Source organism: Colossoma macropomum, unplaced genomic scaffold (assembly GCF_904425465.1).
Source record: "Colossoma macropomum unplaced genomic scaffold, Colossoma_macropomum, whole genome shotgun sequence".
NCBI classification, from domain to species: Eukaryota; Metazoa; Chordata; class Actinopteri; order Characiformes; family Serrasalmidae; genus Colossoma; species Colossoma macropomum.
The window spans coordinates 37491222-37635400 of record NW_023494792.1 but is presented as its reverse complement, the minus strand read 5'-3'; the positions used below and the strand labels follow the sequence as shown (position 1 = coordinate 37635400).

At 37.6% G+C, this 144179-nt stretch overlaps 1 protein-coding gene across 3 annotated transcripts; it reads left to right on the top strand.

Moving 5' to 3' along the window:
- Positions 1 to 37023: 37023 nt before the first annotated feature.
- Positions 37024 to 104889, top strand: ube2h (ubiquitin-conjugating enzyme E2H (UBC8 homolog, yeast)). Of its 3 annotated transcripts, none has more exons than XM_036577078.1 (7): positions 37024 to 37325; positions 70146 to 70222; positions 92164 to 92238; positions 92447 to 92486; positions 93735 to 93787; positions 96721 to 96849; positions 102846 to 104889. In XM_036577078.1, exons 1-7 carry the CDS (start codon positions 37273 to 37275, stop codon positions 102968 to 102970), a joined length of 552 nt encoding a protein of 183 aa, XP_036432971.1. In that variant the 5' UTR covers positions 37024 to 37272; the 3' UTR covers positions 102971 to 104889. The 3 variants fall into 3 exon arrangements, with proteins under 3 accessions (XP_036432971.1, XP_036432973.1, XP_036432972.1); XM_036577079.1 differs by lacking the exon at positions 37024 to 37325 and adding an exon at positions 66811 to 66823; XM_036577080.1 differs by lacking the exon at positions 70146 to 70222 and having other exon boundaries at positions 37293 to 37374.
- The last annotated feature ends 39290 nt before the right edge of the window (positions 104890 to 144179 follow it).

Sequence of the window (144179 nt, the reverse complement as noted above, 5' to 3'; positions counted from 1 at the left end):
GCTTCTTTCGTTTAGCTAAGAAACATTAAAGTCTAGAATTTATGTTCTAAGGCTCTGGTCCGTAGCCCATTAACAATCAACTAAACCTTAAGACAGTGACAATAATGTTCAAGAAAAAGACCTAATACCCTTACAAAGATCCATTAGCATGAGCCAGTCTTTTGGACTCTAAAGAACAAAATTTGCAATAGGAGTTGAGAGGCCAAGTGCCAACATTATATGACCAACACAACATCCCTTAGGAGACGGCCAAGACGCAACCTCTTAGAACAGGAACTACAATGTTCAAATTGTCATTTGGAGGGCAAAGCCTATGGTCTTATAACTGCACTTCTTAACTGAGGCCAAGGATGAAAAGAAATTGCAATGAATTCTCAGAGCCAGTACCCAGTATGAGCCATTTCATTTTGAAAGTGTAAAATGGCACATGAGCTCTTAAACACAGGCCCAGAGGCCTCTATGCTATTAGAGTTGAATAGGGAATAGGCAATTGTCTGTTGCGATGGACTGTTCAGATAGTTGAAAACAAATTGTGAACGCAGCTCTGAAACCCAAGCAAGGATGTGTTTACAAAGACCAAGCCAATGAGACTGTCATGCATGAAATGTGGAATGGCAGCTCTTCGGCCTAGGCCAAGTGTCCTCTGGTGAACATAAAACGCCTTAGAACATAGTAGGTCATTTTATTGGGAGAGCTATGGCCCAGGCCCAGGCCAAGGGTACCCTGCCAAATTGCTTCGAAATTATGAAATTGTGGGCATGATTTTGACACAAAGGGCAAAAGTCAAGGAACTGAAACCAACACTGAGGGATAGAGAATATAATAAATCCCTTATTAGTCTCCACAATTGACACGAAATTGCAATGAAATTACTGACGCCCAAGGAAAGAACAAGTACCCATGAGCCAGACTTTCAGTGTCTAAAAATATGACTACTTTAACTCGGGTGATTACACCTATACAATCATGAAGTCGTGGATTTAGACACTTCTTCACACTGAAAAGGCGTTTCCAACACTCCACAAGCGCTTAAAAGCTTTAGAAAGGCTTGAAATTCCATGCAGTATTGTCTTAAAGTGAACTCATTATCAGGATTATAAACAGACATTTCTGCCATAAAATACCTTTTACCTGTGGGAACAACCAGTAAATCACTTTTTCTTGAGATAAAATAAGACTACTTTGACTTGGTTGACTACACCTGTATAATCATGAAGTCGTGGATTTAGGCGCTTCATCATACTGAAAAGGCTTTTCCAGCACTCCACAAGCGCTCAGAAGCTTTTGAAAGGCTTTAAACGCTATGGAGTACCGTCGTAACATGGACTTATTATCATTATCAGGAAAAGACATGTCTGCCATAAACTATCCTTTATATGTGTGGGAACAGACAGAAAATCAAGTTTTCTAAAGAACAAATATGACTACTTTAACTAGGGGGACTACACCTGTACAATCATGAAGTCGTGGATTCAGGCGCTTCATGACACTGACACTGACGAGGCGTTTCCAGCACGCCACAAGCGCTCAGACGGTTTAGAAAGGATGGAAACTCTATGCAGTACTGTCTTAAGTTGAACTCATTGTAATGATTATAAACAGACATTTCTGCCATTAACTACCCTTTATATGTGTGGGAACAGACAGGAAATCACTTTTTCTTAAGAAGAAATGTGACTACTCTAGCCTGGGTGACTACACCTGTACAATTATGAAGTCGTGGATTTCCGCGTTTCTTAACACTGAGTTTCCAGCACTCCACACGCGCCCAGACGCTTTAGAAACACTGGAAACTCCATGCAGTGTTGTCTTAACGTGAACCCAATATAATGATTATAAACAGACATTTCTGCCTATCAATGTCCTTTGCATGTGTGGGAACAAACAGGAAATCAAGTTTTCGAAAGAAAAAATATGACTAACTTGAGTGACTACACCTGTGAAATCATGAAGTCGTGGGTTAGGCGCGTCGTGACACTGAAAACGCGTTTCCAGAACTCCATAAAATGTCATAAAATGTCATAAAATGCCATTTATATGTGTGGGAACAGAAAGTAAGTCACATTTTCAAAAAAAAAAAATTGACTTGGGTGACTACACCTGTACAATCGCGAAGTCGTGGATTTAGGTGCTTCTTCGCACTGAAAAGGCGTTTCCAGCACTCCACAAGCGCTCAAAAGCTTTATAAAGATTGGAAACTCCATGCAGTATTGTCTTAACGTGAACACATTGTAATGATTATAAATAGACAGGTCTGCCATAAAATACCCTTTTTACCTGTGGGAACAAACAGTAAATCACTTTTTCTTAGGAAAGTATATGACTACTAGGCGCTTCGTCACACTAAAAAGGTGTTTCCAGCACTCCACAAGCGCTCAGACGCGTTAGAAAAGCTGGAAACGCTATGCAGTACTGTTTTCACGTGGACTTATTATAATGATTATAAACAAAACTTTCTGACATAAAGTATCCTGTATATATGTCTGAGAATAGAGAGGAAATCACATTTTCTTAAAAAAAAAAGATATGACTACTTTAACTTGGGTGACTACACCTGTACAATCATGAAGTGGTGGATTAGGCGCTTCTTCACACTGAAAAGGCGTTTCCAGCACTCCACAATCGTTCAGACGCTTTAGAACGGCTGGAAACGCTATTCAGTACTGTTTCAACGTGGACTCATTTTAATGATTACAAACAGAAGTTTTTGAAATAAAGTATCCTTTATTTGTGTGGGAATAGACAGGAAATCACATTTTCTTAAAAAAAAAAAATATGACTACTTTAACTTGGGTGACTACACCTGTACAATCATGAAGTCGTGGATTTAGCCGCTTCTTCACACTGAACAGGCGTTTCCAGCATCATTATAATGATTATAAATAGACATTTCTGCCATAAATTATCCTTTATATGTTTGGGAACAGACATGAAATCACTTTTAGGAAAATACATGACTACTTTAACTTGGGAGACTACACCTGTACAATAATGAAGTCGTGGATTCAGGCGTTTCTTCACACTGAAAAGGCGTTTCTACTAGTTAATGGAGTTCATGACATAATTGATCCTGGGTAGCCAGTTAATCCAGTTCATGAGTGTAGTGATCCTGGTCAGATAGTTAGACATATTATTGTCTGTATTGATCTTGGATAACTAATTAATCCAGTTTATGACTGTACTGATCCTGGATTGTCAGTTGATCCAGTTTATGACTGTATTGATCCTGGATAGAGAGTTAACCCCATTTATGAGTGTACAGATTCTTGATAGCCAATAAATGTAGTTCATAATTATTGATTAGCCAATTGGTTAGCCAATTAATCCATTTCATAACTTTATTGATCCTGGATGCTCAGTTAATCTAGTTCATGTCTGTATCAATCCAGGATAGTCTATTAATTCAGTTCATGAATGTTCAAGACACCTATTTGGTTTGACCATTATGTAATCATTACCTATAAAATTCCAGAAGATGTGTTCACTGGTTTTGGATTGTAAATAATATGACTATATTCTATCTTGTAGACCTTGTCAAGTCAAGTCAAATTTATTTATATAGCTCCTTTTACAACAGATGTTGTCACAAAGCAGCTTTACAGAGAACCCGGGTCCACACCCCCAGTGAGCAAGCCTTGGTGACAGTGGCAAGGAAAAACTCCCTCAACAGGAGGAAGAAACCTTGAGAGGAACCAGACTCAAAAGGGGAACCCATCCTCCTCTGGTCAACACCGGACACCTTGTGATCCCTGGTTCCTGTCACCACAGCTGTAACGAAATCTGAGTCTGTAAGTTTCTATACAATGAACCATATTACATATTACAAACCACTCTGATTCCACTGAAATATGCATTTTAAGTGAGTCAGATTTCTCTGTTATAAACCTAAAGTCTGTTAATGATTATTTTTAATTTTACAAGAACATTTGTCAGTGCATGGTTCGTCACCATTATTCTGTGTAGTGATTTGTTTTTAATTATTAATCATTCAATATTAACAAGTTGTAATTCCGTATGTGCTTCTTATATTGAATCAGTAATTGATTTTTGATTTTAAAAGTATTTTTCCAGTTGATTAAGTGATTACTCAGTGGAATGAATGGTGACTTATTGATTCAGTTGAATGACATTGGTTTAGTATCATAATGAAACAATGAGTTGAAACAAGGAGTTGTATAAGAGCAGAAAAAAATGTTCAATTATGCAGAGCTCTGGCCCTCCAGGATCTGACTTTGAGATTATGGTTTATGATAATATGTGATAATATGTGAAATGCTAATAAAAACAGAAAGCAGTGATTTGTAAATTATGTTTGACCTGGATTAAATAAAAATGTTACGAAAACAGTGTTGTATGTTGTACCTGATAAACTCCATAAACTCCATGTTTTTGTAAATAAATGCTCATTCTAAATGTTATGCCTTCAATACATTCTAAAAATGTTGTGACAGAAGTATGTTTATCACTGTGTTAAATCACCTTTCCTTTTAACAGCACTTAATCATTTGGGGACTGAAGACACAAATTGTTCCAGTTTTGAAAGTATAATTTTTTGACAATCTTCTGTTTTATGAGTCTTCAGCTGTGCAACTGTACAGGGTCGTTATTGCCATATTTTGAGCTTAATATTGTGACATATTTCCCATAGTTACTGAATAATTTATATAAGTTACTGAATCACTCATTAGTTACTGTATCATTCATAGTATTTACTAAACAAGTCATAATAGACGCTGAATAATTCTTAGCAGTTACTGAATTATTCAGAGTAGTCACAAAATAATTCACAACAGTCACTGAATAATTTATTGCATTTACTGAATGATTCATAATAGGTTCTGAATTCAAAGTAGCTACTGAAAAATTCATACTATAATGCAAATTTTGGGTGCCCCTTGTCAAATTGCATTTTTTGTTGATTTTCTAAGTGAAAATAAGTACACATTCTCCACAGATAACACATTTCTGCACATTTTTATATACAATTACTGTTTATTTGCTGAATTTAACACTTTAAAAAAAGAAAAACATAACAAAGAAAAACATAAAATGTTTTTGTCCTTTTTATTGCGCTATATATCTATATTGTTTTATTTCATTTCAGTACAGTAAACTCAGCAAATAAAAAGAAATGAAGCGCTAAAACGTGTAGAAAAAAATACCCTGTTCTTTTTTTTCCCTGTAGAAGATGTGTTACCTTATTTTCACTTAGAAAATCAACAAAACCTCATCTGAACAAGAGTATTAAAACTTATTCACATGACTGAATCATGTTATCAAGTGTATGATATGCATTGCAATGTCAAATATGAATTATAACAGTGTGTCCATTACCTGGGACACCTAGGAACATGCAAAAAGACAGTGGATTATGTTTTATTGCTCTTAGTTAGCATTTAAGGATTAAAAATACATCACACAGATATCTTACACTGCGTTCTCTTACTATACTGTCAGTGTCTAAATCATATAGCTGAATAAATATATTGAATCTCCTTTGACAATTTCAGGTCATTCATAGTTGACAGAGATATATGTGAAATCAATGCTCTCCTTTGTTGGTTCCATGTTCTTCAGGTATGTTTAATTTATGAGATACACACAAACGTTTTTCACAGCATGTGTAGATCTGATTATTGTAGTATTTTATAAAAAGAAATGCTAACATAGTTTTCTCCTTTACAAGTACATTGACAATAATAGAGTTCTTCAGTAGACTATAAGCCTACTTTACACATTTCTCAATTTTTTTTTTACTTTTTTTTCACAAATTAAAGACAGACAAACAAAAATGATATACCACATTTGAGCATCCATGTCATCAAGCCATCTTCCATCTTGTTCCAGGATCTCATCATAAATGACTAAAGCGATGTCTTCATCATCATCATTCCACTAGGAGTGTGATCCAATCTATAGAGATAATTAAATACCCAAGAAAACACGATACCATTATGCTTGATCAGAATACAACCATCACTTAGAATCACCGTCATGTATTCAGAGATTACAGCCTATCAGTGTAAAATGGAATGCATGTGTTAGCCATCCTCTAGCTCTATTTAACTGTTCAGTTTTTTTTGTTTTTTGTTTTTTTTTTTAATATTTTGAACAAGAACATTTTTGGATGGTGGACTATTCTCAACCCAGCAACAGTCTTGATGTGTAAAATTCCAGCAACAGTGTTAGGGCCACCATACGAGTACCATACCAGTGTCTCTACTGTACTGATCTACCACTGTCTAGTCAACAGCAGTCCCAGAAACTGACCAATAATTACAGGGGTTAAAGACAGCTGATAAAATGTGCATGACAACATATGGGCTACAGCATATACAGTGGACTATCAAAATAAAGTGTAACTAAAAATGTTTACAAGCAACATTAAAAATAGAAAAAGAATACACATAGTCCATTACAAAGTTATTATTTTCTAGGCCTATTACTATCTTCCTATTTATCTTTATCTTCCTAAAAAAAATCTACAATTATTTCTCTCAATAGTTTTTACTGTTAAAACAGCAATGTTTTTTGATATACATGGGTTTTCCTTACACTTTTTGAACTGATTAGCCTTATATATTTTAATGTAGCAAATGCACAATGTTTCCTATTTAAGGTAAGGGTTGTATGCATATTCTAAACAAAAATGCTTTGGCTGGCACTTTGGAATGCTTTGGAAAGAATACTTTGGCTGGCAATTGAATGAAGAGATGTTAAACCTACATATATTTCCACTGTGATATAGTGTCAGGTTTATAAATATTTTGATGTCAACAAGATTTTGTTTATCATATATTATATTAACATACTGGAGTTTAAAGTTTGATTATAAGCTCAAAGTGAAGATTTTCAGCTTTATCATTCTGAGCTTTTTTGTCATTTTTAATACTTGGACACAAATCATTTGACCGCCTGAATCTGGAACCCACAGATGGATATCTAGAAGGGATACATCCATGAACTGGATTAACTGCTTATCCAGGGTCAGTACAGTCATGAACTAGATTAACTGGCTGTCCAGGATCAACACAGACAATAATATGACTAACTGGCTATCCAGGATTAAATCAGTTATGAACTAGATTAACTGGCTGTCCATGATCAATATAATCAATAATACAACTAACTGGCTATCCAGGATAAATAGAGCCAGAAACTGGATTAACTCATTAACAAGGATTAAAACAGTCAATAATAGGTCTAACTGGCTATCCAGAATGGATACAGACATGAACTGGATTAACTTGCCATCCAAAATTAAAACAGCTAATAATATGACTAACTGGTTATCCAGGATCAATATAGTCATGAACTGGATTAAGTGCTTATCCAGGATCAGTACAATCATAAACTAGATTAACTGGCTATCCAGGATGAACACAATCAATAAAGCAAGTAACTGGCAATTCAGGATCAACACCATCAGTAACAAGATTAAATTTCTATCCAGGATCAATAGTCATGAACTAGATTAACTGGCTGTCAAGGATCAATACATTTAATAATATGACTAACTGACTTTCCAGGATCTATACAGTCAAAAACCAGATTAATTTATTAATAAGAATTAAAACAGTCAATAATAGGTCTAACTGGCTATCCAGAATAGATACAGCCATAAACTGGACTAACTGGCTATCCAAAATCAAAAGTTAATAATATGACTGGATTACCTTCCTATCCACGATTAATACAGTCATGAACTGGATTAACTGGCTATCCAGGATGAACACAATCAATAAAGCAAGTAACGTGCTATCCAAGATCAACACAGTCAATAATATGACTAACTGGCTATCCAGAATCAATCCCTGCAGGCACAGGACGTCAATTTGCCGTCAGACAGACGTTGGTCTCCAACGTTGGACAGACGTTGAGTTTTGGTTGAAAATGAAAATCAGGCTGACGCCAAAACCCAACGTTGGCTTGACGTCAACTCCCGACGTTGGACAGACGTTGAGTTTTGGTTGAAAATGAAAAATCAGGCTGACGTCAAAACCCAACGTTGGCTGTGCATCAACCTCCAACGTCGGACAGAGCATTTGGATGCCTTGCTCAAGTGCACTACAGTTGCCAATAGGAAGAGTCTGGGATTGAACTGCCAACCCTGCAATTAGTGAACAACCCGCTCTACCACCTGTGCCATGACTGCCCCATCCTAGCTGTGGCCATCTTAACGCCTTTCTGAAAGTCACCTTAAAAAAAATAAAATAAAATAAAAAAATTAAACACACACCACCACCACAACAACAACAACAACAACAACAACAACAACAACAACAAAAAACACAAAGCAACGACTCCTTGAAAACACGTCTTTTTCAAGCTGTTCGGACTGACGTCAAAACCCAACGTTCTTCAGTGACTTGAATTCAACCTAACTTTAACCATGAATTCATGCTTACATATTACATTCATTATATCATATATTCATAATTGTTCTCAAAATAAGACAGCTGACAAAAAAGTACCGATAAAACATTTGCTTATTTATTTTAGTAGGACAACTAAAGACAACATTTTTCAAAGAAACAGAAAAAAAAACATTGTTAAATTGGATACATATTGTGCTCCTAACTGTTTTGGGTTGGACGTGTAGCCTCCACTGCTAACTGTGGGAAAACTGTTGTCATTTCTGTAATATGATTCATTAACTGCTGAAAGCTTTATTTTAAGGGTTTTTTTTTTTTTACTTTCAAATACATAGACAAGGCGAAATGCTAGGTAGCAGGCTAGCCTGTGAGCATCCATTTTGCTCTCGCTTTTGTTAGACTTTCATGACAAAAGCACCTTGACATCTTTTTCCTGAAGTTTAACAACATTTGAGCAAGAGATGGACTGTGTATGTCTGTGTAACTGTGCATGTCACTCCTTTACCAGCTAATTTCTATATTTATATCGCCAGTTAAAATATATAAATATATTTATATATTTCATGTTCACTGATATACATCACATATTGCACGAGCAGCCCCCCACATATCACTGTATTGAAAATTTCCCAAAAATTACATTTTTAAGCAAAACTGTTCAGTTTTGTTATCTTGTGGGCCTTCCTGCTTTCTAGTGATAAACAGGTGGGTCTTGAGGTGAACAAGGTTGAGAACCCCCGCATTACAATACTTAATAAAGTAATGTATTTAGAAAACATTTGGAATACATACACATTCTGAGAAAACCTCTGCAGTACTTTTTATTTCACACTGTTCCTTACTCTTACTGGTTGGCAGTAAATGTAATTATGTTAATGTTTCATGAAAAAATTAAATTATTCAAATGAATGCAAAAATGATTACAAAATTCCCAACATTATTTTGGCTCTCATGGCCTGTTTCAGTCCACTATTGCTCTTATAATCATGCTACCCTTTCACCAAAAATTTGCCATATCCCAATAATAAAATCTATTGTATTGCTAATTTGACAGTAACGTGGGTAGCTGTATGATTTTTAGTTAATAATGTTATATGTAACATGGCCAAATGCATGCAGAAGTCCAGTACAACACTATCGCTTATCACTTGTGAACATTTAAACTACTCAGAAGACTGTTCAGTTTAATCATCCCCCAAAGGAGTTCAGTAACACTGAGATTAATAACTGACTCATCACACTGATTTATCAGTGTACACCGGTTGTGTATTAGACTATATTAGACAGTCTCATTTGTTCCATATACTAATAATAATTATGCAACATTTGGTTCCGACCTTAAAAGCTGATTGGTTGAGAAGTGTTGTAATCGTGCTGATATTTGTGACAATAGCACTGTTTTTTCCACAGCAAAACTGTATCACTCCGCTGACGTGTTGCCAAGTAACAAGTTTACAGGCTTTATGCATGCAAACCTTAGTTGTTTTGTATTTGTGCTCATACAAAACGAGACATTGATAAGATGGATGATTTTAAGATAACATTTGACCTGCAACCTGTTAGGACAGAAGAGTGTGACTGCAGACGCACATCAAATTCTGAACCTTGATATTTCTACAGTTCTATGGCTCTATCTGTACCACAAAAGGTGAGCTTTATAGTATCAGCAGTTATCTTGGGCTGTGCACAGGGCACAACAAGCTAGGGCAGAGGTCGGCAACCCAATGCTGAGAAAAGCCATTTTGGCCTTTCGACAAAAATCAAACCACCTTGGGAGCCACAACAATGTCAATTTTACCATCTTGGCTGTAAATATGTCTCAGTACGTGCTAATGTCCTAGTATAGGCTAAAAATATAATATAAACGAAAACACATGCTTAATTTGCTCTGCTTTAAGCTTTAGCTCAGCTATAGCCGCCTTTCTCACATCTCTAGCAGGAAAGTTTTCCTCAAAAGGAATAGTTTTTGAAAAATGTCTCTAAATATTTGATTTTTTAATGAGGCTGAAGTCGCTTCTCATTCGCCAGCTTCATGTTCAAATTTTCATATTCCACCTTAAATGATGCCTGACGTATCAGAATGTAACTGCTGCATCATTTAAGGTGGAATGGGAAAATCTGAATGAGAAACTGACTTCAGCTTTGCAACTTTAGCAGTTTCTTGTTACAGATTAAACGTATCAGGAAACCAGCTGGAGTGATTATAATTGCAAATAAGTCCATTCATCTCCAAATTATCAATGTTCGTCTTAAATCTCTCTCTGCCGTTTTGTTAGCTACTAGCTAGGTGAGGTTGTTGTGTGTTGATATGGTGACCAGCAGTCTGTGCGCCAATCTTCAGGGTTAAAGGGTGAATTAGCAGTTATACATTAACTCCAGTGTTTAAGACCATTTATTGTTAAACTGTGTTGAATGATCAGCAAAGCTTTATTTTACTGCAAATGAGTATTATTTTTTTACCTAAAAATCTAATTCTGCTGTGGGGCTGCAACAGGGCAGTAAAAGAGCTACGTTGCCAACCCCTGGTCTAGGGAATTTTACCATTGCATAGCAACAACTCATTTGTTGTAGAACTACTTTTTGGCAGAAGGTACTGTCAGTATTAAAGCATATTCAGTATGAAACTCTTTGATTTATTTTGTTTGTTTATTTTGTAGAAACTGTATAAAAGCAATAGAACACTCAAGGTGGTGTTATAGCGAATAACATCACGGCTGTGATAATCTAATCATATATCAAATCATAGCCGTGACATTATTATGCAATAACACACGATCTTGAGTGTTCTATTGCTTAAATAGCCATCAAACAGAACTAGAATTCATGCCTTATGATAATAAGCCACCCCACTGTGCTTTAGAATTCAGAACATGCAACTTGTAACCATATCTGTAATGTTACAAATGAAAACAAATACAGCTAATACTGATAATCACAACTTTTGGAGGTCAGTGCCGCCGCTCACTTCTAAGCTAATCCAAACAATAGTGTCGAATGGCAATGAAAGGCGTTTCCATAAAATGAGAACGCCCACATCAGGAACACCCCCTTAACTTTCATTGGCTGATATGTCTGCAGAATGGCTTCTCTCATTGATGGATATGACTCAATGGTGAAAATACACCAGTATTTGTAAAGACGTTACGCATTCTAAATTAATATTGTTTTTACATGTTTTACATGAGCATTTAAAAATATGCACAAATGTACCGATTTTTATGATTTGTATAGAGTACTGTCTCACGGTTTTGTGATCCCCGACTTGAACTTGCAGTCTGAATGCCTATGATTGCTAATGGTAGCTATCAGCAGCGTTTTCAGCAGTACTACACAATCTGCTCCACACCAAGCATTATTTAAATTAATGCGCAATAATGGATTATAATGTGGATTATAATGTGGATTATAATGTCCCTGATGAAAAAAAAATAAAAAATCAAAACCATTAAGAGTTTCTGTTGGTTCTTGGGGGTTTGTAATGTGTTTTGGCTTTTCTTGATGGGTTGATAATGTAAACGATCCTAACGATTTAACAAGTGATCTAGTGACAGATTCACTTGGAAAATATTGGTCTCTATTGGTAAATATTAAGCTAATTCCCATTAGGGGGCAAAAACCATTAGGTTTTAATCCTAATGGTTCTAATGGTCTTTATTCAGCAGGGGTTATTGTTGTGCTGCCAGCTTGCACAACATAACTGAAAGTTGGGTATTGTTGACTTTCAAGCAACTAAATAAAATGTTAATCTAACAGTAAACTTACTGACATCACAATCTAATGAAGGCACTCATTAATCTTGACCTTAATGATCTTTTTCGTGCTGTTCTGTTCACTCTGGAACATAACTGTGGCTTTTACTTCAAGCCCACGTGCCCATGACATCACGTGAGGGGCGTTCCTGGGGGGATAGATCACAGAAATGCACACAAGTGGGATGCATTACCAATACTACTACTACTACAAAAAAAAAAGAATAAATACAAAAAGAAGAGAAACCTTTTCAGTCTGTGTATCTTTTGGTTATTCAACTGTCATTTCAAAACCAGCATTGAAAAATGGGAAAATGGGTCAATTCTCATTTTTGGTTTTGTTTTTGTCAGTGCAAACACTAAAAATTTGCTTTGTTTTACAGTTTCACAAACTAATCATAAAATCAAAAAACAAACAAAACAAACAAACAAACAAACAAACATCAATTCTTCACAACAAACAGCACAACAGGACCTAAAGCCCAACACAGAGTCTCCTCTCTCAGTGAGAGTTTAGTTTAATGTAAGGAAGGCGCTGGCGTCGGTGCTGCACTCGGAGGACTGAATGGCTTTCTGTCGTAATGAAGGTGTCTTGATAAAGAAGGAGACACAGGAGAGGCTACAGAATAACACAAATAACACATACATACATTTTAGACTTACAGAACAACATTAACATTATTAAACCACGACAACGTCCCTTTTTACGGGTGCGGAGCCACTGCGCAGCTCTGCATAACGCGCCTCTAAAGCTCCCTCCCAAAACCAGAGGCAGTGGCAGCTGCCACAGTATTATAAGAACGACCTGCACACAGGACAGCTCACAGCTTTAACTCTTAGGTCTGGAGCTGTTTACATCTGATAGTGTGACATCACAGTATTCATTTTCCTCATCATTACTGGGCAGCGTGACTCATTTCTCTCTTTGATTTCGCTGTTAAATGGCAGGAGTTCTGTAAAGTCTCTTCCCCAGATCACTTAAGATTTCTTCCTGATAGGATATATTTTATTTATTTATTGTTTAAGTGATAGAAAATGTTAAAATTAAATACATAAAATACGACCCCTTATTCCTCTTCTGTTTTTTATTATTTTATCATACGTTTGTGAAACTGTCAATCAAAACTATTTCTTTATTTTCCACTGACAATAACAGAACCAAAAACAACAACTGACCCATTTTCCTGTTCTACAAAACTGGATTTGAGATGAAAATCGAATGACCAAAAGATACGCGAACCCTTTTCCCTGAGACATAAATGCGCCTTGCACACATGCTCTCAAAATAACTTACTCAAGAAAGAGCGGAGGTCTCTCTCTGAGCGAGTGTCTCTCTCTCTGAAATAAACAGCAGCTGCCACCCGGTCAGTAAAACACGGGTCAGACGCTGCAGGCACGTCAGTGACTTTTAAAAACGGTGCAAACAACCTGCCTGCCTGGCTGGCTGGCTGCGCTCCATCCAAACGGACCAGCTTCACACTAAACCCCGCATCACAGATCCAGATTCCCTCCAGCGCTGCGATACAGGATGCTGGCTAGGCTGACAATGACGAGCTGATATGGCGCTAGCATTAACCGCTAACGGAAACCTAGCTAGCTTCAGCTTACACTGCCACAAACAACACAGACAACCCGCACCGCCTGCCTGTCTGCGCTTCATTCACACGGTCCGACTTCACACTACAAACCCATCCGAGCCTCACAAACCCAGTTTACCTCCACTGACTCAGCACAGTGCGGCAGCTATGCTAGCTAACACTGCCGGGCTAATTTGGCGCTAGCATTAGCTGGTAACAGAAACCCAGCTTCTGGCTGTCGATCTAAACTTATTAGCTCGACTAAACTTTAGTAAAGCACACATTTCTGTACAACCCGAATAAATTATAATTACTGAATACTTACCCAGTGTGTGTGTCCACCGCTCTCGGTTCGAATCTTCAGTCTTGGCCGCGGTTTTTCAAACGGCGCCCCGCCCTCCTCCTCCTCCTCCTCCTCCTCCTCCTCCTCCTCCTCCTCCTCCTCCTCATCCAATCACCTGCAACTACTGTGACTTAAATTTTGAGTGACCAATCAGTCAAAACATGCCACTCTGTCGCTCTGTAGTGCTGTCACCGAAATTCGTGTCCTGTGGTTGTGTGCGTGTCATGCAGCAGGAAAATACATTAGATACATTTATTAAAAGAGCAGTAACATCACAGTTTATTGGTATGACATATTTTAACCATATTTATGTTTGTATAAATATATTTAAGTTATTGAACTGCAGTATGTGTGACATTTTGACAGACTGATTTTGTTTACCCAACACCACAACTGACATCCCACAAAATACCAGGGTCTAAAGCTGTCTGTATCCCACATTAGAAGGACTTTAGCACTGTGACGTTTAGCAGATGTTAGGTTTTGGTTAGTTAACACTGTGACTTCCCAGTTAGCAATATTTATCTCATCTTTAGTTTTGTTTTGGCCCAGTTCTGGCTGGGTCCTCAGCCCAGATCTGGTCCATATACTGTAAAACAAGAAGAACTAATTGATGTGGCCCAGATGAGGCCAACACACTATAAAATTAGTACAACTAACAGATGTAGCCCAACTCTGGCCCATATACTGTAAAGTGAGTAGAACTAATAAATGCGGCCCAGATCTGGCCAACATACTGTAAAGTGGGTAGAACTAAGGGCTCTGGTCCAGCTCTGGCCCATATACTGTAGTATATATAAAGGTGTGGGCCAGATTTGGCTACCCACTTTAGTCCCCAACCAGGTGTGGCACTGCAGGACGCCACATTCATTTATTGCAGATCATGCAAAATATTAGTAATATCTGTGATTAGTATTAGTAATATTTCTTCTTAATAATCAATAGGTGTCAAAAGCCATTTTAGAATGAAAACTCCATGTTGATTCTGGTTAAATAAATAAAAACAGTAAATGAATGAAGGAACAAAGGCTTCACCTTTGTGACAGGTCGTTCTTGAGCAAAGTGGAGAGGCCACTGAAATACAGGCTAAATTTGACATCTACCTTGGAGCACTGTTCAAATGTAATTTCACAGACAGTTTATTTTAAATCAGAGATGGCAAACCCCTCTACAGACTGAATATGCTCAGTCACTTTGGTAGTTGTTTCACTGTAAGCAGTCACAGAGCTCCAATAACAGCTTGTCTGGAAGGCATGGGTTTTACTTCAGAAACTGAATAATGAGGCAGGAACTCCACAACTGTAAGATCTGTAACAACAAGAAAGTTTTTGTTCTAACAAACATTAAGGAACCCATAATCAAAATTAAGCTACTTACAGGTCGAACTAATGTAAAGCACTCCTGGCAGTGAACTCTCATATGAACCAGGAAATATTGCCTCATTTTAACAATGACAGCATCCATTTTTAAAAATTTTTGTACTTCTACTGACTTATACAGAAGGATGATGTGTGTGCAGACGAGAGGACCTGCTACTGCTGTCACAAGACAATGTGCTAGCCCAGAGTAAACGCTCTAGACCCAAGCTAATGTGCTAACTTTGAGCTAATGTCCTAACTGCAAACTAAAGCGCTGTACCATTATGGCATAACACTCAAAAAGCACAGGCTATTCCTTTTAAATGCTCAGAGTAGTTAGCTAACGTTAGCTAAGGAAGAAGTTAACATTAGCCACGATGAATTAGCAATTAAGGGTAATGTAGCTAAACCTTGTGCTGATAGCCGTTACATTAACCTAGCTACCCTGTGCTTTTCAAGTGTTATGCTAAAATGGTACTGTTAGAAAGTTAGTTATAACTTTTCATTTTCCATACTGGAACCTTATAATTTGAAATTATTCAATTATTACTCTTCCATTTGCCTTCTTTTCAAACCTAGCTGCCAGCTTGTCCATATGAAAATGGTGAACTTGTGCTGGAAAATTCATTAAATGAGGGTCTTAACCTTCAAAGGGTGAACTCTAATTGCACTTATGACATGCCAGACTAGGGTCAAAGGTACTGAGGTGTAAATCAGCCAATCTGCTGCAGCATAAAGGTGTGGCCCTCTTCCTTCATCCACATTGTTGGGCCACAACATTCATGTCAGAATTGGCCCTTAAACGTAGATACAATTTAAGACCATGCAAAGCTGTCCAGCATCTGGCCCAATTCTGGCCCACACTTGGGTATGTAAGCCAGAATTGGCCCAGAACTGTCTGCTATTTGGGTGAGCTGCTTATGACATGTCAGACATAGGTCAAAAGTACTGAAGTGTAAATCAACTGAGCACAAGTCTGCTGCAACTTAATTGTGCTGTGGCCCTCTTCCTTCATCCACACTGATCGGCCATAACATTCACGCTAGAAGTGGCCCTTACACGTAAATGTGACTTAAAACCATACACAGCTGTCCAGCATCTGGCTAATATCTGGAAGTCAACGAACACTCACGGATGTAAGCCAGAATCGGCCGAGAACAGTCTGCTGTCTGAGTTAGAGCCAACAACATGTCATAGTCTATTGATGTTAGAATTTTGTTTCATGAAGGTTAAAACTCTGACACCATGGCCCAAAACCAACATTGGCATAAGACGTGTGGAAGATGTTGGATTTTGGTTACATGACACTGAAATTTTAAACCAACAAAATATCAACTTCTAATAATGTTAGAATGTCATGTCGAATTCACCATACATCACGACCGCATGTCAGTTTTCTACGTCAACCTGATGTTCGCATGTGACGTTTGGAAGATGTTGGATTTTGGTTACTTTATATCACAACTTAAAACCAACAAAATATCAACGTCTAATGATGTTAGAATGTTACATCAATCTGATGTTAAGGTTATGACGTTAAATAGACGTTGGGTTTTTGTCACCATACCTCACGACCGCATGTCAGTATTCTACGTCAATCTGACGTTGGGATGTGACGTTTGGAAGACGTTGGATCTTGGTTAGTGAACATCACAACTTAAAACAAACAAAATATCAACGTCTAATGATGTTAGAATGTTACGTCAATTTGACGTTAAGGTTATGACGTTAAATAGACGTTGGGTTTTGGTCACCATACCTCACGACCGCATGTCAGTTTTCTACGTCAACCTGATGTTGGCATGTGACGTTTGGAAGATGTTGGATTTTGGTTACTTTACATCACAACTTAAAACCAACAAAATATCAACGTCTAATGATGTTAGAATGTTACGTTAATCTGACGTTAAGGTTATGACATTAAATAGACGTTGGGTTTTGGTCACCATACCTTACGACTGCAGGTCAGTTTTCTACGTCAGTATGACGTTGGGATGTGATGTTTGGAAGATGTTGGATCTTGGTTAGTGAACATCACAACTTAAAACCAACAAAATATTAACGTCTAATGATGTTAGAATGTTACGTCAATCTGACGTTGGCATGTGACGTTTGGAAGATGTTGGATTTTGGTTACTTTACATCACACCTTAAAACCAACAAAATATCAACATCTAATGATGTTAGAATGTTACATCAATCTGACGTTAAGGTTATGACGTTAAATAGACGTTGGGTTTTGGTCACCGTACCTCACGACTGCATGTCAGTTTTCTTTGTCAGTATGACGTTGGGATGTGACGTTTGGAAGACGTTGGATCTTGGTTAGTGAACATCACACCTTAAAAACAACAAAATATCAACGTCTAATGATGTTAGAATGTTACGTTAATCTGATGTCAAGGTTATGACGTTAAATAGACGTTGGGTTTTGGTCACCATACCTCACGACTGCATGTCAGTATTCTACGTCAATCTGACGTTGGCATGTGACGTTTGGAAGACGTTGGATTTTGGTTACTTTACATCACAACTTAAAACCAACAAAACATCAACATCTAATGATGTTAGAATGTTACGTCAATCTGACGTTAAGGTCATGACATTAAATAGACGTTGGGTTTTGGTCACCATACCTCACGACCGCATGTCAGTATTCTACGTCAATCCGACGTTGGAATGTGATGTGTGGAAGATGTTGGATTTTGGTTACTTTACATCACAACTTAAAACCAACAAAATATCAACATCTAATGATGTTAGAATGTTACGTTAATCTAACGTTAAGGTTATGACATTAAATAGATGCTGGGTTTTGGTCACCATACCTTACAACTGCAGGTCAATTTTCTTTGTCAGTATGACGTTGGGATGTGACGTTTGGAAGACGTTGGATCTTGGTAAGTGAACATCACACCTTAAAACAAACAAAATATCAACGTCTAATGATGTTAGAATGTTATGGCAATCTGACGTTAAGGTTATGACGTTAAATAGATGTTGGGTTTTGGTCACCATACCTCACGACCGCATGTCAGTATTCTACGTCAATCTGACATTGGGATGTGACGTTTGGAAGATGTTGGATTTTGGTTACTTTACATCACAACTTAAAACCAACAAAATATCAACGTCTAATGATGTTAGAATGTTACGTCAATCTGACGTTAAGGTTATGACGTTAAATAGATGCTGGGTTTTGGTCACCATACCTCACGACCGCATGTCAGTTGTCTACATCAGTATGACGTTGGGATGTGACAGTTGGAAGACGTTGGATCTTGGTTAGTGAACATCACAACTTAAAACCAACAAAATATCAACGTCTAATGATGTTAGAATGTTACGGCAATCTGACGTTAAGGTCATGATGTTAAATAGACGTTGGGTTTTGGTCACCATACCTCACGACCGCATGTCAGTTTTCTACGTCTATCTGACGTTGGCATGTGACGTTTGGAAGATGTTGGATTTTGGTTACTTTACATCACAACTTAAAACCAACAAAATATCAACGTCTAATGATGTTAGAATGTTACGTCAATCTGACGTTAAGGTTATGACGTTAAATAGATGCTGGGTTTTGGTCACCATACCTCACGACCGCATGTCAGTTTTCTACGTCTATCTGACGTTGGCATGTGACGTTTGGAAGATGTTGGATTTTGGTTACTTTACATCACAACTTAAAACCAACAAAATATCAACGTCTAATGATGTTAGAATGTTATGTCAATCTGACGTTAAGGTTATGACGTTAAATAGATGTTGGGTTTTGGTCACCATACCTCACGACTGCATGTCAGTTTTCTACATCAGTATGACGTTGGGATGTGACGTTTGGAAGACGTTGGATCTTGGTTAGTGCACATCACAACTTAAAACCAACAAAATATCAACATCTAATGATGTTAGACTGTTATGTCAATCTGACGTTAAGGTTATGACATTAAATAGATGTTGGGTTTTGTTCACCAAACCTTACAAAACCAACAAAATATCAACGTCGGCTGTCGTCATTATTCTACGTCAATTTGACGTTGGAATTAGACGTTGTGTATATGTTGAATTTTGGTCATCCGACGTCACGACCAACATTCAACCAAATATCAACGTCTTTTGACGTTGGTGGCCAGCTGGGAATACAGTCATTAACTGAATTGTAACAGTTTATGACTGTATTGACCCTCCAAAAAATCTAGTCATCAACTAGATTAATTGACAATCTAGGATTAATACCATCAGTAATAGGATTAATGACTTTCCAGGATCAATACTGTCAATAAAAGGATTAATTTGCTATCTCAGATTAACACAGTCATTAATTGACTATCCGGGATCAGCAACTATTGGCTACCCTGGACAAGCAGCTCATCATGCTGTGAAAAGTACTACTAAGTTTGCTCACATGCTTTAGGAAGCTCATAGGTTGATCTGTTAGGTATTTGTGAATGTTGTCAAACATATCCTTAAAAACACTTTTCTTAGTTTTATTATTTGCTAAACACAACCTAACTAGCCAGATAGCCAGTTAACAATGCTACATGGTAAGATAACTGACTAGCCTGTATGAGAATATGACTAGCCTGTACACTAAAGCCATTTCATCAACTGACTAGCCTGTCAGTTGATGAAATGGCTTCAGTAAAAATTTTTTACCTATTTGTTTTATCCTAATACATTTCAGTATAGAAATAGTTCATAGACAATGTATTTGTGGAGTTAACTGTTGCTCTGCACGAGCAGGAGGTACTGGTAGGAATTTGAAAAACAGCAAAGGCGCAGGCCGATGATGACACAAACTGTTGATTGGATGATAGTGGTGTTTATCCAGGAAAAGAAAATAAGTGATTGTCCAGGATGAGGTGCCGCTTATGAAAATCACAACGTGCGAACTCTTTCGGCTCATCTGATTTTTCAATGTTTGCGCCCTGTAGACCGTCTCATGCAGTCAGTGCATGGGGTGCCGAGCAGTGTGTATTAATTAACAAACTCTCAGACGTGAGCTAACTTCCATCATTCATGTAAAGGAGTCAACACGAGCCAACTCATTTGCGACACATTTGGACTGCACAGCTTCGGTCAGAGCAGTCCACATGCAGTTCAAGAAAGGAGGCAGCCAGCTATTAACGTTATGCCTATCTTCTGATATTGGCAGTGTTCAGTATTGTTTTGTCTGTATAATTATTAAACTTATAAGATTTCAGACGTTGTTAATTAGGTCTGTTTTATTAAGTTACTAAGTTAGAGAAGAAGCTCGAAGCTAGCTCTGTAGCTTGAGCATAAGCCGTTGTTAAGCCATGTGTACCAGCGGATAAGCCGCTGTTCTGCCGTGTGTACCGGCGCATAAGACGCTGTTCTGCTACGTGTACCGGCGGATAAGCCGCTGATCTGCTACTTGTACCGGCTAACTTCGAACTTCTTAGCGAAGAAGTTCTGTAGCTTGAGCAATGTTAGCTAGCTAGCAAGCAGCAAAGTTTCTTTGAGGTCATCTTATTCTTGATTTATTTAACTTACAAGCTAGCCTATTAGCCCACCAGTTTTCCAGCCATTTTATAAAATATATCTGTAAATAAGGTATTGCATCCTTAGGCCCAATCCCATTTCACCCCTTGCCCCTACCACTTAGCACTTAGCCCTCTGTTTTGCGCGTTCACGTCTAGGCTTAAGGTGTCCCAATTTTTGTTGAGATAGAGAGGTAGGGCGAAGTGTTGTACATGGCCCTCCAAACGGAGGTTTTTCAGAGGCACACTCCAAACGGAGTGTTATGAGAAAAAAAAGAAAAACCGGCAAGATGGCTGCACGAGCGACCAAAGAAACCTACAAATGTGAGAATTTTCTCCGTTACAAAAAACGATAACCGTTGTTTAATGTGGTTTCTTAGTTTAATGTGGTTTCAATGTGTTATGGTCGTTTTCTTCATAACAAGCATAAAAATCGCTAATAGCATGCTAATGTCTCAGTAGCTAGCTAGCTAACTTTCCCGTTCCACCTTAAATAGTCCAGCAGTGTTGATGCCTGAAGCGCCAGAATGTAACTGCTGCACCATTTAAGGTGGAACGGGAAAATTCGAACAAGAAGCTGGCGAATAGCGGACTTCAGCTTCGTATCACCAAAGAATTAGCAGTGGAAGATAATAAATAATTGTCTTATACCCCCTCTTTGAAAGCATATGATGCGCTAAATGCAACTAAAAGCCAGCAGTGAGGTTGCTGAACTTTTCCCTTCTCTGCTATCACTGAAGACAGGCCGGGTCGCCTACAGAGCACCGCTAGTAGCCTGTTACGAAGCAATGTTTTTTTTTTTTTTTTTTTATTTAATTTTTTTTTTTTATTTATTTGAGGGTTGTCCCATTTCGTAGGTCAAGATTTCAACCACTACCCCTTGTAACTCCGTTCCAAAGGGGTTAGGGTGACACTCGAAAACAAGGGGAAGGGGTAAAAAGAAGAAATGGGATTGGACCTTAGACTCTGTTGGAGCAAGCAAATATAGCCAGTACAGTTAATGTTATTGAACTTAGGTGTCTCGTCAGTCACGGTATGAAGATGTAATTAACTTGTTTACTTGTGCTATTATAGAGCCGACAGTACAACAGCAAACAGGAGGAAGCCAGAAGATTTTCAAAAGTGAGTGGGGGTGTAATCATTGATGTGGAAGCAGATGGAAAAGTGAGGTGTGTCACTGTGTTATTCCCAGGAGCAAAATTCATTCACATTTTATTGTGTACTCCACTGTAGTAATCCCTTTCTTTCCAATATAGTCATTTAGGAATTGATAAAAGTCAGCTTCCTTACCTTCATTTAATCAGTTTATAACATATAGGCAAGTCCATTCATTTAAACTGATGATATCAATATATTAGTCTATTTTGCCATGTTTGACTAACATACAGTCCTTTGCATTTCTTAAACACATTTTCTTTTATCAAACAAACGCTGAGAATACATCTTTGTTAAAGACAGACCATTTAACTAAAGCAAGATGATCTTGTGTGACGTGTGCTAAGACTTGCACCAATGTGTTAACATATGTGAGGCCCATGCGGACCCCCAGTTACATACACAATGCTTCTTTTAAGTGTGTTTATCCTGGATGTCACAGAACTTTCCAAAACTGTGGAACATTTAAATCTCACAGCTATCACCACTATTGGGGCCAGTCTAGGTCTACACAGCGCTGTGTTGTTGATTTAACTTTTCATGTTGGCTTGTGCAGTACTAAAAGTGAGAACACTCAAGAGCTTTTTTTCCACATTTGAAATTGCATATCAGAGAGGGGAAAGAGGTGGCATTTCCTTTCAGAAACTGTGAAAAGACATTTAAAGTCCAGTCTTCATTCACATCACATATGTCATGGAAGCATAAAAAGTCCCCAGAAGAGAGTTTGATGGACTACATTGTTAATCCATCCAGTTCACAAGATATTGATGGGGATAGTGGTATGCAGCTTGATGATCCAAGTTGTGAACAGTCAGAAGTATGCCCAGAGGCTGTGGAAGAAAATCGTTTTTTTCAGAAACTTAGCAATGATTTATCTTAAGTTGCAAGCCAACTTTCTCCTTCCAGCCTCTGTGATTCAGACTGTTATAGAAGACTACCAACAGATTCATGATATCAGTCAGTCACATCTTCTTTTCAAACTCAAGGAAAAGCTAGTAAATCTTGGTCTTGCTGAAACTGACATAGAGAATGTGATTGATACTCTTAAATGTGACGATCTTTTCAGAAAAGAAGAAAAACTGCCTTCAAGACTAACTGTCATTATGTTGAGCCAATGCCCATTTGTTTGGGCCAAAATGAATTAGACAAGGAGTGTTTTGTGCAATATATCCCCAACACTGTTGCATCTATTCTGCAGTCTAATGTGTTGGAACACTGGCATTCAAACACCAATGTCCTCTCAGAGTATATGCTCAGAGATGTGTGGGATAGCACAGTCATTGAAAATAACAAGATGTTTGAGCTAAACAATTTGTCCGTAGGCCTAATTCTTTATCAGGATGCTTTTGAGTTTGTAAATCCGCTTGGGTCAGGGAAAAAAAAAAAATAAAAAACAAAGTCCTTGCAGTATATGCCACTCTTGCCAATGTTTTTCCCCACAGTAGGTCAAACATTGATCACATGTAAAGAACAGGACTTTAAGTATTTTGGCCAAGAGCTAGTGTTTAGCTCTCTGATAAAGGACCTAAAAGCTCTTGAGACAAGTGGCATTACAATGCCTGATGGTAAAACCTACAGAGGAACTGTGTGTGCCGCTGCAGTTGATGACTTAGGTTCATACTCCATTGGAGGCTTTACAGAGAATTTCAGCAACAGTATACACTTCTGTAGATATTGTGAGATTGACTGTGCAACATTTGCAGAAAATCCTCTTGCTAAGGGCCAAGATCGTACAGAAAAGGCATATTGGGAACATGTCCTGACTCAAAATGTAAATCAAGTCAAATTTGACTCAGTTTTCAATGACTTGACATATTTTCATGTATGCCATACTGGGTTACCTCCCTGCCTTGGCCATGACCTTTTTGAGGAAATTGTTTCTTTTGATTTGGCACTTTACATTAAACATCTTGTCATGGTACAGAAACAGTTCACATATTTTGATTTGAATCACAGCATAACACAGTTCAAATATCTTGGTAGTGATGCGAGCAACAAACGCTGTGAGGTAAACCCAGGTGCAGAGAAGCTGTCTGGTCATGCAGTCCAGAACGGGTGCTTTCTCAGGATGTTGTCTGTGTTAATTGGTGACAAAATAGTAAACACAGGTGACGGTGAGATATGGCAGCTAATTTTACAGCTCAGGGAGATTGTGGACCTTATTGCTGCTCCAGCTGTTTCCAGGGGCCAGGTAGCCTATTTAGGGGTCCTAATAGAGGAGTATTTGGATTTTAGAATAAAAATCTTTCCAGATCACCCGCTTAAGCCAAAGCACCACTACATTCTCCATTATCCTGAACTCATCTTTCACTTTGGACCACTTATCCACTTGTGGACTTTAAGGTTTGAAAGTAAACATACATACTTCAAGCGATGTGCAAGAAAACTGCAAAACTTTAAAAACCTGTGCAGTACCTTGGCAGAGAGACATCAACTTTTGCAAGCTTTTCTAGGTGCTGGCCCCCGTTTCCCACCTGATATTGTGGTGGAAAGTCGCACAGAGTTTGTCTTGGAAGACTACATTGATGACATCAGACAATCATTTGCTCATTACAACTTTGATCCTCTACACACTCTGGTTACCCATGCTGTGTCAGTAAAAGGGACTGAATACAGGAGTAAAATGTTGGTTGTGATAACTCATAACAATGACGGCCTTATTGTTGGTAAAATTAAACAGGCTCCTATTCATAGGAGCTTGTGTTTTTTTCATTACTGAACAGTATCAAGCTGTGCATCTCCCAGAATTTGGTGTGTATTACATTAAACCAGTGCACGGAGCCTACTGCTGTGTTGCTCATGAGAAGCTACTTGACTATTACCCATTGATACAGTACACTGTTTGGGGAATGCCGCTTTTAATTCTTCATCATTCCGTCCCAACCTATTAGCAGAATGTCTTCACTGGAAGAGAATATCAAGAGGATTATCCTCTTCGCCCAATCTGTCTGTGGAGACAGCTGCAGATTGTTTCCACGCTTCAGATGTCTGGTGTCAACTCTGTGGCTGACCTGAAATATGTTGTATCGGCAGCGTTCAATGGGATGCTGCGTGGAAACTGGACCTCAACGTGGCCCAATTGATACCTATGGCTGCACACGATTCAGACCAGGGCCCCCATCAGAGGAGACTACTGACACATTGGAAGAGAAGCAGTACCGAATGGAAAACATTTACAAGCAGGAAGGTTTGAATGGGGGACAAAGGGCAGAAGTGATAAATCTCATGGAGACTACATACAGCCTTCAGCGTACCCACAAAAGTGCAATGCCTGCATCCTCCATTGAGGATCTAAAAAGCAAATGGCCATACCTTTTTACTCAGAGGGGCATCTATGCTCATTTTGAGCTGTTGACAGATGTCAAAGTACTTCAAGTTTTGGAGCTTTCTTTTTTTTTAACTTAATTTTTATTTATTTTTTAACAGTAACCTATAAGAATACAAGTTATATCTATACACTCTTCAATCTTAATTATTACACAAATAAGCAACAAAGGGAATCCACTTCAAAATAAAAGTAATCAATAACATAAGAAAAAAATAATGAAAATAATGTGAGAACAGAACATGATTGTCTAAAAATACATAAACAAATAATTAATTATACAATCATTAAGGAAAAAAAAATAATTAAAAAATATTTCTCACTGCATTAGTAGATCTATAACAGGGCTCCATCTCTTCGTAAAAGTATCTTTTTGAATTCTTAATAAGTATGTTATTTGTTCCATTTGGTAGACATTCCACACCTTTTGGATCCATAAATTATATGTGGGAGGGTCTGGATTCATTCATGTAATTGTAATACTTTTCAGAGCTACCGTTAGTAATAGTTCCTAGAAGGTATTTCTTAGATCTCCCCTCTAAGTTATCCAGTATTACTCCCAATATTGCTACTCTAGGATCTTGTGCAATATTCTGCTGAAACACTTCCTTAAGAGCATCAAATACTTTGTTCCAGAATATCTGTAACTTAGGGCACAGCCAAAATATGTGAGTATGGTTTCCAATTTGTGCTCCACAATTTCTCCAACATGAACTGTTATGTGTTAGACCCATCTTTGACACTATTTCTGGCGTTTGGAAATATCTGGTGATGACATTCCATTTGAATTCTCTCCAGATGTTTAAATTGGTCACTAGACTTGTTTCGGTGCATATTTCGTTCCAAGTACTCTGTGTTATATCCACATTTAGCTCTGATTCCCATCTCTGCTTTATATTTAAAGAATTATTTAGGTTCATAGACATGAATATTTGATACAGTTTACAAATCATTCTTTCCCCTCCATTCTTCGTTTGTAATTTCATGAAATAATTTTCTATATGTGTAGATTTTATAAAAAAAGGTTTTATAAAAATTCTTTGTGTGTACTTTGTGTGTAAATGTCTCAATTGCAAATATCTAAAAAAGTCTGTTCTGGGGAGAGCAAATTAATTTTCTAGCTGTTCAAATGTCTTAAGGTTACCCCTGTCCAACATCTGATACAGTTTGGTTAAACCATACTCTGACCATCTTTTAAACCCTGTATCCAAACTGCTGGGGATAAAGGTTTTCATATGTCCAATACTTGCTAACAGTGAGATTGTCTTGGGCAGCCTGAATATTGATTGTAATTTTTTCCATATCTTAAAGGTAACTGCAGTCCATTGTCCCAATTCTTTTATAGGGGCATCCAAAAATGGTAAGACATTGAGGGGCACTGGACACATACTTTTTTTGATATTAAGCCAGCGTGTAGTTATATTATTCTGGATTACTTATATTTATGGATACTTATATTATTCTATTCCATGTTAACAAAGGCTTCATCTGTGCAGCCCAGAAATTATATTTTAAGTTAGGCAATTTAAGACCACCGTCTGATTTGGATAGCTGCAATGTTTTAAGCCTAATTCTTGGATGTTTTCTTTGCCATATAAACTGAGAAATCAATTTATCCAAATTATTAAAAGTAGACTTTGGAACTTCAATGGGTAACATCTGAAATAAATAAAGCAACCTGGGCAAAACATTCATATACGTATAGTTTCAATACGACCTAGCAAAGATAGAGGGAGTGTGGACCACTGGTCCAAATCTTTACTAATACAGCAAATTATTTTCTTATAATTTGCAACATAAAGGTTTTGTACAGATTTAGGGATGTGTATACCAAGATATTTAATACCATCTTTTGGCCACTTGAATCCACTCTGGAGTTTTATACTTTGTGGTATTTTGCCATTAATATCCATAGCTTCTGTTTTTTCCACATTAATTTTATATCCTGAATAGTATCCATACTGAGAAAGTGTGTCTTTAAGTTTGATATCGTTATTGGTTCTGTTAAGTACAATAGTACATCATCTGCATAAAGGGATATTTTATGTTCTTTATTTATTTCGATTCCTTTCATATTTTTATCATCTCTGATGAGCTGTGCCAGTGGTTCGATACTAATTGCAAACAAAAGAGGCGAGAGCAAACAGCCCTGTCTACATCCGCGTTCTAATGTAAATTTCTCTGACCTACACCCATTAATTCTGACGGCAGCCTGTGGGTCTGAATAGAGTGTTTGTATCCAATTTATGAAGTTAGGGCCAAATTTAAACCGTTTTAGTGTTTGAAACAAATATTGCCATGATACACAATCAAAGGCCTTCTTGGCATCCAATGATATAATTATTGCTTCTTTTTCTTTATCTTTTTGGTAGGACATTAAATTAAGTAATCTTCCGATGTTATTTCCATAGTATCTTCCGGTGATAAAACTAGTCTGATCAGGATGGATAATTTGGGTAATAATCTTACTGACACGTCTAGCCAAGATTGCTGTTAAAATACGCAAATCTGCATTCAATAGTGATATAGGCCTATAGGACTGGCATTCAGTAGGATCTTTGCCCTCTTTATGTATTCTATGGTTGCTTCTCTCCAGGAGGGGTCTAAAACTTAAAACTCAAACGCATGATGGTATGCTTTTAATAACAGGGGAGATAAAATATCTTTAAAGGTTTTGTAAAATTCATTAATAAATCCATCAGGTCCTGGGCTTTTATTATTTTTCAGATTCAAGATCGCCTGCTTAATTTCCCATTCCTCTATTGGTTCATCTAATTCCTTGGCCATTGATTCTGTTAGTGTTGTCAAGTTTATGTCTTCCAAGAATGTTTCGAGTTGTATGTCCTCAAAACAAGTATCAGAGTTTTTGTATAAACATTTGTAAAATTCTGCAAATCTCATCTGGTTTAGTACAAAATTTAGTATCCTTAGATTTTATTTTCTGCACTATGTTAGATGACTGTTGCTTTTTCAATCTAAATGCCAATAACCTACTTGCTCTGTTACCATATTCATAATATTGCTGGTTAACAAATCTTAAGCTTCCCTCAACCTTTTCTGATAACAAACTGTTAAGTTCTCTATGGGTTGCGCTAAGAGCTTTAATAAGTCTAGTTGAAGTGGTTTGTTTATGTTGCTTTTCTAAATCCTTTATTTTGTCCTCTAATTCCTGCTGTTTGGCATTCTTTTTTCTTTTTTTAGTGCACATATATGAGATAATACGACCTCTATGCAGCTCTAACTTGGGCGTGAAAAAGTAATCAATCCTAGAATAAGATGCATGCCTACTTGAATAGTATGTAAAGTCCTTATTTCTTGGGAATTTACTCCTCCAAACATCTACAAGGCCCAACTCGAGAGACTGATATTTAAGCATTTTGCTCACTTAGAGAGGGGAGTTTTTGATTCAGGTTGTCTATCCATGTGTTGTGAAAAAAACACAGTTCAGATCCCCTCCCATCAATGAAAGTCCAGCGCTATGCTGTATTATATTGTCAAAAATTGTTTTGATAAATCCAGGTTTATCTTCATTCGGTGCTTATACATTTATAAAGGATACTTCAGTGCCATCAATTAATCCACTTACCAGTATATATCTCCCTTCAGTGTCTTTATGTATTAATGTTGGTGTGAAATTTATTTGTCTATGTATCAGTATGGATATTCCCCTTTTCCTCCCTGACTGATGTGAAGAATAGTATACTTTATCTGCCCAGGATTTTTTAAGCGTATCATGTTCATCATCAGAGAGATGGGTTTGTTGTAGAAATGCTATTTGACAATTCAGTTGCTTTAATTGGTTTAGAAGTTTCTTTCTTTTGATAGGGCTTTGAAGTCCCTTAACATTATAGCTTATAATTTTAAGTGGTTCCATTGTTTATATTTTAGAGGTTGTGCCTTGACCTATTAGCGATGGAAATGTATAGCTGTGGGTATGTTTTCCTGCTATGAGAAAAAAAAAAGAAAGAAAAGAGCAAAGAGGAAAAAAAAAGTATACATTCTTATCTTCAGAGAAGTCCATTTAAAAATCTGGGTAAGGAAACATTGAGGTGGTCTTATTATTCTTATTCTTATCGCATGATCCTGGGGGAACATTAGGATCAGAACAAGTAAAACAAAAAAACAATTCAAGCATGAATTCACTGTCATGCTTAACGGGGATGTGGGGTCTAGTCCCGGCCCCCAAAATTAGCAGGCAGTAAAGGGCACAGTCTAGATGGAGTTTGACTGTACTTGTGTGCTAAGATATAAGAGGTACCAGGCACTATTCAGACCCCCGCAGGATATCTTACATGTGAGACATACAGCAGAACGGCATATAAAAATAAAACTGTTCACTCGACACGTTTACGGACTACCCGTAAGTGTCTGGCAATAAGTTCAGAAAAAAGTGTCTAATGGGTGATGTACGGCACACACCTGCGCTAGTCCTCCAAGTGACAATCCAAAATAATAATGATCTTGTCCCCACCTGGAAAGTTTTAACACTCCACAGGGATGAATCGCGCACCATCCTCTGTGTGATCCATCCTTTTCTTTTAACGCGGGTAAGAAAAATGTTCCGTTACTTCTCCGTCTCAGAGATGATTTCCTTCCGAACATACTCCAAAGCCTCTCAAGGATCCAGAAATTCCTTTTCCTCATTTTTGTATGAGATCCGCAGTCGGGCAGGGTAGAGGAGGCCATAGCGAACTCCCCATCGTCCCCGCAGCATCTTCCTCACGTCTGTGAATGCTGCTCTGGCTTTGGCGACGCTAGAGGTGTAGTCCGGGAATATAGCTATGCGCCCCCCGCTGTAGTTTAGCGGAGCTCTGTCTCGGGCTCTTCTCAGAACTCCCGCAGCATGTCCATCATAATGCAGCTTGGCGATGATAACCCGTGGATTGTCCCCTGGTTTCCATTGGACAAGGCTGCGATGTGACCGGTCTATCTTTATATCTCGGTCCATCTGTAGTACTTCTGTAAGAGGTTGGAAACAGCCGCGGGAGAACTCGAGTCCAGTTTTTCATCCACACCAACTATTCGTATATTCCCCCTTCTCATTCTGCCCTCCAAGTCTTCATTCCTTTCTCTGAGTTTTTCGACTTGACTCTGAAGGCAGGCCACAGTAGTTTGAAGTGAAGCTACTTCATCAGACCATGTGGACAGTCCTCCCGCCATGTCTTTAAAGTCTGCCTTCACACGGTCCATTTCAGAGCGAATTGTGTTCGTATTATTGGTGATTTCTGATCTCATCACTTGCAGTTCACTTTTCAAGGCATTAAAGTCTTCAACTAATGCAGTTTTCAGTTCTTCCCTGATTATTTTAGATATATCTTCCCTGAGGGATGACAAGATATCTGACTTGATCGCTTCAGCGGTCATACCTGTAGCTTCGGTCCGTGTAGGCGGGTCGTGTTTCGGGCTACCTGAAGTATTGTGCGTCATGGGGGGTTCAGGCCTCGCCAGGTTGTATTTGTATTTTTAAAAGATTCGTCGCCATTCAAGTTGATATTCCTGCTTTAATTTGAAATATGAACTCTTAAATGTCCTTTGAGCGAGATTTTATATTACTTTAGATATGAGCAAAGCCATTTAATTAACAAATTCTGCAGGAGCTCTGAAAGAAACGTCTTACTCCATATCTTGCTCACTAGTGCCTCGTTTTGGAGCTTTCTATTCAGGAATGTGGTTGAGCAATTGTGGAGTACTTCAGAACTCGGTTAAACCACCGTGATGTCCAAGCTGTTGTTTCCCAAGGTTTGGATGGGGATTTAACTTTCCATGTAGCTCATCTTCTTTTGGCTCATTTTGCTGAAAGCCCAGATGGACTAGTGATTCTTGCTGATGTGAGTATTGATCATTGATTGCTGATTGATTCTTGTGATTATACACATACTACAACATTATTATTTTGTTGAACTTTACAGGTGTCCTCCACATCTGCTGAGATTGAGAGAAAGTTCACTCTACTACCCAGTCCTCGGCTCATCTTGCTTGATATGTATTTTGATGTACATTTTAAAAGAACTTTATTTCATAATGAGAATGAGGTAACTAATGAAAGAGCTTGTGCAGATTACATGTCTATCTGTGTAATTATATGTCTGGAAAACAGTACGTTAATTATATTTTTAATTAAGATACATTTTGCTCAACAAAACTGCAAAAGATATATAAAGTGGAAGGATTCTCCAGATCTAGAAGTATTTTCTGGCCTTGTACAGCCCCATCTGACAATCCAGTCAGCTACCTTTTTCTTCTCTTTTTTTTCTTTAAGAAATATTGTGTTTATCAGCCAAAATGGTCTCGGGTCTCACTGCACAAGACAGAAAATACTTTTGGAAATGGAGATTCCACCTAATTTTGAACTTTGTATTTCATAGGAAATGAGCCCATGACAAACTGCCAGTGGATGATCAGCAGTGAGGGGCACGTGGTCTGTGAGGGCATTCAACTGACTTTTGTTTCAGGACTTGCTGCACTGTTTGTAGTGTTCTACGTTCTCAACCTGCAGTAACAAGATGAGGCCTCAAAAACCATGGAATTCAATCAAAGGTAGCTATTACTAGAGGTAAATGACAGTACCAAGCTCAGCGGGTATTGTATATAGTGATGATGGTTAATTTAGAGGCCTGTTAGATGACTGGAAGAGGAAGAGTTCCCACTCCATATTGGTCAATATGAAGGCAACAATCACAACACCTCAAAGTGCAATAGGTATTGTATTTTAATGATAGGATGACCTGATGTTTTATATAATGACACTGAAGTTCCATTGAAAATTGCATTCTTGTTTTGAGTGTGATTTGTCAGTCTCATTGTAAATAGTTTTTTATTTATTTTTATTTTTATTTTTTTTATTTGGCACTTTGAGGTGTTGTGATCATTGCCTTGATTTGGGCCAATATGGGATGGGAGCTCCTCCTCCAGTCATCCAACTAGCCTCTAAATTATCTTAACCATCTGTGTAAAATACAATACCGCTGACTTTTATTGCCTGTGTCATTTTTAACCGTTTCTCTTGTCTGATGAAGATCCTTCTTGAAACTAGCTATTTAATGGAGAACTTTGAACTTCAAAATTTTTTAAACTACATTTAAGGCAGCGCCTCCTTCCGAGTTGTTTAAGCACAAAACTTTTACTGGTGTTCCTGAAATGATTGGCACAGTTTGCAATTGACATTTCTTTTTTCCATAGACTAAGAAATCATACATGTCCAGTCATCAGACTAATGCGGCAGTTATCAGACAAATACTTTTTCTTCCTCTTTTTAAATTTTTTTTTTTTTTTTAAAAAGAAGCTTCATCAGTATAAATCCAGAAAGAGGAAGGAAGACCCAAAGGTTATCTCCAGGAGGAACGGAAAGGTGGTTCAGGAAATAGCTGCAAGTGTCAACCCGCATGTTGCCACACTGTTGAAAAATTTGCTGGACTTTGAGTGGGACTTCATTTAGGTAGGTTCATTTAGGCTGTCTTGTCGCTATGATGTCTTTATTTTGTGCTTGCTTCAACTCCAGTAAAACAGCACACTAAAATTTTTTTCCTATAAACTTTGTATTGGTGTGCTTGCTAAAGCAGCATCCAAGAATCATAGCAACCACTTAGCAACACCCAGCCACCTTTATAGTAGTATTTAAAATGTTCTACTTGTACTTGTGGGTGTTTTTATAAGAAATTGCAGTAATAGCAATGCTTGTAGTTGAAGTGGTAGTTGAAATATTTTAATTACTGATGCTTTAATCATCTGCTTTTATAACAACTGCTGTTGATTTTACTTTTAAAAATTTTACTTAGACACATTCATTCAGTCATGCTACTGTTTCAGTACTATATTCTTATATTCTTTTCTTTTTATTGATCAGTAGGGGACTGTAGGCTACAACTACTGCTTCAGTTACTGTACCTACTGCTTCAAATACCTCAAATGCCTTAATCACTGATTCAGCTACTTTACCTATTTCAGCTCTTGCATTAAGCACTTCAACTACAGCTTCAATTACTTCAACAACTGCTTAAAAACAGTTAATCACTAAAAAGAGCTGTTCTTCAGACTTCATAAAATACATGTAGTAAGGCTATATCTAGTTTATCTATTGTTTTAGCTACATCAAGTGCTGCTTAAAAATACTGCAACTATCTATTTTTTTTAAGCTGAAGCAAGCTCACATTGTCTTCTTAAAATATAGCCTTTTTCTAGTTTCTGCTTGGCTTTTTTCCTTTCCACCAGCTCTACGTAACTTTACAAAATTGCTATTGAAATATAGCATCAAGAACAGTGTAGCACTGACAACAGCATCAAGAACAGTGTAGCACTGGTTTGGAATAGCAGTGTATTTCAGACTAATGCTACACTGTTTTTGATGCTGTTGAAAGTCAGGGCTACACTGTTTTTGATGCTATTTAAACTCAGCATCTCATGCTCATGATTAAGGCTTGTCAGTAATTGCTGTATAAATAATTGAGTACTTTAAATAAACTGCAGCAATATTTTTTTGAATGTGTATCCTTCTGGAATTCTACTTTTTTATTTTTGGTGATTTATAAGAATTAAAGTAGCCTTTGTAAATAAACAGTAACATGCTGGCATATACTGTAAAACAGCTGTAAAAAAACAGTTATTCTACTGTCATACTGTAATCCAATATACATTAATATATTGTTAAATTACTAAAATCACTAACATTACCATAATAGTTATTCTACGGTCATATACTGTAATTTAATATACAGTAAAATACTGTTAAAATAAATTACAGTAGATGTACTGTAAAATAATAGTAAAATGCTGTAGTCTCTGCTGCCAGTATTTTACTGTTTAATTTACAGTGAAATTCTTTACAGTGTATTCTAGCCTATGTGATTCAATGATTCCAACAAGATAAAAACATTACTCACCTAATGCATGTCCTGTTCGCTTCATTTTTTCCAGTAAGGCAAAATAAACTTCCTGTTTTTGTAAAAACAAAAGGAGTTTTATCATGGCGTCAATTTTCCCCTGACCAAAAACCACTTGAATGCATTTCATGTCATAATTACAATCTCTGAAATTGTAAAGAGGAATTTCCAAGGAGGACTTGAAGACACACACAACACACACACGCACTCAACACATACACTGCAAACACATGCACCATGCATACACCACAAACTCACCACACCACACAAACCACACCACGTGCACCACAGAGACCACACCACACACACCCAAATCACAAATGCATCACAACACACATACAAATCACAAACACAGCACACAGCCACAAACACACACCTCACAGACTCAACACACAACAAACGCTCCACACCACACACTCCACATAAGGTAGCACCACAAGGCACTGGAGGATTTAAAATACCAATAGATTTAAGGTGGCAGTATATGTAAGGTACCAGTGAATTTAAGGTTGCAGTGTATTTAAGGCACCGGTGGATTGAAAGGTGGTGACGTATTTAAGGTGTTAGTAGTTTTAACGTAGCAGTGTATTTAAGGTATCAGATTATTTAATATATCAGTAAATTTAAATTATTAGTGAATTTTAGCTAGCAGTGCACTTAAGGTGGCAGTGGATTTAAGGAAGCATTAAATTTAAGGGAGCAGTGGATTTAAGGAGGTTTAAGATAGTAGGAGATTTAAGGTGGTAGGAGATTTAAGGTAGCAATAGATTTGAGGTACCAGTGGAATTAAGATCTGAGTGGATTTAAGATACCATTGGATTTACAGTAGCAATAGATGAAGTAGAACAGTATAAGAATAGTAAAATAGTATTGAATTAGAATGAGTAGATTAGTGCCAGTGGATTTAAGGTAGCAGTGAGCCTGTGGAAGCAGTGGATTTAAGGTTCCCGTGTATGTCATAGCATAACAACCACCTAGCAACACCTTAGCAACGACCAGGGACCCCATAGCAACCTTCTAGTAACTGCCTAGCAACATCTAAGCCACAGTCTAGCAACCATCAATAGACTTCCACCATTTTAACGTTTTAATGTAATTAGCTGGCTTTTTCAAGCCAACTTAAAGTTCATTCACAAACTTTCCCTTTCTAGTTATTACAGTTTTTTATGATTGCTTAAGCACAATTTTGAAAACAGGGCTCACTTTCTCCAAACACTACACACAGTTCATATAGCCACACACATAAGAAACACTTCAATCAAAACTGTACAACAATTTATGAAAATACAATTTTGTCACTGTATGGCGTATGTGTTCAATCTAAAACATTTAGAATGCATATTAATTAAGCACATGGTAATTACTTAATTCATACTGTTCCTCGTTGTCACTTGTTAGCAGATTTCGTCCTATAATCTTCGTGGAAAATGTACTTCTCATTAAAATAAAGGCTAGAAATACTTAATTGTTTTTTCTTTCTCACCACCTGCTTCAGTCTACTGCTTCCACAATCCCCTGAGCAGGAGTCATGCACAACATCCATGCTAAGCTTATCACTTGCAACCATGTCCACTTATAATTAGTTTGATTATCCTTCAAAAGAGCTCATTAACACTGAGATTAATAACTGATCATCACATTGATTTATCAGTCTTTAACAGAGCTCAGTAACACTGAGATTAATAACAGATCATCCCATTGATTTGTCAATCTACTCAGCATTGATTTGTCAGTGTGCTCAGGCTTTAGCAGAGGTCAGTAACACTGAGATAAATTATTGACTCGTCACCTCTTCACATTGATTTATCAGTCTACTCAGGCTTTAGCCAGAGTAACATTTGGTTAAGAAACTGTCAATTGAGGTCCTATTAAGGATTCATCTAATGAGCACGTTTGCTACATTCAGTGCACAGATTTAAAAACAAGCATCAATAATGTTCCTTTTGAAGATTTTGTTTTTTATGATTATTTAGTGGGAAAGGATATATGGAATATAAAAAGTAACTTTATTCTGAATGTTATCTTTACAAAATGTAACTACAGTTTTACACCTCAGACAGCATATTCATAAACAAGTCACGAAATAACTTTGTGAGGAAGCAGTCATTAAACTCCTCAGATGTCTAGCTCCTATAACCACTACTGTGTTTCTCTCTACAATTAAACATTACACATCAAACCACTCAGAATAATGTTTACATTTCAGTGAAAATGATCTCCTTTAACTAGTAAGACTTAGCACAGACACCTATTAACAGCTATTCATATTTTAGCTAACATTTACATTTCACAGTTTTACATGATGCATGAATTAATTGGGCTAAAGATATTTACTAAAGCATTAGTGGACTTAGAATTAGTAGAAAAAACAGCAGGCAAAGTAAAGAAATTCTGTTGGTGTGTAAGATAGAACTGCCTAATATCAAACCCAATATGAAAAGTCAATGTGCACTGCTCTTGGCTTGGCATAAACAAAACACAGAAAAGCCAAGCGGTATCATCACATTGGTCACATAGTTACCTCAGAAATATTGCTTCGTATCTTATATTGTTCTTTATTTAGTTTGATTCAGACCTTGTTGCATATTAAACAGGTTTTTAGCGTCAGTATATTAGTTGAATGTGGTTGCAAAGATTTAAAAGTAATGTTGTGGTGCTTGTAACTGCGATTAGAGTGATAGTTGCTCAGCCTCAGCAGTGCCGCGTTTTGCTCGGCCAATCAGACGGCGTCATGTGCGGAGGTCAATGAATATTAATGAGCTTGCCCCGCGTATCCTACGAAAAGAAATTTCGCTTACAGGAGAGTAGACGACAAAGCAAAGAGTAAGCATAGAGACCGACCAAGCCGGGAAACCAAGGGAATCGCCGCCGAAAGAAAGTGGAAGTCGAATAATTTGCAGTCAATATCTTGCTTATGTAAAACACAATAATATAGTTAGAGTTTCGATAGAAGCGAAGAGTTCGATATTCTAACTGAGAAGACACTGGCATTCCACGCAGAAACATAAAAATGTCGTCTCCAAGTCCGGGTAAAAGGCGAATGGATACCGACGTGGTGAAACTGTATCCTTCAGAACGTAAAGAGGAAGATGGCTTTAACCTTTACCTTTAGGTAGCAACAGCTGTGATAAAAACATTACATTTTCTCCCTATGTGCCAGTTTTACCACAATACATGGGGTCCGCAGTGACAGTGGTCAGCTTTTTAACAGCAAACATGGAAAAAAAAAGTTTTTTAAAGGATGCCAGCGCTGTCCATAACTATTTAGTCATGTAGGTTAGCAAAATTGCAGTAGCTGGCTAGATACGTATTAGCATGTGTTGCTAGTGTTGTTATTATCTGTGTTACTAGCTGGCTAGCTAGTAGTATCACCTCAGTAAATGCAGTTTTTACATTATACGGTTGTATAACGATTATGACTGGCCTAGCTACCAGTGTTGCAGCGCAAAGTTTGTTAATGAACAATTTAGATTGAAGGGACTGTATCTTGTTTTGGTCAGCTAACTAGTTATAATACTTCGCTAGTCTGCTAGCCGTATCATGCACGATGTTACCGTCATTCTCCAGTTAATGGCTACAATCTGAATAGTAATTCGGTTGTAATTCAGAATCAGTGAAACGATCATAGCCAGTGTGGCATATCTTTGTGTTGCTGAATTATGTCTTCTTAGCGAGCGATTACGAAGCTAGCCTGCTAACTGGATAGCCAAGATGATACTGAAATTGAGGCCCAGTTGTCGTGCTTGTTGTCCACCGAACAGAGAACAACTAGAAAATAATGTTAAACGAGTGGTGAAACGACATAGCAAAAATGATATGTCGCATATTTTTGGTAAATTTAGTTACACGAATGTAGGTTGATTTGAATCGAAACGAAAGAGTGAATACATGTTCATTTGACAAGCGCAAGTTTTGTTTTTTCCTTGGTGGCTAGCTAAATAGCTAACATTTGCCAGGACGGCTAACGTTAGGTTGCTGCGCAATAACTGTTAATATACGTGGTTTTCTAAATGCGTAGATGATCCATTTTTTTTTTCTTTTGTTAATGTCCAGTGTTATTTTTCAGAAAAATGTTCTTTTAGTTTCTGTTTCAGCATGGAAAAGCATAATGTCTAGTACTAGTTGTGGTGTAGTAAAATAAGTTTCCTCTGTAGAGTCGTTTCAGTTAGACTGCATTCTGCATTTTCATAAACAATGACACATTTACTATCTATACACGGTTCAACTGTGATTAGCCAGTTAAAGATTTTCATGCATACTCTTGTCAAAGGCGGCGTGACTGTGCATAAATTCCTCGCGTGTTGTGCTCTTGGGTAACGTTATTGATCTAGAACTTTCTCCTTGCAACGATGAGAACCCGTTCTTTTTAAATTACGCCCCTTACATACGTCAACATGCTAAACGTTCATAAAACGTGATGAAGATTAAGTTAGCACTTATTTTTTGAATGCATCTCATGCAGTACTCTGCCGGCGTTTCGTTGTTGTTACTAAAAATTGCAATCAAATAATTGGTGAACATATTAACAAATGCTTGAAAGTACGCAGAACTGAGACCAAGTAGTTGCCTATGGTTTTGTCTGTGGCACCAGAAAAGGGTGTGATGATTGGCTAGTCTGTTACTACCCGGAAGCTGCTGAGAAGTGGTACTAGAATAACTTGAGTGAGTGTCAGTAGTTCATAGTTTGATGGCTGGGGAGAATTTTCTCAGATTTCTCAGTTCAGTGTACCAAACAAAAAGAGAGAAACCACATTATTGTTCAGCCGTCTTGACCCTTGGTTTATTTTATTTTGCAGTTGATAGTTCTTGTTTTGTGAAATACTCCCAGCAGTGGGGACTGGGGCTGTTCAGACTGCCTAACAAGTAGTGATGACTTTTCATAGTTCTTAAAGAGTGCACTGAAATAATTCTTTTTTTTTGTTTAAGGGTAAGACTTTCTTTGAAGGAGGGCATGCCACATTAGTTATTTCATTAGTAAACATAAAAACACTGTCCCTCAGTTTTGTTTCGTTTTGACCTCACAGCCTGTCCACTCTGCCTATATTTGTGTGTTCATGTGGAGGGTTCACCATGCCTGCTGAAAAGACGCCATTAAATGTTTCTGTTGGTTCCTGGTAGTGTCCAATAGGCGCTAAATGTGTTTTGTGTTTTCCTGGTGGATTAATATCAAAGTGTAAAGGATTTTAATGGTTAAACAGGTGTTTTGGGATTGATTCCCGGTGCATTTGATGGTTTCCTAATGGGGTCTAAAAGTGACCTACAGGAAACTAGTGGTCTCTAATGGTAACCATTAAGCCAGTTGCCATTAAAAAGCAAAAACATCAGGTTTTAATCCTAATGGTTCTAATTTTTTTTTTTTTCCAGCAGGGACATCAAAGGCTATTTAGGGTAATTAGGGGAGAGTGTAAGTAGACTGTAAAATCCTCTGACAACAAGCAAGCATTGATGCAGACTTGCCACAAAACTCCAAGGAAGTGCAACATATTTAGCAGGATGGTGGAAAGAACAAAAAAAAATGTTCCATCTTACTGAAGTTCCACCTTATGAAGTTAAATCTCAAAAATTAGATTGTTGCCTTGTAACTATGGCCTTTTTTTACGCTGTAGGGTTGAATAGTTCTGAGCACAGAAGGTAACTGTTCCAGTGGCGTTTCCACATGTACTTTGCATAGAAGGCATGCATTTTGACATGAAAATACAGATTTGTCACTCTAAACTATGCTAAAAATTAATCCGTGTCGCTGTGAGTTCTATTGTGCATGTGCAGTGCTCAAATCTAACAGCAAGAGGCAGCAGTGTCTGGCCTTTCTAAAAGTAAGACAAGAAGAGTTTGAGTTATCATAGTGCTTGGCTCATTCTGTGGGGATGACAGATGCTTGATGTCAGTCGTTTTAAGAGGCTGCAAAATGATAGCTACATGAAATGTGTTTTAGCCCTCTCGTTCCCCCGCCTCACTCCATCTGTGTGGTTCCACAAGGGAGGATGGTGCTTCTAACTTCTTTGCAAAGGTAAACAGTCTGGAGTGGATGTGGAAAGTTGAAGTTGTGAATTGAGTTAAATTAACGCAGACCTGCCAACCTTGGGAAAATATTTGACGTCAGTATTAGCCTAACACTATGTAATTTGCAAGCTAGTTTGCTTGTTGACCAGACATTTAAGTTGTCAAAGTAATGTTAAGTTATATTGTCCACGTGTTGCAGATTGCTGAAGTGATTTTTCACTGTACCGTATTCATAATTATTATTGCAGCCAAATCTGTAATCATAATTAGCGGATCATAGCAGGATGAGAGTGCACATGCTGCAGAAATAATGTTACCTGGAATGTTACCAGGAGGTGTGTGGGGGTGTATGTGTGTGCGCCTCACAGTTAAAATAAGCATGATGTCAGATGAGGAGGATCATGACAGAGAGGGAGAGAGCGAGCAGCCGACCTTGTTGAATAACCAAACTTGATATAGTGGGAAAATGACCCCAGGTGGAGTTTAAATTATAGTTTTTGAAGCAATACACTATTGTGCTGCGCGAAGTATTTCCAACATTGGAAGGTCTGACAATGTTGCTATTTGCTGATTTGATTCTAGGCTTATTTGAAACTTTGAAACTTGAAAACAATCAGACAAGTTCAGTCTGCTCACATGGCAACCAAATACATTAAAGCAGCGCACGATGTTGAATCCACCATTCAGTAGACGTCAAAGCTTCAGTCTAACACCAGTTTCTGAATGTTAAACAGTGCCGCTAACCAGGAAAGAGTAGCTGGTTAGCATTAATTTGGCTAGCATGCTGCCAGCTCTGCTTACCTCAGAACAGGTTTGATTCTGACTAACAGTAGCTGTACTGATGCAATTTTAGATGATAATGACTCAAATTTGGGGAAACCAAGTTGAGCGGCTGGTTTTGGAGCTACACAATGCCAGAATTAAACCTATTTTTTGGTGTTTGGAGTTGTAGCCTCCTAGCTAAGGCTAGCTGGCTACTTTCTCCTAGCTAACTTTGCTTAGCTAGTGAGGTCAAAATACCCTAGTATAGGTTCGAATTGACTAACTGCTGTAACACGTATTGAAGATAAAAACTTAAAACAGCGAGAGCAAAGTCAGTTGATTTGTGTCGGAGTGACAAAGCCGAAATTAAACCAGTTCTCTAGTAGGCTAAGCTAACATTAGTGTTTGTGCCTCCTACAGCAGTGCAGGCTTGATTCTTGCAAACCAATGCTTAATAGATCCCACTTAGAGGATAAAGATACGTATCTTGGATCATACATTCGAACATCTGCTGTTGAAGTGACAAAGATGGAAAAAATAGAATTGGTCTGAGGTGCTTGGAGCTGTACCCCGCTGGGCTACGCCATGCTAGTGTAGTTAGCAGGCTACAGGTTTAACCAAAGTCGTTATAGAGAGAGTTTGTTCACTCAGTGATCATGTTTGCAACGCCGCCAGGCAGTTATTTCCAGCCAGACAAGACCAGACTCCTGTCTCTTTGAATGCAGAGAGACCAAAATATTCAAAACTGAAGGTCAAGTTACTGTTTTAAAATGTTTGAGAACATTAGTAAAATGTGATGACAAATCTCCATAAATAGTTTGTATTATTTGGCCCAATAATGCACAAAAAAATGTGCTCATGACATACCCAGCAAGCTGATTGGCTGTTTTCTTGAAAGGCAGGGCTTTATCTGCACACAGACAGCATGGTTAGCATTACGACCTTTACCATTCTTATTTTAACCAGCAGAATCACAGAGAGACTGGTGATGGAGTGACAGACGCAGTCAAACGTGTGTTGTGGTGGGTGCTGTGTGTAGGTATTAGCTTGTTAGCAGTTAGCCACTTTTTTGTTCTGTTTTAGCAGCATAGCAAAAAAGAAACCATAACAGTCTCATGAGTCCACACCAGTGTGGAACAGAACAGTACGGCCCTGAGAACCGTTTGGCTTGACAGTGGAAAAGAGGGCTATGCATTAATCAATAAAAAAATTAAATGCACGTTTTATTGAATATGTTAATAATTTTAATGTAATACATATGTTGTTGTTACCTTTTTCTTCTGTAAGTTTCATTTTTGTGTCTTACAAATGGAAGTGTGAAGACAGCGTATCCTTTTTACTGGACAATGACAAGTGTATCCCAACGATTACTCATGCTTTTATACCCTCTCCCTTTATTAGGAGTGCCCCACCCCCACAGCTTCATGTGTTATTTCATATTGAATGACTCTCTCTGATGGAGAGTTGGTGGGGAGGGACGTGTTTGGGAAAGGCTGTACATATCCAAAGGTTTGTAGACACCTGCTCGTTAAATTTTTTATGTGAAATTGAGGGTGTTAGTTTTTTTTTCTTCTTTTTTTTATTGCTGTGTTGCTTTTCTCCAAACTAAGGTCAGTGCTCAAAAAAATTAACACAGCTGGAGAAACTTAAGTCGCGTTCAGGGATGCTAAGTATTGCGTTACTTTTTGTAGCTATCTACAAATTAATGTAGCTAGTAGCTGTAGCCCGTATACATTTTTGTTTAGCTATAGCGTTTTTGCTACAATTTCGCTGCAGGCTTCAGGCGATCCACGCAAAATGTGCACTATAGAACGCGGTCGTTAACTGGGCTAGAGGCGGCTGTGCAATCCTGACTGAGCCGTGGGCGTTTGGAGCAAACGAGCACGAGGGGGTCCCATGCGCTGATCACCCCTTACTAGAAGGCTTAGCTCAGGGGTTGCAACCGAAATGGTAAGAAGAACAATTTTGTCCTTTCAACAAAAATCAATCCACCTTGGGAGCCACAACGTTTTATGTCCATTTTACCTGTAAATATGTCTTAGTATGTGCTAATGTACTAATATAGGATAAAAATATGAACGAAAACAAAGAATTGCTTTGCTCTGCTTTAAGCTTTGGCTCAGCTATAGCCACTTTTCTTGCACCTCAGTCTGGAAACTTTTCCGCGAGTTTCTTGTAAAATGTCTCTCAATGTTCGACTCTTTGAGGATGAAGTCAGTTTCTCATTCACCTGCTTCTCGTTTGAATTGTCCTTTTCCGCCTTAAATGGTGCCTGAGGTGCCAGATTGTACTGCTGTGCCATTTACAGTGGAACGGGAAAGTTCGAAAGAGAAGCTTCACGAGTTGTTGCAGATTAAACGTACCAGGAAACCAGCCGAGTGCTTATAAATGCAAATAAGTCCATTCATCTCCAAATTATCAATGTTTGTCTTATATCTCTCCTTGCCATTTCATTGTCTGCTTTGCTGTGTGACCAGCAGTCTGCGTGTCAGTCTTCGGCGTTAAAGGTTGGTGAATTAGCAGTTAAGTGCTAACTCCATCGTTTAAGACCACTTATTGTGAAAACTGTCTTAGAACAGTGATCAGAGCTCAGCAGAGCTTTATTTTACAGCAAAGGAGGATTGTTATTTTACCTAAAAATCTAGTTCTGCTGTAGAGCCGTGGCAGTGAAGAGAGAATTCAGCTGCGCAGGCCTGATTCTCACCCCAAACAGAGCCAGGGTCACTGATGAGAATTTTGAGGCTGAAGTGTTGCTCAAGTTCAACAAAGGACTCTGAATATCATTTTTGTACATATCTTGCTAAAATGTTCAAATTGGACCAGTTTCATTTCAACAGTTGACAGTGCTTTGCACAAAATTGTTTGGTTTGATTGACTGATTGACAGTCAGTCATTTCAAAATTGTTTTGAAATGATTGACTTTGCCTTTACCTAGTCTAAATTTTTGTTGGATATCATGCCTTTGGTTGTGTAAGTTTTATTGTTGGTTACACTTAAACTTACTTTTTGGTGGTCTTTTTGTATATTTACAGCTTTTCAGCTGTATGTTTCTTTCTGGCACTGGATTAAATGCAGTTGAGTTGAGTTGAGCTTGTTTGGTGTGTCAGGTGGAGATTCACAAACATTCTGACAATCACGCTTTGAAATTAGCTAAAAAGCTGTGCACTGCTTTTCAAAAAGTAGCTGAAAAGTAGCTAAATTGTAGCTAGCTGCAAATTTTGGGAAAGTAGCTACAAAGTAGCTGACTACTAATTTTTCAGTAGCTATCCCAGCCCTGGTCACGTTTAACTGGATTTAGTGTAACACAGTATGCCAAATATTGAATAACAAACATTGTATTCAGTTTTTCATAGTATTTATTAGGTCTATTTTTCTGTTCCAACTGACCTGATAAATGACACCCTGTGTGTTGTGAAGTATCGCAATATTCGATTTTTACTATATCACCCACCTCTAAGCTATAGTCACTCAAGTACACAAAAGATCAAAATTATCTGAATGTTTAACAGTTCTGTTGTTTTTGCGAAATGTTTGTGTCTTCATTGTAAGATGTTGTTTTGGACATGCACTACTTTACTCTTCCTGTAAGTGGAATGCTTAATGATTCACTAATTTACAAAATTACCGTGTGCTTCTGTGATACTGTATGTTGCCGTGTAAAGTTGCATGTTTGAAGACAAGATGACTACATATTTTGCCACAAACTAGCTGCAAACTATTGCTCTAGCTCTGACTGTGATATCTCTTTCAACTCCATATCCGTTCAGTTCGTCTGGCTAGTTGAGCTGTAGTTGAATGTCCACTGAAGCCAGACATACATTGTGCGATCTAAGAAATCTTGTTCTTTGGTGACTCCCACTGACTGATTTGAATAGATATTCATATATGAACAAAGCCTATGATTTATATGCTCACTGTGAAAACACTCCGTCCATTCTACAAGAAACACTCTGTCCATGAACAACTTCAAATAAAGCTGTTTCATTCAAAACAAGTGGTGATGTAGGGCAATACGGTCTGTCTACAGTTCATTTTACAAAAAAAAAAAATCACTGTAGTAACGTTTATACCTCACTATTCTGTTTAGTCAAACAGAGTAAAGTTGGCATCTACTGGTAGAAAACGTTGACTTTCCTGCCTCCGTTTAGCTGGCCTGCATGGGGAAGCCGTTGTGATTTGTGTGATTTGTGATTTTTTTTTTTGTGTCTGAAAGTTACAGAGTCAGAAGCACTTAACTGTGTTTGTTCTATAGTGCGACAGCTACGCTCTGCTTACATCACACGGTATCAGCGGGTATTGGAGAAGTTTTATGAGGTCAAGTATAACCCCAGTTCCAAAAATGCACAATAAAAGATGGAACACATCAGATGTTGAAAGTGAGACATTTTACCATTTCATGAAAAACGTTTAACTCATTTGGAACGTGATGGCAGCAACGCATCTCAAAAAAGTTGGGACAGGGCCATGTCTACCATTGTGTAGCATCCTCTCTTCCTTTAACAACAGTCTGTAAACGTCTGGGAAGTGAGGAGACCGGTTGCTGGAGTTTTGGGAGAGGAATGTTGTCCCATTGTTGATTGATGTAGGATTCTAGCTGCTCATCAGTCCTGTGTCTTCTTTGCTGGATTTTTCATCTTGTGATGTGCCAAATGTTTTCTATTAGTGAAAGGTCTGGACTGCAGGCAGGCCAGTTCAGCACCCGGTCTTTTCTTCTGCAAAGCCATGCTGTTGTGATGGATGCAGTATGTGGTTAAGCATTGTCTTGCTGAAATGTGCAAGGCCTTCCCTGAAAGAGATGTAGTCTGGATGGGAGCATATATTGTTCTAAAACTGCAGTATACTGTTGAGCACTGATAGTGCCTTTCCAGATGTGTAAGCTGTCCACGCTATAGCCACTAATGCAACCTTATACAATTAGAGATGCAGGCTTTTGAACTGTGTGCTGAATGGTCCCTCTCCTCTTGAGTCCGCAGGACATGGTGTCCATGGGTTCCAAAAAGAATTTCAAATTTTGATTCATCTGACCACAGAACAGTTGTCCATTTTAAATGAGCTTTGGCCCAGAGAAGATGGCAGCGTTTCTGGATCATGTTGACATATGGCTTCTTCTTTGCAGGAAACAGCTTTAACTTGCATTTTTGGATTACACAGTGAACTGTGTTCACAGACAGTGATTTCTGGAACTGTTCCTGAGCCTATGCAGTGATTTCCAGTACAGAATCATGCCTGTTTTTAATGCAGTGCTGCCTGAGGGCCCGAAGATCATGAGCATCCAATATTGACTATCGGCCTTGTACCTTGCTTACAGGGATTTCTCCAGATTCTGAGAATCTTTCTTTTGGTTTTATGTATTGTAGATTGTGTGATATTATGATATTAGTACCACTTACTTTTTCAGCCTTTTGTTGCCCCTGTCCCAACTTTTTTGAGATGCGTTGCTGCCATCAAGTTCTAAATGCGTTAATGTTCTTCATTAAATGATGTCTGACTTTTAACTTCTGATGTGTGTTCTGTTGTGAATAAAATATAGGTCTGAGATTTGCAAATCATTGTATTGTTTTTATTTACTTTCATTTATTTTTTTACACATCGTCCCAACTTTTTTGGAATTGCCAGTATCGGTATAGATGCATCTGTAGTTTTCATTGTGTGTTGTAACCCTCCTTTTGCCTTATTGTCTAGTGTGCATGTCCCAATGACAATAACTAGAAATTATGTTGAAAACAGACAATAAGATATTCTCTGTTTTTGAAATCTGATTTTAAGTTGTGTAGTGTACGCCCAGCTTTATGCACATTTACCACATATTATTAGCTCAAGTTAACAAACATATTTGGCCTGACCGGAGCTAGCTTGATGTTTCTTATGCATAGTTTAAACAAAGTAGTTCGCAGCTTTTCTTTTTTTTTCTTTTTTTTATTTATTTATTTTTTTTTGTCATCATGGGACCGACTATATAGGCTGACCAAACATGTTTGCAAGATTAATATCCCTACTTCATACTGCAGTGCCCAAAGCTAAAACAAAAATGCAATGCCCAGTGCACCTATGTTTTTTCTCTAAATCACTCAGATGGTTCAAGATTTGCTTACAGGCTGACCCCTGTTCACCTTCTTTCAGGGAGTGACCATACTTGATCGAATTCTTATCAGCATCCAAGCTGACTCTGGTTAGCAGCCTCCTTTACTATGAACTTATTTCAGCTGTTTTTGAATAATAACTTTGTTCTGCATGCTGCTCCTCTATTATATTTTTAGTAGGCCTATGTAGAGGAGCCAATTGTCTCTATTGCCCTCATGCAATAAGCCTACCTATTTGAAATAAACCTTTTTAAACTGGCAATGAAATAAAAATATTTTAAGATTTTTTGGGTAATCATATACATTCCTAATTTGTACTTTTTGAGTATTTTCAAATAATACTTCTGCTTTTATTCAAGTAGGAAGTTGGGAACTGACAGCATGTGAACTGCTTTGCGATTGGTTACACCTCTCACTTTAGAGCGTTAGCTCTTTTAATTTTAGACAGATAAATGTTTTATTGAAGTTGTAGTTTGAGAGTATTGACCTTAGTTTAGAGAAAAGTAGTAGAAGCAGTCTGCATGCCTAGGTGCTTGGTTTTATACACCTGTGGCCATGGAAGTGATTTGGAACACCTGAATTCAATGATTTGGATGGTTGAGTGAATACTTTTAGCAATATAGTGTATGTATGTGTATATATATATATACACACACACCACAATAACAGTTCTCAAAAAATAAAACTGTCCACAGGACAATGCTCACCAAGTATCATTATCTTACAGGACTTAATTTAATCATTTAATCATTATGAACATGCTGTGCCACTCATTGTATTGTGCTTGGAATACAATGCTTAATGTGGAAACCTTTATTACCAGCCTGTTTATCAGATATGCTCACAATGAGTGTTAATTTCTGCTGTTCATTACATGATAGTGTCAAGCTAACGACGGTATAGCTTTTTTTCCAGACTGGGTTCAGTACTAACCTTCGGGTCTACACACGGACTGCAGACAAAAGAAGCTGGTAAACGATAACCATTTTTTTCTTTTGCTGTAGATATATGGTGAATCAGGCAGTAAATATATCAACTTAACGGCAACTACGTGATTTGCATAGTAGCTCATTAGCCGTCTGCCAAACTGCTAAGGTAGGTTGAGATACTTTTCATGCCTTTTACTTCATAGACAAAAAAATGTGATTATTCGTGAGACTGAGCATTTTTTTTTTCTTCTCTGATATGAGTGGGATGTGAGTTTTCACCTTTGAGGGATGTTAAGACACCTTATGTCTTTTCCACCTGCTATGTAATGGCTTTTGTGATGACAAGCTCTGCTCAGAGTAAGTACTGTAGCACGTGATCAGAGCATGCTGGTGTAGTAGGAAAAGGCAGAGCTGCTCTGCATGTAAATGTGTAGCTCGTTCAATACGATTGAGTTGTGAAAGAGTTGTCTAATATTTGGTTCACTTGTGGCCAGGAATGGCAAATTTTCTGTTCATTTGGTGTATTTAAAGCAAAGATGGACTGCAGATCTAATTTACTGGTGCTGTGAAGTCCATGTCCTCACAAACAAAACATGTAACTGCCCCTAAAAATGTGTTTTTGGGGGAGCTGTAGCTTAAATAGGTTGAGAACCATGGGCGTAACACTGAAACCTTGACACCGTACGGTTTCACCGTGTGGTTGCCCCAGTGGGTCCCATTCTATGGGCAGTGTTATTTATGGAGATTATACCAGTGTATACACCTGTGCCAGCAATGGATTCATTTTAAAGTAGTTGAATTAGGTTGTTAAAAGGGGCGCCTGGCAACTCTAGTTCTTTACTGTTTTGACTGTTTACATGAGGCGGCAATGAAACAAAGTGGGAGAGCATGTGTTTAGTTAATCACAACATGGAAGACCTGTTCTGCATAATACAATAATATACTTAATTTACTTTAAACACAAGCAAACCTTTGCAACTTTACATACTTGTTAAACCTTAATAGAATTTCACTAGTTGGCCTGTATATTTTCTTGATGCAGTATAATAAATACCTGAATAGTGATCTCAGTATTTGAATACTTGCATCTGAAACAAGTAAAATGAATATAAAGACAAAAGATTTTTCAGTTATTAAATGTGTCTTCTTCAATTTTTGATTGCGTGTGTAATCCTTATTTTTTTCTTTACTATGGGGCTTAAACTGTGTTGCAGTTGTTTATAAAAAAAAAAAAAATTACAAAAAAATAAACGTTAACCTACTGTGTAGTTTAGTAATGAGAAACTGATACATTAATGTTAATTTATAACTTTAAGATGGGTTTTTATCATTGCTTACAACTGTTGGTTACAACTTAAGATATTGCTTTTTTTTTTTTTGCCACCATTTTTCCCAGACTTACTGGCCTGCTTATCTTCTTTCTCATTTTTGGTATAAAGGAACAAGTCTGAATTCTCCAAGCATAGAGGATGTTAGCAGCATATGCTGAGTAAGTTCCGAGGTAACAAGCCCACAAACACCTAGTGTAATCCTCACTCCTTTTGCATGCTTTGTGGACATAAACCTCTGCCTTTTTGAAATGTCAGAAATGCCACCCGAGCTTTTTTGTAGTGTCTGATGCTGAGACAACTTGAGAATACATTGCTGTAGGGCTGCTGTTGCTCATCACGGTCATCAACTGTGTTAGTGCTGTAAATATGGCGATTTGGATAGTCATGGTCAATTTATTACTATTATTATTATTGTTGTTGTTGTTGTTGTTGTTATTGTTGTTATTATTATTATTATTATTATTATTATTATTATTAATTTTTTTTTTTAATAAATGAGCCATCAGCACACGTTTTGCCAGCATGCGTAGGAGACTGCTGCGAATATTGACTGAAAGGCTGTCATAGCAGAAACAACAGAAGTTCTTAACAGGTTGCTATATCACACATTCACAGATTTGAACTAATCTTTGCATATATGCTTGCAGAACAAGGGTTTTTTTGTTCATGTTTTCACAAACACATGTAAGCTTTGGTTGACTCCAGCCATGATTCTGTCCAACTATAGAACTCCAGCCATGATTCTGTCCAACTATAGAAACTTATGCATACTTATGCAACTTGTGCGTACTTACAGGTACACTTTGTAGTTTAGAATTGCTCACTGTGGCCTGGTTATGCCCAATTTATCAGCCCCCCCACCATTCCTGGTTCCTGAGAGAAGGGGTCCACACACTAGGACCACTGTTGAGCAGATATTATTTGCATATTGGACCATTCTCAGCACAGCAGGAACACTGGCATGGTGATATTGTAGTTTGTGTTGCAGTGGTATGTGTAGATGAGGCACAGTAGTGTTGCTCACTGCAGTAAGGTCTATCTTTTCATATATGATCTAAGGATAGCAGCAAGAAAAGATAAATAAGTAGGTAAACATGCTGGTTTGTTTGCATAAAATGAGCAAAAAAGACAGTTAAATTGTTTCATTATTGACAGCTAAAATTTCATGTTCTTGACAGAGAAACCTACTTAATTCCAGAGAGAAGAAACTTATTTGTGTATCTGGTCAGAAAATTGCAGGCTGTCTTGATGTAGCTTAACAAGTAATATATTCTTCGCTTTGTAGCGGGTGTACATACCTGGTGTTTGAGTGGAAGGAAAACAGCGTCTGAGTTCTGGAGTGTTTGCCCACTGGCTATGCCAACTAGTAGCTAACAGCTCTAGACAACACAAGACGAGTGCTCTTCTGGCTCCAGTAACAAAGTATAAGGAATAATGCTGAAATTTAACAGAGCAAAGTCAATCAACTGATGCTGTAATAGTAGATAGCCAGAATTTTCCCTGCTCTATGGTGTGTGGTTCTATAAGCCTCAGCTTGCGGCAACCAGCTGCACTTTGCGATTGAACACTTAGCAGTTGTTAGGTTGATGGTTTAACACACACAACATAATGACTTGAAAATCTATAACAGTTGATTTTCTTGTTCATAGTGGGAGCTAATGTTTTAGTTTTAGTTTTTCAGCGTTGCATACATAAATTGAAGTTCTTCATTCAGTAACAGATAAAGCCCCTATTCCTCTTAGCGTGCTATGGACCCCAAACTTGTTTCAGTAAATTGTTGGAACTGCAGTTAAAGAAGTGGAGAAAAAAATTGGGTATACCCAAACTAATGGAAACACTGCATGAACCCATTTAACTGTGTGTGCGTACTTACAGGTACACTTTGTAGTTTAGAATTGCTCACTGTGGCCTGGTTATGCCCAATTTATCAGCCCCCCCACCATTCCTGGTTCCTGAGAGAAGGGGTCCACACACTAGGACCACTGTTGAGCAGATATTATTTGCATATTGGACCATTCTCAGCACAGCAGGAACACTGGCATGGTGATATTGTAGTTTGTGTTGCAGTGGTATGTGTAGATGAGGCACAGTAGTGTTGCTCACCTTTTTACATGTCACTGTTATGCTGGTTTGAGAATAGCCCACCAACCAAAAACATCCAGCTAACAGTGGTCATGTGGTCAGGATAAAGATGAGCTATAGCCTCTAACTGTGCACTTACAAAATACACCAATAAAGTAGGTGTGTCTGGCAAGGTCACTAATATGTGTGTGTAATATGTGTATGTAGCGAGGTTGCTGTGACTGATACAGAATACAGGTGTAACACACACTAACGTGCCAGTAAGTAGATTTACTCTATCACTATTTAATTTGTGCCTCACAGCGAGAATGGCCTGGGTTCGATTCCCAGTCGGGCGACCAGGGTCATTTCTGTGTGGAGTTTGCATGTTCTCCCCGTGTCTGCGAGGGTTTCTTCTGGGTACTCCGGTTTCCTCCCACAGTCCAAAAACATGCAGTCAGGCCAATTGGACATGGTAAATTGCCCCTAGGTGTGAATGTGTGTGTGAGTGAATGTGTATGTCTGTCTGTCTGCCCTACGATAGACTGGCGACCTGTCCAGGGTGTATCCTGCCTTCCGCCCAATGACAGCTGGGATAGGCTCCAGCACCCCACCGCGACCCAGAAGGATAAGCGGTTTAGATGATGTATGTATGTATGTATGTATGTATGTGTATTTAATTTGTCCACTTTTTGTTCACCCTTCTAATCTTAAAAAACAATTAGCTACAGCTATGTCCCCCCAACAAAAGGTATTCTGAAAGGTGTCACTGACATTGTTGCCCCTGAAAGAGACACCAACATTCATGTTACCAACTGCCTTGCAAACTTATTTCTCATGTGCATCTAGAATGGCTGAAGGAGATACCCCTGAGGACATTAGATATAAGATGTTTAAGGAAAGGGAAAGACAAAAGACAGTAAGTGGGAGAAAAAACAAGATTATCCAGAACTGAAGTTAAACAAATATTAAAAGAAGTTAAAAAATGACATTCATAACAACTATGCAAGACCAGGTAGAACACCAAAACTGTTACCATCAGGTAAACAGAACTGAAAGCTTTTGTCTTGAAAAAATCTGTTTTTCTTTTTGTAAAAAAAAAAAAGCATACTGTGCAATTAAATAGCTTTTTAAATATTAAGTTTAATTTAGAAACTTAATTTTGAGAGAGATTTTTGGGCTTAAACTCAAATGTGTGTGATGTTAACATCATTATTAATATTTAAAAATAATAGTGGTAAATGATTTTGTTTTAAAACATTAATATTATTACTTGGAAAAAAATGTCTACGCAGTTGTTTCCTCATAACTCAGTATAGTGTAATCAGTATTTATAAAGCTGTATTGTGTAACAAGAAAACCCACTAGTAAATAATATCACTGAAGTACCCTGAAATTGTGTGTCAATTTGAATCAGGGTTTTGTTTAGGTTTCTGTGTCAGATGCTGTGATTTCAGAAAAAGTCTTAAAAAAAAATGCATTTGTCAATGTTGGTTAAGTGATTAAAATAAAATAGGTGTCTGTGATACCTGTCAAATTTAATTTGAAACGAATGTGCTGTAACCAGTTATACTACTCAGTGCTCATTGTAAAAACTGTTTTACATTGTTAGAATTTCATTATGTCTGATGACAGTCTTATTTGTCTGCATACCATCCTTCTTACATATTTAATTATTTTATGTTTAAAACAAAAAGGCTGCCAATTTTTCAATCGACTCCAACTCTGCAAGGTATAGATGAAGTGTCCTCAGACTTGGTTTCATAACACATTTTGTCTTTTGTAAACCCTCTAGGTATTTTTTATTTTTTTTTAGCTAAAAGGTAGCAGTTCTTTTGAGTACGTGAATTATGGTAAAACTCAATGCTCATATTCAAAAACAGGAAACTCAGTCAGGAAATTGTGAAAGTACAGAGATTCAACAGTTAAAAGTAAGACACACTATTTTTTTTTCTTTTGGTGGGGAGAGCAAGCAAATGATAAATATTGGTAATGAGAAACACGTGGTTGCGTTGTAGTACCCTATAGAGATCAAGCTGACCTATTAAATGATATATGTATATTGTTTATCTGCATGATGCTTATGACATCAGAATTATCTTTCTGATGGAAATTTTCATGTCTGAAATGGTCCCCTAGTCACTGTACCCTACATCTGAAAATCTGGATCACTATGTAGAATTCCATTATAGGCAACAGAATTTGATGGTTGTAAATGATTTTGGACACTACATCGTATGGGTTTGCTCATTACTGGACGTTCCGTTGCATAAACGCTATAAACGTCGTTCCACCAGTCCACTGTAAGCACTGAGCGTGCACACATCAGAGAAGCTTACTTCCATCTGTAACAGGTGTAGCGAGAGGTCTGTGGAGATGCTGCCATTGTAGCTCGACCCGTTAATCCTCTTCAGGGAAGAATCATAAAACCAACCAACGCTGTGCATTAAGGGTATCCTCTATCCGCTAAGGTACATCGGTTGTACATAACTCATTGCAGTGCATTGTGGGATTGTTTGAGTGCACCAAATCTTCTGCACTGTTTTTAGGCACCACTACAAAATGGTAGAGCTCCAAGATAGTGTGCTATATAGCGAATATGGTAGTTTCAGACACAGCTATATACTTTTGGTGAAGTATGATTGCAATTTCATTTTGTGTCTCTAGTTTGCAGTCACAGATTGCATGTGTATAATGTCAACAAGTTTATAGACACCTGCTCATCCAATGTTTCTTCTGAAATCAAGGGTATTAATAGGGGATTTACCACCCTACCCTTTGATGCAGTCTCTACTCTTCTGGGAAGGCTTTTGATAACAATCAGATTTGTTTTGATTTGATTACAATCAGTTACATTAGTTAGCGTTGATGAGGTCAGATACCTGCCACTCATCCCGCAGGTATTTGATGGTGCTCTGTCACTCCAGTTAATGCAGTTTCACTGCTCCACAGCCCAGTTCTGGGTAGATTTGTACCCCTCTAGCTGACACTTGGTATTGTGCAAGATGACCTAACATAACACTGCAAATCCTATAGAGCTTCTGGAAATTCATAGCAGTGGTAATTGGGTAGCTTTGGCTACTTAAAAATGAAAGTTTCTGAATATGGCTATGTAATATTAATGAGTACGTTTAAAAAAGATGTTGAGCATCTTTGTTTTTTTCCTTTTAAATGTGATTTGTGCTGGTTAAACAGAAAGCCAAGGTGCAGACTCCCACGGAGAGTGCGTTCACTTGCAAAATAAGAACAAGGGCTTAAATGTTTTTGATGTTGTGGTTACATTAATAGTAATAAAAACCAAAAAGACAAAGCCAGTTGATATTTAAAAAATAATAATAGTAATAACAATAATAGGCTGCAATAACTCTAAAGGTAAATATATCAAAACCTACCAAACCAAGAACGAAATTAGCATACAGTTTTTGCTAATTGAAAATAGCCAACAAATGTTATCAGCCTATTTTGTAACCACTTTCAGTCCTGCAGAGTTTAATAATAATAAAAATTATTAAAATTGATTTTTTTTTAATTTTTTGTTATGAACTTTTTAAATTGTGTAGCAACTTTTATGCATGCAGAAAAACTTGCAAAAAATTGTAAAAATAAAATTAATGCCTTTTCTGCAATCTTTTCTGATCTTAAATGGTGCAGCAGTTATTATAATGCCTCAGCCGTGAGAATGTAACTGCTGTAATAGTATAGAATAATTAGAATATTTTGATAGCCAAAGTCAGCTTATCAGGGGGTAGTAGTAATATTATAGCTCAGTCTACTAAATTAACATTAAAAACACAATAAAATGTTTAAAACATTGTTACTATGCTGTACTAACAATAGACGCATGCTGGGTAGGAGCACTCAGTGTGTAGGATAAATTGTTAGAATACCGGCAATGGCGGTGGTATCACTTTGTGGTTTGTCAGACTTCCTCAGGGAGGACCAGAAGAGTATTGAAAGAGGTGAAAACCACTTTCAGTCTGCTTATGTTGAGCAGTGTAGCCTACGTGTAGGTGTGCTTGTAGGGCTACCACATTAGATCAGCATGGTAAGTTCCTTTTGTGGACATAAGAGCATGGCGCCGACTGCAGAATGACAACACTACTTTAGTGATCTGTTTTGATCTCTGGAACTGCAATTCCATTTGAGTAGTCTGACTGAATTCCTTGTTAATTTGGCTATTTGGCGGTGTGGTAGTTCTTAATATTTGAATGTGCAACAAACCTGCTGTGTTGTTCTTGACCATACTGGCATTTTGGATATGGAATATTTAAGTCGTTTCATTCAGTAAGGATTTGAACTTGAGCCTGCTTCTGAATAGAGCCTGTTACAGTAATAGCAAGTCTTGAGCTATGTGAGATAAACACAAACATTGTGGTTTGTTTTTTCTCTTTATTTAGTTGCATTTTATATATGAGGATTTAAATGGGTTTGTGCTTAGTGCCTAACAGACTTCTGTGAATATTTCACTTAGTAGCATTGATATATTTTTGTTATTAAAACATGTATTGATAGTCATTTAGTCAGTTATTTAGTCACACCCATACTTTTGCCTGCCATGTTCTAATCGGCATGCACATACATGTGTTGTTACCATGACAGCTTGTAACTTGAAACGTGGACACTCCTGTAAACAAAACCTATCATTTATTTGGAATAGTCCACAAAAACGCTCTGTAATGTATGAAATCATTTATGCCAAATCATGAATGGCTTAACATTTGTAAAATCAATTCTAGTAGGGACAGTAAGTGTAATGATGCTGGAATAGGGATAGTGTTCTCCTTTCAGTTCATTTTAATTCTGATTTACTTGTATAGTGTTTTTACAACAGAAACCTGAGTCCAAGCCCCAAGTGAGCAAGCCAAGGGTGGCAGTGGCAGGGGAAAAATTCCCAGAGAACCAGAGGGACAAATCTTGAGAGGAACAAAGACTCAAAAGGGTAACCCACCCTCCTTTGGTCAACACTGAATAGCAAAACAATAACACAACTAGGGCAGTATGAATAAACAATGAAGAATTGATAAATAATATACAATAGCTAATATTGAACTAAGAAAAGAAATGAATGCTTGAAGTAATAAGAGTAATCTGTGACCATTCAAAAACTGAGCTCTTAACTAGTTCGATTTTGATTGATATTGATACTGAAAACAAAAATAAGACATGATCATAGAGTTGCAAACATTTGTGGGCCACAGTATATTTTCAGTAAAACAGACAGACTCTTACGTTAATACAAATGCTTTTCTCAGTGGATCCTGTGCTGTATCAAAATTATTATTAAACTCTCCAACAATTGCTTTATCACTTAGCAGCACTAGATTTGTTAAGTCAGCAAATTCCTCTAAAAACTCAGAATAGGGTTCTGGCAGTCTATAGATTGTAATTGGTGAAAATGAGTTCCCATTCAGATGGGCTTATTTGTATCTAGACACATTAAGAAAAAGAATTTCAAGAGAGGATAATTTAACCTGTTTATAGTTATTGCTTAGAGCATTTGTATAAATGGTTGCTGTGCCTCCTCCTCTGCCATTTAAACAGTGACTCTGTGCCAGTTGTAAACTGTGGGAGTGTCTTCTATACAAGGTATTTTCTTCTCAGCAGATGATGTGGCAACATTTTATTTGTCAGAGAAATGTATTTTCTCTATTTCTGGTGCTAGTTGAGATCACCTAGAGTAGCTAGCCTACTTAACACAGGCTAAAATGTTCATAAGCACAAAAATAAAACTTTAGAAGTACACAGGAGTGTACATTGGAGAAAGTTACATATTTTAAAAAAAAAAATGCGGTAGCTTTACAACATGGTCAGTGCAGACATGTTTGAGATCTGGAACAAAAAAAGCACGTAGACCAATTTGTGTCTACCCTTTAGCTAATGCTAAAGCTAATGATGGAGCTAATCAGAGTAATGCTAAGAAAAGCTAACTAGTAAGTTATTTCATATATACGACACACACACACCCTGGTCAGGCATAACATTATGACCACCTTGTTTCTACACTCATTGCCCATTTTATCAGCTCCACTTACTATATAGGTGCACTTTGTAGTTCTAAAATTACAGACTGTAGTCCATCTATTTCTCTGCATACTTTGTTAGCCCCCTTTTACCCCATTCTTCAGCGGTCAGGACCCCCATGGACCCTCACAGAGCAGGTACTTCTTGGGTGGTGGATCATATTGCCTCTATATGGGAGGCAAATCCGGCCAAAAAAGAAATTAAAACGATAAAATGTAAATGTAAACCACTTTTTGCCATTTCTTTTTCCAATTAGCAGATGGCGCCTGTGTTCATTTCCATTTGCCTTTTCATTCTGTTGTTTTTATTTTTGTCACAAATTACTCGTGCTTATGTGAAAAATAAAATGGCAAATGTAGGTATTTTCAATTTTGGCAGGATATTTGCGCAGATGTTTGGAAAAAGAAATGGCAAAAAGAGGTTAGCATTTACATTTTATTGTTTTTATTTTAATTTCTTATTTGGCCGGATTTTCCTCCCATAATGTGTACCTTTTTTATTCTGCAATGAGAAACTGTCAAACACTAAACGCTAAAAAAAAGTCCCAAGGCTGAAGTCAGCTTCTCATTTGCCAGCTTCTTGTTCGATCTTTCCTGTTTCACCTTAAATGGTGCAGCTGTTACATTCTGGTGCCTCAGGCATCATTTAAAGTGGAACAGGAAAATTTGAACAAGAAGCTGGCAAATGAGAAGCTAACTTCATCCTCATAAAAAGTCTAATGTTGAGAGACATTTTACAAGAAACTATTCTACTTTTGAGGAAGAGTGTTCTGCCAGAGATGAGAGGAAAGCGGCTATAGCTAAGCAAAAGCTTAAAGCAGAGCAAAGAGTGTGTTTTTGTTTATATTTTTTAGCCTGTGCTATAGGGGTGGGAATCTCTAGGCACCTCACGATTGGATTCGATTACGATTCAGAGGGCTGCGATGCGATTATAAAACGATTATCGATGCATCTTGATGCATCTTGTTCTTCTATATAGCATTTATGTTTTCTCATTGTGTGAGCCCAAGTTTCGAGTTCAAGTTTATTTGTCACTTGCACAACATGTCAGGACATTTATGCATTGAAATGCTTGTGGTGAGGCTCAGCTAATCACTCTACAGAAAGTAAATAAGGAAAAATAAAAATACAAGAAAAACCAACTGAAATATATTAAATATACACAAAATATAGAGACAATATACATTTTAAAGTGACTAAGTGACTCTGTGCTGTTATTTAAAGTGACTTGGAACTTTTAAAGCAAAGTATTTGTAATGATCCATAATGAGTTTACTTCCAACATTTTTTTTAATAAAACAAATGGAAGTGATGTGGCAAGTGAACTAGAAGGCTCTCATTCAGTGCTCTTGTTAGGAGCACGAGACGCTGCTGCCGCTCATCTGCGATAAAATGCGCAGTTACGGTGAAATAAGATCCAGTGGTGATGGATGTCCACGCAGCACGTTACAGCTATTCTACCCGTTTTCTTTAGTAATTTTATAACGTGGGTTTTGGTCTCGTTGTAGAGACAGGGGGGATCGCTGTGTCAGTAAAATGTCTTTGAGACGGGTCGTGTGAAACAGCGCGAAAGCCCTGTTTCGCAACGACTGAGAACCGCCGTGCGGACTGCAGGTCACATAGCAGCGATGCGTTATTCACATTTATAAGCAGCGCAGTTGGTTTCCTGGTACGTTAAACCTGCAACGAGAGACTGTCAAACACTAAGAAGTGGCGAAGCTGAAGTCGCTTCTCTTTCGAATTCTCCCGTTCCACCTTAAATGGTGCCGCATTTACATTCGGCGCCTCAGTTAGAATTTAAGGTGGAACGGGTAAATTCGAATAAGAAGCGACTTCAGCCTCGTAAAACAGTCGAACGTTGAGAGACATTTAACTGATCTACTTCTGAGGAAAAGTTTTCTGGCAGAGATTGGAGGAAAGCGGCTGTAGGCGAAGCTTAAAGCAGAGCGGAGTAAATCTGCGTTTTCGTTTATATTGTTTAGTCTATACTAGGACATCATCACATACTGAGACATACTGGACATTAAATGTTGCGGCTCCCAAGGTGGTTTGATTTTTGTTGAAAGGACAAAATGGCTCTTCATCATTTGTGTTGTGACTCCTGATCAAACCTGGCTTTAATGCAGAGGGAGCCGGTCGGATTTCTCACTCATCCATGTGTGTTTTTGTTGTGTGCCGTCACAGACTGTCCGGGCGCCGCACATACCCACTTCCAAGTTCTGCCTTTTGCGTTCCGTCAACATTACATTATAAATTAAATATTTAGAAAATCGATTTTTGACATTTGTGAATCGGTTCAGAATCGTTCACGTCCGCATCGCGATGCATCTAAGAATCGTTTTTTTCCCGCACCCCTACTGTGCTAGGACATTAGCACATAGTGAGACATACCAGACAAAATGTTTCCAAGGTGGTTTGATTTTTGTTGAAAGGACAAAATGGCTTTTCTTAACATTTGGGTTGCCAACCCCTTACCTAGCTTTTAATGTAGAGGGTGCCGGTCGGATTTCTTTCTCATCCATTTGTGTCTTTGTAATGTGCATGCCACAGACTATCCGGGTGCTGCACTTTCCTGCACAGGTTCTGCCTGTAGCGTTCCATTAACATTTGTCAATTAAAATGTAGAAAATCAACTTCTGAATTTTTTTTAAAAACATCAGAATAGTCCACGTCCACATTGCGATGCATCTAAGAACTCATTTTTTTCCCCCCACCCCTAATGCATACTAATGTGACTTCAGATGACATTAAGGTAGGACTGTAATCTTACATTTTTAGGTGACAGCATTGATGTTGCATAACAATTTTGTGACATGCTGGGGAATACGCTTGAAAGCATGTCTTGTTATTCAAAGTTCATAGTTCATCGTTTGTCATGAACGACAAAAATTGAGATACAAGATTTTATGTTTTAGTAGTAGTTTTCAGACAATTCTGTTGGTTTTTTTTTCGGACAATTCTGTTTATTGGGTAGACAGGAAAGAAACAAGAAACATGCATAGATTTTGTTTAGTTATTGGCACATGGCGAACTAACCAAATAAACTTAAAAAAATACAAAAGTATAAAATAAAAGTACATAAAGCGTAAATGCATAGTAGAGAAATGAGGGAACATCTTTAAGGCCAGCATTCAAATGAAGGTCAGGTGGACCTTTTCAACTCAATCAAAATAAATTTCCTAGCTGACAGGGTGCAAAAAGCAAGGACATTGGAATAGGCGGCTGAGAAAGTAGAATCTTTGGGCGATAAACCAAAAAGAGTAACCGGGGACAAGGTTCAGTTTTTGAATTGAGTATAAAGGGGAAGCAGCCAACCACGGACTGCCAGAAGGATTTTAAAGCAGGGCAGTACCAAAACATATAAGACAAAGTGGCTGGCAACATCAGTCGCAAAGAGATTATCAAGATTTGGGTTAATCTTAGCGAGTTTAACCTTTGTCCAGTGCACTCGATCAGCCAAGTTTACCTGAATAAGATTGTGTAAAGCACAAATTGAAGTATGGATATGGCGAATCATCGTGTCCTAATCATCTTCCTCAAAAGTAAACTGTAATTCCTGTTTCCACTGTTATTTAATAACAGTACCGGGAGTGGGGGCTAAAGGGAATATGAGGTTACATAGGTCAGAAATTATGCTTCTGACATTAGCATTAATTTCCAAGATATCAAGAGGTGATGTTGAGGGAGCATTAAGGAAGTTTGTATAAACATTTCTAACATAGTTCTAAGTTTGTAAGAATCTAAAAAAGAGATCTAAAAAGAGAAAATTGGGTACCAAGCTGGGAGAAAGTACAGAATGTGCCGTCAGCATACAGATCTCTGATCTTCTTAATACCAACTCTGTGTTGGTATGGAGATTGAAGACCGAAATGATGCCGAAATTGGCACCAAATATGCACTGAAGGGTTTACAATTGGGTTAGCAAATGGTAGATTAAAGCTTGATGGCAGGGGAGCTTATAATACAGCCTTCAAAGAAAGAGGTCTGGCATCAGTCTCCACTGCTGTTCATGCAGGAACCCAGTCACTCAGCCCATAGATCTTCCTTAACCGAAGACAATAATGATAAATTTAAAAAGTTCAGAGTACTTGGGGGTTAGGATAACAGCAAGATATTTGAAACTGTGCAAGATAATATGGAAGGACGAGACACAGGCAAATCATTAGCTGTAATATTAACAGGGAATAATTCACTTTTAGTCATGTTTAATTTATAACCTGAGAATGATCTGTATATATTAATGACATGAAGAACATGCGACAAAGAAACCTCAAGTTCAGTAATAAGTAAAACCACATTGTCCACATAAAGGGAAATTTCCTCTGCAACTAATCCCCCGAATCCCAGGATCGGTAGGCATAGTGATTGCTAAAGGTTCTATTGCAGTAGCGAAGATCAAAGGTGAAAGGGGAGTGCCCTGACTTGTACCCCAAAGAAGAGAAATAGAACAGAGCCCATTGGTGCGAACCAAGGCTAAGTGGGACGTATACAAAAGCTTTATCCTATATCACATATGCATGGCCAAAGCCAAACTTACACAGTGTGTAAAATGTAATTTCATTCCACATGGTTGAAAGCTTTTTCAGCATCTAACAAGAGTAAAACTTTAGAGGGAGGGGATGGGGTTGAAGAATAGAGAATATTTATGATCATTAAACATTCCAATAGCAAGTTCACTTGAAAATTTCTTAAAGAATTCCACAGGGAAGCTGTCAGGACCAGGGGTCTTGCTGTTCCCCATACCACGAATGGCTAGATATCAGTCTAATTCAGCCTTGGCTGAAGTACTAATTGTAGAAATTGGGAGGCCCTCAAATATTTTCCATTTGCTGTATGTCAGGAGAAGGATCGGATTCATACAATGAGGAGTAAAAGTGTCTAAAACAAGTCCCAAAGGGTCTGTAGTGAGAGTACCTCACTGTGTATAAATCTGCAATGTAAAATTTCAGGAAGTTTAAGTTGGGAGGCCAAGATCTTACTAGGTTTATTGCCATGTTCAAAAAAGGATTGCTGTGAATGTAAAAGCATTTGTTCCACTTGAGGAGTGAAGATTAAATTAAGATCAGCTTGTAGAGCTGTTCTTTTCTTAAGAGTGTCTGGATGTCGGAGAGGGCACAGTATGTTTCAAGCCTGCGTAATCTCATAGGACTGCCTTAGTAGTTTTTCTTTATGCTGCCTATGTTGAAAAAACAAATAAAACATGGCATAGCCTCTAATCATGGCCTTTAAGGTTTCCCAAAGAGCTAAGGGGGAGGCTAACAAATATTTGAATATTAGCAGCGAGGTGCTGAGTAAAACACTATCTGAAAGCTGGAGGGAATTGAAACACTGCAGTTTTGGAGCAAGACTTGTCTGGAAAAAGAAGTGCCATAGATACGATAAATGCGAATAATATCTTCCTGCTATATCTGACTGAATTTAGTCGTGTGTGAATTGGACGCCTTTGTCCAACACTGCTACTCCTCTAGATCTACTTGAAAATTTTGAATAAAATACATTCGCCCCACCTATCTTCTGTGAATCTTTTGTTCAAAATAGCAGTGTTGGTATGTAAGCCCTTGAGATGAGAGAGAACCTTGTTCCTTTTAATTGGTGAATTGAACCCCCTAATGTTCCAGCTAACAAAGTTAATTAAACCACCGCCAGTTCCAGCTGTAATATAAAAAAAAAGAGTCAAGAAAAGGTGCAGCTTCAGTATAGGAATGAAGTGGAGGGGGTCAAAAAAAACTCACATTTAAAGAAACATTAAAGAAATCAAAAAAGAAAGAAGAAGAAAACAACTCGAACTGAGTACAAACCAGTAACAGACATCGAAACATAAACAAGGCGACACTTTCAAGTGACTCACAACACGACTTGTTGTGGAGCCACCAAAGAAGAAAACCAGCCAGACTGAATACTGTATGTGGAATTTCAAAACTGCCTCAAGTAGTTTGAATTTAAAGTTGAACTTTCTGACGACTCCGAAAAGTGAAGAAAACAAACCAGCATTGACCTAGGATGAGCAATTGGTTGAGGCTTTGGAATCGAAGCTTGATCAATTTCAGGTGAATGGGGAGCTTTTGCATGCTGAATAACTCTAATGCAGTGAACGAGGTGGGTGGAGAACCTTCTACCCCTTCAGGAATGTTGCTAATGTGAAGATTGTTCCTCTTGGAGCGAATCTCAAAATAATCCATTTTCTGTCTGAGCCGTTTGTTATCAGAGCCCAGTGATTTGCAAGCCGTTTCGAGTTCTGCAATTTGTTTGTCCATATCTGTGGTTGCAGTTTCAATGTCTCGAATTTCAGAGCTCAGAGAGTTGATGCTGGTGGTCAAAGTTTCATCAGATGAGCGAAGTTCAGCTGGAAACTCCGTTCTGAATGTGGAGATGTCTTCCTGAATGGTCATTGTTATAACTTTCAGCAGAGCAGGGATTAGCTCACCACTAGCTGTAGAGCTGGGGCAGGGAATGCTAGTCTCGCTGCGAGCGCTAGTCCTCAATATCTGGTGAATCGGTCACATTTTGCTTTTGGCATTGTGAGTGTTCCAGTATTCAAGGAATAAAAATGCAATGAAGAATCAATGTGATTGTGCAGAGGGACCAAGCAAAATAAGAAAAATCATGAAGCAACTCCTGCGTTCATCTTACTCCTGCAACTGCTGTGCTTGAAGTCCCCATTTTTTTCTTTCTTTTTATGATATGGAGCCATAAGCCATAAGTGCAGTACAGAAACAGTTGGGTTGGGAAGGGTTGTGGTCAGGGGTTAGCCATGTTGTTGCTAATTCAAACATAAGTGTCCTTGTGTAAATCTAACTTAAAAATCTGTAAAAACTGTTAATCAGAAAAAGTCTTCTATGACAATTACTTGCGACAGTTATCCCTTTGGAGAGTGTTGTTGTCTCTTTGGGGGTGGGCGAAGGGTTACGTTAGCATTTCTCTTCAAATTTTCTGCATAATGTATCATAATGAGATGCAAAAATGGCAGTGCGCATCATGCCATTAAATTTGCATTATTATTACATCCTGATGGACAGAAGTTTCAAATTTCACATTTTTGCAATTTTTGGAAATAGCATCATTATTTTTCAAACACCATGGCATGGCTCCCGAATGGTGCAACCGTCTAAGCGTTGGCCCTATCATCAGGAGATTGCGAGTTCGATCCCTGGTGATGCTACAGCCATCCGTAGCCAGGAGTCCGAGAGAGCACAATTGGCCTCACTCTCTCTGCGTGGGTGGGATGGCTGTCCTTCTCCCCCCCCATCACTCGGCGCGATGCTAGTCAGCACAGGCGTCTGTTAGCTGACGTAACAGATCTGGCGGTTGGTGCTTTCCTCTGAGCACGTTCGGCTGTCCAGTGACGTTGTGTGAGCGGCAGTTCGAAAAGAAGCGGTGGTTGGCTTCACAGGTCTTGGAGGAAGCCTGTGTTAGCCTTCACCCTCCTAGCGTTGATGGCATCATGTGATTGGGGGAGTCCTAACTAGCGGGTGGAGACGACTAAATTGGGGAGAAAATCGGGTAAAAAATAAAAAAAAACAAAAAAAAACCACCATGCCATATTATATTCCTGTTATACTGCCCAACCCTAATGCTGTCTGTCTACATTAGCATTCACTATTGGCCTTTTAAAAAAAACAACGCTAGGAAAAGACAGAAGTTAAGTAAGTGAGGATTTTGTACTGAAAAGACAAAGCACAGCTGTATCATAAGGAAGGATCTTTGCAATATATTTTTTTGAATATGTTGAAAACATTGTTCAGAGAATGGTGACTTCTTGTAACAGTCTTAGTCAAAATATACTTGCAGTTGTGCTGTTTTTTTGCTAGAAGTATTTCATTTTATATTGTACTTAGCATTCTAGTGTAAGCACAGAAACTGATTTTTTTGAGGACGTTAGTGTTCTTTTTAGTCAGGGAACAACAGTAAAGTATGTATATCCAAAATACACAGATATTAAATGCATTTAGCTGTTACCGTGTCTGCTGTTTATAAACTTGAAAAAATAGTTGAAATTGTATTGGTTTAACCTCAAAACTACCGTGAAAAAATGGAAAAAAAGTAGGCTAAATAAAAATGAATCGGGAAAATTAGTTTAATTACACTACAAAAAAAATCACAAATTAGGCAGAAATCAGGGTTTGTATAATTGTTGCGCATGTGTCACACACTCATAGTGATCATATACTGATTGTATATTTTAATTATGCTTTATTATACTTTATGTAGTCTTTGTAATATTCAACAACATTATTGCATTATTGCACATTGTATTTCATGTTCATATTATGCAGCCCTATTTTTAAACCATATAGGGATCTTATCCTCCTCCAAGGAGCTGCTACAACTTGCGACAGTCCCATTTCTTTAATAAAAAAGTGGTCAAAACTGGAGATAAATAATGGTGTGTTTAAGTACTCAGTATATAACCTTCTACGTGGCTAATAACCTGCTACTGTAAATTCACAAATTGGTTTTGTGTTGCCTGTGACCGAATAGAAAAAAAATGCATAATAAGCATTTATCATGCTGAATGAAAGGTAATTTTTAGCCACCTAATTGGCTGTACAAAAATGAAAGGAATTTCATTTAAATAGAGAAAGTTCATGGTAGGGCTGGGCGATGAAACGACAACGATAATTATTGCGATATAACTTTCGATAGAGCGATAAGAAATGTTCGATAAATTTTCAATATAATACATCATTCTCACACGTCCACGTTCTAGCGACAGCCGAGGCGTTTTCTACTGCAAGGAAAGCGACACTACTCTGCTTTCGCCATGAGGGGGCACACATCCGAGTTTTTCGACATGACTGGGGGGCGACGAGTAAAAGAAGTCACCAAATATAGTTTAGCAACATCTAAAACTATATTATAGGGCTCCCGAGTGGCGCAACCGTCTAAGCGTTGGCCCTATCATCAGGAGATCGCGAGTTCGATCCCTGGTGATGCTACAGCCATCCGTAGCCGGGAGTCCGAGAGAGCACAATTGGCCTCACTCTCTCTGGGTGGGTGGGATGGCCCCTCCTTCTCCCCCCATCACTCAGCGCGATGCTAGTCAGCGCAGGCGTCTGTTAGCTGACGTAACAGATCTGGCGGTTGGCGCTTTCCTCCGAGCGCGTTCGGCTGTCCAGTGACGTTGCGTGAGCGGCAGTTCGAAAAAGAAGCGGTGGTTGGCTTCACAGGTCTCGGAGGAAGCCTGTGTTAGCCTTCACCCTCCTAGCGTTGATAGCATCGTGTGATTGGGGGAGTCCTAACTAGCGGGTGGAATTGGAGACGACTAAATTGGGGAGAAAATCGGGTAAAAATTAAAACTATATTATATATTTTCCCCGTTTAAGTGGAGCGACCGGCGATCTGTGACCAAGTGTGAGTGACAAGATAAGTGGTGTAACTGTACTGTCCTACAGTGAACTCACCTCTTTCCGTACATCCTAACAAGCTTTAGCAGCGTTAAATCACGTCTGATTTTCACAATGACAGCGCAGTTAACTACAGCACTCATACAGCAGTCATATTTTAGTGTTAGTGCATTCCCAAGCAACGAAAGTGAAAGAAAGAAGTGGGTTCATGCAAGTTACAGCCCTGATTTAAACGAAAGTAAACTGAGGAAGCTGTGAGGCATTGGAAAGCGGGAGAGCGCTATCTTTCTAGGCTAGCTGTTTTTAGGAGCTGGCTAACTTGAAGCAGCGCTCCGTCACTCGCACAGCACGGCGACTTAATGATACTGTAGATCAAACAAGACAAAAAAAGACCTGTTTTCAGTTTAAATAAAACTAAAAGGAGGACTCTGTTTGTCTGGTGTGAGATTCACGCTGCAGTTAATGCTTTTACACAGCGAGTGTCAGATATTTTGTGGTTTACCCCTCAAACTACTATGATAGAATAGAGAAATCCAGTCGTCTGCCAGCTGGTGTTTGAATACTGTGGCGGCGTGATCCATCACTGATGTACTGAGCCAGCTAATGTTTGCTGTTCGTACTAAATTGATGTTGTTGAGAAACTAAACAGTTTAGCACTTGTAACCAAGTAGCCTAGCACTGGTCACCAGACAGCCAAAAGCAATTGGTTTTCTTTCTTAAATTATGACTCTTACAAAAATTGCGGCCGTGCTTTTCCGGCTGGTAAAAACAGCCAGACACTTTCTCCCACTCTCCTGACACAGATTTGTGAAATTTTCTTCTGTTTGACAAGGGTTTGTCATGTTCTGACCATAAATGATAGTTTAAAACAGGAACTGACCACTCAGGAGCAAAAATCAGCCTTAAAACTTGCAAGAAATAATAATTTGACATTTATCGCGATATGTATTGATATCGAATGATATGAAAATTTTTTATCGTGATAAGATTTTTGGCCATATCGCCCAGCTCTAGTTCATGGTCTTTAGATGAAATCTAAATGAAGGCAACCAACTGATCACTTAAGGGTAATTTATTATATGTTCTTATATTGTTTATTATTTGCTTTTGCTTTGTTAAAAGGGGTCAAATATAGTCAGGGTGCTTACTCACAATGAAAACACTACAGCTGCTACTATGAATAGAAAGTCAAGCTACATACATTGACCATAGTAATGAAAGTTAGATTTCTGACCAGACATGACCATAAAGGCCAATTTATAGTCCAGACCACACGTGTCGCTTGACAAAAGTGACGTAAAAGAGACAATTTATGTCTGCTGGGCCATCGCAGACCTTGTTGTGTACATCAAAAAATAGAAAGGGTGCAGATGTTGTATACTCTGATTTGGATAGAAACTCCAAGTTCTACGTTGTGGAGTGTTGCCATTGTGTGCGGCTGTGTTTACGCTGGTCCGCTGCTTTCAGAAACATAACGGGTTGCCAGCTGTTAGACCCTAGATCAATATGCATGCATAAGATGATTATTTTTCATTTTTAAACCTTTTTCAGCATCTGAGGTTCATTTAAAAATTTGTCCAAGCAGAAAGTGCACCCTGCAAAAGTGTAATTCCCCCCGCACTGCACTTTCAGACTAACTGGAATTTTTGCGAGAACCGTGAATCTTGCATGATGGGGAAGCTGTAGCTCTAGCTGCTGTAGCGACCCTGCAATTTTAAATCTCTACTGTTAATGCACTTTCATTGTACAGGGAGTTTAACTCCAAAGAGGCCCCAAATATTCTGTTGTAACTCCTGTTAGGATGAAGCAGTCTGAACCAAAAAAATACGCTGCATACCTTGACGTATGTGTAATCGATTGCATTACATGTGATGCTGGAAGTGATCTCCGTTTTCTGCCAGACACATGAAGGGGTACAGGGGTATGCATCCAGATGTTGTAAACGGAGGTTAAACGATGCAACGACTGTCCAGCGCCTACCTTATCACTCTGACGCAGGGGTATCCCAGCTTGTTCGAAGCTCCATGTACTGAGGAGCACATTGCATGTTGTTTCGTTCAGATTGCTTCGTCCTAGCGAGAGTTATTGCAGAATATTCGGGGCCTCTTTCGAGTGCATCTCCCTGTAGCAATTGTTTTTAGACTGTTCTGTAAGGTTCTTCTGTTTTGTTAGCTGCACTGTCATGCAGATTTTTCTGAAAACCACCGCTGATGTTCTGTTCCATTGTTTTGTCTCAGGACAATGAAAGCCTGCATTGCTGTGACATCTATCTACGACTTTTAAACATTGCCAGGGGGTTGCTAGTGTTGTAGTGCATGAGTCTGGATTTGGTCTTGAGACTATAAATGAACGTAACATAATCTTGACTCAGTCTTCTTTTTGAAATTGTTTTCTCGGCCAGCTAAGTGTGATGCTTTCGTCTGAGGTAATTGGAAATTGAACTTTTCTCTATCATCATTGAATATCTTCAGGCATCTCTACATGTTTAAATAAACTCTGTTTGCTGCCAGTTGAGAATTGTTCTTTTCCATTATAGTTTACCTATAACTGGGTATTATTTGTTTATTGATGTTCAAATGTCCAATGAGGGCAGATTGGAGTACTGTTATTACTATAATTTCATTTAATAATACAAATGGATGTACAGTGCGGTTGAAAGATCTGGGATTTTTCCCAGTTACTACAAAGTCCTGGTCTTAACTCTGACTCTATGTTACAATGTCATCACTGATGATTTTTAAAAAATTCTGATAGGCCAAGTATTGTAATATCACATTGCAATGTATTGTTTATTGTGTTATTGTTTTACCAGAGAGGGTTTTTTTTTTCTCTTGCTCTACCACTTTTGCACTTGGCTTACTCACAAGGGTCTTCTTGGAGCCAGATTTCTTTAAAGCTGATTTGTGACAACTATTCAGGAAAACTGTATACAGAGACATTGAAATTGAGTTGAAACTAATAATTACAAATGTTAATATGTGCAACGTAATAAGTAGTGAAGTTAACTGCCACCCCCCCCCCACACACACACACCCGTAGTAAGCAGTGCACTGTAGTAAGCAGGTTACTGTCACAGACATCTATATAAATTATTTTACATTAGTTTGAGAGCTGTTTTCTTTTTGCAAGACCCTTTTGTAGTGTAGATTTGAATTCAGTCTGACCACAAACATTCAACTAAACATTCAGTTGTTTTTAACTACTTCTGTCTAATATTTTGGCATTTTAGTTTCATTGAAAATTTGAATTTCTTCTTGTTTAACCTGTCTACATGAAGGCAGATTTTGGAAGAAAAAACTTGTTTAATATAATTTTTTGACAGATATTTTGGATCGACCTTAACCTCTGGCATTCAGCATTGAGAGTAAACATGAAGTCACAATCCTGAGTGGACTTAATGAATTTGTAGTGAAGTTTTATGGACCACAAGGAAGTAAGTTTGATGTTTGATATTCTTTCCAAACTTAAGTACAAACAAACATTTGCTACATTGCTAAAATTTTGACATTTATATGTCTTTTATGAATAATTTCATATATTCAACTTTCAATAAAATGTTTGGTTTAATAAGCATTTAAATGTCAAATGGTGTAACAATTAACACTGTGTTTTTTTCATCTAACTATGTGCATGTGAAATTACACGTTAATCTTCAATTTGCCTAGAAAAAGTGTGACTTGAATTTTATTTATCTACACAAAGGGTTTGTTGTGAGCTGTGCAAATATTGTTGGCATGCTTCAGTTGTGGATAACTGGTGTTTCTTTTTTTTTTCCTTCTTTTTGATGAAATTAAAATAGGGACGCTAACCAAAGTTGCATTATCATAGCAGTGGTATTTACAAAATCTACTCACATAGTGAAGGTTTCTGCATTAAACCTGTTCATGTTTACATTAATTAAACCTGTAAATGCTTATATTACAATGCTTTATAGTTTATTTTGGTCTGATAATGTACATGGCCAAAAGTATGCAGACACCTAGTAATTAGTGTGTTCAGCTGTGTCAGCAACAGTCACAGCTAACTGAAGTTCTAACATAGGACACCACCTTTCCAACACGTTTGTCAAATTTCCGTCCTTCCTCTCTAGTCCACTATAAGTCCTTTTTTTTGTGAAGTGGAAAAATCTAGGAGCATCAGCAGCTCAGGCGCAAAGTGGTAGCATCACAAACTCACATAATGGGACAGTCAACTGCTGAAGTGCGTGAGGACATATAAATTGTTTGTCCTTGTTTGTAGCACTCAACCAAGTTCCAGACTGTCCTGGAAGTAACATGAGCACAAATCCTGCAGGTCATAATTTACATAATCCAGTCTATAATTATTGAGACCATATGATCTTGCACTGTGTGATGATTTAGGGTGGGCATCTTTCTTTCAGTGAAGAGAAATATTAATGCTACAGCGTACAGCAACATTCTGGAAAACTGTGTACTTCCAACTTCGTGACAAGAGTTTGGGGAAGGCCCTTTTCTGTTTCCCTCTGATTGTGCCCTGCGCATAAAGCAAGGTCTATAAAGAAATGGGTTGCTGAGTTTGGTGTGGAACTTGGCCAGCACAGAGTGTTGACCTCAATCCAATCTAATATGCTTGGGGTGAATTAGAATCTCTGCAGCCATGCTCCAAAATCTAGTGGAAAGTCTTCCTAGAAGTCTGGAGGCCTTTACAGCAGATGGGCACGACCAAGTCCATATGAATGCCCTTGGGTGCTCAGCAAACATTTACAGATTGGGTGTGCACATATTTTTGGCCATGTAATGTTTGAAAGGCAATTGTTGTTTGGCCTTTTTAGGAGCACAGAAAAATCATGTTAAAATATCAACCTTGATTGCCTCACTTTATAGTTACAATCAAATAATTGAAAATCTGTGAGAGTTAAGAAGGAAATGTGATGCTGCAAAGGATGGCATTCCAATCACAATTTTAAAGGTAATTGACTAATGTCATGAAGGTATGGCAGTATCAAGATGGTTGATGGATCTCCCAATTCAGTATGGGTATCTGCTTTAATAAGCCTGATCCAATTTTGATTCTTTTGCTCACTTGCAGATGTTAGGTTTTTAAAATTCAACAAGCTGTGTAAATATCTGCAGTTTGAAATGAATAAGAGATGATGAAAAGAAGATATGTGTCTGTGCAGCCACCTCAGCTCAGTCTTTACAGTATACTTTACTGTACACTAACATTTAAACTCTTACACAGACATAGCTCTATAGCTAAAGTTCTTTCAACAGCTGGTTAAGGGAACCGGAACACAATAGAAACCGCATCAGATGGAAAGCACCACCACTACACCTGGATGCGTCTTTTTTTTAAGACGACTCCCTGTGGTGGGTCTGTAAAGCAGGGTGAGAGAAGACCCTGCACTGAAGAAAACACATTATGACAGAGAGGGTCATAACACATGCAAACCCAGGCAATAAAATACAAGCCCTAATACAATAAAGTTGGGATGCTGTGTAAAATATAAATAAAAAGAGAATGCAATGATTTGCAAATCTCAGACCCATATTTTATTCGCAATAGAACACAGTTGTTGAAAATTAGACATTTTCCCATTTTATGAAAAATGTTAACTCATTTAGAACTTGATGGCAGCAGTGCATTTCAAAGTTAGGACGGGGCAACAAAAGGCTGGGAAAGTAAGTGGTACTAATAAACAGCTGAAAGAGCAATTTGCAACTAACTCGCATGACTGGATATAAAAAAAAAAAGCATTTTAGAGAGACAGAGTCTCTCAGAAGCAAAGATGGGCAGACGTTCACCAATCTGAAAAACTAAATAGTGGAACAACTTCAGAAAAATGTTGCTCAACGTAAAATTGCGAAGACTCCCACCATCTGCAGTACATAATATCATCAAAAGATTCAGAGAATCTGGAGAAATCCCTGTAAGCAAGGGACAGGCCCGACAGTCAATATTGGATTCTCATGATCTTCGGGCCCTCAGGCGGCACTGCTTTAAAAATAGGCATGATTCTGTACTGGAAATCACTGCATTGGCTCAGGAACAGTTCCAGAAATCACTGTCTGTGAACACAGTTCGCTGTGTAGTCCACAAATGCAAGTTAAAGCTGTATCAAGAAGCCATATGTCAACACGATTTAAAATGCACTGAGGCAAAATGGAAAACTGTGGTCAGATGAATCAAAATTTGAAATTCTTTTTGGAACCCACGGAAGCCATGTCCTGCAGACTCAACAGGAGAGGGACCATCCAGCTTGTTATCAGCGCACGGTTTAAAGCCTGCATCTCTGATGGTATGGGGCTGGATTAGTGCCTATGGTGTGGGCAGCTTACACGTCTGGAAAGGCACTATCAATGCTGAACAGTAGATAAAGGTTTTAGAACAACATATGCTCCCATCCAGACAACAACGTTTTCAGGGAAGGCCTTGCATATTTCAGCAAGACAATGCTAAACCACATACTGCATCCATCACAACAGCATGGCTTCACAGAAGAAGAGTCCAGGCGCTGAACTGGCCTTCCTGCAGTCCAGACCTTTCACTAATAGAAAACTGTTGGCGCATCATGAAAGGAAAAATCTGGCAAAAAAGACCCAGGACTGTTGAGCAGCTAGAATCCTACATCAGACAAGAATAGGACTACAGCAATTGGTCTCCTTAATTCCCAGACATTTACAGACTGTTGTTAAAAGAAGAGGGGATGCTGCACAATGATAGACATGGCCCTGTCCCAACTTTTTTTTACGCAAGTTAATGTTTTTCATGAGATGGTGAAATGTTTGACTTTCAACATCTGATATGGTATTTAATTCACAATAGAATATATATATGGGTCTATGAAATTGCAAATTATTGCATTCTGTTTTTATTTACGTTTGTTTAGATTTTACAGAGTCCCAACTTTGTTTGAACTGGGGTTGTAGAAAGATCAAAAAGGACAGACTATCCAGGTCATTTGATTTGCATTTTAAAGATGAAATTAAAAAAGATCAGTTCTTGTTTTGGAATATTTTAATGTGATTTTAGAAAATGAAGAATAGCTGGTTTCTGGGTCCGTGTCCGTAACGGCCAAATGATTCCCAATTATAATCGGATGATGAAAAACAGGAAAATAGTTAATGTTTAGTTTTGCCCTTTCAGTGTAACAATGAAAAATGTGCATTCACACTTTTTCGATTATGAATGTGCCCCAGTTCTGGATTTTTGATAACAGGTTAAACAGGTTGAAATGTAAAAAAACAAGAAAACGGCAGCTTTTTGTTTTTTGGTTATGCCCAACAATAGAACGGATGAAGATGCGGTTGGTCAGGTTTGTCATTTGTCATCAAACCTCTACAGTTGTTTTAACTTTATAGTAAAATGTGAAACACAGCTCAAGCATGTTTAACTGTGGTAGACTCATGTTTTATTATTTTATTTTAAATGGAGGGGTTTGCGGAAAACTAGTCATTGCGCAGCTTGATCAGCGGCATGCCACTAGGGCTTCAGGCTCTCCCATGCTTACCAATCAAAATAATCAACCGTATGTTCATTTTGTAGACATGAACGAGAATCAAGAAATGGCTTTGTTTTACAGTTTCACAAACTAATCATAAAATTAAATAACAACAATGGAATAAAGGCTCGTATTCTACTTATTCAAATAAAAAAAAATCTCCTTAACTGGACATAGTCATGCAGAGTGCACTCATGATCCCAGAAGCTCAGAAATTGCAGAAATCAGGCCTGTTTGTCAGAGTTTTGCAGAATCCAAAGTAGCAGCTACCACAGTATTATAGGAAGAAAATGAACACAGGACAGCTCACAGCTTTAATTCTTAAGTCTGGAGCAATAATACAGCTGCTACAAGTTTACATCTGACGATGTGACATTACAGTATTAATTTTTCTCATCCTTACTGAGCAGTGTGACTTTCATTTTGTTTTTGATTTCACTGTTAAATAGCAAGGGTCCTGTAGAGTCTCTTCCCCACATTGCTTCAGTTTTTTGCTGATAGATTAGCTACATCAGTGAACACCTATAAAATGTCATATAGTCTCCCAAAATGCCTGGACTAGGCCCATTTCATCAACATTCATGCCCAATCTTTCCTGTCTTTATTTTTATATATTTATTTGTTTATTTTGCTGCCTATTTCTGAGCTTCCGAGACCATACATGCCCTCTGCATGTTTATTTCCTGTGCAAGTGATAGAAAATGTTAAATTTGAATAAATAAAATGTTAGTCAGTTAGTTAGGTAGTTAGTCGGTTAGTCCGTTATATCAGTGGTTTGTGAAACTGTGAAACGAAGCTATTGCTTTTCCCCCCCCATAACCAAAAACAAGAACTGACCCATTTTCCCATTTTTCTAATACTGCATTTGAAATGAAGATCGAATGACCGAAAGATACATGGACCCCGTCGATATTTGATCGGCCATTTCATTTATTTAATTCATATGAAATGTTGAAAAATGAATAAACACTTTCGTTTTTCTGTTTTTGGTGACTAACAAAAGATGGGAAACTGTGTTTTTTTTTTTTGTTTTTTTTTTTAATCTTAACATTGGTTATTTGATTCATGAGGAGATTGAAACTAAAAAACAGCTGAAATTTCTATTTGCATTTTATAACTTTGGGAGTTCAAATGGAAGCAGGAAACGAAATGAACTGCTGAGGCAGACCATCATCCTCTGTGTAGGGAATGGGTGAAGATTGCGCCAAACAGCACAGCAAGCTAATGCACCGTTCAGTTTTATAGCCAGTTTCCCAGTTTATTAGCGGATGATTAACAAGTAGTGAGGGGTGACGTGTGGTGGGTTTGGCCCAGATAAGCAAGGGTACTGCTGTTAAACCAAGAGCTACAGTTTAGTTTCAATAAGACAGTGTGAATCTTATTAGAACATATAGACTAACTCAGATTAGTTTTGTTTTTAAATAGATGACCACATAACAGGCTCAATTTAATTGACATTTCAGTAACTATGATCACGAAAGCTGGCCATAGTTTTCTCAATAAAGTTGGCATTATATTTGACATTTCTCCAGATATCCAACTTTCTCTCTTTTGATTTGACAAAGTGTAAAATAATCATTTAAAATGATAAACATTTAAAACCCTACATCAAATGGCTGTAAAAATATGCTTTGTTACTTTTTGCTGATGTTAAAGGGACCATCTAAAAAGTGCAATAATGGGTGACTTTGTTTTCTCTCATGGATTTGGAAAAGACTAAAACACACTAAACCACTTGCAGTAAAAAGCATTTAAAGCGTAGTACTAATCTGTTTTCAAATTTGAATTTTAGGCAACATTGTTTACAAAATATTTTTCTAAGCTATTCCGCCATGGTTTTAGTTAAAGGTAAAATCACTTTGAACCTAATTAGTTGGGAGATGTTCCACCAAAAAAGGGCCCTTATTTGGCCCTTATTTATCACTGAATTGCAAGTTATTTTAATTTTAAGTGACATTTATTTGAGGCCTAAATGATGATGCACCATGGCAGTTGGAGCATTCCTGAAACATTTTCTGAAATGCATCAAGAGGTGGAGTTGTATTTGTACATAATCATAAATGATTGATTTTTCTTTAGGTCTATTCATTGTAACAGTGAGGTCCTAAAACTATTCATTTAAATTCAGATATTGGACACGTAGGGAAACCCGGAAATTGTAGTAGGCCTGAACAGGGTGCAGAGGTTGTTTGTGACAATCATAATGTGATGACAAGTTTATTATAAATACAGTGTTACATAAAGGTCCTCTTCATCTATAAAATGCTACTTTCTTGAACTGTTTAAATAATATACTGTTGTCTTAAAACAGAACTTGAATGTGATGTTCCACTTTGTTTATTAACTTCATTTTGTGTGTTGTCATGACAAACTGTTGCCACAGAGGAAACACGCAATTCTCTAAAGTATCCATGTACCCTGTAGCATAAACGTTTACTTTCACTCGAACTGAGGGGTCCAGCCAGACTCCCTAATTTAAGAGGGCATCCACATACTTTTGGCCATGTCATTTATTACAAGCTGTATGTGGTGGACATACAGACATAACATGAGTGGTTTGTAATTACATTGCAATGACTATCTGTGACTTAACTCTCATGTTACATTGAAAATTATTTGTAATCTAACAAGAAAACTGTGTCACTGGATATGTTCATTTTGATGTCTGGGGATATCCCAGTTGCCATAAAGTGTTACCAATTAAGCTACAAATAAATATTATTTAAAACTCAGGTATGCGTATCAGGCTTAAACTGCTCTTTACCGCACGTGCGTTTTAGCCTTGTTTTTACTAATTACATGAGAAAGAGAACAAAGTCCTCCACTGTCCCAGACGTAATGAGCTGGTAAATTGTGCTTGAACGGCTGAACCATATTTGAATGGGATTAGTTTCACATGAGGAGGTGGGCTGCTGCTGCTGCTGCTGCTGCTGCTGCTGCTGCTGCTGCTGCTTCTGCTTCTGCTTCTGCTGTTGCTGCTGCTGCTCAGTGATCTTAGTCCCATCCCAAGTGTGCCAGGTCAGTCATTTTTACTGACTGCTTCCCCAATTCCCCAGCACCCTTTTATCTTCTGTAAAACAAGCAAGTTTAGTCCCGTGCAAATCGACATGTCTGTTAAATGCTGTTGTATCCTGTGGAAAGGGATTTATTTTTTTTTTTTTAAATACACTCAAAGAAATGTTTACTTGCGTTCTGTGACGCCGAAGTCACTTTCTTGTTCACCAGCTTATTGTTCAGATTTTCCTGTTCCGTCTTGGTGTAGCAGTTATTATGATGCCTGAAGTGCCAAAATGCAACTGCTGCACCATTTAGGGTAAAACTGGAAAATTTATATAAGAAGCTGGCAAATAGGAAGCTAACTTGAGGTTCATTGTTCTCTGTGGCTAAAATCAAGCCGATATATAACATTACTGTCCAGTGTCACATGTACAACTTGGAACATGTAAAAAATTGTTTGATTTTATGTGGTGAAGTTGACTGTTGTGAATTCCCAAGCTAATGGTGATGCTAATATTGCACTACATTCACCTAAGACAGAAAGGTAAATGGTTAGGGTAAAAGAAATTTTCTACTCTTTTCTGGAGTGAAGGCAAATTGAGTAGCCACTCCCATCTTTGTCGTTTAGACTGAGATGTCTTATCCCATGTGAATCACTCATAAACATTAAGATGTCCTGAGGTAGACTAGTATTACCACACCTCTCCATGGAAAACTAATCCCATCTGAATAGAGCTAAAGTTATATTTCCAACTCTGGATTCTAGATGATAAACAAGTTTAGGAGATGTGATGTATAGTGTGACCTTTAACTTTTTACATTAATGTGCAGTGAAATGTGAAAATATAACTGATGTGCTTCTGTTAGATCTATGTGCTTTTTAAAACCATTAATAAAAGTAGGATTGTATTCTTCGATTCTCCATGCTGTCCTTCTCCATGTGATGAGCATATCTACAAGCACACACCCTAGTGAAGTTTATTTAAATTTTGCTTTTGATATTGTCAAATAGAGGAGGATAGACAGGCTCAGCAAACAACAAAACCAGGTAATTCTGGCGAAATTCGTAGGACATGTCAGCAAGCCATAGAGGTTTTTGTGATTTTCGTAACTCCTATTAGCTAAACATTTAGTCAACAGCAAACTTAGTAGGATGTTTAAAAAGACCTGATGACCAGCAGATACTGATGGTCAACAACTATTAGCTAGCTATTTACATAATGTTCAATTAATAGACAAATGAAAGCCAAAGAAACAGATCCAACTCTGACATTGCATTTTATTATTGAGTCAACAAGAATTTACAAACAGTGCGAAATCTACATTGATTGTAACCGTTTACTAATGTTACAGTCTTGTAAAAGCTAAGTAACCAAAGTGGTTTTGCTTCCTGGCTATGCGTGCACCCAGTAATATAAACAGGAAACCAACCCCCCTTTTGTAACTAAACTGTAGCTCTTGGTTTGACAGCAATTACCTCGCTTATCCGGGCAAAACCCCTCACTCATCTCCCCTCACTTACTTGTTCATCTCCCTACAGATATTAAACTGGTAAGCAGGCTAGAAAACTGAATGGTGTATTAGTTTGCTGTCTTGATTGGTGAGTCATGGCTCGATGTCTATGCGATATTGACCCATTCTGTACACTGCTTTAGTACTCCTCTTTGTAATGTAAAAGTCAATCATCATGCTGTGGCTTTTTTCCCCTCTGGAAGATGAAAAATATTTAAACCCCTCATTTTGTCAAGTGTTAAGTTGGTTTCAGCTTCGCTCCAAAAGTGTAGTGTTGCCATCCTGCCGGTGTTACTTGCTATAATGCCATAATGCATTTAGGCTATAAATAAATATTACTTAAAATTCAACTAGTAGTACTAGGCTTAAACTGCTCCTTAGTTTGTGGATTTCGGACTGAGTTTAGCCTTCTTTAACTAAATCCATGAGAAATTAAACATGTAAAATCCTCCACTTTTGAACTTTTTAGATGGTCCCTTGAATACAGCACCTGTGACATGTTCTGACCCTTTATCTTCAATGAAATGTGGCATAACATTTTGAAATCTTTGTGGTGCAGGGTTGATCATTTTGGACGTTTATTTCATGTGAAATCAAAGACAATGTTCAGTATCCAGAAAATGTCGAATATAAAGCCAGCTTTACTTATCAAACAGTGACCAGCTTTCGTCGTAATATTTGCTGAAAGGTGAATTTAATGATGTTGTCATCTGTTTAAATTACAAAAAAAAAATCAGTCATCTAAGTTAGTGTGTTTTCTAAGATTCACATAGCTGTGAATAGCTAACTGTAGCTTGTTTTAACAGTCAATTGGGCAAAGCACATCTCTCCTCACTACGTGCTCATCTCCCTCAGGGTGTGGAAACAGGCTGGAAAGCTGAATCGTGCATCGGTTTGCTGTACTGATTGGTAGTCCTCTTATGGCTCAGTGTTTGTGCGGTATTGAGCGATTCTGTTCAACTGAGGTTGATGGTTTGCCTCGGTTCTCCCATACGATGGCTACCATTCAGTTCACTTTGTTTCCTGCCCTCCACCCAAACTTGCAAAGTTATAAAATGAAAGAGCAAATGAGTTGTTTTCTTTCAATCAAATAATCAGTTTTAAGATGACAAACACCTTGGGTTCACTGAAAAGAGGTTGGCTTATAAAACATACCTTAAAAACACAAGCTGACACTTGGTTGGCCCAGTCCTCTGAACATAATTAAAAGTAATCAGCTAAAGGCCAAGACTATCACTGAACCAAGTGTTATATAAGGAAGAGTGTATGAAAATTCCTAAAATGGAACTTAAAACAGAGAGACACCTAGCTGGCTTTGGTTTTATGATTTTTCATGTTATTATGGATCTAAGCACATAGTGCTAGAACCCTTTTTTAATTGTTAGAATTTTTAGGGTCCAAGCATGCAGTGCATAGGACCTTTCTGTAATTTTTAGTTTTACTTATTAGCGTCCAAACATGCATTGCATAGAACTCTGTTGGAATTGGTCAGATTTTTATTAGGGTTCATTCACACAGTGCGTAGAACCCTATTGGAATAGTCAAGATTTTTAGGGTCCAAAACACCTTTAGGTGCATGGAACTCTATTGCTTTGGCTAAGATTTCTTATTATTCTGTTTCTTCCCAAAAAAACCTAGTAGGGAAGACACCAGAAGTCATCCAGACACCAAACTTGGAGGCTAGGAGTTTTTGAGTGGGTCAGGCAAACAAAATGAACTAAATTGGCCTGATGGGGGCGCTATAGAGCAACATTTTAAGTTTTGGCCCATATCTCCTGAACCATGAGGCCTACAGTCAACATTTTTCCTTTATTCTACATAAAGGCCCCTTTGCATATATTTAGCTCTGCCCTCATATTTCCCATCATAATTGGCAAAATATGTGACATCTACATTTTTCTACTAGTCTGAGGTTTTTCAAGATATCCACACAATATTGGTCTCAATGTTCACGGGAGTCTTGAGGTCAAGAAATATATATTAAAAAAAAAAATTGAATATTTCAAAACAGTATGGCTGCTGAATGCCAATTAAGCCCCCTGCGATTAGCATAATTCACATGAACGGCTACAGATCAAGATTGCGTTGGCCAATTCTCATCAAACTTAATGTTCCTATACCCAACATGATTCTGTGGACGTCCACCACGTATGATACAGATTGCTCAATAGGGGCCACTGTAACAACCAAAAGTCTGTTTCTCAGCAACCACTTGGCCAATTGTGCTGAAACATTGAGTTGCCCTTAATAGGTCACGTACTTATTAGCCCATGGATGCGGCATACAATCATTGGACAAATATAGTTGCCATTGGCCAATAAGCTTTGAACAGGCATTTAGAGGGCTTAGCATTGGCCTATCATAAAAATGATCTTAATCTTGTGTCCACGCAGGCAATCTCTAATAGCCTATAAAGATTGATGTCAGTTGGCCATGAGATGACGCTATAGAGCATAAACAAAAATAAGTCCTATAAGTTTTATCATAGACCAAAAAATATCAATTCATATCATTGTAAACACTGAGAATGACATTTTAGCAAATACAAGTCTTTTAATATTCTGTAAAGTTTTTCTTTGATTGATCAGTGTTTGAAAAATGAGCTTTTCGAGCTAGTCTGTGGGCATTAAGCGAATTGTTTCAATGTTGGTTTTAAAACCAAAATCTGTAGAGACTGTAGGTAAATTATGATCAAAAAAATAATCTTGCCCTTATTGCAAAGAATGTCCATGAAACATCAATGAATGTGTTCAGCCTGGCTTTTTCTGCCTTAGGGGGCTATGGATTCTTTAGTTTTTATGTGATTTTGATAAAACTTGGTAAAAGTGTACATTAACATTGTACGCATGCAAAGTTTCTTATTTTATTTTTTTTTAAATCTCTTTTTGTTTTTCTGTAGATCATCAGAGTTTGAAAACTAGTAATTTGCTACTTGTTCCTGAAATGTGTTTGCATCATCTTAAACCTGGTCCCAAAACAACTGTGGAAGTCTCAAGGTCAACAGCTGTTTAAAAAATCTTGCCTGTTAAGCACAGTGTTATTGTAAGTTATGGATCAATCAGTTCAATCTGGCCTATTCCGAAACAAGGGACCACAAATCTGTCAGGTATGCTCTGATTATGACCAAAATTGACATGTACATTGACAATCAGCTGAGGAAATACATGACATTGAATCACCCAGACCAAACTGTAAGTCCTAGAGAAATGAAACTAAGTCAATAGATAGTAATCAGTCCCGCTACTCAGGCGCACGACATGAGCCCAATTGGTCTAAAGGGGCGCTATTGTGCAGCAAAATGCATTTTGCCTCATAACTCCTAAAGCAAAATTTTTCTAAACAATTTTTTTTCTGACTCCTTGGGTCAAACCAAACAACTTTGCAATTTGGACCATTTAGCTCTGCCCACTTAGATTTTTACTAATTTTACTAACCTAATTTTACAAACCTTCTGGAACAATTCAGAATAATTTTTAATTAAAAATTCTACAACTCAAGAATCCTTCACCCAAAAATTTTGTAAGTTGACAGGCTTACTCAGCAGAAGGTTCTGAGCTAGCCTGTCTTTTTTTTTTTTTATTATTATTTATTTATTTATTTATTTTTTGTGTGTACGTAAGTCATTAGGGGGTGCTGTAAATGCGACATAACTGTTTCTCAGCATCCGTACATCAAGCCGATCAAGCTGAAACTTTGCATGCAGCATCTACTAGACTATAAGTGAATCTTTAAGGACACTCTGATACATTTAAAAAATTATGGTTGCCATTAGCCAGTCAGCCTTCAGCAGGCATTTGACAGGCTTAACAACCTATAAAGTTTCAAAAATAATTGGCCACTGGGGGGGTGCTATTTCATGAAAATCAAGTGTATCGTGTACAGATTTTCATTTTAGGTCAAACAACTAAGATGCCCTCATGCTGTGCAGTGTTCCAAAAAGTATTGTCTATTTATAAGTATATTAAAAAGTGTAAATCCTTAACTATTTGAAAATAGCACTTTTCAACTACTCTGTCGACGTTTTAAGCTAACTTTTCATACCAGGTCTATAAATTTGGTCCCAATTGGCCAGTGTACTTAAAATCTACAGATAAACAAGTGATGCCATTTAGTTCAGTTTGCTGACCTGAATAAGTTTGTAATTTACATGTTATGTCAGAAGTTTCACTCCTTGTCTGGTATTTTGGCTTTTGTTTGGCACACTGTACTTTTCACCATGGTTGCCTATTAGGCCTAATTGGGCTAATGCGTGCTTGGACCCGCTCATTGCTGCTTCCGGCTATATTTGTTATTATGGTTCAAGCACACAGTGCGTAGAACCCTATTGCATTTGCTAGACCTTCTTCTTCTTCTTCTTATTCTTCTTCTTCTTCTTATTATTATTATTATTATTATTATTATTATTATTATTCATTTATTCCTGAAGAACGTGTTGTCCCACAGGCACCAGACTTGGAGGGTGGTGTAGTTGTGTGCATCTAGCCAGGCAACAAAAACGAAACCAGTTGGCCAAATGGGGAGCGGTATAGCGCAGCCAAACAAGTTTTGTCTCATAACTCCTAAACCAAAATTTGTAGACAGAATCTGCAGTTTGAACTATTTAGCTCTGCCCACTTAGATTGAGCATTAGTTTTTTATGCAAAACCGCACACATTTTTGAGCGTGTACTAGTCTCTGGCTTTTCATCCAACCTGCACAAATCTGGTGTCAAAAGAAACCTAACAACCAACAAATTTCAAAATGTTGAAATTTCAACATTGTAGTATCCAGGCCCAAATATAGGGGTGGAACCCATATTGCAAAAATCATGCATTATGGCATGTTATAACACTTGCTCAGAAATGCTTTCACCAATTGTTACAAAACCTCAAAGGAATTTACCCTAAGTAAGTAGTAGATGATTATCAAAGTTTTGTGGAACTGCATTGCTAAGTGGTGCCATAACAAGTAAAAAGTGTTACGCGACCAAAGATTGCCTGATTAATTTGAAAATTTGCAGGCTGCTACAATGTGCTGTCCTGGATCCACCTCCAGGGGGCACTACTGTATGGAATCATATATAAATTACCTAAAATTAACATCTCTCGCTCAGTTTAAATTAAAGAAATGCAAATGGTGACAAAATAATAAAGTCTGCATCTGAACAACTTTGCCCATAAATGTGTTTGACTAAATTGTACCGGGAAAGAAACATTATGATTTACATACATTTTCAGGACAGTAGTGCAATGATAATGCATTGTCTGATTGACACAAAACTGGGTACAACTGCTAAGTGGCTAATGCTGAAACACTTCGCAAAGTTCAGTGGACGCAAGTTAACAGGGGGTGCTAAAACCATAATTCCACATGTTGAACATATGTACAAGTTTACCACATTATAACATTCTTGTATGTTTTCTAAAAACTACAAATATTGCTTCAGTGTCTGTCATATAATACACAAACCAGGCATTGTACTGCAGTATGTAAAGGACATTTCCAGCCAGAGTTACCTAATTAGTTTAAGTTTGTAATTTACACCCCATCTAATTGACTCATGAATCAAATTGAACACATAAAATGATAATTACCAATCAACATACCAAACAACTGCACATTTTGGTTTAAAGTCTGCAACACTATGAACATATCAAAAATGAAGACCAACTACTGCAGCATTTTAACTGCCTGCCAGATTTACCAAATTAGTTAATTTGTACCCCATCTGATTGACTCATGAGTCAAATTAGACACACAAAATGACCATTACCAAAAAGTAGACCAAAAAAGCACATTGTGATTTAAAGTGTCATACTATGAACATATCAAAGATGGAATCATTTGCATTTTAAAGTAACTGACAGCCAAAGTTACCAAACCTGTTCATTAAGTTAGTGTTTTGCACTACATCTGATTGACTCATGAGCCGAACTGAACATATTATAAAATGAGCCTTAACAAAAAATAGAGCAAAAAAAACAGCGCACATTCATTTAAAGTCTTGTCAGACTATGAGCTTGCCAAAGTCCCTTTATTCCAGAGTTATCATCATTCGCAGCCAAATTTATCACATCATAAAATTACCAAAACTAATAAAACACACCAAACAAGCAATGTTTTCATTTAAAGTCTTGTCACACTATGCACCAAACAAAGATGAAGTCCTTTTACTTCAGCATTTTCAAATACAAAAGCAGCCAAGTCACCAGAGTTTCATTAATTTAATAGCTTGCACTCCATCCAACTGACTCATGAGCCAAAAAAATGTTATGTAACAAAAGATTGTCTGATTGACATGAAATTGTGCATGCTGCCAATTTGTTCTGGTTTAGGTTGTATAAGATTGATAGATTCCAAAAAAAGGCTAATCAGTGTTCAGTAGGGTACTGCAACGATTAGACGACATGTGTCTACTTAGAATTTCAGTGTCAACGCATCATTAATTTGCAATTGCAACACCAAGTGAGCCATGAAAAAAACAATAACGATTAAACAGAAAACCGTATACAAACTTAAAAATGCTATTTTTAAATTTTATTTATTTCAGTATTAAATACTAGTTCAACATTCTGTGCTGCAAACAGATTTCCCGGTTGGTCTACCAGGCTGGAAACTCTTTCCTAATCACAAGTCAGAATGCTGTCCAGGACAAACAAATATACCGTGTACTTTTATAAATTATATTTTTGTTGAGCAAAGTGGCTGATGTGATCTTTTATTCATCTGGAATAAGCAATGTCTGTATAACTTGCTCACTGCTCATAAACGCTGTATGAATGAAAGGCCAGCATGTTCGAGCTGTAGTGCTCACGCTGCTACATCGCACACGCCATGCAGAGGCAGCATGTGTGAATCAGGCCTAACGCTACTCTGAAAGGGTAGCTACCACTTAATTCTTTAGCCAACTAATGTTAGTATTATAATGTTTGTTAGTTTAATGAAAAACGAATTGTGCTTGCTAAGAGAATGCTATTTCAGATATGTTAGCTGACGTGTGGGAACATCACCTCAAAGAAGAGTCAGAATGTTCACATTCCTGTTCTGCAGTTCAAAGCTTTTGTAAATTAGTTCTACTAATTATGTTGGACAGGAAGAAGTTCCTTTTTTTTTAAAACATTTGAAGCCTAATTTGAACCTTTGGACTTACAGACACAGCAGCAAGATTTTATATAAGATGGACTATTTTTATTTTTTTTTTTTACTTTTACGTACTTTAATGTTGCTTTAAGCAAATTTATTGTATACTTTGTTTTTGACTTGCAGAGTTACAACTTCTGCAACAACCCCCATGCTGGGGCAGAGGATGCTATTTTGAGTTACATTTTTGCGCATTATCTTCATTCGAAAGCCTTCTTGCACTTTAATTTGTATTATTAAATTTAATTCACATTTGTGATTAGATGTATTAATGTTACAAATACATTTTAATTAAGCTATCAAGAAGATCAGGATCAGGATCACGTTCTTATGTGCAGTGTTCACTGGAGGTTCAGTATGTTTGGCTGTGTCCCATTCAGTCTGAACGACTTCCTTGCATTTCTCCAGTGAAACCCTTCTCTGGAGCTAGAGATATTAACTGTAATAATAGCTGCTGTTTTTAAATCTGTTTTAATTGTTCCCCTGTGATAAACTGGTGCTTTATGTAATCTACTGACCTCATAAGTCACATGGTTGTTTTATCAGAATTTTTAGAATTGTCATCTATTGTACTTGATTTTGACAGCGCGTCACAGGTGGGCGATTTTAATATCCATGTAGATAGTGCTACAAATGGATTTACCTCAGAATTTTTAAACAAAATTAAAAGATTCAACAATGTGTATGGCCTGACTCATAATTATGGGCATGCTTTGTATTTGTTCTTTGCTCTGGGGTTTAGCCATGTCACTCTGTCACTCTGTCTGGAAGGCATGTTTCTGAATATAAAGGCATCATTTTTGAGTCTATCCTTCAGTCTAAAGCTGTAAACCCTGAACACATTATACACTCTTGGTTTTTAGTAAATAGCTGCTAAATTTTTAACTATTTTTAATGGTACATCTGCAGTTTTGCAACTTGCAGATGTCCCTGATTTGGCTAGCTCTTTTAATAATTTATGCTCAGCTATTTTAGATGTGGCTCTGTTTATGATCAGAATAGAACCATTAGCCTTGGTTAAATAACCAAAACCCTTTAAAACCCTCTCCTTGGTTAAATATTTGTAACATTGGTTGTGAACTGTGTTTAAACTTTTTTTTATGGCCAAAATGACTGATATTAGAGCTAATATTCCATCTCCTTCTACATGCATGGATATTCTTCCTGCTAACTCTGCTGATATTTTGAATCCGTTTACTCCAGTCACTTTGGATGAGTTAATAGAGAGTGCGCAGCACTTTCAACCCTCATCTAGTTACTATGCTGTTCTTCCTCTGTTTTCTTAAAACACGTTTTAGAATTTTAGTCCTCATCTTTCTCTTACCTCAGGGTGTGTTTCCAATTGTTTTAAAGTGGCCAGTGTGCAACCTCTTCTTAAGAAACTGGGCCTTGACCCTGATGATTGTTCAAGCTTTAGACCCATCTCATATTTTGGAGAAAGTGGTTTCAGATCAACTTCTGCATGCATTGGAGGCAAAAAGCATTTTTGAAATGTTTCAGTCTGGAATCTGCCAAAAGCATAGCACAGAAACAGCTCTCGTGAGAATTTCAAGTTATGTTTTAAAGCACCCTGACTCCGGGGAGGCATCTCTTCTGGTACTGCTTGATCTTAGCGCAGCCTTTAATAGAGTGAATCATGATATCTTGAAAAGCAGGCTTAATGAATGGGTTGGCATTTTAGGGGCTGCGATAGGGTGTTTTGTATTATTTATCTAATACAGAGTATTTAGTGTCTACTGCAAATGTGATGTCTTCTGTGGCTGATCTTACATGTGGGCCCCCCAGGGTTCCACTCTTGGCCCTATTTTATTTATTGACGTTTTAATCAGACATTTTGATATGTCTTTCCATTTTTATTCAGATGATGATAATTGCAAGGATCTGATGGATTTTGTCTTTTTAAGGACAGTTATTTGTGCATTTGTCTCATTTCATTTGGACTATTGCAGTACCTTATATATTTGTCTTAGTCAAGGAGTTTTGGCAAGACTTCATTTGGTTCAAAATGCAGCTCTTCAGCTCTTAACAAAAACTAGACATAGGAAACACATCAGCCCAGTGCTAGTCTCTCTTCACTGGTTGCCAGTAGAATTCAGGATTGATTTTAAAGAACTTATAAAGCGTTAGACTGTGATGCTCCTGAATACATTTGTGAATTTTTAAGTTTCCCCTGCAAGTACCAGGTCGCTGAGATCCTCTAATAAAGGGCTTCTTGTTCCTAGAACTAAACTGAAGGGAAAGGGAGACTTTGTGTGCCCCTAAATTGTGAAAATTTTATTTTATTTATAAAATTTTATTCTCAGCCTTTTTGGGTTGTGACATTAGGTAATGTGCTCAACTGTGTGTGTGTGTGTGTGTGTGTGTGTGTGTGTGTGTGTGTGTGTGTGTGTGTGTGTGTTTCTTATTACTTTTGTTTATTTATTTTGAAGTATTTTGTAGGTCTGCCTTAGAGAAGTGCTATGTGAATAACGTTCAGTTTCTGTGTGTGAACTCCATGAAGTATATGCTAAAACTAGGGCTGGGCGATAAAACGATAATGATAATTATTGCAATATAACTTTCCTTGATAGAGCGATAAGAAATGTTCGATAAATTTTCAATATAATACACAATTCTCACACTTCCACATTCTAGCGACAGCCCTGGTGGCGTTTTCCTCTGCAAGGAAGTGACATTACTCTGCTGTCGCCAGGAGGGGGTGCACTTCCGAGTTTTTCGACATGATTAGAGAGGAAGAGGGCGATGAGTAAAATGAGTAAAATCTTTAGCAGCGGCTAAAACGTGGAGTTATACATTCCCTGTTTGAGTGGAGCAACCGACGATCTGTTCTCCTGTGACCAAGTGTCAGTGACGAGACAAGTGGCGTAACTGTACTGTCCTAAAGTTAATTCACCTCTTTCCGTACATCCTAACAAGCTTTAGCAGCGTTAAATCACGTCTGCTCATCACAACTAAAGCGCTGTTACAGCGCTCGGACAGTTATATTTAAGTATTGGTGCATTCCCTACCAACGAAACTGAAAGAAAGAAGTGGGTTCATGCAAGTTACAGCCCTGATTTAAACAAAAGTAAACTGAGGAAGCATTGGAAAGCGGGAGAGTGCTATCTCTCCAGGCTAGCTGTTTTTAGCAGCTGGCTAACTTGAAGCAGCGCTCCGTCACTCCACAACACGGAGAATTGATGATACTGTAGATCAAACACGACACAAAAGCACCGCTTTCAGTTTAAACGTACCTAAAAAGAGGACTCTGTTTGTCTGGTGTTTATATTTTGCGGTTCACCCCTTAAACTACTACGACAGTATAGAGAAATCCAGTCGTCGCTAGCTGGTGTCTGAATACTGTGATAGCGGGATAGCCGAGCGCTCGTCACCAGCTAAAAATAATCTGTTTTCTTTCTTAAATTATGACTATTACAAAATAGCCATGCTTTTCCAGCTGATAAAAACAGCTCACCAGACACTTTGACAGAGTGTTTGTCGTGTTCCGACCATAAAGAATAGTTTAAAACAGAAATTAACCCCCCAGGACCAAAAATCAGCCTTCAAACTTGAAAGAAATAATGATTTGACATTTATCGCGGTATGTATCAATATCGAACGATATGAATTTTGTTTATCGTGATAACATTTTTGGCCATATCGCCCAGCTCTATTGGTAAAATAAGTCACATTAAGAAAACAAGAACTGACCTGTTACACTGAAAGATAGACTGACACCAGTGCTATTACTGCATGAAGTCATGTTTTAACAGAATTGCTGCAGAATCTGTTGTTGCCATTGTAAATACTTTTAAAGCCATGATTAAAGCCATGATACTGTATGATTCACGGCAGATGGAAAATTGTGCAAGATGAGCAGTAATTTCGTGGCACATGTCTTCATTGTGTAGTTAACAGTTCATCCAGCTACTTCTTTGGTGCAGTGGACAAATATTCATCTACTTCTATCCAGTATGATGGGTCATCAGTTTCAGTTCTGGAGAGCTTATGTCCAGCACAGTTTGGTGACCAAACTTTGCTGGACTCTAGAGCTGGTGGCTCCTGCAGTGTGAAGTGCACTTTATTTTTAATTAGTCAGGAGTTGATCATGTCACTAGCAAATGCTAAAATGTTAAGGGTAGCTACTAGTCAGAAGTCCTTAGCTGTTTTTCTAAGGTCAGCAAAGTTACCTGAAAATAAATGGGTAAATACATATTCATTTTCGCATTCATAATCTGACCTCATAAAGGACCATGTGTGTGTGCGTGCTGTTCTCAACTGCTGTGTTTTCCTGCAGATGGGCTAGAGTTTAACACTAGGTGACCAATCACTCACTCAATAGTTCCTATAAAATCCAGGGGCCAAGTTACGAAACACTTCTGTGATGGCGGTAACTAATGAATAGACAGCAGTAGTAAATCATGACTCTTAAACCTCGGCCTTCTGATCCTTTGCTTTAAATTCATCAACAGTTGCTTCTCAGGCATTCTGATGGCGATGGGCTGACTTGGATAAACCGCCGAAGTCACAAAATCCATCTTTGGCCCTAAGACCCACTCTCCGCGCCTGCTGGAAATGCCTTTCAAAAACTTTATTGTTGTTGTTGCACCTACACTCTGACATAGGTCCTCCTTTGCCAATTAACTACTACTTTTCATTAAAACTTAACCTAGAAAACGGCATGGATAGTAAGTTTGCAGAGATGTCCCCCTAGTAGTAACGTTTCTCTTGGCGTTTATCATTAACCAACAAGCTAGCTAGCTTTTTTCACTAGCTTCTTTTTTTTTTATAGTTTCTTGTCCTCACAGAGGAACATGTTATAAAGTTGGCGATAACAAAGCCCACCCATTTGGAAGGAAGATATGATTGGTCAATTTTACTGTCATTTGAAATTGGCCTCTCTTTGAATTACTATTGCTTGGACCTCTGTAAATTTATAGGTGGTCTACCCATCACCAACAGTCTTTCCAGCAAAAGCAGAGGTGGCAAATTCTTATTATTCCCTATTCTGATAGGGAGACAAAGGGGATTCTTTAATTTAACCCCTCACATTCCAATACAGATTGAATAGACAGATTTAAAGGATTTATTTGCTTAGTTTTGTGTTTGTTTAGATGTTGATTGTCACAATATAATCAGAGAAAGTTAGAACTGCTCAGTTTTTAAATATTCATTTTAGAATATCTTAAGCTCTCTCTGAGAGCATAGAGGGCCATGACGGTTCCCCTCTGGGAGACAGTGTTAAACATGTTGCTGTTATTAGGAGTTAAATAGAATAACGTTAGCACAGTTAACTAAAGCATTTGGGAAATGGAAACTGAAACTGGGGAGTGGCAGTGCTCTAATAAACGGCATGAGGTGCAGTTACAGTATTCTTAACTTCTGGTGTATTGCACTTTATTTTTGTTTTGACCTTTTACATTGATAACAGTACCTGTTTGGCTAACTTTTAACATTATTTTGATCCAGTGTTTGATTTAGCTGTACACAGAGAGCTGCTTGGTGACAGACATTACTGTTGACTTTGAGTAGATTAAGGTTTCCTAACTTGAGATAAGGTGCTGTAAAATAAGATCAAATTATGACAGTATTAGCTTCTGTAATATGAATTTGTGAAAACCATTTTGCAATGTAGATAAATGTAACATCATTATGCTAATTATAGTGAACTACTGCTGCCTGTAACAGTTAAAATGACAGAAGCAGAAGGTTAAAAACAGAAGACACCACTGGGGTTGTTCTAAAGTTAGGACAGTATTTAGGAAATGTTGTCTAGTGAGGATGTTTCTGTAATGCTGTTTTCTTATCTGTAGTTATGAACCTGTTCTGTAATAGCTGAAGGTGTCTTGTGACTAAACAGTTGGGATGCTTTTGTAATGAGCCCCAGGTCTAGAATTAAATACCTCTGGACTAGTGAATAGACCATGCAGTCACATATTTCTCCAAATTGGCTTTGACTCCAGACTGATTGATTTATTTTCATGCTCTGGCATGATGCAACACTTTCGATTATAAAAAATACCTGATATGTGACTGTTCTTTTTTACGCTATAAGCTTATTTAAGTTGTTGGTAGCTGCAGGTTGTATTTATGCTAGTAATAAATTGATATTCGAAAGTCCCAGCTATTTTTGGTAGGTAAGTGCAAACTGTGTTTGAGGTCTCTCTGTGCCTTAGATTTAACCGTATAGCACACAAATACAGTTAATTCTGCAGAGAACTGCTCTGAGTGTAATTGAACCCTAACCTAAATCTATTTTTCTTTTGTTACCAATATTTCTAAGCATTTTTCTTTTCTCATTGCAGCACCATATGAAGGGGGTGTATGGAAGGTGAGAGTAGATCTTCCGGACAAATACCCCTTCAAGTCTCCATCTATAGGTAAAATACCACCTACTACCATAGCAGTGTGCTCACCAGATAACATTTCCTATGTAGTGATATTGTGATTTTTGCTTTGCAGCCACTGAACAAATAATGATACACTTGAAAAGAGCACCCTAAAAGAAAGCAGTTCATTTCATGGACCAGATTGCAAAGTTAAAGCTTGTTAAACATCTAGACTGTACCTGCCTCTTTGTTTCTGCAGGCTTCATGAATAAGATCTTTCATCCTAACATTGATGAAGCGTAAGTTGGACATTTATGATTGTAGCTGTGTTTGAAGTGTGTTAGTAACAAGGGCCTGACCGAGAGATGAATTTTGTTATCGTACTGATTTTATAATGTAAAAGTTCAGGTAACCGAAAATGACAGCGATGTAATTTTATATGGTCAGAAATTGAGCCTATCCACATGATAAAGGTTAGGTTTGGATGCATTCTTGATGTTTTTAAGTTAACCATGATGGTGTTTTATGTTCAAGTTTGCCATTTCAACCTACACTGATCAGGCATAACATTATGACCACCTCCTTGTTTCTACGCTGATTGTCCATTTTATCAGCTCCACTTACTGTATAGGTGCACTTTGTAGTTCTAAAATTACAGACTGTAGTCCATCTGCTTCAGTGGTCAGGACCCCCATGGACCCTCACAGAGCAGGTACTATTTGGGTAGTGGATCATTCGCAGCACTGCAGCAACACATGTGTCACTGCTGGACTGAATAGTCCACCAACCAAAAATATCCAGCCAACAGCGTCCTGTGGGCAGCATCCTGTGACCACTGATGAAGGCCTAGAGGATGGCCAACACAAACTGTGCAGCAGCAGATGAGCTGTCATTTCTGACTTTACATCTACAAGGTGGACTGACAAGGTAGGAGTGTCTAACAGAGTGGACAGTGAGTGGACACTGTTTAAAAACTCCAGCAGCACTGCTGTGTCTGGTCCACTCGTACCAGCACAACACACACTAACACACCACTACAGTGTTACTTCAGTGCTGAGAATGATCCACCACCCAAATAGTACCTGCTCTGTGAGGGTCCATGGGGGTCCTGACCAATGAAGAACAGGGTTAAAGTACGCAGAGAAACAGATGGACTACAGTCTGTAATTGTAGAACTACAAAGTGCAGCTGTGGAGCTGATGATGAAATGGACAGTAAGCGTAGATACAAGGAGGTGTAAGTCAAGCAACAAGTGATTTCAATTAGCTGACTTGGCATAAAACCATTAAAAGAAAAATGTCTCAATCTTTTGCTATCCTAAGTAGGCAGAAACCATCACATCAAACTTCCACATCAGTGACAGTAATGTTGATATATTGATATAGCTCCTCACATCATGACATACTGTCATTTAATTATTTGCTTTCAGTTTCTATTTTGATGCAGTCACCTTCAGTAACATTGTTACAAGGACGGCTTGTCATACAGCTAGTATAATGCAAATGTTATGTATGAAATGCACTGGAAACTGTCTGTCCCCACTACAGATCTGGGACCGTGTGTTTAGATGTGATAAATCAGACATGGACCGCGCTTTATGGTATGTATACAGTTCCACTTTGTGTGCATGTTCGGTAGGAGTGGCCTACTTGAGGCAGTGTGTTAAGGCAAGGCAGAGCAGGTAATGGTGCCGCTGTAGGAGTGTGCATAAAACTGTAACCCCTTGAAATACAGAATGCGATTGAATGCTTTACTTCAGGGATACACCGATAGCACTTTTCCTTTTGGATACTGATACGAACTCTATCTAATCTATCTTATAAGTGCTGAATTTTATACAATTCCACTTTAAATATTTATTTTGGCAAAATCTGTCTTCTGTGTCACGAATAAAACATTCCAAGCTTGCATGAATGGCATTGACCTGTATTATCTTTATATATTTATAACCATTTCTGATGCTGCTTTTGTTTATTTACTATATATAATTAGTGTTTACTATTTTATAATTAGTAATAACACGCAACAACCGAAGTAAATACAGAATTGAACATAGAGCTGGGCGATATGGCCAAAAATGTTATCATGATAAACTCATTCAGAAAATTCATATCGTTCGATATCGATACATACCGCAATACATGTCAAATCATTATTTCTTTCAAGTTTGAAGACAAATTTTTGGTCCTGGGGGTTGTTACTGTTTTAAACTAGCCTTTATAGTCGGAACACGACAAACACTCGCCAAACAGTGGAACATTTCACAAATCTGTCATGGGAGAGTGGGAGAAAGTGTCTGGTGAGCTGTTTTTACCAGCTGGAAAAGCATGGCTCGGCTACCCTGTTACAAATGACATCACAGTGTTCAGACACCAGCTAGCGACGTCTGGATTTCTCTATACTATCGTAGTTAAGTGGTGAACCGCAAAATATAAACACCAGACAAACAGAATCCTCTTTTTAGGTACGTTTAAACTGAAAGCGGTGCTTTTGTGTCTTGTTTGATCTACAGTATCATCAATTCTCCGTGCTGTGTGAGTGATGGAGCGCTGCTTCAAGTTAGCCAGCTGCTAAAAACAGCTAGCCTGGAGAGATAGCACTCTCCCGCTCTCCAATGTCTCACAGCTTCCTTAGTTTACTTTCGTTTAAATCAGGGCTGTAATTTACATGAACTCACTTCTTTCTTTCACTTTCGTTGCTTGGGAATGCACTAATACTTAAATATGACTGTCCGAGCGCTGTAACAGCGATTTAGTTGTGAGGATTGTGATTGTGATTTAACGCTGCTAAAGCTGGTTAGGACAGAAAGAGGTGAGTTCGCTGTAGGACAGTACAGTTACACCACTGATCTCACTCACACTCGGTCACAGAGAACAGATCGTCGGTCGCTCCACTCAGACAAGGGATGCATAACTCCGCGTTTCAGCCGTTGCTAAAGACTCATCTTACTCGTGGCCCCCTCCCTCTCTAATCATGTAGAAAAACTCGGAAGTGCGCCCTCTCCTGGCGACAGCAGAGTAGTGTCGCTTTCCTTGCAGTAGAAAACGCCAGCAAGGCTTTCGCTAGAACGTGGAAGTGTGAGAATGGTGTATTATATCAAACATTTATCGAACATGTCGTATCGCTCTATCGAGGAAAAGTTACACCATGATAATTATCGTTATCGTTTTATCGCCCAGCCCTAATTGAACAATAAATAAACTTGTGGTCTGTACATATAAGCACACAACACCTTCTCTGGCATGGCAAAAACAGTGCTAAATGTTGTTTCACATCTGAATTTCTCAAGTCATTTGTCTCCTTCGTGCATCCTGTACAGTCACGCTACATCTCTGAGCATCAAACTGTGCTGAAGGCTTGGAAATATTAGTCACTCATGCTGAGCCAAAGGTGGGCGGCAGGCGGGGCTAGTGGACACTCTGGCCCGAATAATAGGGTGATATACTGAAGGCTAAAACAAGGCTAAAGGCTATGATCACCCGAAGAGATCAGTGGTTCCTTCCATATTTATCTCTGACGTTTGCTTCCTCAATAACAACCTGGAGTAACATTAAATCGTATTGTAACTGACACTACCCGGCAGCAGATGAGTGATTTCTGAAAGATTGTTTCACTTGTTAGACATGTTATATTTACTCTCTATCAGCAAGCCACACATTTTACTGGCAGCTGAAATTAGAATCCACACATTTTGGTTCAACTGTTTTATTCAGAGATTGGCTGACCGAAGCCTTGTGCAAGTCACTCGGCCATCATTGGCCACGTGTTAGCAGGGTTAACTGGGTGCTTTTGATGTACAATTAAAATGCATTTCTAAAAACTGTTTATGCACGCATTTACAAAAATAGCGGAAGCAGAAACTTACAGGAGTTATTTAGGTATGCCCACTACCTTTTACATGAAAGGCTAGTTTGTGTGACACTCCAAAGACAGTTCTTTTAATATGGACGGGGCTTTAATAAAATGCTGAAAACATGAGGTATCAGTTGAGCTATGCAAAGTGCAACTAATAAATAACTGTTTAGTATTTGGCAGCCTATTGAATATGGCTATAGAATGACTGCTGAATATTCATTTGAATGCCCCTACACAATCTTATAGAGCAGCAGTAGGGAACCTGATGATCTCTGGTTTAGTATGTTCACTCAAAACTAGTAATAAGTCTGACTGTATAGTAGTCACAAAAGTCTGAATAATTAAATAGGAAATATTAAATAAATTAAATTAAATAGGACAATTAAATAAACAGTTGATTAACATTGTATGTTTTGATGTTGGAAAATACTTATGCATACCAAGTATGTTTATGCCTTCAGAGCGAGTATTTTCCACTGCAGTGGTCATTCTAAACACAACAAAACAGTTGCTAAACATGGGTTTCCATAGGTTGGCTGTTAAGGTGTAATTGCAATGCTGATTCACTGACATGGTTTCGTATTCATATATTAAGTCCATAATAATTGCACTTGGGTGCAATTTTACAGTGACATTTAATTTTACTTTCTATTTATTGTGCATTTCTATCCCTCACAGACCTCACCAATATTTTTGAGTCGTTCCTGCCACAGCTGCTGGCATACCCCAACCCCATTGATCCCCTGAATGGGGATGCTGCAGCCATGTACTTACACCGGCCAGAAGAGTATAAGCAGAAAATCAAAGGTAAGTTATGGTTGTGTTTGTTTCCATGAGAAGGTGGCTTAAAAATTCTGTTCCATCGAATAGGTGTTAAATCTTAGGATACTGTATGTTTATAATGTACTACAAAATATGAGTGAAATGGGCAGAACACCTTTACCATCAAAGGTTTGTGAACACTCGAACATGACATCCGCATGTAGTTGCTGAATATCTCAATCCAAAACCATGGGCATTAAAATGGTGTTGGTCCTTTTTCTATAACAGCGTTCACATGTTTTTGGAACATGGCTGCAGGGATTCACGTATGTTAAGCACCAAGATCTTTAGTTAGGCGTAGCGCTGATGTTGCTGCCTGTAGCTGGTGTTCCACTTCATCTCAAAGGTCTTTGATGAGGTTGAGGTCAGGGCTCTGTGCGGACCAGTCTTGCACACTTGACTTAGCAAACGATTTCTTTATGGATCACACTTTGTGCAAGGGGATGTTTGCATGCTGAAACAGGAAAAAAAAGCCTTCTCCTAACTGTTGCCACAAAGTTGGAAGCAATTCTCTAGATTGTCATTATATGGTGTAGCACTAAGAATTTTCTTTGCTGGCGCTAAAACCCATTTCACACCAGATGTGACATCGCACTCACAGTAATCCTGAATAACTCCACGATGTTTATTTCTCATCATGTGATGTATCATAGCGATATGAGGAGTGGGAAATGCATGTGGGTTCACAACATTAACCGACACAAAGGAAGCAGCAGCAAGGCAAACTGACTTGTTAGAAAGGTTGCATCCTTTGACAGTGCCACATGGAAAGGGTGTATACTCTCTTAATCTAAACAAAAATGCCTCAAGAACTATTAAGCACTACTCACTGAGATTTTAAGCAGCATAAAAGCTTTGTGAACTAGTCCTTAGTTTTTTTTTTGCCTAAAATGCTTAATTTTCAATATGTTAGATAAAATTTAAATATTAATTTGAAATTAAAATATTTTAAGTTGAGAAAGAGAATTCTAGAAACATCAGTTAAAGTCTTGAGACACAACGTCTGGGTCTAAGCAATTTTGCCAAAACAAAGAATTATACAAGTGATTGGACATAATTTTGAGCTGTTTTTACTGCCTCAGTTAAAAGACTGAGATACCCAATGTGTCATGTTGAAACAGCCTGCAAAGACTGACGGATGTAGATCAAAAGGTGGTACTGTAAAAATAATTGCAAAAGTGAGGCTTCTATGCTTGGACCCTGTAGACCAGTTTTACGTTTTTTTTAATGTTTTATATATATATATTTTTTTTTATATCTTGCTCTTTCTAAAATGGTTCCTAACAATATACTGTGGACTTCTGATTGGATTGGAATCGCTATGCATGGGGCCTGACCCTTTCTTGTTGCATAACTATCAGTCTTGACTAGACAAGAGTTGAGCATGTTCTTTACTATAAATCTTTTAAATACTGCCATACGCAATTAAGCCAGCAGTCTACAACAGACAACAAAAGAATTGCAGTTGCACAGGCAGCCATTTGACATATGGACCAGTCACTGTCAGGGGAGGTTTCAGGACAAAAGATGTGGAGATTAGGAGTTTTGCTTAGCAGCTGGTAACCTACAGCACCATGTGGACTCAAACCTAGGCGTTGTTTTCTTTTTGAAGTTTACTGCCGGTTTAATCTTAATTTAGATTCCAGAAAACAAAAATATCAACGATCTTAATGATACAGATGTATGCAAAAGTTTGGGCGCTCCCAGCCAAAAACCTTTCTCTGCAAAAATTTACTTTTTATTTGATTAACCACAGAATTCAAAAATAAAATGGTAATTGTGGCATATGCAAAAATTCAGACACGGTTGTAGGTGTTAAGTCTCAGGACTGGCTAAGAATCTTAAAATAAAGCTAATTGTTTTCTACAAAGTGGGGGAAGGCTATAAAAAGATGAGCGGTTCCAGTTTCCACTACCTGAAATGTCATAAAGAAATGGCAGTTGCTGATCATAAGTCAGTATCTGAAGTATGCAGAACAACATGCTGTGGACAAATGAATTAATAGAACTCTTTGGTTACAGTCACCAAATGATGTAAGAGTGGATTCCACTAAATAGTAGCATATTCTGAAAACAGTTATCACAGTCAAGAAACTGAAGCTGACAATAAGCAGGTAGATGTTAAGAAAACTGCATGCAAAATCACAGAACTAGAAGCTTCTTCAAAGAAGAGTGGGTGAAAATTCTTCACACAAGAATGGAAAGATTCCTTGCTGGCTGCAAAAAGCATGTGCATTTGCCAAACTGGGTGTTACGAAGCTCCAGCTTATTAGGCCATGTTTAAAAATCTCAGATCATTCCTCCACACAAAAAATCTCTCCAGTTAGCTTAGAATTTTGTTCTCCTTGTAAACTGTTTATCGGACATCTCAGGTTTTCAGTGGGTTTTAGTTTTTCTGCATGACCATAGCTCTTTTAACAATATCCCACCTTTGTTTTTGCTTACAAAATAGTCTTTGTCTTTTTTTTAGTCTAGGTTTTGTCTCATCTGACTGTAGAGCCTGGTTATGTAGTTTATTTTATTTAAAAATAAATAAAAGTTAGAAATAATTTAACTGTACATGCAAGGATTTGTGGGCTGAAGCTGTTAATTGATGACCCTCTATTTGTGTTACCAAGCTACTTGTCTACTAGCCAGTGTAAATAATTAGGATTGATTATTATTTGAAACTTCTCCCAATAAATACCATCCAGTACCACAATGGTCAGCAAAAACCTCAACTGGACATGGCGGAGTTGTTTTGGACACAAATCTATGAGTGACAAACTATGCTGTATAACTATACACAGCTGGCATAGCAAGAGATACGTTCCGAATGCCCTAAAGAAAAAAGCCCAACCAAATATTTCAATAACCTATCAAGCTTGAATTCCTAGAGTTTATGAGCCATAAAAGAGAAGGATTTTTCACCAACTGAACTGTAAGTGTTCCTAGAAGTTTACAGAAAGCTTGCCTCAGCTGAGCAAAGTGATCTGACAGGCTGTAACACTTGGAAGATTGTGTGAGGCTTTTAAGGGCTGTCAGTGTCATAAGCAAAAACTTAGTCTCCATGGCTTTTGATAGAAAACCTGTTTACACAAAATAAGACTGGAGTAATATGCTCAGAGGTTTTGTGTATAAGCACACAGGCTGCTGCATTCTGAGTCAGTTGGGGCTGTATAGAGAGAGTCAGTCATACATTACAGTAGTGTACTCTAGAAGCTCTAAAAGCATGGACTAATTTCATGTGGGTCTTATTTTTGAGTCTGAAAGATAAAGTAAACTTTATTTATATAGGTGTTCTGAGCCAAGATTACAAAGTGCTTGATAAAAGAATATTTAAACAAAATTAAAAAAGACCACCTGAAACTAATGGAAACAATAAAAACATCATGAACAAAAAACACAACATAAACACAATTAAGCACACTACTTGTGAGACTCGTGAAAGCTAAAGAATAAAAATAGGTTTTAAGCAGTCTTTTAAAAGTTGTAATGGAGTCTAATATCAAGGGGAAGACCGTTTAGGAGCATAAGAGTAAGAGCAAAGTCCAGATGCTTGTATAGATGGCTAACAATTCACAAATATATTCAGGAGCTTCACCAAGTACAGCCTGGCATGAATTTGAAATCAATTTTAAAAATCAATTCTAATTTTCACTGGCAGCCAGTGGAGAGAGGTAAATAATGGGATAATGTGACCCTCTTCTCTTCTTGGCTGCGGCGAACAAATAAATCATTACAGTCCAAGTGAACTGACACTAATGCATGAATAATCCTCACTGTGTCTTGAAAGTAAAAAATGTCTCATTTTCTCAGTATTTCTTAACTGGAAAAAACTGAATTAGACAAGCTTTTTGATGTGCATTCAAAAATTTAACTGAGAGTCAAAAATAAAGCTATTGATATGAGCAGACAATGAGCTACCTGCGAATCCCACAGGACACTGTAAGGGCCAACAACCTGTTTATTATATTAACATCTGCATCATCATCTTCATAAAAATGGAAAGAAATATTGAAACATCTAATTAAAAAGCCAAGGGAAGCATGTAAAGTGAAAATAAAATAGGGCCACAAATGGATCTCTGAGACACCCCACAAGTAAGATCAGAAAGAGGACTTTTTTTCCAGTAGATGCTTAACACTTTCTGTTTGATAAATAAGATAATAACACATTTAGAGCAGTCCCTGATATGCCAAGTCTGTTCACCAAGATACTGGTATCTGGAATATCAAAAGCAATACCAGACTAGAGCCATCCCCTTTATCAGTGTGCATTAGAATGCCATTTAAACATTTTTAGAAAAGCTCTGTGTTATGTTTCTGCCGAAAACCAAATTGAAACGTTGCAGAAATATTGTTTGCCTCCACTGCATGCACAAGTTCATTTGAGGTGCTTTTTTTTCCCCAGAAAAGGCAAAAATGAATTAATGATTAGGATTAATCCCATGTTTCTCAAGAAGTGACTAGACAGTAGAAGACTTGAGCTAGACACTGCACCTCTAACACAAGCCAACTCTCCTCTACCACATTCTTTATCACACTGCTGCATCACACCACTATATCAATGATCAGATCTGAACGGGAATTGGGTAGGAATGTACAATAAGAACTGGTACTAAATTGGTACCAGCTTCTGACTGGCCAGTATTGAAATATTGATAAGCCCCTAGACAAGCTCTGCTGCTATCGGTATTTATATAACATTAATTCATTCTAACATAGCTGGCATTTTTAAATGGTTGGTGCTAGATTGGATCAGCAGCAGGAGAGGTCTGGTCCATGAGACGAAAGCATTTGCATGCCTCTGGTTGGCTAACCTTAACCATTTCAAACAAGCACTGTCATTTTATGTTTTTCAGTCATGGCTGAAAGGGTAAAACGTTTAAAAGTGTGGGCTGTCTTTACTAAATTTAATGAAAAAACAGCTAAATATAACATGGTAGTTGTGTTAAGGGGGAAAGACCAGCAACCTCATAAAAACACAAATGTAACATTCTATAAATCAGAAGCAGTGCAGCATGCCTATTTTATGGTAGGGGAAGCACTGCAGAATCTAGTTTGTGCATCTGAAATTCACAGCAGACAAGACAGTGATCAAATACAACTTTGATAATATTATAAGGGCCCAAGCCATCAGGGAAGAACTAGCACCAGCTAAGGCTGACTGATGATTGCCATCCTTCAGCCCACTGTTTGTGCTCAAACACGCTGCAAAGACTGCAGCTGACAGCTGGCACACACATACTTAATATGCTTGCATGAAAGGGAACAACTCTCTGGTTGGTAGTCTGTAAAACTAGCATACTAAGTAAAGAATGTATATTGTTTGAATGTCTTAAACTTCAAATGTCCATGTTTAGCTATTCCTAATGTGAATATCCCATGCTTTATTTTGTTAGTTTATCGTCAGAGCACATTCAGGGCTCTCAAGTGTCCGTGTTTTTTCTTTAACATAACAGCTACTCTCTGCGTGCTCTCGAGTGCTGTTTGCTTGCATTGCTTTCTTTCTTTTTTCCATTTGTGCGTTGATTCTAAGCTCTGTCTCATAGCCGACTGTTGCGATATGCTCATTTAGCCAAAACAGATGAGAGCTGACTAAAGCCAACGGTGCAGAACGCATCACACAAACTATGGCGATAGTCAACCATTGATGTTCACCGATCACCTGGCATAAGTCAGTAATTGAGAAGTTATTCAGAGTGATTTGATCTGAAATGCTTCATTGCAGAGAAACATCTCAGATTTCTTTACAGTGGTGGTGATAGGATAGGAACCAGTGGTCACATGTTTACAATGTAGTTCCAGTGATGTTGAAAGTATGTAGTATGCAACTCCCAAATAATAGTAAAAGTATTTCACTGTATGCCTGTTAAATGGTTTGTTTCATCAACTATTAAAAAAAAGTGTTCATCACAGTGGGGTCCAAAAGATGCTCCTAAAGTACCCTTTTTTGCCTAATCCTCTAGTGTTAATGTGCTGTCTCTCTCTCTTCCTACAGAATACATTCAAAAATATGCAACAGAGGAGGCACTGAAGGAGCAAGAGGAAGGTGCGGGTGACTCTTCATCAGAAAGCTCCATGTCTGACTTCTCAGAAGATGAGGCACAGGATATGGAGTTGTAGTGTAAAACGAACACACCTCTTCTTTATTGCAGAGACTATATAATTTCCTAACATGAGAAGCAGACTATAATATTCATATTTAAACAAGGCAATTTTTATTATTATATTATTATTATTATTATTATTATTATTATTTCTGCTAAACCTGGATTTTTATGAATATCTAGCATTGATAATGAATACATCACCCTCTTTAGGTGTTTAGCTGGTTCTTTGATTCTCTCTCTCTCTCTCTCTCTCTCTCTCTCTCTCTCTCTCTCTCTCTCTCTCTCCCTCCCTCTCCCTCCCTCTCCCTCTCGACCCTCTCTCTTTCCCTCCTCCCTCTTTTCTTTTCTCTCCACCCCCTCCCTCTCTCTCACCCCACCACCCCTTCCACAACTAGGCTTGTAGTGCTTTTCCTACATTCCATGTTGGTGTGCGTGTGTGTGACTACAATACAAACATTCACTACTGTGTATTTTATATTTGACCCTGCTTCAAGCCCCTCAGCATTTTTTTCTGTGCTTCGCAGTCAGTCACTTTGTAGAATCTTAATGATCAGTTTGTTCTGTTTGGTCAGGAATTTTCTACATATCCAGAATGTTGGCAAAATGTTCTGAAGTACCAACTAAAACATAATGCATAACAATATAACAGTACTAGAGCCCTATGCAGACAAACAATTTTTGGAAGCACAAAACTGGTAAAAGGTGGTCATCATAGTGTGTTTGTATTCTGCTGGTTGTGCAGTCTTGCAAATTGTATTACGTGAGATTTCATGTTCTGTAAATTACCCTACTGAAAAAATCACATAGAATTTAAGTTTTTCAGAGACTACTTTTAATTTGAAAAATTCAGATTATTATTGAAATTCCTCTTGTTCTCGGAAAAATGTACAAGCCTGCCGAGCTCTGTAATGACAGAATATATGTGTATTGGGACTCCTGAGACTGCTCCTGGGTTATCCTCTACTGGTAGTTTCAATCACAACCAAGTCCTTCAGCCTAGATTTATAGAAGCAGTGTATCTTTCATTGCTACAGGTTAGTTGGACCTGTTAAACCACTTTTTTGCCTGCCACACCTTTTTGCCACGTATTAATTAATAGGTTTATTTGACACATAGGATTAATAGAACTTAAAATGTATGTTTTTTTTCCATCACTCCTGCTTTTTCTGTCATAAAAAAAGAACTAGAAGAGAAAGCTACACCATGAGGACCTGTTCACTGTTACTGATATTCATAGTAATTCTATTTACTAACTCAGTTTCTTTTTTCTCTTTGGCTTTGTTTGGAAAAAAGGAAAAAAAGTAATGTTTATTTCCAGTCTCTCTTTCACACTTTTACATGCCTTCTAGTTGGTGAAGTTACAGACATGGCACAAGACTTAAATTTGCTCATGCTTGTGTCAGTAGTCACATGCACAATGAAATATTCATTGTTTTTATTTTTTTTTTCGGGAGGGGGTGGGAGGACAAAAAAGGACTTGTGTTTAAAGGGGCTGATTTAGTCACTTTGTGACACTAATGTCAAAATTATTTTGCCATACACAAGCTGATGTTAAGGCATACATGTCTAGTAATAAAAGGCAGAATTATCCTGTTCATCTTTTAATCTACTTAAGTTTATAACCCAAATAATCATTTTGATTTTCAAAATTGCACTCTTGTGGAAAGGATTTTGTCTGTGTTTGTCTCAAGCATTTCTTGTTTTGTAGAGAACTCTACCACTACAAGGACTGGTTTCTGAGACATGGAGAAATGCTTACAATGTTAGACTGTTCAGTGGTTTTAAAGATACACATCAAAAATCAAGAAATCTCTACTGTCTTTTCCCCCATATTTGTAAAATGGATGCACTTTTCATTTTCTTCCAGGTTTAAGTTGAGTCTAATTTGACTATATTCTTTCCAGAAATAAACTTGTGCATTGTTACTACACAGATTCCTCACATGACTGGGGTACATGTGCTATCATTGCAGGTTGTGGGGTGAGTTAAACAGTGTGGTTTGTATGTAGGATGTTGTTATTCATGCACTGTTTCTCACATGCTCCTCTGTTTAAGGTTTGCTGTTCAGTAAGAATTTTACATACATGTGTATTGAGCAGTCAGACAGAAGCTGTCTTCTCTGATCATTTAAGCCCCGAAGAGTGGTCATAAAGTGATTGAAGTGATCAGGACAAACAGGAACCTGTCTTTAAGAACAAAGCACAAAACATGGAAAAGGGTTATGATAACCACCCTGGCCCATTTTTGTTTTATCTTATATATAGAATCAATCAGTCTCTCTCTTTCTTTCACTGTCACACATAAACATACTAGCACATATATTTTTGTTTATTGTTACATGATGCACAAGCGTTGTGTTGACTCATTTAGAACTGTTGGGGAGAACCAAAAATAGCATTTGTAGGATTCATTCACTTTCGTGTGCATAATTACAAAAGGTGTTTAACTTCTTGTAGATCTAGTTTACTTGGTAGGATGGTGATACACATATATATATATATATATATATATATATATATATATATATATATATATATATATATATATATATATATAGTGTGTGTGTGTGTATGTATAGTGTGTGTGTGTGTATATACATATACACGCACAACATACATACACATCGATTGTGTACATGCACACGCTCTTTGGACATGTAAATTGCTTTGCCGAGTACAAATTTTGTTGCTTGTTAATTTTGTAATGATACATCTTTGTAAACATAAAGAAGTTTGCAAATGGGGTGAGTTTAAGTAGTTGGTTTGTTTCAGTATTCTGATATAGTTTGTGCACTAGAATGTACTGTTTGTCAAAAATGTCAGCTGATTAAACAACAAAATGATATCTGGTTATAGGAAGTGATATAAGGGGAGGACCTTTACACATTATGCTTGTTTTTCTTTAACAAGTTATAGTGATTTATTTTCATTTTCCCATAACTGACACAAAAAATCCAATTGGTTTGTTAAAAGGAAACTTTTGTAGATTTTTTGCCAAAGTTTGTAGTAAATACTATGTCTTTTTGTTTTCCATTTTTGAAAGAAAAATAGTCTCCCATTTATGCAGTATTGTATTTCATGAAGATGAGCTACTTAACAGAGATTATATTATGTAGCCCTGTTTTGCGAATAGTGATTCTGTTTGACACTCCCTCAAACATATATTTGCTCACAGCAGTGCTTTTGTTGTCATGGTTAACAATTTCCCCCACACATAACACTGCCTGTTTGTATGCTGTTAGCTACAATGCAAACTTCTCTATTCTATCCAGACTACATTTTTATTCCCCAGAAAAAAAAAAAAGATGGGAGTGCATGTTATTTATTTATTTTAGTTTAGTTTTTGTTTTGATGTGTGAATAAAATGACAAAAGAATACAACATTCTCAAACATGTTTGTGTGCTTCTGATGCTAAAGTATAATTCTGAAATCCTCTTCTTCTACTACTCCTTCATTTTTTGACCAATAGATAAAATACAGAGTTTACAGTGGAAGGGTACAGAAATTAGCAACTCAGCACCCTTTGACACCCACAAGTGTGTATACACACACACACACACACACCACACACACACACACACACACACACTTGTTTTCTGACAGAAAAGGAAGAGCACGGTCTTCTGACTGCTGCCAAGTACACAAAGGGGCTTAGTAACATCTCCTCCCCTCTCAACTGTGTCAGCTAGAAGACTGAAAACGCAAAACTGAATTGGAATTTATCTTGACAGGAACAATTTGATTTCTTTTATCTTCAAAATTAAAAGAACTTGTAAAAAAACATTTGCTCTTGTGTTTTAGAATGAGCAGTTTTATTCTGACTTGGGTTGTTTCTCAAAGGCTTTACTGATACTTAGGTACACTCTTGTGTGTGATTACTAATTGATTGATTTGCCATAATCCATAGGGGACACGTTAGGATTTTACAGGTGAATATCACTATCTGAAAGTGGCCAAGATTTTGTTGTGTCAAGTAATACAATGAAGAAAGTACTTTAATACAAAGTGCAAGTGGGATCTTACGGCACTTGGCATGCATTCAGTGTAGAATCCACCTTCCTCCCCATGTGTGTTCTTTAAAAGCATTGCATATGGAGGACATAGAGCATGATCTTCAAATGCTTTATATTTGTTGCTATGTGTTTATTTTTATTTTAATGAATGCAATCAAGGTATTGTGGGAATTCACTTTTCCTTTGAATTTTTCATGGTTTTCATTTTTCTTTGCATTGTCACGTGGGCATGCCTGTCACAGAGGACAAGTGCTCCCTGTCTATAGGATTATAATCTCTTAATTTGTTGTGTACAATAAACTGTAACAATAACCTTTTTTTAATAAAATAAATGTGTATAAACATTACAGTGGCTTCATTTTCTTGAATAGTGACACACCAAGAGATTAAAATGTCTACATATATATTTGCAGTGCTATCACAGAATCATGTAATTTTTATGTTCAAACTGAGATGAACAGGTCCCATTTACATAAATGTTTCTCTCTCTGCCACCGCTAGATGGCAGATACTAGTTGTGTACAATAAACTGTAGCAATAACCTTTAGATAAATGTGTATGCACATCATTATAGTTGCTTAACTTTCTTGAATAGTAACACACCATCAAAAGATTTAAATGTCTAGATATATGTGCAGTGCTTTCACAGAATCTTTTGTCATTTTTACGTTCGAACTGTGATAAGCAGGTCCCATTTAAATAAATATTTCTCTGCCACCGCTAGATGGCAGACATGTAATGGACTCAACACTGAGTGTTGAGGTTATGGACTGATACTTATATTGAACTCTGAATCAATATTTACTGCTCTACACAGGATGTACAAACGATGTGCTCTTTTGCAGTGCCCTAGTTCTATATCTGCAATGGTGGCAAATGCATGGTCATTCTTAAAATTGCCTGGATTATACAAAACGGACTGTGGTTGTGAGGAGAGTAAACACTGCATGAGCCCCAGTAACATTTTGGATGACAAACTGACATGTATATTAAGAAATATTAGCTATTAACTAATAGCACAGAATAGCAAATCGCTTCAGATAATACAAGTAATGATTAGCGCCTACCATTGACATCTAGCCAACCTTAAACCTTTTTATTTTGAAGAAACAGTTTACACTAGCTACTATGAATGGGAAAGCTAACCTTAAACCCTAACTTCAACATAACTTTCTTATTTTTAAGGAGCTACTTCCATCTGCCCAAGCAGGGGTTGTAGCAGGATGGTACTGGCCTTTTTCCACAGAACCAGAGTTCTGGTTTGACAGGGTTGGTTTGTTTGTTTGTTTTAAGAATAAACTGGTGAAAAGTAGCAGCATAAATGTCTGCATTGTAGCCTCTGAGACCAACTAAAAACTGATGCACTTTCCAGCCGCCTTAAAAACTCCAGTCAAGGAAAGAATACATATTTCTGTGTGTGCCTGAGGCTGGATGTTTACACCACTGCAAACTCTTTCCAAAAGCCTGACCTCCAGCAATGTGAGCAGCAATATGAGCCTCTCAATGAAATATTTAGAGCTCATTTAACTGCAATGCGATGGTCAAGAAGGCAGCAAACCTCCATGATGTAATGCAATGCTCCAAATGGCTTAGATCAGCCCTTCACTGTCATATGATTGTTCACTGTGATGAACTGAAGGCTGTGTAAGAGCCTAGTAAAAACTGCAGACAGCATTTTATGGTATAACATACCCACTTCTACTGTAGAATTCTTATGAAACTTTAGCAGTCCCTAAGCCTTACAAGTTATGGTTCTGCATTTCCTTCATGATGATGTTTATTATACAACCCCAATTGCAAAAAAAAGTCTGGATGCTGTGTAAAATATAAATAAATGTAAATAAAAAGAGAACGCAATGATTTGCAAATCTCGTAGGCCCATATTTTATTCACAATAGAACATAGAACACATCAGATGTTGAAAGTGAGACATTTTACCATTTCCTGAAAAACATTAACTCATTTAGAACTTGATTGCAGCAACGCATCTCATAAAAGTTGGGACAGGGCCATGTCTACCATTGTGTAGCATCCCCTCTTCTTTTAACAACAGTCTGTAAATGTCTGGGAAGTAAGGAGACCAATTGCTGGAGTTTTGGAGAGGAATGTTGTCCCATTCTTGTCTGATGTAGGATTCTAGCTTTGCCAGATTTCTTGTTTCATGATGCACCAAATGTTTTCTATTGGTGAAAGGTCTGGACTGCAGGCAGGCCAGTTCAGCACCCAGACTCTTCTTCTGCGAAGCCATGATGTTGTGATGGATGCAGTATTGCAGTATGTGGTTTAGCATTGTCTTACAAGGCCCTGAAAGAAACGTAGTCTGGATGGGAGCATATGTTGTTCTTAAACCTCCATATACTGTTCAGCATTGATAGTGCCTTTCCAGATGTGTAAGCTGCCCATGCCATAGGCACTAATCCAACCCCATATCATCAAAGATGCAGGCTTTTGAACTGTGCGCTGATAACAAGCTGGATGGTGCCGTGTCCACAGGACACGCCGTCCGTGGATTCCAAAAAGAATTTCAAATTTTGATTCATCTGACCACAGAACAGTTTTCCATTTTGCCTCAGTCCATTTTAAATGAACTTTGGCCAGGAGAAGATGGCAGCGTTTCCGGGTCCTGTTACCTGTTAACATAGGGTTTCTTCTTTGCATAATACAGCTTTGACTTGCATTTGTGGATTACATGGTGAACTGTGTTCATAGACAATGATTTCTGGTAATGTTCCTGAGCCCATGCAGTGATTTCCAGTAGAGAATCATGCCTGTTTTCAATGCAGTGCTGCCTGAGGGCCCGAAGATCATGAGCATCCAATATTGACCGTCGGCCTTGTACCTTGCGTACAAGGATTTCTCCAGATTCTTTGAATCTTGTAATGTAGATGGCGGGATATTCAAAGTCTTCACAATTTTACGTTTAGGAACATTCTTCAGCAATTTTTAGATATGTTTTTTTGCAGATTGGTGAATCTCTGCCCATCTTTGCTTCTGAGAGACTCTGCCTCTCTAAAATGCTCTCTAAAATTTTTTATACCCAGTCATGTAAGTTAGTTGCAAATTGCTCCTCCAGCGGTTTTTATTACACTGTAAAAAAAAAATGTAAAAGAATTCTGTACAGTGGATTACTGTAAAATTACAGCTTTTCCCTGTAAACATTCTGTGTAATTTTACAGCCAAAGTTTAGTTGAATTACACATTTTCATCGTTAAAAAACATCTCTAGAATGTATTAAAATCACAGAAATACTGCATAAATACACATGAAGTCTGCAATTTGAGGGTTGCTATCTTTTAAATAACAGTGTAATTAAGTTATCTCATAGAATTATTTAATAAATCTACAACATTCTCCTGTCAAAGTACATATTTTTTAAGTAAAATAAAGAAACATTATTTAAATTAACGGCCACTTTACTGTCTTTTCAATCCTATTAAATATTTATCAACAGACATAATCTGTCAATAAATGTTTGTATCCTACAAATTTACAGTGGATAACAGCTAAATGTTGGTTGATCTGCCTACCAACTATTACAATGTACTGTTTATCCACAAGATACCGCTGTGACATCACTGGATTCTACTGGTTAAATACAGAAATACAATGCAAAATTACATGTTATTACCCCAATATTACAGTCGATGATTAACATTTTTATTTTATCATTCAGTATATTCACAGAAATTTGGCATTATCAAAAAATTATATACCATAATTTTGTGGTCATTTTGTTATATTCCAGTTTTTACACAGGAGTCAATATACTCAATTACATGAACATTCTGCACAATTACCTTTTACTTCAGCAGATTAAAGAATGGTGTGGTTTAATTTTACATAAATACACAACAACCAATACACTATTGTAACTAATACACAATGTAAAACCTTTGGCCAGAACAATATAACCTCAACAATAATAAATACTTTCAATCTTTTTATTTTGACAGTTGAACTTTAACAATCATGACATCACCCAGCAACCTAGCATTCCAAATAAACACCAAATGGGGCAAAAAGATACTGTGAATCTTTCTACAGTTTCTACAATTTCTACAGTAATGTCTGTCTAAAACATAAACAATAATGTGAATTAGAGCACTAATTACCTCCTGTATCATTCTTGATTTATCTGTAGTTTGGACTGTAACAGCATGCACTTATTAAAAGATTCAGATTGGAACTGCATGAGAAAAACGTTTCTTGATTTCATTTACACATGCTAAAAACAAAACCAGCAACCTAAAGGACAAAGCAACCACACTACACCCAGGACTTAGCTACACTGAATATGCCTCTAGAATGAGGACTTCTAGCTAATACAAAGCACAAAGGTCCATAACAGAACCTAGTACTGCAACAGTTATTACAGTCCTTAAAAGGGGCCTACACACAGTTGTTAATGGCATTTTCAACAATGACAGTAAGATGGAAAGTGTGCTGACAATATAAACCCAGAAAAAATTGGGACATTTTATAAAACGCAATACACAACAAGAATCTGTGATTTGTTAATTTTCTTAAACTTTTATATAACTGACAAAAGTACAAAGAAATTATTTTTAATGTTTTGGCTGACCAACTTAATTGTATTTGTGAACATAAATAAATTTAGAATTTGATGCCTGAAACACACTCAAAAAAATCTGAGAAACCACTGCTGAATGTGTGTGATCTTCAAGCCCTCAGACAGCACTGCATGAGAAGGGAGGGAGTACTTTAGGAGTACTTTGGAAAACCGTTGTAACAGTCCGCCACTACATCAAGAAATGAAACTTCAAAACGCTATTATGAAGCAGAACCCTCTACATCAGGTCTATGCAGAAACACCGGTGAGTTCTCTGGGCCCGAGCTCATCTCAGAGTGGAAATGTGTGCTTTGGTCAGATAAGTCCACGTTTCGGCTTGTTTTGGGGACAAATGGATGTTGAATTCTCCGTGCCAAAGATGAGAGGGACCAACCAGACTTCTGTCAGTGAAAGGTGCAAATGGAAACATCTGTCATGGTATGGGGGCATCAATGCCCATGGTATCGGTGACTTGAATATGTGTGAAAGGTACCACTGACACATTTATTAGGACTTTAAAGAGACATATGCATCAAGACAATGTCTATTCCCTGGAAGTCCATGGTTATTTCACCAAGACAATGCCAAGCCTCATTCTGCATGTGCTCCAACAGCATGGCTTTATAGACACAGAGTGTGTGAGCCTTACAGGCCTGGCTGCAGTCCAGATCTGTCTCCTATTGAACATGTATGGCACATCATGAAGAGCAGAATCAGACAACAACAGCCACAGACTGTTGAGCCAGAACTCAATGAGTTCTAAGCATGAATGGGCAAAAATTCCACTTAGTATCTTCATGTTGCAAACAAAAAGTGTTATTAAGAGGAAAGACAATTTTTTTAGTGTGTTGCAGGCATCAAATTCTAAAATTATTTTAAATAAGTTGGTCAGTGAAAACACTGGAAATCTTTTCTTTATAATTTTGTCAGTTAATTTAGATTCAAGAGAATTAACAAATCACAAATTCTTGTTTTATCGCATTTTACAAAATGACCCAACTTTTCTGGAAATAGGGTTTGTATTTTAAGGATTGGGACTTAATGCTCACATCAAATATCTCATAGAATGACATGTCACTGTTCATTCTCACTGTGCACTTTTGTTTTCTTCAGTCTCAGTCCACTCACCCTTAACCGTCTCTACATAACAGTTTAAAGATCAACTTCGAGAAAAATGACAGTCATCTTAGGAGGCATCGATAAGAAAGATAACTCCAGGCTTTGGACACTGTGGACGGTTTCTCTCAATGATCTTGTCAGCTACCATTAAAGCAGTGACTTCTGCCTCACCTGTGAAAAAAGAAAATTAAACATTTATCTGTTTTAGCCTGTAACCTGACACATCCTATGCACTTTTAAATCATTTAGCATGCATACCACTGTATGGTAAAATGCAAAAAAACTGAAATCATGATATTGTTACTGTTATCATCTGTAATTGTAGTATTAATATCTGAATTAGCTGATCAAATGGAAGTTACTGACTTTTGATGACTGATTTGCCACTTTTCTCTGCTCTGTCATTGTAACTCTAACCTTTAAGATTTTGTTGTCTGATAATTTCTAAAAAGAAAATAAATATCTTGAATCATAGTATGTGCAAGCTGTAGCGAGAGCTGAACGTTTTGGGGGAAATATCTAATTGGCCAAGACGACCAGAATATCCACTTTTTCTGGCTTGAGGCACTGGAACACTGAGTGAGCCAGACTACTATTTAGTGGTTATCACATATACAGCACATGCGTTGATCAAACTCATCTACAGGCAGTTTACAAGCTCTGTATGATTTGTTGAAATTATGTTAATATATATTTTCTATAATAAATATTGCAGTTCTTGTGATGTAAATATAAAAGCGATTAATCTGTCAGGCCAAGCTGTAGCACAAACAGTAACATTCCAGCCTTCATAGGGCATCATTACTGAACTTCCTAATGTTATATGAACATAACCAAAAAACATACCTCGGTCACATCCCTTTGTTTGTAGGAATCTTTTGAAGATGTGGGAACACAGCAAAATGTGTCCCTGATGCAGCACTGAACAGAGGTTTTCTGACAGGGGCAGAAGTGACCAAAAAAATAAATAAATAAATAAATAAAATTGTAATTACTGTTTAAGTAGAGTTCCCAAATATTTTCAGTGGGTTTTCATTACCACCCTAGTCACGTTGATAACAATAATCACATGCAGCTCTTTGTACTTCTATCAAGAGCTAATGTATTTCACCTTTACTGTTACTGCCAGATTAGCACATTAAATAAGATCAGTAATACAATAGTGACCACTACAAAGTAATGTTTGATATTGTTTGCCTAAAATGAACTTAACAGATGCACCATCACGTTAAATTTTTAAGACTAATGTACCTAAACTCGTTAGGTTTAACTAGGGTAGCCAGGTCCAGCAAATTCAACTGCAAAAGAAATTGTAAACTGCATATAAACAATACTGTGCAAAATTCCCAATTACATGTATTATATGTAAATCTATTGCTCTGGGCAGTAACTGTTATTATTTTAAAAAAAAACATTAAATACAAACACACAAATAAAGAATACATTATTTTTAACCTTAATACCATCCAGTGCATAGGCTGAATCTCACATGGCTCCCTACTCCCTACATAATGCACAACACAGACCTTAACTTATAGCTCCTGCACTCAAACACTACATACTGTAATAAAGAGATACTGGTGATTCAACCACCTGCACACAGTTCACTACAGGACATTCACTACATTCACTACATCAAAACTCCATAATTCACATAGTGCACTATATAGACAGGAGGTAGCCATCTGAGATTCAGCACTAGCTTATCTAATCAATCCTTCATTAATATTAATATTCATTAGCATATTAATAACCAGCAAACACGCTCTTATGGCCAAGATGAATTGTTTAAACAATTTTCTAGGCTGCCTGTGACTTTTGCACAGTTCTTTATGTAAGGTACTTTACTGCAGAGATTATTTCACTAAACACTGAACATTATAACGTCCAAATACTGATGATAGGCTGAAGTGTACGCCTATTCAAACACTGCGGCGATTCCTCGGCTGCGGTTCCTTCTGAAAGGAGCCCAAAACACCGCGACTTTCAAAATTTCACTCGCGGCTTCATTTTCAAACGAGCCCAATTTGGCTCGAAACCCGCGGACCTCTCTCTGTCTGCGCTCTCTATCCTCGGGTTTACAGCTATTCAAACACTCCTACGACGATTCGTTTATCCGCTCATAAGGCCGTTCATTTTCTCCTGTCTGTAATCAGTCGTTTTGGTCGCTACTGCCGTTTTCAAACGAGCCCAATTCGGCGGCGAAACAGCGACCCTGGCGACTCTGGGGTAACTCTTCAGCTGTGTTTTGGTAACGTTAATCCGGACACAGCCAACTCAGCTAACCCTCCTGTTAGCTTGGACTAAATTACTTAAAATATCTTACTGTTAGCTCACTGCTGCTAAGACTGCTATTCGTAATAAAGAAACTAAATGCAGACTAAGCAGTTTTGACTCGCAGCAAAGCAGCAGGTATGTGAAAAAATAAAACCAAGACATCACCTCGGAGCTGAACATGAAGACATGGTGTGAACAGGGACTTCGGGGCAGCCGGGCTGGTTTCTTCCTCTGTGATTCAGTGTGAACGCGCTCCCGGTGCAGCTCGCGCTCAGATTCATACAGGGATTCTCGACATTCATTTGCTGAACAGATTATAACCACGATTTTGTCCAATGAACACACAACTGTCTGCTGAACTTATTTTTTGTGGTTTCTAAACTTAAATTCTACCAAATATAAGACAACAATATACATTTGAACTGATATTACAATTTACTGCCTGTTTTAAAGAGAAGTGTTATGAATTTCTGAATGGTTTGACAGTTATTTGAATTATTTATGAATTATTATTACCTCATCATTTTAGTCAAAATATCTGGTCTGATGCTGTATGCCAGGTCAGAATATGGAAGTTTAAATTAATTTACCATACATTTACTGTTTTAAAACAACAAATTACTGTTAAGTTACAATAGGCAATGGACTTGTTATATTATTATTACCCTGTATTGAAAGTAATTTTACAGAACAGTTCTGTAAATTAATTTTCATTAGGTTTTATAATGTGCTTATTACTTATAATTACAGCAAACATGCGTAAAAAAAACAATGCTCTGTATTTTTAAATAAACACACACAGCAGGAAAAATGTAAAACAACTATATTGGTCTGTAATTTTACACTGATAACTGTGTTTTTACAACGGTAACTACTAAATTAACACTCAAAACTCTTAAAATATGGTACAACCATGTTAAAAAAACGGTGAATTCTTTTAATTTAAAATAACAGACTTTGACTGTATTTTTACAGCAGATTTATTGAAAAAGGTGATTTTTGTGTATTTTACAGGTATATCCTCTTATCATGAAAAATAAAGAAAAAGCTGTATTTTTTTTACGGTCAATGTCTGTAAAAAAATCTTTTTTTACAGTGTAGTACCGCTTACTTTTCCAGCCTTTTGTTACCCCATCCCAACATTTTTGAGATGTGTTGCTACTATCAAGTTCTAAATAAGTTTTTCATGAACACTTTCAACATCTGATATGTGTTCTGTGTTCTGTTGTGAATAAAATATGGGCATATGAGATTTGCAAATCATTGTATTCTGTTTTTATTTACATTTTACACCGCATCCCAACCTTTTTGGAATTGGGGTTGTAAAACAAGTTTTAAGTAAGATTATTCTGAATCCTCTGTCTGTCAATGGTGAACTTTTGCTTTTCATCATCTACAGTACATAATATCATTAAAAGATTTAAAGAATCTGGAGAAATCTCTGTATGCACGGGACAAGGCCAAAATACAGTATTTGCTGGCCATGATCTTTGGGCCCTCAGGCAGCACTGCATTAAAAATAGACACAATTCTGTGGTGGAAATCACTGCATGTGCTCAGAAACACTTCTGAAAACCACTGTCTGTGAAAACAGCTTGTCACTGCATCCACAAATGCAAGATAAAACGCTATACCGCAAAGAAGAAAATATATATAAACAGGATCCAGAAATGCTGCCACCTTCTCTGAGTCCGAGCTCATTTAAAATGGACTGAGGGGAAGTAAAAAAAGTGTCCTGTGGTCCAACAAATCAAAATTAGAATTTTTTTTGGGAAATCATGGACACTGTGTCCCCTGGTCTAAAGACCACTCAGCTTTTTATCAGTGCACAGTTTAAAAGCCAGTATTCATGATGGTATAGGGGTGCATTAGTTCACATGGCATGGGTGACATGCACATCTGTGAAGGCACCATTATTGCTGAATGATATATACATATTTTGGCAATATATGCTGCCATCCAGACAACGTCTTTTTCAGGGAAGGCCTTGATTATTTCAGTAAGACAGTGCAAAACCACATTCTGCATGTATTACAACAGCATTGCTCTATATTAAAAGAGTCTGGGTGCTAAACTGGCCTGCCTGCAGTCCAGACCTGTCACCAGTGAAAAGGTTTGGTGCATTATGAAATGAAAAATACAACAAAGGAGACAAACTGTTGGGCAGCTAAAATAACAAAAAAGAACAGGAAAACATTTCATTTTCAAAGCTACAGCAATTGGTCTCCTCAGTTCCCAAACACTTACAGAGTGTTGTTAAAAGAAGAGGTGATACAACACAGGGGTAAACATGTTCACATCCCAACTTTTTTGAAACATTTAGTTGGCATCAAATTTGAAAGGGCATATATTTTTCAAAAAACAATAAATTTCTCAGTTTCAACATTTGATTTGTTGTCTTTGTGCTACTTTCAATGAAATATAGGGTTTAAATGATTTGCGCATCACTGCATTTTGTTTCTATTTACATTTTGCACAGAGTCCCAACTTTTTTGGAAATGGTGTTGTATAATGAAACGTATATATATTTCATGTAACGAAAATCAGACTACTTCTTTGGTGCCTAAACAATATGACAAGGACAAGAGTGCATATGTACTAGTGGGATAACAGACAATATGTATAAACACAATAAGCACAAAAAAAAAAAACAATAAATTGACAATTAATACAGAATAAACTAGGGACACAGAAGTGTACTGGTGCATAGAGAGTGTGCAAGAATGCAAAAAAATATGCAGTATTCTTAGGTGTAGGTCCAGTGTGTAAAGTATTAAACAGTAAACAATGTTATGGGTGTTTGGCATAGTGTTCAGGCCAAGTATATTAGTATATTCAGGCTAAGAAGTCAGTCAGCATTAACATGGTGAGAGTCTTTCAATCTTTCTTGACCAGTCTTTCAAAGCACTTCAGTATAATGGGTGTGAGTGCAACTGAGCGATAGTCAAAGGTCACTTTGACATTTTTCATTTTATGATCTTTTTTATTAAATTAGACTAGATTTGGATTTATTAGCTTGTGTCATCATAGCAAATAATTAAAAGTAGGAATTGAAGAAGATGAAAACAAAAGAAAACTATTTAGCCAACTTAAATGAATACTGTGGTTAACTAGCTAGTATGTTTAGCTTTTAGCTATTAATAAAAAAAATGAAACAATAGCACAGCACTGCGTACAGTAGGTTCATTAAAGCTTGGACTGTCAGTTCTAACCTTAGAGTCCCAGCAGTGTTATTTAGCAAATTCTTTACTATTCCAGGTGAGGAAGCACTAGCACATGAGCGTTACATGAATTTTCAAAATCCACAGAGGACACAGATTTGTACACTCTCCTTTACGCCAACGTGAGACTCCAATTTCATTGCATAATGTAGGGCAGAACTTCCCTCCCATTCAAACTGGAATGGCACTGCTATCTCAGTAACAGTTCTCTATAATTAGACTGTTTAAATGTAGGGTAACTTGAATCATGTTTACTTGATATATATTTTCATCCAATCTGTTTATGTTTGTCTTCTTTTTCTTTGTTTTATTGTTGCTGTTAATCTTTTTAGTAGTAATATGAAAGAAAAACTATATACACAACTTTCAAACAAATCCACAGAGAACACAGATTGACACAAAGTGCCTGGTAAAAATATAAGTGAGCACCCACTGCGGTCAAGTAGACTAAAATGTTAATTCAATGTTACTCACATTGTGGTAGATAATATAATATCCTGTATTATGGACTCTTGTGTGACACAAATGCCATGCAGCTGATAAGATAATATATTGGATTGTAGGTTATACTTCATAGACACCATCACCTAGAAGTAAAAAGTAATTGTAATTTTTTGTTGTTTGCATACAGCCAAGAAGACAGTGAGGAGCTTTTGTTATTTAACATGCTTACTCTTCAAATTTACACACATAATGTCTTTTGATTTTGTACTTCTAAATATGAACAAAAAGTATGTATTTATAAGCATAAACAAAGATATGTTTAAATGCAAAATTGATAGGAAAAAAGTATTTAGACACCACAAATGGATAATATTTGTCACAAAGCCATTGTTGGCAATTACAGTTTCAAGAAATCTATGGTAACAAGTAATTACCTTTTTGCAGCACTGTGGTTTAATTTGGCAATATTTATAAGTAAAAAGTGAAGACATTTTTATGCAAACTTAAAGTGAATATATGCACTAGAGTTACATTTAATAACAAAACAAAAAATGTCTGAATATTTGTTTCTGCTCATTGTAAATAAACATAGTAACCAATTAATGTCATGTTACCCAGGACCTGTCTGGTCATGTCATAAATTTCCATGGAAACTATGCAAAATTCCCGCCAAAAAACACTTCCAAATAGTTTTTGGATTTGATATGTGTAAACATACATAATATGTTTTAAATGCAATTTAGAGCTTGAGTATTATAGATGAAAAGTTGTCATTAAGAATAACATCATACTTTAAAGGACAATGAGGACGTGTGACACAGCCTTTAGATCTGGCGAAACTGTAGCTCAATGTGTTACCAGAGCAGATCAGAGCATCAGAACTGCCAAGAGGAACTACAGTCATTAGACTGAAGACTTCAGCAACATCACTGACCATCATTTTGTATGGCAAGATATTCATACCATCAAAGACTACAAAAACAAAAGCATCGATTTTTAAAAATTTTGCCTAATAAAATCACTCTGACGTAAACAAAGTCATTCAGAGTGCTTTGATGTAAAGGTCAGAAATCTTCACAGTGGTGATAAGAAACAGACATCCGAAGCATGTAATGTCTCTTACAGCGACATCACAGAAAGTTATTACATGAAATAGTTACCAGTACTGACGACTAAGACATTGTTTTGCGGTCATTTTAGGCTAAGCTTTTGGCCTAAAATGTGTTTTAATATGTATTTTAAAAACTAATAGTACCCCTTAAAAACATATTTTTCATATTTACCAATTTTGTATCATTATCAACATAAATAAAAACTTTGAAGACAAGTTCATTAGTTGTTTTGGTCAGTAAATAAAATGGATATGTTTGTGTTGTAGACATTGTGACTCCTGTATTTTACTACCATTGTATCTGTGTGTACCTTTCTCTACAAAGCACCATTTTGCCCTCAGCAAATGAATTATGTTGTTTTGACAATTTGTCAGTTTTGACTAATTTCTTTGTCAGGAATTTCATCAATTCCCAACCAAATTAATATTACTTTAAATATGAATTCAAGCTATTTAAAGGAGAAATCCTCATTTTTAAATTAATTGTGATGTTCGTGTCTGTAGCATCTGTCTTGTTGAAGCTGACATATGCTATTATCAGCTGTTGTGACTCAGCCACAGACATTTGGGGATCAGGGGCTCAAAGAGAAAAAGGGCAACATGTATGTATGTAAATGTAATGTAATGTAAATGTAAATTTAACTTGATATAATTTACAGTATATTGCAAAAAATCAAGTCAAACTTTATTTATATAGAGCTTTTTACTACAGCCCTTGTTGCAAAGCAACTGTAAAACTGAAAAATCTGGGTCCAAGCCCCATGAACAAGTCAATGGTGACAGTGGCAAGGAAAAGGTCCCTAAGAGCAAGAGGAAGAAACGTGAACAGGAACCAAGACTCAAAAGGACACTGGATAGCAAACAATGGCACAAGAGCAATATGAACAGAAAATAAAGTTTTAACATTAGTGTAAAATATTAAAATACAGAAAAGGAGAAAAGTAGGTGAATCAATGGCCATGATTAAACATTTTGAGTCTGTGCTTTAGCATTATCATCAGAAGGTTCAGTGGCATGCAGGTGAGGTTTGCACAGTGTTGTACAGTAGGAAGCTCTGTAGTGGTCAAACTGGTCCAGAAGACAGGCGAGTAGTGGGCAGGTAGGCAGATGAAGCAACAGCAGCAGACCCCACAGGATGTGTTTCTATTTCTGTGTTTCAGGCAAAGAAACACACAGATAGTTAGTTCTATTAGTAGTGACTGATTACAGTACACAGTGTTAACAATGTGCATCAGTGAGTCCGGCAGGTCTTACTATTACAGCCTAACTAAAAGGGAGAGCCGGAAGGTAACAGAGACATGAGGGCTCCCTGAGATGTCAGATGCCGCTCCGCTCCACTGTCAACACACTTGAATGAACTTGTGAGAGCAGCGGGGCAACAGCACCAACACTCCCAGTGGGTTTTTAGCCTAGACTTAAAGACTGATGCTGTGTCTGAGTCCCCAGTGCTGACTGGAAGATTATTTCAAAGCTGGGGGCTTTATATGCTCTACGCCCTAATGTAACTTTATTAATAGTAAGCCAGCACCTTGTGACCTGTAGGCATGATAGTTCATAATAAGTGATAAGTTCACAAGGTATTAATAGTAAGCCAGCACCTCGTGACCTGTAGGCATGATTGTTCATAATAAGAGATAAGTTCACTCAGGTACTGAGGGGCGAGGCCGCTTAGAGCTTTATATGGCAGTAAAAGAATTTTGTACTCAACGTGGAATTTATCTGGCAACCAGTGTAAGTTTGATAAAACTGGTCTGATGTGGTCAAACTTTCTAGTTCTTGTAAAGACCCTGGCTGCAGCGTTTTGGCCTTGAGGTAATAAATATATGAACTAGCTTTTCTGCATCCTGTAAAGACAATGCATTTCTTATTTTGGCAACATTGCGAAGATGGAGGAAAGCTATTCTATTAATGTTGGTTAAATGTGCATTGAAAGACAGACCAGGTTATATTGTGACACCACGATTTTTACAGATGTACCTGATGCAAGTGAGACACTATTAAGTTTAAGTTCAATATCCAGTATTTTATGTCTTTTACACCGTCCTTAATCTTACTGAGTTGAAGTGCACTCGGTCATAATATCTAATTCGGTATGTTCGGACGGCCAGCTGATAGGAGCTGGTGGATCTGAGAGGCTTGACGTGACTTGACTCGACTTGACAAATACTCTTAGCAAGAGAGACAATATATTCATGTTTCAGAAGAAACCAAACATAACATTACTATCGATTCACTGCCCAAAAATCCAGTGAACAATGCAATAAATACCCACTTTGCTATGTAAGGGCCAACAAGACAAAACAGATCAGTTTTCGAGATCAAGAAAAGTTTCAAGCAGAAACGAACAGCAAGGCCTTTAGTAGGTCTATGCGGTGGAGGGCAAAACACGCTGTGTTATGTAAACAGATAACAGAAAAAAGGGAAAAAATGTCCAGATGCAACTGTTCTTACTGTAGAATAAGGATGAAGAGGAATGAAAAGGTGCATCAGCTGCCTCTGCTGGTGTACAATGCTTCAGCAGGATTACCTCATTCATTTTGTCTTACATTACGACCCCTTTCAAGTAAACAAAGATTTGGATGGTTCAGCAAAGACTCATACTTATTATTCCGTCAAACAAGTCCATGATCGAATTATGAAACAGCTTAAGTTTCGGAAGTCTCTTCCTTCTCCATCGCAAGTCCGATAAATTCTCCTCCTTTCTGTTTCCGTGATAAAAACTTCGCATACCACCAGCACCACTCTCCTCCCACTCTTGCTGAGCCACAGGGGAGGTTCGGCTTCCTCGATCACAGAACTCCTGCCCAAGTTTCTCAGAGTTCCCCTGCTCTGTCTCAAGCTCAGTTTGGGTCGTGGTCCAAACTCGCAAACTACCAACTAAGCAGCAAATGAAACGACTCTCCTTTGAGCGATCATAGCTGTCATTGTCAAGGTTTGTATGTGTTCTGCCACACAGAATTCAAAGAATTCAAAGCCGATATTTGAAAAATATAAGCAAAATGAAGTTAACCTAAAGCAACTAAAGGAAGTCAAACTCTAAATAATCAACTAGCATAATGTAGTACAATAATTATATCAGTGAAAACAACCAGCTAAGAGAGGTGTATATACAAAATGACCTAATAACCAATGAAGTTCAAGCAACAAATAAAACCATCTAAATAAAACTAAATGATCAACTAAAATAAGTAAAATGTAATGTAATGTAATGTAATTCTAAGAAAAACTGGTAAAAAGAACATCCTTTTGGCAAGCTACTGCGAGTCCCCCAAGCACACCTTACGTCCATATTCCAGAGCTTTACATTAAAATATATCCATAAGACTCCACAATTGCCCTCCGGCAACTCAAGCCGAATATATTCTCAAGCCGATGATATATTTGAAAAGCATGGTCTTTTCATTGTCTTTAGCCTGTCGCCAGTCCATTGCAGGGCAGACACACAGACATACACATTCACACACACACACTCACACCCAGGGGCCTAGCCGCACGTCTTTGGACTGTGGGAGGAAACCCACGCAGACACGGGAGAACATGTAAAGTCCACACGAACCCAGGCCCTCCTTGCTGTGAGGCAACACCCACTGCTACCCGCTACCCACTGCGCCACCGTGCCGTCCGGTTTGATTACATGTTTACTTACTTAATTTAACTTTATCATTACACCATCAGTACACACGTATGAACCCTCTTTTTGTCTATTTTCTTTTTTGTAATATCTTTCGACATGACGATTGTGTTGCTACATTTGCATTTGTCTGTATGTGAAATTGTGTCTACTTGTGTGTGCGTGTGTATATATATATATATATATATATATATAATATATATATCTACATATATACATATATACAATATATCATTCTATAGTTATGTGGACACAGTAGTTGCTTACTGTGTTCACCTCTGTACAAAGATAATGAGCTAAGAATATATACAGTCAGATGACAAACTAAAGTGCCTTAGTAAGGTGCTGAACCACCATGAACCACCAGAACAGCTTTAATGTGCCTTGGCATACATTCTACAAGTCTACAAAAGATATTCCCACTGTTGTTTTGATGACGGTGGCAGACTGTGCTGCCTACCATGTTTGTCCAAAATCTCTATTCTCAATTGGGTTGACATCTGGTGACTGAGAAAACTTCCCTTTAAAGGACAAGTGGACACAAACCATGCCAGCAAAATGCACTGCACAGCATAATAGAGCCACTTGACCCTCTCACTGCTCAGGTGTGCACCGTTCTCTTGGTGTATGCCTCAAATACACTCTCCTACTGGTGAAGAATATGGGGAAGGATGACTCATCTGACATTATCACTTTTTTCTCTGTTGCCCACTGCCTGTAGTTTTTGCATTACAGAGCTCTAAAATATGCCTTCATCTTTGTTATGCAGAGTTTATGTACTGCAACCCTAGTATAATATCCCTCTCTCTGTAGTTGTGGATGAACTGTTCTTACTAACACAGTCTGATCATGTCCTGCGTTGATATTCAGTCACCTGAGGAACAGTTGTTCTTCGGTTTTTCCTTTCGTGTCACAATAAAAAAAGAGCATCACAGTCATTGAATGTGCATTTCGCACCACAATTTCTAACAGTTGTCTTTCCCTTAATTCAAAATGAAGATGGGTTAGCCCTTAATCGGTTTCAGTGCAAACTGCTCCTGCTTAAGCCATTCATTGTCTCACATCTTCATAACTTTCTGACCTACTTCATTCCTACAGTCTATCTTGCATCCTTAGGTGTAAACCCTACCAATGGACTTTGTGCTCTTCCTCGTCCTAGACTCCCGTTAATAAGTGGCAGATCTTCCAGTGCCAGAGGTCCCAAACCCTGGAACTCTCAGCCTCGATGTATGTGTGACTGTTCTTTTCAATCCTTTGAATTTCAACTTAAACCTTTCCTTTTTACTGTACTCTGTTCTTCTTTCTCTGTGTCTTAGTGATTCTTTTCCTCCTGTTGTAAATATAAATACAATTTTGAAATAATGTAACGCATTGTTCACTTTGTTGCGCTGCGTAACTGAATTATTATTATTATTATTATTATTATTATTATTATATTGTTGCTGTTGTTGTTGTTGCTGTTGTTGTTGGAGTATGGACCACCACTGTATATTATACACAATTACAAATGTAATTGCAGTTGGAGGGAAGAGTGCATCTTTTGTATTTTTTGTTGTACTGTTCACCTTTTTAATTAAATGAACTTAACGAGTAGAGTCACCATGAAATGCTGTACATCATTTTTGGTATTTGTATGTAGTTTCAGTGTTTCACTCTCAATGAGCCATCACATTGAGTGGTAATAATAACAACAGTCATTTCTAAGCACATCTTAACGATGAAATTTACGTCTGGTAGGCAAACTGTTAATGTAAAGAAACATAATGAGAGGGATTTTGAACAGGCTTTTGAACAGAATACTGAATCCAGATTACAGTTTAAAGTTTGTTGTGGGATGGGATCCCATGGGATTATTTTAAATAATGAATTAGTAGCTTAAGATTTATTCTGTGTATGTGCTTGTTAAATATTTGGCTGTCCTATCACGCTAAGAGACTAACTGTACCCTATTCACGTGCAAAGATCTGTGTGAAATTTGTCTTTTGAAATTTGTACCTATCAATGCCCTCTAGTTTTAAGAACATCACGAATCTTATATAAAGGTATGAAATAATATGTAAATACAACTATAGCCACCCTCTTTACTCATAGACTACTGAAATGCGATCCCCAGAGTGACATATGAGATGGCAGGATCTGTATGACTGGTCGGGTCAGAAGGCAATGCTTCTCAAGTTGCCAGCTTGATTGCAGTGCAACCGGACAGGCTTGCTGCAAAGCCAGCCAGAGCTTTTTATTTATGAATGACCCCCTAATTTAAAAGCTCTTCTAATAGCAAGAGGGAAGAAGTCTCGATACACTGTTTTGAAGAAATACGTTGAATAATAAAATGACGAAGGCAAGGATAGTAGTGCAAGAACTAATTAAAAAAAGAATGATGTACTCGCCTCAAAAAGTTAATGGGATATGTCGATCCATTTCTCTAAGATAATACACAATGAGTGCAACCATTGTTAATACAATTTCTTTCCACACATAAAATATTACAATAAATATTTTTGGTGTTTTGCCTGTGCGTATGAGGGATGAAACGGTCGGCTTTTATAGACATTTTATAGAATCACAGATTCAAAGATGTGTGTGTGTGTGTGTGTGTGTGTGTGTGTGTGTGTGTGTGTGTGTGTTGAAACAAACATATTGTAAAAAATGTTATTAGCCTTGTTAAAGAACATACTAATTCCAAATCTCTAAATTTGATCCGAATTATGAATTACCCTTAATTATGGGGGTGATGAGCAAAGAAAATATATGAAATTGATTATTTTGCTTTGCATTTTAATGTTATAACATTAAAATGTATAGTTTTCCAGCATTGCTCATGCTCATGCTTAATATTGAAAATGATCATATGTCCATATTCATTAATAATCATTACATTAAAGCCAAACCAACTGATGCCATATAATACGTTATGAGGTTACCTGCACCATTGGTATGCCATATTGCTTGGTCTTTAATCTCAGTGGTCAGCGAATTTAATAGCGAACGCAGAAGAATGTTTAGTGTTTAAATTGTAAGCAGCCCTCAAGTAGATGGCCATTGGATCGTTCCAACGTTCGTGGAGAGCTCAGAATCTATCACTCTTGGCTTGTCGCGTTCCGCTATCATGTAACACCCAATATCCTTGACAGGTGGTAAAGGCCGAAATCTAAACGTCAAATGGAGCTGGTCACGACAGAGTGAACCAAATGAATTTTTAAAAAATTAATGCACTTTACTCCGTCTCTAGCGTCTGTCCTGTTCACAGGTAATCTGAAGCTTAGGTTTCAAGTTTTCCAGAAGTTGATCTGATGAATACCTCCTCGACGATGTCGGCACAGACCTGAACAGTGTCGTTTTCCTCTCTGACGAAAGGACAATGAGCCCCAGGGATGGATTTCACCGTTGCTGTTCTGCTTGAAAAGATGTAACAAGAGCCTTGAACATCACTCGAATAATTTGAAAATATTGTTTCATTTTCTTTCCACGAAGGTGTCAGTCTAATTATCAACAGCAGGTAAGTGGACTCGGCTTGTCCAACAGAGAGGACTGTGGGTAAAGATAACTAGCATATAAAACGGCGGACTTTTTGTGAACTGCAGTGCTGCCAGCCTCGTGGCAATTTTGACATCTGTTTGGGCTGAAGAACTACTCACTGGGCTAGTATGACGTCGTCGCTGAGGAGAATTTGGAAGTATTACAAGGGAGGATGTCGTCGACAGTGGCGCCCACGGTGACGTGCGTAAAATAACAACTTAAAGACTAGAGTCTTATTTATTTGTCAGTTTGAAAACTAGATTTATCATAAATTCGCTTGCTTTTTAAAAAATGTTTTGTTGTGATTTGTATTCTTTAGTCATGTGCACTATATACCGGCAAGTAGGTCTGATATTTAGTTTACATAAATCGATCAAAGTGACATTAGAATGTGTCACACTTTTACCTTAAAAGCTGTCGTTTGTAATGCCGATGAAAAAGATGCGGGTTTGTGGCCATCTGGCTGGTTGTTATCTGTTCTGCAGGGGAAGTGACTAAACCTATATACATGTATATATATATATATATATATATATATATATATATATATATATATATATATATATATATATACATGTATATATATATATATATATATATATAGAGAGAGAGAGAGAGAGAGAGAGAGAGAGAGAGAGAATCGCGTGTCGCAAGTGGGTTTCACCAAAGTGTCTTTAGGCTGGAATTAAAACAGAACTGCAGTATAATTCTGTTTAAATTCCAGCCTAAAGACAATCGTTAACCTTATAATAATCAGTGTAATAATCTTTAGAAATCGTTTCTGATATCTAAAACAATGAGATGAAAACTCGCTCTTCTGCTTATTACATTCTCTCTCTCTCTCTCTCTCTCTCTTTCTGTGTATGTGTGTGTGAAAATCTATACAATTTAAATGCATTTAAAAGGAATTTTCTATATTATATTTGGGCCAAAAATATATGTAAGGCGCATGTATGTGTGTGTGTGTGTGTGTGTGCGTGTGTGTGTGTGTGTGTGTGTGTGTGTGTGTGTGCGTATCAATCGGAGTTGTTTGACTTACGTCAGCTCTACCTCAAAAACAAGCGTGCAAAAAAGCTCCTGAAGTAATAACACCACGAAGTGCATGAAACAGAGAAGGCTTTATTCATTTGCCTTTGGGACAATATGCTCATATACTAATGTCCATTGGCAAATCCCCACTCTTACAGATCAGAGTAGCTTTTAAGTGATGCCATGTAGTTTCTTTGCATCCTTTCTTTTGTTTCTTTCCTTGCATGTTCAAACGCGCGCACGCGCGTGTGCGTGCGCGCGCGCGTGTTAACGTGAAGAGGAAAGAGCAGAGCAGCCTCGAGCTAGAGCACCTGGACCCCCAACCGTCGCCTAGGTACAGCGACTCTTCAGGTGAAAAATAGACGCATAGGGAAAGGGAGTGAGAGAATATGAGCGGGGAAACAGGGCAGAAGGTGTTATTTGATACCCAGGAAGTCAGAGACGGCGCTTTGACTTCTTTGTCTCTTTGAAAACTCACTATTGCACATGGGCGAGCTAGATAAAAAAAACTTGTTTCGACTAAGGTAAGTCCAATCTGAAACCTTATGTTTTATAAATGGCTGAATGCATTCGATGGGAATTCGTTGCATCATTGTTTTAAGAAAAGTAACCTAGTCTTTAGTCACGTAAACCTTTCGACGAATAGCCAATCGTGTACCTGTCGTAGAAGAAGTTGAGCCTGGGAGGTAGGTTTAGCGAGAGTTTCTGTTTTTTTTTCTTTTTCCTCCCTAAAAGGAAAAGCTTCCTCATACTAAGAAAACATAAAGGGAAAATGTAGCCTATCAGTGTTTCATTAAACATCGAGGACATCCGCAATGAAAAATCACATTTTCGACGCGTGGTGGCCTGTGTGATTATGTAGTAACAGAGGATTAATACTGGCCTACATGTGCGTTCTCATTTTAGTTGTAAGTATGGTGAACCTAGCCCATTAGCTGAACCTCGTTCGATTAAAAAGGGGCTTAAAGAGATTTTACTCTTTCTGTTTCGTTTATTTTCAATAATCGACCATATACATAGCCTGATGTTTATAAATAAAACTATATATTTTTTAATTGTTTATTTAGTGTCATTTAACATTAGTGTATATTATAAAAAGCCAACCAATGTGTTTATTGTTTATTTGCAAAGATTTGTTAAGCAGGTAAATGTATTGTTTGCACGGACGCGTCGTGATTTGCACAGCTGACAATAGAAACAATGTGGGCTTGTTATCATGTCTGCAGTCATTCAAAAATATGCCGCCACGCCGTGCATGTCTAGCTAGTTGTAGTTTTTCTAGATGGAATAAACAACTGTCAAAAAAACATGATTCCAATTGTTTGACATTTGAGAGCACCGAAGGCGGAATTCTTTTGCAGAATATGAAGATTGTCTTTCCAAACAACTCTTAAAATAACCGAAGTCAGGGGACTGACCGACTTGGTAATCAGACAAATGCGATTAACCGAGAGGCTTTGCAACTGTCATTGAGGTTAATGAGAGCTGACTAGGGAACATTTGTGCTTCACACACGCAAGATCTCTGCCTTTAGGTTAGCTGTTTTTAGGTTTGATGACTATGTTCTAAGTTTCAAAGTCATGTCCGATATTTATGACAAATTTCAGTCATGCTGTTAATAAAATAGACTACGTCATTGCTCAATGTGTTACACTCTGCTCAAACAACTGAGTTAAACAAATAGAATTAGGAACATTCATATATTAATTGATCTATATCTTTATTTGTTCTATCTTCAAATCAAATTATTTTCAGTTGTCCATTTTATTTATTTACCCCTATCATTAATACTGTCTATCACAGTAAATGGTGTATAAATTTGCATCAATCATATGATGGCCTAGTTGATTATGAAATTCTGTATATTACTACTATTATTAAGTCTGGAGTCAGAATGCAGATATTTACCAAATTTGATAGTTACACGTTCACCAGATTGTGTTGCCTTAAGGGATGATATGTTGTCTTAAAACATTTTTTCAGCTTTTAATTTCTGAATGTTATGCATAAAAAGATGCATAACAGGTGTTTTATTTATTTACTTATTTATTTATTTTTTATTTACCAGGCTTCTTTAACAAACATTTGATAGATCAGTCTTTTGTTGTGCACAGGGAAAATCCTCAACTTGAGTAAGACCATTCTTTCCTGTCTGGCCTTTCAACTAAGCTTTTCAGTGGTATTGATTATTCCAGGAAATGGTAAGAGGAGTCATTTTCAAGGAGCCATTTGGCCATCTGAAAAATCACTTAGAGCATCATTTTTGAGCTGAAATCAATTGGGCTTCCATCTCCTGCAGGGGAAGTGGGAGCAGGAGCTAATGGCTGCTTTTGGAACCTCCAGGGTGTGGCTATAGAGCTTTCCTGAGGGAGAATCATACAGTGAGTGTTATTATTGCTCTTATGGATGGCTTATGGCAATATCTATCTGTCTGATGATGGATTTTGTCGTCTTGGATCTGCCACACTCAGATGAGTTAGCCCTCTGCTTGGCAGTGAGCAACTTATGTCAAAGCCATAATATCAGGATGCTTTATAGTGATGAGTTCTCAAGTCTGCTGCATTTTGAAAAGAGGTTTATTCAGATTGATGGAGGTATTGGCACCGACAGCACAACCATGGAATTCAGTTAAACTCAGAGTTGACTGAAATTACCTTTTTTTTCAGCAAATCATTTGCAATTAACACTTGGATGAAATGCTAAGTTTAAACATAGGGAAATCTCGAGTAAAATAAATAACATTTGATGTTCTATTGTAGACACAGGTCTCCTTAAAAAAAACAATCAAGCCCAATACCTCAAGCCCAAAAATGTTAATAATGATTAACTAGCTGTTTAAAAATGCCTAGTGAAGTAAATCAGTAGGTGTTTTGATAAGCTTACATAGTAGCTTTAAGTATTAGGCTCTCTGGTGAATCTCTATCCTTAAATTTAATTTAATTTAATTTAATTTAGGAACAAAATTGGGTTGAGCATCAACATTTGAGTCAGTACACAATGATGACATGGTATTTGACTTGCTACACACCAAAATATGATTGAATGAAGCAATGCATCAACACATTACCACTTTTATGTCTGACAGTGGATGCTATGGATTATGAATTGTCCCCACATCATCCCTGCCTTTTTCAGTACATATGCCTTTTTGACTGAACTATTAAAGGAGATAAGAGTTATTTGTGCCTGGGAAGTAGACTCACAATTTTGTGGACAGGTATCACACCTCACTTGCTACTCAGGTATATAATAGCATCCCGATGCAACGTGGTGTAAAATCAGAATTCTTACTAATGATTTATTGATACTGTCCCACAATGTTTCTTAGTTGAATTATACAATAAGGTTTATGAGAAGAATGAGTGTTTTGTTAGTTTTATTTGTTTTCCTTCATCTGTAGTTCTTTTGTGCAATAGTCAAAGGGTAAGATGCCATTTGTTTACATTCATCAGGTGTGGGCTCTTTTTAATGGTGTGAGAAAATGGATCAGCTTATTTTAGGTACAGACCGCTGGTTGCCGTAATTCTAACCTCAGTCTTAGTCTTAGTTTTATTGCATGAATGTCAGATTTTGTTGCATCCTTCCACTTTAGGTCTGTGTAAACTAGTGCATTTTTAACCCTGTTTCTTTTTATTTGTAGCAAGCAGAATTTTCCTCAGGCTTTCTTCAAGCTCCCATGTATACCCCACCACCCCATCCCCCAAACCCACACAGTGGCTTGAAAGTCTGCTGATAGTTTTGTGTGTTGCAGTAATCCTGACTCCTGTTCTGTGTATGGCACTGGTAGAATTCACTGTGAAAGCACACTATCAGTGAATTACCATAGGGCCATAAACAGAGCAGAGAAAGAACCACAGGATGATGCCATGCCTACTTTCTTCACAGTGTAAATATAGATATATCTTGGATTGCAGTTTGATGCCTTCCTGTAACTGTCTCTTCTTTGCCCATTTTGGCACTAGCACATTTTTGCTTCTGTATATATCTTTTGAGCAATTATGTGTAGTGCCAATATAGGACAAGATAAAATAGCAGCATCTTTTGACTTTCTGCAACCTCACGTATGTCAACGTAACAATTTCAAAATTTTCAAAAAAAAGTGCTTAAACTCGGGGGAATGCCCAGAAATGTGTCTATGAGAGTCTGAATGTAAATTCTAATAAAACATCTTGAAATTTAATTTATTTTTAGTTGAAAAGGGGTGCATACCTTTACTAAAACTCCCAAGCATTTTGTCCAACTGCTCAAATAAATTTTTTCCAATACTCACCAAACTTGACAGTCATGTATGATACCTTTCTCCAAGTCAGTACACAACTTCAATGTTGGAGCATTGCTCTGAGGATTTGATTATTGTTGGATGATCATTTTTGCATTACAGTGCCACTCCATCTCACCCCAAAGGTATCCATCACTCACAGGGTGTTCCACTGCTTTATAGCCTAGCACAGGGCGTCTTTATACCCCTCTAGCTGATGTTTTGGGCATGGTTACTTAGACTCGTGCAGCTGCTCCAGAGTGAGTGGAGATTGTAGAAACTGTGTGTGCACCTGTGTCAGCAATGAGGACACTTTAAAGTAGCTGAATTTACTAATTAGAAGGTGTGTCTGGATACTTTTTGGACATACTCACCCTAAATAAAATGAGACCAATATCTACAATGGCCATGAACATCGGTATATTTAATATTTGCTAAAGTGTTTTGTATGTGCTATAAATGTGGTGCTATGAATGTAAGGGCTACCTGGGTCCTCACCTCACCTTTCTTCACTGCTTGCAGCTATAATTTATTATTATTATGACACATACTATATTTTATTATTATGCCACATACTATATTTTATTATTAGACATTTTAAATGATTGCATTGTAGTATGCTCTGAAGAACATTTTCTATACCCACATTCCATTCTACTCTGTGTAATACAATAATCACCAGTTAAGATGATCAGTGGAATCTTTTGTGAAATACATTATTTTTAATTTTTTTTTAAAGAAGTCACTTGACATACTTGATATACTAGCTATAGGTTAGCCAACTAAAACTCTGTAGTATTTGCCCAATTATGACATTCTGAATGTATTGATTTTGGGATAAATTTCTTTTTGACATTCTGCTTAAAATTTTACAAATGCCCATAGAATATTTACAGTGACTTACAAAGTAATGTTGCAAGGATGCCATGCATTCCCCCTACCTGAGGTTTCAGCAGGACATGGATAGCTCTCTGGTGGTGTTTGGCAATGGTAGAACTCACACTGGTGAGGTAAAGGATCCGGTGGTTCTAGACTTGCCAACTACTGCTTTAGTGCTCCAGCCGACTGCTCAGTGAGTCAGTATTGAGTTAGAATCCAGATCTCAGTTTGGCCACTGGGATACGAAAAAGAATTTTGCTCAGTGTCTTCTTGTTGAATGTGCTTAGAGGTTAGATAATGTTTTTGTAGCCTTCTGAGTGAGTGACTGAAGGTTGTGAAGGTTGATGTGGATCCAAGCCATCACGCTGCACACCTCAGTCTCAGAACTCGCAACTCCATGGCTGCCTAAAATAACTATCAAGCACCCATACAAGTTTTATGTAACCTAGCAGACAGAAGTCTGCATTATAAATATAACAGTGGGAACCAGTTTGACCTGAATTCCATACCTGACTATCAAACAACTGTAAACTATTTACAAACCCAATGTGGTGAAAGCATTCTGGAAAAATGACATATGTCCTATTGGCAGTTCTATACCTACTCAAAATGTCTGATGCAATGGTTTGAAGATATTTTTTAGCATAGGGGTGTACAACTTTGATTCCAGAAGGCAACAGTTTGGCAATGCCCCTACTCAAACATACCTACTAAATCATTTGACAGATGAATCAAGTGTGTCTGAGCAGTGAAATCATCAAACTATGCTAGACAGCAGCCCTCCAGGACCAGAATTGTAGACATTTGCTTTAGCAGATCTTATGGACACAACATTTATAAACAATACGTATAATACTTGTTGCTGTATGCTGATTCCACAAGCATGGATCTAAAAAGAAACTCTAATCACTTATTACATGAAAATATAACACACAAACACAATTATTTGTTTCATTATAATATAATTGTATAAATGGGCATATAATTGAACATTTCCATAAATGAAAAACATGTTTAGTAACCAACCGTACTTCTGTCTGCAGATGTCTTAAACAGGAGAATCACAAAAAATTATGTAAATCTCTCAAAAACTCAAATTTAAATTAAGATAAACTTGAGCAGATATTGAACAGCTGTTTGTCAGAAAAAGTTTACATAATCTCTATCTTCGATCACCTTATCTCTGAAAAATGCAGGTAGTTTTGGAGTTTAGCCTTTGGAACATACAATCTTTATGTCTTTATTGAAGAAAATACACTGACTTAAATGCAATAAAATAAAACACAAAATACAATCAAATAAATACAATGACTTTGGAGGTGGACAATGAGATGCTGCCTGAATAAAATACCTTTAGATTTATTATGAGTTTAGACCAAGGCAACACACTTTAATATTGATAATTTATTAACAAATTAATAAATGATAAAAAAGACATACCCCAGATACTGCTACCAAAGTGCTAGAGTATAACATACAATGATTTTTCATTAATGTATTGAAGAAGTATCGGCTGGATCTGTCCCTACTGCAAATTTCATCACATTTAGTTGCCTTACGTGCTCAGTCTCCTCTGACACAAAATTGTGTCTAGCAGTCAGTGTTACTTCACAAAGATATTTATGCTTATCTGAGTATTTACAACCCTATGCTACTGTGCCTTCCAGAATTACTGGCACTCTATGGTAAAGAGTGGTAAAAGAGGTAATGAAAAACATCTGTGATTAGTCTGCCTGATCTTGCACTGAAAATATAAGACAACTCTAACCTTTTCAGTAAGGTAAAATTACAGTTCTTATTAGTTCTTGTTTGTGGATTCTTGTCATACAGATTTAAATGGGGTTTTAGGTCAGGGGAATAAGATGTCAACAACAAAGCTTGATTCTGTGGTCAGTGCATCATTTTGTATGGATCTCAATGTGTGCTTTTGATAATTGTTCTGATCCAACCATGACCCAGTATTTGCCTCCAGGCAGTGGCAGTCAGATTTTGATCTATAATCTCTTGGTATTTGATTCCATAATATTCTAACAAAATGGGCCCTTGGAAGAAAATAACCTCATAACATGACAGACCCAAAACCATACCTTACAGTGATTCTTTGCTTCTTTTCTGCATTTTTTCTCATGTGACCACAGAATCTGGTTTGAGACAAAGTTTCTGTGTGCTTACATTTCTTCTTCTCTTACACAAATCTTATCAGTTGAATTAGCCAGTTATGGTCCCCAGGACTCTTGATGCAAATCGCATGAAAACCTAGTAATACGAAAAAAAAAAGTATTGTTCTGTAAATTCTCTAAATGGCAAATATAATATACAGAAATATATCCATATCTTAGAGTCTACTTCAGATTTTTAGTCAACATGCATGTGTGTGTATTCCATTAATATATGTTCACTCAGGAGGATAAGACAACAATGTTAAGTGAAATGGTAGACATTTGGGCATGTTTCTCAGGTGGCAACTGTAACACAATGTTACCCGAACTTGCAGGCATGATACAATGGTGTATGCTAACTACCTTACAACGGAATGGTCAAACTGACACATAAACTTTAACTAGTAGGCACAAGTCTTTAGACAGAAAAAAAGTGTACACCTGAAAAGTAACTCATAATTCTTTTTTTTCTGGTCAGCAGTTTCTCCTGAGGTGAGCTGTGCCTCTACTGCTCACTGGACAGTGTGTTTTCATGTAACCATTTCCAAACCTCTCCTTCTGGCAGCCCTGTAGTTAACATCCAATGCCTGGTTTGGCTAATCAGTGCTGTTTTAGTTGAATTAGGTGTGCTGGTGTTCAAACAAATGGAACAAATCTTTGATTTGGCTGGGGTCTATGATCTATTCTTATGATATTTATTTTATGCCCTGAACATACTGACAAGACACTACACACTGTATTTCATAAATTCTATAATGTATGGCCGGTATTAAACGAAAAACTAGTTAAATATCCTGCGCTACACAGGGCTTTTTTTCTGAAGGTTTAGGATTAAAGTGACGGCCCTATCACAAGAAACACCGCGTGCAATATCAGTAGCGCTTTGTTACCATGATGTGCGAGCTGCGCAGTCATGCTGCCACACCACGCACGTCACGTAGTGGAAGTCAATGAGGAAAAAAGGTCCTCACGGGATGGAGCGATACTGGAGTGATTTCGGAGCGGGAGAGAACACTGACGGTCGGACTTTCTGAAAAACCGCTCAGCGCTCAAACTAAAATCACGTCGCTCCGCTCCCATTCCGCACCGATCACATGCTCTGGTTGGCATGATTCATTTAAATAATGTTTACAGGCCCCTGTTCATTCATTATTAGATTTTTTCTTTTAAAGAAACAGCTCTCTTTCTGCATGATGACAGCCAGCGGTATATGTGGGTCAGTGGCTGCTAATGTAGGTGAACGAAGGATCTGCAGATTAAACCCTTTTTATCTGCTTTTGCCTAAATCCAGGCTATAAACTGCAGTCACATGATTTGTACTGTCAGCTATTCTTCTTTTAGAAAGAGTGACACATAAGGCTAGTGTAAGTATTTGAACTCAAAATTCCTCAAGTTATAAGAAATTAGGAACAAACCTGTCAAATTTTTAGACAGTAATTAATTGAACAAATTCACAATTTACAGTTTTACATACATGTAATAATAAACGGCAATTCAGTAAACAATGGTCATTCTTTGCTTAAGAATGATATTGCTATCAAGATGTAGTGATGATAAGTTTTAGGTTTAATACAGTTCTGGTGTACTGACATGATTGTCATTGTACCCGTTGTTGTGTGTTTATTCTCTCTGTGCATCCCTGCAAATTCCTTGCTCTGTCATGCAAACATGTGTGCTCAAATAAGAAGGGCACATTGTAGCAGATTCCATTTGAAACTTCATCTGTTATTGCTTTGTGGGAAATCTGTTGGTGTGGCCTTCTCCAAATGGGATATAAAGCTCAAATTACCTCCCTCCCCTCCTTTTCTATCCCCCCAACACCAGCTATGCAGAGAGACTGTGAGAGAAAGAGGCAGGTAAAGAATACGGGTTGTAGTGACTGTGACAGTATAATGGACACAGGTCCTATTTTAAGCATTGAATAAAAATAAAGAGTGCTAAGTAAAGATTTTGACTTAGAACTATTGTGTTAACAATGTATCAGTGCTTGATTTCCTGAAAAAAACATATGTGGACATTCACATGAAAATAAACAGTATGGACAAGAATGGCTAGGAATCTCAAGGTTTGGTTTGGAAAACTATAACCTAATACAAAGGTTTTTTGTGTTCATATTTTACTACTATGTTCTTTTTTTTTTTTTTGCCTACCGTGTACTTTAACAAAACATAAGGATTAGAATCTGTAGGTCACAAAAGCATTAAAAAGGAAAGCACTGATCGTAAAACTATACATTTATAAAACCAAACTTGCTATTCAGTATCCCATTTTGAAAAGGAAATTGGATGGATCAGCCAGATCAGCTTTCAGTGGCCATTTGGCAGACCAAGCAATTGGTGCATATCTTGAAATTTGAGTGGTGTGTCTATACACTGTACACCATTATGGAAAGTTAGGAATGATCTAGAAAGGTGCTGCTACTCTTGGAGAATACAAATGGAGTTTTAAAAAACAATAAATCATAAGTATACATAAGTGTTGTGAGCCTTCCATGAAAATATGTGCATAACTTGGGCATCATTTTACTTAAAGGTACAATAGTATGACACTTCAATAAAACACAATCTGCAACTTCAGTTTTCAAAGAAAAGTCACCAACCCTGAATTTTAGCTGTGAAGTGAATGGTTCTGTGAATTTCATATTAATATCATTCTTTATTTATTTATCAAATCTTTCCTTAGAAACCTTACATTCAATAATTGCATCATATTTCGTCATTCATCATTTTCATTTTTTATTCCTCCATTTTTCCACAGAAACACAAAATTTCCTTCAATTTTCAAGCTAGAAACCAACTGCCAACAGACCCATTAATTTTATTTAATGTCTTTCTTTGGGTCTAAGGCATATCTAAGGCATTTTTACATTATTAAAACCTGATGCATTGAATTAACGTTTACTAAGCATTTCATGTAGCTAGGCCACAGTGAGTACTCTGTTAGGTTGTCCTCACTACAGGACACTCATGAGTCTAATGATAAGAAAGCTAGGCAGACAGCACAGTCTGGGGCTTCTGAATCTTGCCCACATGGTTTTTACATACACATAGTTTTTACTTTTTATTTTTTATTATGCTACCATAGTCTAATTCATATAACATGACCCCATCACATTTAGTAAAAAAATAATATTTGTTTCATTCCCTATACCATTTCTAATTTCTGATGAATATTTTTTAAATTTCATTTTCATTTAAATCATTTTCAATTATGTAATTCACAATAAAGCATAGCATGTAACACAACAAAATATATACAGTATATATAATACAAAAAAGTATGTTGGTGCAAAGATTTGTTCAGGTGTTTTAACTGTGTTATTCTAATGTGTAAAGCTGGCTTCCTTCAGCTTTTTCAGTTTCAGCTTTTGACAGCTTTAACCTTTTTTACCTGCTTGATCTTGTGCAGAAAATATCAGAAAAATGTAACCTTTTGGTGAGGTGCAATTATTCAAAGAAGAAAAAAAATCTCAAAAACACATAAAAATTATTAACATAATAAATTATTAAATTATTAATTAAGTCTTTGGAATCAACAGCTCACTGGGTTTTCAGTTTAGGTATGTTTACTAAGATGACTACTGCAAAATGCTGTGGTCATTTTTGTGTGCATTTGGAAGTATGCTTCCCATTGTAGAGGAGGGTCCAATCTTGTCCACAGAGGGTTGATGTGGCTGCAGGTTTTAATTCCAACAAAGCAGAAGCACATCTGATCAATTGAAGACTAAGACCAATTGATTAAACAAGGGGAATTAGGTGTGCTTTAGCTTGTTTGGAATGGAAACCTGCACCGGCTCTCTTCAGAGATCGGACACCCCTGATACAGTGTTATCCTCCTGGCAATGTCAGAGTTTCCTGTTAATTACAATGAAGTGTACTTGTGGATGTGTGATGTTGTGGTACTGTTTTTCTTCTAAACTTTTTCTTCTGCCATAAACCTCAATGAAAATGAGATGGGATTATCTTTTGAGGAGAGTTGATAAGTTGGCATTAGGCATCAGGGGACCGAGCAAGGGGACCTAGTTAACATACTGGAATACATTCAACAACTAGGCCTTTTACAATAAAATTTTCAATTTTCAAAACAATTTTAGCTGGCCAGTTTGGCTAATTAGCTGTCTTTCTTTCTAGATATCTCGCTTTCATAGTAGAATTGTATCATAAATTCATAGTATAGTATGCAAATTAGCTCCTAACTGATGACACACACAGATCAAATAAATATCAGTCACTGTTACCATCTAAATCTGTTATAGTACCTAACAGAACAGTGGTGTAACTACAAGAATTACAGGCACGGCAATCACACTGGGGCCAAGTATCATAGGAGGCCATAAGAATTTTTATTGGACCTTGTATAAGGTAATTTTGCAATTTTATAACAGTGGCTAATGAGTAGCTATGATAGCCTACTTCAACTTTTAGCAAAACCATATCTGAGCATCTGCATGAGTTTAGCATGTACAGAATGATGCCAATGTGCATTTAGAGGAAATAAACTGGAACAGCAGACAGTATTGAAAAAGTGACATTCTTCTATTTACTATTTGAACAATCAAAATACATCATTTGGCAGGGGTGCCCAAACTTTTGCATACAACTGTACATATGTTTCCCACAACCCAACAGATGAAAATGCAACTTTGTGATCTTTTGATGATTTCTCTCTATCTAACACTATGGAAAATAATTTGTCATCTCAAATAACTGTGATTAAATGAATATGTAATAATTCTGACAAGCCTAACAAGTGGGAGTGGAAGGGTGTGCATTGTTGTAGCGTCTCTGGTAGATTTCATTGTTCATTTTTTTCTAATATTTTTCTAAATAACGTCTGCCAATGTGTTAGTTAGCTTTACACAGTGATAGTCCTACCTTTTATCTTCCTTACGATGAATTCTCCAGATGCCCTGTTCTGTTATGAATAGACAGCAACTAATTACCACTTACCAATACCATTGCAATTGTTCCAATAGTTACCACTGCTGATTTGACAATTGGGTAGATGTGGTTCACACAGGCTTTAAATATATATTCATAACTTTGAGAGTAATTTCAATTTGCTGTCACTAAACTTATGTCCAGTTATCCACAGGACTGTTTTGAAAAGTATAAAATTAAAGCAATGAGAAAATATTACCAAGTTTACATTAAAGATTTCCTCTATGCTTTTAATTTAAATATGTAGTCAAAAGGTATTTGTTTAGGACCTAAACTGGCTCACAAAATTCACTGGCTCCTGTGCTGCTAGAGAGAGCCTATAATCTGCAAGGTTTTAACTAGTGCGCATATGTGTATGGGGGAGGGGTGGCAATCTGTATGTGTGTGTGTGTGTGTGTGTGTTTGTGTGTGTGCGTGTGTGTGTGTGTGTGTGTGTGAACGCATGCATGGGTGCATTTGTGGGAGGGCTGGAATCATGGGGTGTGTATTAAGAAACTATTAGTAGAGATTAAAGCTCTGCTTTAGAGGTCTGTGCAGCTCCTCATTGGAGGAATGACTTCCCATAGAGATTGGGAATTGTACATATGGGATACTTAGGTTGAGCCTGTCCTAAGGAGCCCAAGCAGCCAGTCATTTCAAGAGGAGTGTTACATTTAGAGGGGGGAGTTGAGTGCAACAACCATGATACACTACAATACATATTAATACATATTAATAATATTTTCTGCAGTTACATATTTTTGTCCAGCATCTGCCCTTCCTCTAAAGCAGAGGTCTCATGCTCAGTATACCTGGGGGCCACTGGCCAGTTGGTTTTCTTTAAGGGGAGCTAGCAAAACATTTACAGCAAAAAAGTGTCCCATGTTTTTTCAGCTATGATTTGTTACCATGTACAGTCATCTTGATCAACTTTTATGTTTTGAAAAAAAATATCTCATCAATAGCAAGCTAGCATGGTCATCTCCTAGCATGTGTAGACAGACTGTTCATAGTTTGTTGTAGGCAATTGTCACACAATTGTTGTTGCCTGGTCACAGTGACAAAATACAGTATATAAGTTATATGTTTTCATAACTTTTAGGTATTCAAAACATAAAAGTGCCGAATATGTCATATTTTGTATGTTGTCTCTATGTTCTTATTTGCCTAAAAGGTTAAAAGAAACAGCACCCCTACACTGAAATTTTCTGTTTTGGTTACCATTAAGACCAAAAGGTCAGCATGAGAAATGCACTATATTGCCAATAGTATTCGCTCGTCTGCCTTCACACACATATGAACTTGAGTGACATCCCATTCTTAATCCATAGAGTTTAATATGATGTCGGCCCACCCTTTGCAGCTATAACAGCTTCAAATCTTCTGGGAAGGCTTTCCACAAGGTTTAGGAGTGTGTTTATGGGAATTTTTGACCATTCATCCAGAACTGCATTTGTGAGGTCAGACACTGATACTGGACGAGAAAGCCTGGCTCGCAGTCTCTGCTCTAATTCATCCCAAAGCAGTCCAGTCAAGTTCTTCCAAACTCGCTCATCCATGTCTTTATGGACTTCGCTTTGTGCACTGGTGCGCAGTCATGTTGGAACAGGAAGGGGCCATCCCCAAACTGTTCCCACAAATTTGGGAGCATGAAATTGTCCAAAATCTCTTGGTATGCTGAAGCATTAAGAGTTCCTTTCACTGGAACTAAGGGGCAGAGCCCAACTCCTGAAAAACAACCCTACACCATAATCTCCCCTCCACCAAACTTTACACTTGGCACAGTGCAGTCAGACAAGTACCGTTCTCCTGGCAACTGCCAAACCCAGACTTGTCCATCGGATTGCCAGACGGAGAAGCGTGATTTGTCACTCCAGAGAACACGTCTCCACTGCTCTAGAGTCTAGTGGCAGTGTGCTTTACACCACTGCATTCGATGCTTTGCATTGTGCTTGGTGATGTAAGGCTTGGATGCAGCTGCTCGGCCATGGAAACCCATTCCATGAAGCTCTCTATGCACTGTTCTTGAGCTAATCTGAAGGCCACATGAAGTTTGGAGGTCTGTAGCGACTGACTCTGCAGAAAGTTGGCGACCTCTGCGCACTACGTGCCTCAGCATCCGCTGACCCTGCTCTGGGGACTGTTGTTCCCAGTCGCTTCCACTTTGTTATAATACCACTGACAGTTGACTATGGAATATTTAGTAGCGAGGAAATTTCATGACTGTACTTGTTGCACAGGTGGCATCACGGTACCATGCTGGAATTCACTGAGCTACTGAGAGTGACCCATTCTTTCACAAATGTTTGTAGAAGCAGTCTGCATGCCTAGGTGCTTGGTTTTATACACCTGTGGCCATGGAAGTGATTAGAACACCTGAATTCAATGATTTGGATGGGTGAGTGAATACTTTTGCCAATATAGTGTATTTGTGCCATGTGGTACAGGATCACTTTTCAAGCTCTTGAGTTATTGAATGGACAGGTACAAATTTAATGTAGGTTAAAGATCTAATGTAATAAGTATTTTAATACATTGTTTTTTTTTCTCAACATGTGACTGGACATGACACAGTTGGTTACTGCACCACATAACAACAACCTGATTGCATGCATGGTTTTAAAGTGGTGGCCACAGTGGTCAGTTTCCAGATGTTGGAACAAGTCACTAAGTTGCAAGTGTCAAATAAGTCTCAAGTCTTGACACTCGAGACCTGAGTCAAGTCTCAAGCCAAGACAGTTGAGTTTCAATTCAGTACAGGCAAGTCTCAAGTCAAGTCCGAAGTCCTAATCTGTGAGTCCTAAACAAGTCAGCCTGCATTCTTCAGCTAATTTAGGCCATTTCAATACTGAACACAAAAATAAGGGTAACAGTAATATAGCCTTTTAATGACAGCATGTTAGTAGTGTGTGGCTGCATATACATATTTTTCACCCTTCCCAATAAAATACAAAATCCATGCTACACAGATAACCATGACAGACATACTTATATACACAAACAGTAGTCCAACTATACCTAAAAAGAATTTTCAAAGCACTATTGAACTTAATTAACTATTAAACCCTAAAATTACATTTGAAGATAATAATTTTTTATATTTTTTGGATTCATAAAAAAACTAGCTCAGCACTAAAACTAGCTCAGCCAACTAAAAGCAACTGCAAGTTTGTATTGAAATTAGACAGGAACAAGAGAAACAAAAAAAAAAAAACCTGAGCTGAACAAAGTTCACAGAAAAATGATGGTGATTGTACGATGCTGATGTTGACTTTTTATTTGGCAGCAGCTTTTTACTCAAACTGTCCATTCTCCAGTTCCCCATCAAAATCATGCTCCCCTTCACAAATCAAGCCCTCGGTAGGGTGCATTCACTGAAAAGAAGTTAACGTCAAACAACACTGGAACTAGGGAAAAAAAACGTTCAAGGAGAGGTTGACACAATCAATAACAAATGATCATGTAACATTATTTTCTAAATTATTTTGCTTTCCATTGATTTCTGAGGGTTTGATTTGTGAAGGGGAACGTGAATTTGAGGGGGGACTGAATCAGATGCAACACCTAAATGTAACTGCTGCACCATTTAAGGTGGAGCGGAAAATTCTAATCTGAACCTGCCTAATAACAAGTGAAATTCAGCCTGAATGTTGTGGTGAATGTGCTTGTTTTACCTGTGGAGGCTGTTGAAATCATTTAAACAGAGAGCTGTTTCTTTTGTTTTACTACCATGGGGAAAATGGTCAGTTCACCTGGAAAGTTTCTCTAGTAAGGCTGGAGATTAAGTCCTGTGTGAGGACTTATTGATGCTTTTCTCTAGTCTGTGGAGGCTAACTTGAACTCTAAACGTTTGTCTTTTGAAATAAAATAAGCCAAGCATAAGCACAAATTTGACGACGCTGGTGTATATCAGATTTACGAGAAAATAAATTCATTCAAATGAAAAGTAAGCAGCTGTGTAGAGTCCCGTCTGCAGACAGGCTTCCTCCACATTTCTCTCACTTTGGGTCTTGAGTCTTTCCAAGTCATGAAGCTCAAGTCTGAGTCAAAGTCGAGTCCCATGTGTTTTTTGATTT

Bases quoted from the DNA above. Each gene is read 5' to 3' on its own strand.
- ube2h (XM_036577078.1), top strand. From the start codon at position 37,273: ATGTCGTCTCCAAGTCCGGGTAAAAGGCGAATGGATACCGACGTGGTG. The intron at 92,487-93,734 runs GTAAGTTGGACA...TCCCCACTACAG, and splicing joins CATCCTAACATTGATGAAGC to ATCTGGGACCGTGTGTTTAG. The intron at 96,850-102,845 runs GTAAGTTATGGT...CTCTTCCTACAG, and splicing joins GTATAAGCAGAAAATCAAAG to AATACATTCAAAAATATGCA.